At 44.1% G+C, this 142533-nt stretch overlaps 7 protein-coding genes and 3 long non-coding RNA genes across 14 annotated transcripts in view; 7 read left to right on the top strand and 3 right to left on the bottom strand.

The window, feature by feature from the left end:
- LOC112236406 (tetratricopeptide repeat protein 9A) overlaps positions 1 to 5819 on the bottom strand; it is a 6098-nt gene extending 279 nt beyond the window's left edge. Inside the window, exons 1-3 of the mRNA XM_024404990.2 lie at positions 4753 to 5819; positions 1092 to 1274; positions 1 to 238 (exon numbers count right to left, since the gene is read on the bottom strand). The exon at positions 1 to 238 is cut by the window's left edge and continues 279 nt beyond it. Of these exons, the coding sequence (XP_024260758.2) occupies positions 156 to 238; positions 1092 to 1274; positions 4753 to 5230 (744 nt within the window). The 5' untranslated portion in view covers positions 5231 to 5819 and the 3' untranslated portion in view covers positions 1 to 155. The remainder of the gene's footprint in view (positions 239 to 1091; positions 1275 to 4752) is intronic.
- A 17299-nt stretch (positions 5820 to 23118) lies between these two features.
- Positions 23119 to 37177, top strand: LOC112236405 (legumain). 2 transcript variants are annotated; one of them, XM_042325122.1, is made up of 14 exons: positions 23119 to 23215; positions 23559 to 23710; positions 25113 to 25210; positions 26774 to 26855; positions 27043 to 27125; positions 27410 to 27485; positions 28187 to 28249; positions 28423 to 28489; positions 30464 to 30582; positions 30787 to 30876; positions 31135 to 31338; positions 31606 to 31776; positions 32592 to 32659; positions 34764 to 37177. In XM_042325122.1, exons 2-14 carry the CDS (start codon positions 23570 to 23572, stop codon positions 34801 to 34803), a joined length of 1302 nt encoding a protein of 433 aa, XP_042181056.1. In that variant the 5' UTR covers positions 23119 to 23215; positions 23559 to 23569; the 3' UTR covers positions 34804 to 37177. The 2 variants fall into 2 exon arrangements, with proteins under 2 accessions (XP_042181056.1, XP_042181057.1); XM_042325123.1 differs by having other exon boundaries at positions 23120 to 23209.
- A 14233-nt stretch (positions 37178 to 51410) lies between these two features.
- On the top strand, positions 51411 to 62579 carry chp1 (calcineurin-like EF-hand protein 1). The gene is made up of 7 exons (XM_024404986.2): positions 51411 to 51693; positions 52410 to 52482; positions 53899 to 53979; positions 54974 to 55101; positions 55340 to 55401; positions 59784 to 59906; positions 61414 to 62579. The coding sequence occupies exons 1-7, from the start codon at positions 51627 to 51629 to the stop codon at positions 61465 to 61467; spliced, it is 588 nt and encodes a 195-aa protein (XP_024260754.2). The 5' UTR covers positions 51411 to 51626; the 3' UTR covers positions 61468 to 62579.
- LOC121846877 lies at positions 55412 to 57516 on the top strand. The gene is made up of 3 exons (XR_006083853.1): positions 55412 to 56392; positions 56638 to 57397; positions 57484 to 57516. It is a non-coding gene; the product is annotated as an uncharacterized LOC121846877 (long non-coding RNA).
- A 104-nt stretch (positions 62580 to 62683) lies between the features above and the next one.
- On the bottom strand, positions 62684 to 64312 carry LOC121846876. 2 transcript variants are annotated; one of them, XR_006083852.1, is made up of 4 exons: positions 63530 to 64312; positions 63157 to 63333; positions 62864 to 63097; positions 62684 to 62824 (listed from the first exon to the last, which is right to left on the bottom strand). It is a non-coding gene; the product is annotated as an uncharacterized LOC121846876 (long non-coding RNA). The 2 variants fall into 2 exon arrangements; XR_006083851.1 differs by lacking the exon at positions 62684 to 62824 and having other exon boundaries at positions 62937 to 63058.
- Positions 64313 to 66689: 2377 nt separating this feature from the next.
- Positions 66690 to 70628, top strand: LOC112236408. The gene is made up of 3 exons (XR_002951229.2): positions 66690 to 66846; positions 69476 to 69518; positions 70205 to 70628. It is a non-coding gene; the product is annotated as an uncharacterized LOC112236408 (long non-coding RNA).
- Positions 70629 to 74355: 3727 nt separating this feature from the next.
- oip5 (opa interacting protein 5) lies at positions 74356 to 79559 on the bottom strand. The gene is made up of 5 exons (XM_042325121.1): positions 79245 to 79559; positions 76163 to 76229; positions 75465 to 75587; positions 75265 to 75346; positions 74356 to 74994 (listed from the first exon to the last, which is right to left on the bottom strand). Exons 1-5 carry the CDS (start codon positions 79426 to 79428, stop codon positions 74896 to 74898), a joined length of 555 nt encoding a protein of 184 aa, XP_042181055.1. The 5' UTR covers positions 79429 to 79559; the 3' UTR covers positions 74356 to 74895.
- Positions 79560 to 79668: 109 nt separating this feature from the next.
- LOC112236402 (nucleolar and spindle-associated protein 1) lies at positions 79669 to 87743 on the top strand. 3 transcript variants are annotated; one of them, XM_024404984.2, is made up of 11 exons: positions 79669 to 79887; positions 80052 to 80120; positions 80332 to 80550; positions 80743 to 80857; positions 81045 to 81137; positions 81263 to 81375; positions 81716 to 81930; positions 82359 to 82522; positions 83286 to 83402; positions 83532 to 83628; positions 86860 to 87743. In XM_024404984.2, the coding sequence occupies exons 1-11, from the start codon at positions 79810 to 79812 to the stop codon at positions 86945 to 86947; spliced, it is 1368 nt and encodes a 455-aa protein (XP_024260752.1). In that variant the 5' UTR covers positions 79669 to 79809; the 3' UTR covers positions 86948 to 87743. The 3 variants fall into 3 exon arrangements, with proteins under 3 accessions (XP_024260752.1, XP_024260753.1, XP_024260751.1); XM_024404985.2 differs by having other exon boundaries at positions 80329 to 80550; positions 81263 to 81360; XM_024404983.2 differs by having other exon boundaries at positions 80329 to 80550.
- Positions 87744 to 90040: 2297 nt separating this feature from the next.
- On the top strand, positions 90041 to 112728 carry LOC112236401 (RNA polymerase-associated protein RTF1 homolog). The gene is made up of 17 exons (XM_042325119.1): positions 90041 to 90355; positions 91514 to 91645; positions 91917 to 92076; positions 93400 to 93598; positions 94096 to 94240; positions 94346 to 94457; positions 94709 to 94856; positions 95752 to 95929; positions 96200 to 96282; positions 96991 to 97078; positions 99333 to 99440; positions 103583 to 103660; positions 104985 to 105106; positions 108963 to 109020; positions 109263 to 109337; positions 111196 to 111418; positions 112182 to 112728. Exons 1-17 carry the CDS (start codon positions 90272 to 90274, stop codon positions 112286 to 112288), a joined length of 2100 nt encoding a protein of 699 aa, XP_042181053.1. The 5' UTR covers positions 90041 to 90271; the 3' UTR covers positions 112289 to 112728.
- A 1631-nt stretch (positions 112729 to 114359) lies between these two features.
- golga5 (golgin A5) lies at positions 114360 to 139911 on the top strand. Its single transcript, XM_042325118.1, has 13 exons — positions 114360 to 114890; positions 115267 to 115986; positions 116182 to 116418; positions 116664 to 116883; positions 117467 to 117590; positions 123200 to 123403; positions 123530 to 123700; positions 123978 to 124106; positions 128373 to 128471; positions 129620 to 129848; positions 135639 to 135738; positions 137188 to 137251; positions 138414 to 139911. The coding sequence occupies exons 2-13, from the start codon at positions 115275 to 115277 to the stop codon at positions 138498 to 138500; spliced, it is 2376 nt and encodes a 791-aa protein (XP_042181052.1). The 5' UTR covers positions 114360 to 114890; positions 115267 to 115274; the 3' UTR covers positions 138501 to 139911.
- The last annotated feature ends 2622 nt before the right edge of the window (positions 139912 to 142533 follow it).

The raw sequence follows: 142533 nt of genomic DNA, 5'->3' as shown, positions 1-142533 counted from the left end.
AAGTTAGGTGGGTGGCATCCCAAATGGCACCCTATTCCCTATGCAGTGCACTCCTTTTGACCAGGGCACATAGGGACCTAGTGCACTGCATAGGGAATAGGGTGCCATTTCGGGCAAAGCCTCAGTTATCAATTAAGACAGTGAGTGTTGGTTGTTTATGCGGTCTCTTTCTTCTCCTTCTGGGCAGAACGACGGATCTTCATCTCAGTCAGCTGGATGTAACGGAGAACGTTGGTGTCTGGAATACAAAAGACATAAAAAAAGGATGCTTTAGGAAAAATAAACATTACATCAACCGATTAATTAATGTTGATTAAAACCCCTGGGTTGTTAGGGTCAACTTTCGCCAGTTGAGTTATAGGTTTTTAAATCTATCAATCTGGTTGGGGGTTAGCCAAAATGGCTGACATCCAGTTGGACTTGAAGTCACTGCCATGCTCAATTCCATTTTAATTATTTTATTTATTTATTTTGAATTTTACCCCTTTTTTCTCCCCAATTTCGTGGTATCCAATTGTTGTAGTAGCTACTATCTTGTCTCATCGCTATAACTCCCGTACGGGCTCGGGAGAGACGAAGGTTGAAAGTCATGCGTCCTCCGATACACAACCCAACCAAGCCGTACTGCTTCTTAACACAGCGAGCATCCAACCCGGAAGCCAGCCGCACCAATGTGTCGGAGGGTACACCGTGCACCTGGCAACCTTGGTTAGTGCTCACTGCGCCCGGCCTGCCACAGGAGTCGCTGGTGCGCGATGAGAAAAGGGCATCCCTACCGACCAAGCCCTCCCTAACCCGGACGACGCTAGGCCAATTGTGCGTCGCCCCACGGACCTCCCGGTCGCGGCCGGTTACGACAGAGCCTGGGCGCGAACCCAGGGACTCTGATGGCACTTAACCACTGCGCCACCCGGGAGGCCCCCATTTTAATTACCTGTCTCGACTGTACCTCCTGGAAAATAAATACGCTTTTTTTTTTTCTCGATTCCAAAGAAACAAATCCATTTTTTTAGAAAATGGTGTATCAAATGGTGTATCAAATGGAATAATATGTGAAATGAGCATAGGGTTAGCAGACTAGCCAGCCTCACCTGCTGGCTGCTGTTTGTGGGACTCCTTGAGGTAGTGAAGGGCCTTGTGGAAGTCTCCTAGGTGATAGTAGGCCACTCCAGAGCGGTACAAAGCCTTGAAGTGGTCCCCTTCCTTACGCAGTACCTTCAGACAATACTCCTTCACACGCTCATAGTTGACCAGCTCCATCTGCAACAGGCACGCTGGGAGGAGAGAGAGGCACAATGGCGTGTAATTCATGGATGCCACAGGAAGCCAGGCCCCGCCCCCAAAAAGAAAATTGACCAATCATGTTTTTTCTGTAAACATACATAATTATGCATTTTATCTGTCTGTGTTTCATAAATGTCCATTAATTCGCAACAGGCTAAATGTATATCACTGGAGAAAGCATCTGGACAAAACTGGGTCCCTGCTTTATCAGTATGTGTAGTTCATCTATCTGATGCTGTCTGGTCAAAAAGAGTATGACACTGTTGTCGCCCATAGCATTGAATGCAAGGGAAGCCAGCGAGCATATGGCCTCTCTCGATAAAAAAATATTTAAAAAATAGCCAAACAGCGTTGAGCTAAACCGTGTGATCTCAGCTGTGAATGGTCCTGAAGCACAGGGATTTGGATTTGGACTTGTGGTTTTACTTAATTTTTTGTACTGGCCAATGATTATAACAGTGATTCTGATCCAACCATAAATGAATACGTGTTCCTGGCCTGAGAGGATGGAAGTTCAACATGCTAACTAGCTAGCCTGGTGCATTGTTTCCCATGAAAGGAAATTACTCACTGGTAACCCCCAAAGCCAATTCTTCCTTTGGCTGCCTCTCCTTCCAGTTCTCTGCTGCCAATGACTGGAACGAACTGCAAAAATCTCTGAAGCTGGAGACTCTTACCTCCCCCACTAGCTTCAGGCACCAGCTGTCAGAGCAGCTCACAGATCACTGCACCTGTACATAGCTCATCTGTATACAGCCCATCCAATCTTCCACATCCCCATACGATATTTATTTATTTATTTATCTTGCTCCTTTGCACCCCAGTATCTCAACTTGCACATTCATCTTCTGCACATCTACCATTCCAGTATTTAATTGCTATATTGTAATTACTTCACCACCATGGCCTATTTATTGCCTTACCTCCCTTATCCTACCTCATTTGCATATGCTGTATATAGATATTTCTACTGTATTATTGATTGTATGTTTGTTTACTCCATGTGTAACTCTGTTGTTGTTTGTGTCTAACTGCTTTGCTTTATCTTGGCCAGGTCGCAGTTGCAAATGAGAACTTGTTCTCAACTAGCCTACCTGGTTAAATAATGGTGAAATAAATAAATCATTAGGCTAGAGTGCAAGCAGGGTGTCACCAGGGTGTACTGGTGACAGAGTCATAGACCGTTTAGGAAACATTTAAGAGGAGGCTGGCATTGGTGTTTCTCTACGAGTAGGGTGAGTCAACATGTGTTTTCTACTTGCACCAACACACACACACATACACAGAAATGAGTAACATGGACAGCCACATCATATTTAGCTTTTGTTGATTGGACTAAATAGTTTTTTGGTATCTTTTAGTTGTCACTGTATTAGACGAAGCAGAGGTGATTTGATGATGTTGAAATGGTGCTGGAATAGTGGAGGCAGTTCCTGTTTTCTTTGTGACTTCCTGTAACTTTCCATGGTTCTAAATCAATAGTTGGTTTCGTGATTTCCGAAAGCATTAACTTCCTAGACAACGCTGTAGGTCACGCAAGATGTTTGGTGGGCTTCACCAGACAAATGTTGCTCTCCGGTTTTGTGATGAAATAAAAGTAGTTTAATTTATTCTGCTGTCTTCTTATTGTCTCGGACTTAGGCCTATACAGTGCCTTCGGGAAAGTACTCAGACCCCTTGACTTTTTCCACATTTTGTTATGTTATTCTAAAATGTATTAAATAAATAAAAATCCTCAGCAATCTAAACACAATACCACATAATGACAAAGTAAAAACAGGTTTTTAGAATTTTTTGCAAATATATATATATATATAAAGAAAAAACTGAAATACCTTATTTACATAACTATTCAGACCCTTTGCTATGAGACTAGAAATTGAGCTCAGGTCCATCCTGTTTCCATTGATCACCCTTGAGATGTTTCTACAACTTGATGGGAGTCCAGCTGTGGTAAATTCAATTGATTGGACATGATTTGGAGAGGCACACACATGTCTATATAAGGTCCCACAGTTGACAGTGCATGTCAGAGCAAAAACCAAGTCATGAGGTCGAAGGAATTGTCCATAGAGCTCCGAGACAGGATTGTGTTGAGGCACAGATCTGGGAAAGGGTACCAAAACATTTCTGCAGCATTGAAGGTCCCCAAGAATACAGTGGCCTCAATCATTCTTAAATGGAAGAAGTTTGGAACCACCAAGACTCTTACTAGAGCTGGCCACCCGTCCAAACTGAGCAATCGGGGGAGAAAGGCCTTGGTCAGGGAGGTGAAAAAGAATCCGATTGTCACTCTGACAGAGCTTTAGAGTTCCTCTGTGGAGATGAGAGAACCTTCCAGAAGGACAACCATCTCTGCAGCACTCCACCAATTAGGCCTTTATGGTAGAGTGGCCAAATGGAAACCACTTCTCAGTAAAAAGGTACATGACAGCCCGACTGGAGTTTTTCCAAAAGGCACCTGAAGACTCTCAGACCATGAGAAACAAGATTCTCTGGTCTGATGATACCAAGATTGAACTCTTTGGCCTGAATGCCAAGCGTCACGTCTGGAGGAAACCTGTCACCATGCCTACAGTGAAGCATGGTGGTGGCAGCATCATGCTGTGAGGATGTTTTTCAGCGGCAGGGACTGGGAGACTAGTCATGATCGAGGAAAATATTAACGGAGCAAAGTGCAGAGAGATCCTTGATGAAAACCTGCTCCAGAGTGCTCCGTTGAAATATTTTTTTTTTTTAAATAAATTAGCAAAAAAATCTAAAAACCTGTTTTCGCAATATCATTATGGGGTGTTTTGTGTGTAGATTGATGACGGGAAAAAAACAATGTAATCAATTTTAGAATAAGGCTGTAAAGGTAACAAAATGTGGAAGAAGTCAAAGGGTCTGAACACTTTGTTTATCACAGTGGCAAGGCATCAGAACTAACAGGTTATAGAGCAGACAACGCAATTATCCCAACACAGGTTGTAATATGGCATTTTTTCCCGGGCTTGACTTCCCCGGTGATTTTCACCTACCCACCACTACAGAATTATTAAAACAATTCATTTGAATTTGGCGAAACAGAAATTAGATGTGAACGGCTACAGACAGTATAAAAGTAAATGTCAATCTGTCAATCTTAATGCCTATATTGGACAGCAGGTTTAGTACAATTCTAAGCACAGGCATTTGGAAATGCTGGCAGGTGACTGGTGAATATCAGGTGCATATTCAGAGATTATTTTCTCAGCCACGTTTAAACGTTATAATAAGCCTACAATTAATCATGGCGGGATGGACAATGGACATAATGATGGTGGTTATCATGATGATGAAGATGGTGATGATGATGATGATGATGATGGTGATGATATAGGGCAATAATAAACCATTAGATCTGCAGTCTGTAATATGTGGGGCGATATCGAACCCCCATGTCCTTATATAATACAATAGAACAATTACGTAACGATGATCACATACCTGCCAGACTGTTGTAACACTCCAGCTCCGCGTTCTCCATGGCACCTTTCTGCTCGTCCGTCAGGCTGTCTGATTTGGTCATAGTAGGCAGCACAGAGGAAGGAGACTTAGAGCTGGCTTCAGGGTCTCCCAGCACCCGGCACAACCCCTTCATCTCTAATAAAGCACGGTGGTACTTGCCAATCGCCTCCCGGTACTTCTTATCCTTGTAACACTGTGTGCCTTGCGTCTTGAAGTCAATGGCGCGCTTCACAACGTCCGCGGGTTCGGACCGTTCAGAATTAGGCGGTTTGACAGCGGAGCTGGCGTGCTGGTGCTGCCGACCGCCGTGTTGCTGGTATCGGGCATCCCTGGGTCGGTTACCGGGAGGCTGAGCACACTGTTGCAGCTTCGGGGTACCACTGATGTTGAGGCCGCCCGTTACCGTGACACCATCCACTCTAGAGATGCCATCATACCCAGTCTGGTTTACACTCATCTTCTCGATAATAAATTAGACTACTTATTCGACGCGCTTTACACTCAAATGATAGCCAAGTCGACACAACGTCTGTCTGGTTATTCTAGGGGAAATATATAGATTCAGTCCTGCATCGTACCCGGTTGTCTTCACTGTTTTCGTGCATCCCCTGTTTTCTACTTGTGGCGCAAAGTGGTCTGGCGCTAGGCAACACTGGTGCCAGCCTGTGACACCTCACTCGCACGTTACAGCCTGTATCTTTTATTTTCCAGTCTTCTGGTGACGGTGGAATCGGCCGTGCGTGCTTCCGACTCTCCTTTTCCTTATATAATCATGATTCTAGAATCTCTGCCATGGATTTCTTTCGACAAAAGCCTGATGCGTGGCGCATCTCGCTTCTTCTGTAGCCTGTAGCCTACCTCAAAAAGAAGAACCGCAGCAACTAGATAATGAATGCCGATAACAAGCTATGCCTCGCGTTTGTGTGTTCAGCAACCTGTTCCCTATAAAAATAAATTTAAAAAAAGTCAGATATATTGCGCTCATATGTGCGCAGAGGCCGTGTAGATTTGTGGTGCGCGCTCCGTGGTCCCATGGGTACCATGATGTCATCCCGAACAGTCACTTAGGGCAGCCCCCCTACTATCATTGCAGGCTGATGGTCAATCTACTGCGATAGAGGCAGATATCTATCCAGGACATGGTCATACGGGTTTCTTTTGTATTATTATTTAGTCTAGGCTACTATTCAGATTCAGCACCACACCCATGTGGACATTGCAGTGCAAAAATAAATATCCCTACATAGACACTGACCACTTGAAGTGCAGCTGTTAGGGTGCGTCTAGAAGTTCTGCCACTTGGGCGGAATGAATCCCAGATGAGATGTAAATGTCAGTCAGTCACTGACCCCTTGAGGTCCGCATTCTGCCTTGTAATTAAAGGCTATAGGCCATGTGGTGTTCAGACACACCCTTTCATTCCAGGGCTTTTCAACAATATCCCATTAACTGCACGACTCAGATAAGCCTATAACAGTGACGGTCGGTGCCGTTTCAGATGAGGGAGGACGATACATATATATATATTTTTTATGAGCATGGCTTTATTTATATTACATTATATTGGATGACTGTCATTCATATTCCATTCACCCCCAGTTCAATGTAACATCGACAGGTTTAGGCTACTACATTATAGTCAAACTGTCTCTATACCTATCATGAGGTTGCTTCAACCTCGCCTATGAATGAAAGTTTACAACGTAGGTGCACACAGGTCGAGAATAATTTGAGTAATCAAGATGACAGACATTGACACACATTCAATACCTCCTTGCACAACCTTGCCTGCATCTAGCTGATCTAGGATGTAATCATTAGTCCCACAATTGCAAACGAGATTTTCTATTGGGCAAATTCAGGTATGTTTATCCTTATTTTGTTCTGTTTGCTTCCGTTTAAGAAACATTTTTCAACAGAATCGTCAGCATGAATACACCCCTGATCACGCGTTAACACAGTTCACTTTCATAGCAGCCACGTTGTATTCCTTCTGGCATCTATGCACTCTCCTCTTCTCACCTTTTCTCTTTGCTTGTGGACTTCTGTGCACAACACATCAGCTGCCTGAACTTTCCAAGCCAAACCTTCAGATCATAACATGTAACCACAAACTATATCGATGTCACCATATTAGCTAATGTCATAGTGAACATAGCTACTATGTGGCAATACATCTATAAAACCAAAAGCTTACCTTGATTTGGAAGAGTTCCCGTGTTTGATAGCCATATTCAGCTAGGTAACATAGCATCCATCTCTGTTTGAGCCAGGTGTTTGATTACAAATATAGCTCTCTCTCTCTCTCTCTCTCTCTCTCTCTCTCTCTCTCTCTCTCTCTCTCTCTCTCTCTCTCTCTCTCTCTCTCTCTCTCTCTCTCTCTCTCTCTCTCTCTCTCTCTCTTCTCCTTCTTCCTCTTCCCCTTAATTTTTGAAGAAATGTATTTGTTCAAAACTGTTCAACTATTCTCTTTCTCTCTCTTTGAGTCAACTTCTCACCACATTTTATGCACAGGAGTGCTAGCTAGCTGTATCTTAAGCTTTCAATACTAAATGAATTCTCTGATCCTTTGATACTATCACACTACTTTACGGTAAATAATGCAAGCACACTTCAATGACTAACTTCTCTGAACAAGGGAGAAAAACATCACCAGATTCACAGAGAATATCTTACATAGTATGAAGAAGCAATACTCCAAACCACATCTTTAAACTACAGAGAATACCTTTATTTATTTTATTTCACCTATTTAAACAGGGAATCACATTGAGATTAAACATCTCTTTTACAAGAGAGCCCTTTTTTTATGTTTATTTAACTAGGCAAGTCAATTAAGAACAAATTCTTATTTTCAATGACAGCCTAGGAACAGTGGGTTAACTGCCTGTTCAGGGGAAGAACGACAGATTTGTACCTCGTCAGCTCGGCGGTTTGAACTTGCAACCTTCCGGTTACTAGTTCAACTGCTCTAACCATGAGGCTACCCTGCCGCCCTGTACACATTACAATAAAAACAGGATATTAAAACATACACATGTGTATAAAACAATATAATTCCGCACAATAAACAAAAATAAACATTTAATAAAACCAATCACATTCAACTACATAGAGGTCCTCAACTACATAGAGTCAATAATGTAAACTGCCTGAGCGGCACCAGCACATCTAACTGCAGTGAACTCTGCATATTGTTAAACAAATTAGGGGCAAAAAAACTAAATGCTGATTTTCGCAAATCTGTGGAGACTGAAGGGAATGTTATCCATTCCTGTGAACAGATTTGGTAGCTTATGATTCTTATCATGATTCTTATTTGATTTGATTTGATTTGATTTTATCATTATTAATTATGTTATATATGAAGGGAGTTTCTGTCAGATTGCTTTGTAAATAAATCAAAGAGAATGCAGCTATCTTCTTACAGACAGAGAGGTCAATCCCACATTTTATACAGACTACAATGAGTCCTAAAATTGTCCCTTGTGATAAAACGTATTGCTGAATGGTAGACTGCAGCCAAGGGTTTTAAAACAGAGGTTGGCCGCGTGTATGGCAACAACATCACTGTAACGATCTGGGTGTCGTGGGTGTGAAGTCAGGCGCAGGAAACAGAGAGTTAAATATAGTGCTCTTTTAATGCACACACGGTGAACAACGGCCACCCCACTAAACACTGGGTGCTCAAAACAAATGCCCCAAGTGCGGGGACGAAAACAGTCCAGCAAAATCCACGAACAGAAACAAACACGTTCGTCTCCAACATACACAAATGTTACAATAATTAATCCCGCACAAAGAAACAGGCCTTAGTATTAAAGCCCAACTAATTACTAATGACTAATAAAGCCCAACTAATTACCACAAACTCATAACATGTGTAAACAATAAACACACAAGGAGGGGGAGGAAAGAATCAGTGGAAGCTAGTAGGCCGGCGACAACTACCGCCGAGCGCCACCCGAACGGGAAGGGGAGCCACCTTCGGTCGAAGTCGTGACAATCACCTAAATCCAATACAGGGTTGTTTGAACAATCATTCTCCCATTTTTAATACTAAGGCATGATTTATTTCGATATAAAAAAAAACTATCTTGGATCTTAGCTTCTTAGTCAGATTTTTTATATGCGTTACGAAGGACAACTTGTCATCAATCCAGACACCCAGGTACTTATGTGCTCAGTCCCTTCCTGTCCTCCCTGTTCACCCACGACTGCATGGCCAGGCACGACTCCAACACCATCCTTAAGTTTGCTGACGACACCACAGTGGTAGGCCTGATCACCGACAACGACGAGACAGCCTATAGGGAGGAGGTCAGAGACCTGGCCGGGTGGTGCCAGAATAACAACCTATCCCTCAACGTAACCAAGACTAAGGAGATGATTGTGGACTACAGGAAAAGGAGCACCGAGCACGTCCCCATTCTCATCGACGGGGCTGTAGTGGAGCAGGTTGAGAGCTTCAAATTCCTTGGTGTCCACATCAACAACAAACTAGATTGGTCCAAACACACCAAGACAGTCGTGAAGAGGGCACGACAAAACCTATTCCCCCTCAGGAAACTAAAAAGATTTGGCATGGGTCCTGAGATCCTCAAAAAGTTCTACAGCTGCACCATCGAGAAGATCCTGACCGGTTGCATCACTGCCTGGTACGGCAACTGCTCGGCCTCTGACCGCAAGGCACTTCAGAGGGTAGTGCGTACGGCCCAGTATATCACTCGGGCAAAGCTACCTGCCATGCAGGACCTCTACACCAGGCGGTGTCAGAGGAAGGCTCTACAAATTGTCAAAGACCCCAGCCACCCCAGTCATAGACTGTTCTCTCTACTACCGCATGCCAAGCGGTACCGGAGTGCCAAGTCTAGGACAAAAGGCTTCTCAACTGTTTTTACCCACAAACCCACAAGATGTCACGCCCTGACCTCAGAGAGCCTTTTTCTTTCTCTATTTGGTCAGGTCAGGGTGTGATGTGGGGTGGGCATTCTATGTTTGGTTTTCTATGTTTCTTTATTTCTATGTTTTGGCCGGGTATGGTTCTCAATCAGGGACAGCTGTCTATCGTTGTCTCTGATTGGGAATCATACTTAGGCAGCCCTTTTTCCCTCCTTTCAGTGTGGGTAGTTATCTTTGTTAGTGGCTCTAAAGCCCTGTAAGCGGCATGGTTGTTTTTAGTTTGGTTGGTGACATTGACTAAAATAAAAGGAAAATGTACGCTCAAAACGCTGCACCTTGGTCTCCTTCCGACAACAACCGTGACACCTGAACAGGTAACCAAATGGTTACCCGGACTATTTGCATTGTGTGCCCCCCCCCAACCCCTCTTTTACGCTGATGCTACTCTCTGTTTATCTAATATGCATAGTCACTTTGACTATACATTCATGTACATACTACCTAAATTGGCCCGACCAACCAGTGCTCCCACACATTGGCTAACCGGGCTATCTAGTCACTTTAACGATACCTACATGTACATACTACCTCAATAAGCCTGACTAACAGGTGTCTGTATATAGCCTTGCTACTCTTTTTTCAAATGTCTTTTTACTGTTTTATTTCTTTACTTACCTACAAACACGCATACTTTTTTTCTCCGCACTATTGGTTATAGCCTGTAAGTAAGCATTTCACTGTAAGGTCTACATCTGTTGTATTCAGCGCACGTGACAAATAAACTTTGATTTAATTTGATTATATTGAGTCACAAGTTCAATTTGGAATCCAGATCCTCAGGGTCAACATTTTGTGACCTAGAGAACAGCATGAGCTTGGTTTTACTTGTATTTAACACTAATGTAAGATCTGTAAGTGATTTCTGAATTTAATCAAAGTCATGCTGAAGTACACGAATGGCCTGCTGCACTGAGGTGGCACAGGAACACAACATGGTGTCATCTGCATAGAGATGAATGGCCTGCTGCACTGAGGTGGCACAGGAACACAACACTGTGTCATCTACATAGAGATGAATGTTACAAGTATGAACAGTGTTTCCTATGTCATTAATATACAAGGTGAAACAATAATGGACCTAAAGTAGAACCCTGAGGAACACCTTTTTGTATCTCAAGGTATTCAGATTTAACCCCATCTATTAAGATGGCCTGAGTTCTGTCGCTAAGATAATTCTGAAACCATAAACAGGCTGTATATATCTATATATACTGCTAGCAGTCATCAGCTAACCTTTAGCTCGGAAAACACTCACCAGTTTGCACAACGCGATTCTAACCAGAGCATACCGGACCTATTTTCTCTCCATATCCCTGGATTCCCACCGCAAGCTCTAAACCTTTTCACCTGGATCGTCGCAGCTAGCTAGCTGCAATCCGAGTGTCTACTCCTGGCTAACGTCTCTGTCCCGAAGCAAGCACCAACTAGCCTGGAGCTAGCCCATGCTAGGCCTCTCCCGGCTAGCTGAAGAGTTCCATCAGCCACTCCTGGGCTACAATACCTATTTTGCCAATTGGCCTGGACCCATTTTACTGCCGGTGCAGAGCCCCGACGGTCCTTCACAACTGGACTACCAACGTAATCTGCCCGAGGGTGTTATTCAACTGACCCCTCCGTCGCAACGTCCCCTGAATGCCCATCTGCTAGCCTGCTAGCCGTGGCCCGCTAGCTGTCTAGAGTATATTGGCTGTTAGCTGAATAGGTCCATCGGACAATTTCTTGGGGCACTATACCTATTTTTGCCAATTGGACTGGTCCCCTTTACCACACGGAACCCTACTAATCCATCATGACTGGTCTAGCGACGTAAATGCATGAGGCTATAAACAGACTTCCTCCATTGCGACGGAGGCCCTTCTGCTAGCTTGCTAGCCCCGGCCCGCTAGCGGTCTGAATCGCCGTGTCTTCAACTAGCCTCACTACTCACTGGACCCTTATGATCACTCGACTAATTATGCCTCTCCTTAATGTCAATATGCCTTGTCCATTGCTGTTCTAGTTAGTGATTATTGTCTTATTTCACTGTAGAGCCTCTAGCCCTGCTCAATATACCTTATCCAACCCTTTAGTTCCACCTCTCACACATGCGAAGACATCACCTGATTTAAATGATGTTTCTAGAGACAATATCTCTCTCATCATCACTCAATGCCTAGGTTTACCTCCACTGTATCCACATCCTACCATACCTTTGTCTGTACATTATGCTTTGAATCTATTCTATCGCACCCAGAAACCTGCTCCTTTTACTCTCTGTTCCGGACGTACTAGATGACCAGTTCTTACAGCCTTTAGCCGTACCCCTATACTAATCCTCCTCTGTTCCTCTGGTGATGTAGAGGTTAATCCAGGCCCTGCAGTGCCTAGCTCCACTCCTATTCCCCAGGTGCTCTCATTTGTTGACTTCACATTCATCTTCTGCACATCTACCATTCCAGTGTTTAATTGCTATATTGTAATTACTTCGCCACCATGGCCTATTTATTGCCTTACCTCCCTTATCTCACCTCATTGGCACACAATGTATATATACTTTTTTTCTACTGTATTATTGACTGTATGATTGTTTATTCCATGTGTAACTCTGTGTTGTATGTGTCGAACTGCTTTGCTTTATCCTGGCCAGGTCACAGTTGTAAATGAGAACTTGTTCTCAACCAACCTACATGGTTAAATAAATGTGAAATATATATATATATTTTTTTTATATCCCAGGACTACTCTTGATAATTTCTTCAGCAAAACAGAACGATCAACAGTGTCAAACGCCTTTGACAGGTCAATGAACAAGGCAGCACAGATCTCTTTAGCATCCAAGGCAATGACAAGATCATTAACAACTAGCGTGGTTGCTGTAGTAGTACTATGCCCAAGCCTAAACCCTGATTGGTTTATATTAAGAATAGAATTATCAGATAAAAAGGAACAAAGTTGTACATTAACCAAAGATTCTAAAATCTTAGCTAAACAAGAGAGTCTTTAAACGGGGGCGATAGTTGACAAGATCATTTGTATTCCCACCCTTGGGGAGTGGCAGCGCATATGGGCCACACTGGGGCGGCAGTGTAGCCTAGTGGTTAGAGCATTGGGCTAGTAACCAGAAGGTTGCAAGTTCAAATTCCTGAGCTGACAAGGTACAAATCTGTCATTCTGCCCCTGAACTCACTGTTCCTAGGCTGTCATTGAAAATAAGAATTTGTTCTTAACTGACTTGCCTGGTTAAATAAAGGTTAAAATATATATATAGGGATTTCCATGCTTTTGGAGTACTTTCTGATAACAATGTTAAATTAAGAATGTTGGCCACTTAGCCAGCAATACGGGGTGCTGCACGCTTAAGCAGACCAGGATCCAAACGATCAGCCCCTGTGGATTTATTGTTGTCTAATGTTAACAAAGCCTCCAGGACTTCTTTATCGGTGTATTTCGGAAAACTCCTGACCAGCATTTTCAGTATCATTCAATTTATTGGGGGAGAGAAGAGGAGCCACAACCCTTCAGTGATTTAACAGCTTTCCAGAATTTAGCTGGTTTCCCTGTACATTCAGATAGTGAATTAACATAATAATCTGATTTGGCTTTTTTTTTTAGCTAGTTTTACACACAGAATGCTCAATTGCCTAAAAGACTGCCAGTCTGGGCCCGAGTCTGTGAATCTAGCTTTGGCCCAGGCAGCATCATCTCTGTTGTGTATGATTTCAGATTGCTCTGGACTGAACCAACGGCAAGACCTATTTTTAGTTATCGTTTTTTTTTCTTCTTTTTAAAGGAGCATGTTTATCTACAAAACAATTGAAAACATTTGAGACGTGGTTCAGAGCCAACTCTGGGTCAGGTATAGATGCAATGCAATCAAAGTCACCAATATAAAGGTCACCAAAAAAAGGCCTGTTCAATGAAATGCTTACAATTACTCTTGTTGATAAAAGGAGGTTTGGATCTAAGCATCTGTATATCCCTGACACATACAATGGGACAGTGGTCACTAATATCTAAAGCAAATACCCCACCCCCAGAATATTTCTCTGGAGTATTTGTAAATATGAGGTCAATCAAAGTCGATTTCGTAGGGTCCTTTTTAAGTTTGGACGAGCGGGCTTTGTAATCAGCTGGGTCAAATTTAGATTAGTACAAAAATCATTTAAACAGTCAGCATCCTGCGTTCCCCATGCAAAATTAAAATCTCCAGCGATCAACACCTCTGGGGTAATAAAAATGGTAATTAAATCAATGAGTTCGTTCGGTATACAATTCTTGGCGGAGGGTGGACAATATATTTATATAACTGTTATTTTGGAGTTTGAACCCAAATGAAGACTTAAAGGCAACAATTCAAATAGTTTAAGACTGGAGGTGGCCTTTCACAGAGACACAGAAAGAAGATTCCTTGTGTAAATAGCAACACCACCACCTTTGCCTTTCCTACCAGCCCTAAAAACACATTGTAACCATCCATAGAAACACTACCACCGTTGCCTTTCCTACCAGCCCTAAACGCATTGTAACCATTCATAGAAACACCACCACCGTTACCTTTCCTACCAGCCCTAAACACATTGTAACCATCCATAGAAACACCACCACCGTTACCTTTCCTACCAGCCCTAAACACATTGTAACCATCCATAGAAACGTCAGAGTCCAGGGTTTTATCAGTTAACCATGTTTCAGATAAAATAAAAAATATCAGGGTCTACCTGAGAGAACCATATATTGACATTATTCATTTTAGGTAATAAACTACGAATGTTAAGATGTAATTTTTATTTATTTTTAAGTCTAACCTTTTCTGCATTTAAAATACTTTGAGATTTCAGAACAACAGGAGACTCAAAGATTAGATTATACCAATTAGGAAAAGTAAACAAAGTAGGAATATCAATGACATTTCTCCGGTTAGCACCATTTGGCATGTCACCACTTTCAGATACAACATGTGGAACTCTCATAGTGACCAAAGAGGACATGGTAAAAACAGACTTACATGTAATGCTAAATGCTAATATTATTCTCACATCAATTTAAGAAGAAGAAGCAAGAACCTTTCCAATGTTTGATGACGACAGCCGGGAGCCATTTTCACCCAGGTGAATTCCGTCTTCCACAAAGTGGCCAGGCCTATTCTAGAAGGAGTCAAATGATTCCAATTGTGATTTCCAATCCCCCCTCTCTCCTCCCCAGGTTTGGTGCGTTGATGATAACAGTGTCAGGTCTGAAGCTTCTTCGTTCCTCCTACAGTAAGCCCCACATACCAGTACATCACAGTACTCTCTTCACCGTCCTCTTCCTCACCTTCGACTACCGCAGCCTTTCGGAGACCATGCTGCTGGACCTCTTCCTCAAGTCCATCGTCTTCAGCGAGGTGACCAAGAATTTTACCCTGACATCTGAGACCTATTCATTAGGGCACACAGCACACAAAAAGTCCTCACAGGAATAGTAAGTCGTGTGTGTGTGTGTGTGTGTGTGTGTGTGTGTGTGTGTGTGTGTGTGTGTGTGTGTGCACCTGCAAAAATATAGCTCAGATGTGCACACGCCTTTTGAATTTTGTGTTTCCATCCCTTACAATCAAAGTATGCCTGTAACACAATGCACTGCTTTATAAATTGAAAAATATTTCTTTAGGGATCAAATTTGAGCATATTAAAAAATTGTGATTAATCACGATTAACTACAGAAAAGCATGCGATTAATGGTGATTAATTATGTTAATCTTTTGACAATCGTAGTAACAACGTGCGCAATGATGTGCATTTTTCTAGGGTGATTATAGGGTAGGCTATTAGAAAAGAAGGCCTCAATATTTGCAGCCGTAGGTGATATCTCTCTAGAAGTTGATCGTCTTCGGTTAAGGTAAGATTATAATGAAGGATCAGAGAAAGCTGAAGAGCGCTGCTTTTCTTTCGATCCTGTCAGTTACCTTTAGCGTCTATTGATGAAGGTATCATCTTCACGGGTGACTTTTGTTTACGAGCCCCAACGCTCGGTTGCGGTATGTTTTTTATAATGCTTGCGGCATGTCCTTTCATATCAGCGAGAAATTACTACACACCTTATTAGGGTTCGGGTTAGTGTTCCCTCATATATCTCCATGTTAAAGCGCGTGTATGGGAGATAGACGGAAGACCGAGGCTTCTACCTGTGCTAATTAGCTATCTAGCATGCTCCAAACACCTGTGCTAATTAGCTATCTAGCATACTCCGAACACCTGTGCTAATTAGCTATCTAGGATGCTCCGAACACCTGTGCTAATTAGCTATCTAGCATGCTCCGAACACCTGTGCTAATTAGCTATCTAGCATACTCCGAACACCTGTGCTAATTAGCTATCTAGGATGCTCCGAACACCTGTGCTAATTAGCTATCTAGCATGCTCCGAACACCTGTGCTAATTAGCTATCTAGCATGCTCCGAACACCTGTGTGTAGTAACTGAAGGCCGTCAGAAATGTGTTGTCACTTAAAAATACTGTCGGCTGCAACTGTGAAAGCTGGTTAAAACAATAAGTGTATATTTTGTATTTGTGAAAGGATTTTGATGTGATATGAAAGTAAAGAACTTTGTTTCTAGAACCATATCGCAATTGAGAATCGATTCACATTAAGATGGAGTATTTGGCTGCCAGAGCCAGTCCCCATGGCTGCCAGAGCCCGTCTCCATGGCTGCCAGAGCCAGTCTCCATGGCTGCCAGAGCCAGTCTCCATGGCTGCCAGAGCCAGTCTCCATGGCTGCCAGAGCCAGTCTCCATGGCTACCAGTCTCCCTCTGAAAATAACATAAAGTCCTTGGATTGGTGGGCTTGCCTACATTCCTTCTGAGTACATTATTGGGCTATATCTACACATGCCTCAACGACTCACTTGTAACATCTTCGGCCATTATAGGAACGATGAATTGTTAAAACAACAACAACTCCCAACTCCAAATCAAATCAAATCAAAAATCAAATCAAATTTATTTATATAGCCCTTCGTACATCAGCTGATATCTCAAAGTGCTGTACAGAAACCCAGCCTAAAACCCCAAACAGCAAGCAATGCAGGTGTAGAAGCACGGTGGCTAGGAAAAACTCCCTAGAAAGGCCAAAACCTAGGAAGAAACCTAGAGAGGAACCAGGCTATGTGGGGTGGCCAGTCCTCTTCTGGCTGTGCCGGGTGGAGATTATAACAGAACATGGCCAAGATGTTCAAATGTTCATAAATGACCAGCATGGTCGTATAATAATAAGGCAGAACAGTTGAAACTGGAGCAGCAGCACTGTCAGATGGACTGGGGACAGCAAGGAGTCATCATGACAGGTAGTCCTGGGGCATGGTCCTAGGGCTCAGGTCCTCGGAGAGAGAGAAAAAAAGAGAGAATTAGAGAGAGCATATGTGGGGTGGCCAGTCCTCTTCTGGCTGTGCCGGGTGGAGATTATAACAGAACATGGCCAAGATGTTCAAATGTTCATAAATGATCAGCATGTTCGAATAATAAGAAGGCAGAACAGTTGAAACTGGAGCAGCAGCATGGCCAGGTGGACTGGGGACAGCAAGGAGTCATCATGTCAGGTAATCCTGGGGCATGGTCCTAGGGCTCAGGTCCTCCTCCGAGAGAAGGAGAGAATTAGAGAACGCACACTTAGATTCACACAGGACACTGAATAGGACAGGAGAAGTACTCCAGATATAACAAACTGACCCTAGCCCCCGACACATAAACTACTGCAGCATAAATACTGGAGGCTGAGACAGGAGGGGTCAGGAGACACTGTGGACCCATCCGAGGACACCCCGGACAGGGCCAAACAGGAAGGATATAACCCCACCCACTTTGCCAAAGCACAGCCCCCACACCACTAGAGGGATATCTTCAACCACCAACTTACCATCCTGAGACAGGGCCGAGTATAGCCCACAAAGATCTCCGCCATGGCACAACCCAAGGGGGGCGCCAACCCAGACAGGATGACCACATCAGTGAATCAACCCACTCAGGTGACGCACCCCTTCCAGGGACGGCATGAGAGAGCCCCAGTAAGCCAGTGACTCAGCCCCTGTAATAGGGTTAGAGGCAGAGAATCCCAGTGGAAAGAGGGGAACCGGCCAGGCAGAGACAGCAAGGGCGGTTCGTTGCTCCAGAGCCTTTCCGTTCACCTTCCCACTCCTGGGCCAGACTACACTCAATCATATGACCCACTGAAGAGATGAGTCTTCAGTAAAGACTTAAAGGTTGAGACCGAGTTTGCGTCTCTGACATGGGTAGGCAGACCGTTCCATAAAAATGGAGCTCTATAGGAGAAAGCCCTGCCTCCAGCTGTTTGCTTAGAAATTCTAGGGACAATTAGGAGGCCTGTGTCTTGTGACCGTAGCGTACGTGTAGGTATGTACGGCAGGACCAAATCAGAGAGATAGGTAGGAGCAAGCCCATGTAATGCTTTGTAGGTTAGCAGTAAAACTCCAGTCCTCCAGTACCCCAACAGCCCAACTCCAGTTCTCCAGTACCTCCAAAAGCCCAACTCCAGTCCTCCAGTACCCCCAACAGCCCAACTCCAGTCCTCCAGTACCCCCAACAGCCCAACTCCAGTCCTCCTCATAACTAAACACAAAACATACATCACATCCCCACCCTCACCCCTGATTGGAGGACCTCTAACCTTTATACTGGGAATGTGTATAAGCCTTGTGTTTGGGGCAAATCCAACACACCACTGAGTACCACTTCATATTTTCAAGCATGGTGGTGGCTGCATCATGCTATGGGTATGCTTGTCGTCGACAAGGGAGTTGATTTTAGGATAAAAAGAAACGGACTAGAGCTAAGCACAGGCAAAATCCTAGAGGAAAACCTGGTTCAGTCTGCTTTCCAACAGACACTGGGAGACGAATGCATCTTTCAGCAAAGACAATAACCTAAAACACGATGTCAAATCTACACTGGAGTTAATGAATGAATGTTTTGAATGTTTTTGAGATGCCTAGTTACAGTTTTGACTTAAATCAGCCTGAAAATCTATGGCAAGTCTTGAAAATGGTTGTCTAGTAATGATCAACAACCAACTTGACAGAGCTTGAAGAATTTTCTAAATAATAATATGCAAATGTTGCACAATGCAGGTGTGGAAAGCTCTTAGAGACTAACCTAGAAAGACTCACAGCTGTAATCATTGCCAAAGGTGATTCTAACATGTATTGACAGGTATGAATTCTTTTGTAAATGAGATATTTATGTATTTTCATTTTCAATAAATTAGCACAACACAACCAACTGTGGAATAAGTCAAGGGGTCTGAATACTTTCTGAAGGTTCTGCACGTCTGCTAGACGAGGGCCGTTAGCCACACTAGAATAAGCCCACAAATACATTTCGGGAACATTTCACTTCCCGTCCCACAATGCAGTGCAGGTGCTAAACTGAGTGTTAGATGCTCAAATAAAACCAGGGCCCTTTGTAACACTTGATTTGAAAGTCTTCCATACTGAAAGCTTTGTATTGTCCTACAGCCCCAGTGTCCACTTCAGACTATCCTCTCTGACAGGTGTATGGCTACTAGAACACACTCTCTGACAGGTGTATGGCTACTAGAACACACTCTCTGACAGGTGTATGGCTACTAGAACATACTCTCTGACAGGTGTATGGCTACTAGAACACACTCTCTGACAGGTGTATGGCTACTAGAACACACTCTCTGACAGGTGTATGGCTACTAGAACATACTCTCTGACAGGTGTATGGCTACTAGAACACACTCTCTGACAGGTGTATGGCTACTAGAACACACTCTCTGACAGGTGTATGGCTACTAGAACACACTCTCTGACAGGTGTATGGCTACTAGAACATACCTCTGACAGGTGTATGGCTCCTAGAACATACTCTCTGACAGGTGTATGGCTACTAGAACACACTCTCTGACAGGTGTATGGCTACTAGAACATACTCTCTGACAGGTGTATGGCTACTAGAACACACTCTCTGACAGGTGTATGGCTACTAGAACACACTCTCTGACAGGTGTATGGCTACTAGAACACACTCTCTGACAGGTGTATGGCTACTAGAACATACTCTCTGACAGGTGTATGGCTCCTAGAACATACTCTCTGACAGGTGTATGGCTACTAGAACACACTCTCTGACAGGTGTATGGCTACTAGAACATACTCTCTGACAGGTGTATGGCTACTAGAACACACTCTCTGACAGGTGTATGGCTACTAGAACACACTCTCTGACAGGTGTATGGCTACTAGAACATACTCTCTGACAGGTGTATGGCTACTAGAACACACTCTCTGACAGGTGTATGGCTACTAGAACACACTCTCTGACAGGTGTATGGCTACTAGAACACACTCTCTGACAGGTGTATGGCTACTAGAACATACTCTCTGACAGGTGTATGGCTACTAGAACATACTCTCTGACAGGTGTATGGCTACTAGAACACACTCTCTGACAGGTGTATGGCTACTAGAACACACTCTCTGACAGGTGTATGGCTACTAGAACACACTCTCTGACAGGTGTATGGCTACTAGAACATACTCTCTGACAGGTGTATGGCTCCTAGAACATACTCTCTGACAGGTGTATGGCTACTAGAACACACTCTCTGACAGGTGTATGGCTACTAGAACACACTCTCTGACAGGTGTATGGCTACTAGAACATACTCTCTGACAGGTGTATGGCTACTAGAACACACTCTCTGACAGGTGTATGGCACCTAGAACATACTCTCTGACAGGTGTATGGCTACTAGAACACACTCTCTGACAGGTGTATGGCTACTAGAACACACTCTCTGACAGGTGTATGGCTACTAGACTACGGCTATTTGCAGTATTACGAGAGCAAACACAGGAACATTTCACCTCAGTAAAGGCAGGTTTATACTTCGTCTGTTGACACGTCTGAAGACCATTTAGAATGTGACAAGTGTCTAAAAACAGGAGGTAACTGTTAGGAATATTATGAATAAATGACTAAACAATATCCTCATTTTAAATAGAACTGTAACTAAGTAAACTTATACTCTGTTTTATTATATTTGATTAACAATATGAGTTCATAAGAAGGGATTATGTGGCATGAACAAGGAGTAATTAAATATAACGAACACCATTCCAAACTAGTCTGGAGAGGAATGGGTTGTGGGTTAAGTAAGCAGATAAGGTCGTTAACCTATGGTTGAAACGACGAAACTGAGCTCTGGGGTGTTTTAGATAAGGCAGTGAGTGCATTCCTAGGTTTTCTGTTAATTAGAACTGTCAGCTAAGTGGTGATCGATAATGGTGAGGGGTCAAGAGTTAATTCAGTTGTGTTGTGTGTCCTGTGTGTGTGTGTTAGTGAGTTGGAATGAACTTTTAAACTCACTTAATTCTAGGTCGGGAGGAGGGGATTCATTCTAGAAGCAATGAAATGACGTCATGTTTTGTATATAAACTGTTGCTCGTGGTTACGCGGCAGCGCGCTCCAAGAATAAATACTATTATCTATTATTGATAAGACTGGTCTCCGTCTATTTTATGCAAACAAGAATCTTACAAATTCTCATAAAATAGATTAAGTGAATTCAATTAATGAAAACATATTGGAATAATTAAATTACAGTAAGAGTAACTTGACCAACTGTAAACCAGCCTTAACAGGGCAGGTGCTAAGTGGGTTGACCACTCAAATAATCACACCCTGATCTGTTTCACCTGCTTCCTCGTTATTACCCCCCCCAGGTGTTGCCCCCCCCAGGTGTTGCTTGTTTTCCCCAGTGTATTTATCCCTGTGTTTCCTGTCTCTCTGTACCAGTGTATTTATCCCTGTGTTTCCTGTCTCTCTGTGCCAGTGTATTTATCCCTGTGTTTCCTGTCTCTCTGTGCCAGTGTATTTATCCCTGTGTTTCCTGTCTCTCTGTGCCAGTTTGTCTTGTATTTCCAAGCCTACCAGTGGTTTTCTGCTTTGCCTTTTTGCCTTTTTGTCTCCTTTTGCTAGTCCTCCCGGTTCTGACCCTTGCTTGTTTTCTGGACTCCTGCCTGACCATTCTGCCTGTCCTGACCTCGAGCCTGCCTGCCCTTCGGTATCTCCTGAATTCTGAACAAGTTTTGACCTTTTTCCTGTCCACGACCATTCTCTTGCCGACTCCCTTTTGGATTTACTAAACATTTAAGACTCCAACCATTTGACTCCTGTGTCTGCATCTGGGTCTCGCCTTGTGTCATGATACAAATAATACTTTAATTGTTATTTTATGTCACAAGATCTGTGGTTCATTATGTTTCGAACATGTCACAAGGAAAATCTGTGGTTTATGGTGTGCCTCACTGTACCATTTCTGCTGAACATTCAGAAATGGGTCACAAGACCGTGTCAATAAAGGAAGTTAATGAGAGACCGAGAGAATTACACCTGGAATCATATTTCTATATATTGTGCACTTCAGTGTTATTTGGGTGACTTATAAAACACTAGTGACTAAATGAAACTCCCTTTGCAGTTATCCAAACATGTAAGCAGTACTGTTTTTTTTTTAATGCATCCATATTGCACAATGCATAAGTCTTCCTCGTGATATGAATAGCAAGCTTTATCAAAATTGTTACTGTAGAATAAACTAATTCAGAAAATCTACATTTAACACAATAGATGAGTCACTATGTGTGGGGGAAAAAGACAGTGGTGGAAAGTATTTCAGTAGTACTTATTAGTAGTACGTATTTTTACTGAAGTTGTTTTTGGGGGAGTACCTGTACTTTACTATTTATATTTTTGACAACTTTTGCCTTTTATCTCACTACATTTCTAATGAAAATAATGTACTTTTTACTCCATACATTTTCGCTGACACCCAAAGTACTCATTACATTTTGAATTCTTAGCAGGACAGGAAAATGGCACAATTCACGCACTTATCAAGAGAACTTCCCTGGTCATCCTGATCTGGTTGACTCACTAAACAAATGCATCGTTTGTAAATGATGTCTGCCTGTTGGGAGTGTGCTCCTGGCTGTCTGTAAATAACAAAAACAAAACGTCTGGTTTGCTTAATATAAGCAATTTTTTATTATTTTTACTTTTACTTTTGATAATTAAGTACCAAATACGTTTTAGACTTTCTAAGTAGGATTTTACTGGGTGACTTCCTAGTCATTTCCTATTAAGAAATCTGTACTTTTAGTCAAGTATGACAATTGGGTACTTTTTCCACCACTGAAAAAAAGACCGTATCATCAAAAACAGGAATAAGTCATGTTTTTATCAGAGAATACCAGACAGCACATGACTTTGTATCACGTGTTTAAAACGTAGACTCATTTATCCAATCATGCCCCGCCTTCCCCGCTTTGGGGCCATCTGATTGGCTGTCCAGCAAATCCTGACTGTTTTTTTTTCTTCTTCCCAACACTGTGATTTGCATAAAAATCCTCTCCCTGATGCAACGGCAACAAACAGTACCGGAGTCTTCCTGACAACAACTAATAACTAACAGAAGAAGGTAAAGGTAATCAAACTATGTTTTACTTTTCGATGATACCTCAAATGTAGCTAACGTTGTTATTTTCAGTGTTGTAGTGGGTTACTGTAGATTTGCTTCAGTTAATTTCTTGTAAATGGATGGTGTAACAGCTTACCTAGCCAACGTTGGCAGCCATAGGATCGACAACGGCACGTTTGGTTTTGCTACTTGGCGCAACTGTAAACAGTCGTAGCTTTTGGACAAACAAATGTTTTAATGCAAAAGTGTTTTTAATATAATCTTTAACATTTTCAAGACCGTGTGGGCAGAAAAAACATCTAGCTAGTAATTTGCTATGCAGTGATGATGCCTTTTTTTCTTTTCCCAGGACAGAGGATCATGTTTACATCGACCCTAGCCCTTCTGGGCCTCAGTCTGGGACTTGTGGCTAATGCTTTCCCCACACAACAGTCTGAAAACGGGAAGAACTGGGTGGTGATTGTCGCTGGCTCCAATGGCTGGTACAACTACCGACACCAGGTAAGAGTGAAGTTAACCGGGTACATTTTGGAAATCTGTTAATGTACACTTGACTTTATCAGTTGAGTGAGTCATTTGCTGCAGTCTTTTACCATGATTACATCCCAAACGGCTCCCTATTCCCTGTATAGTGCACTACTTTTGACAAGGGCATATGTAATACACTATATGAAGGGGGAAAATGGGGCTATTTGGGACATAACAGTATTTTTACCAATTTAACTTGAACTGCCTAGACTTAAAGGTCACATTCCATTTTTATTGATAAGAGGGACTAGATGTGTATAGCTGTAATTGGCCACTCTATTACTAATGTAGCTAGTGCTTCTTAACATTTTATGAAGCAGTGATTCACTCCCACCTGCATTTACAAATTACCTCGTCTAACCTGTCCTCCCGCATTGACTCGTACCAGTACCCCCTGTATATGGCCTTGCTATTTTTTTTTTTTTAATACTTTTTTTTTTTTGGGTAAATATTCTTAATGAACTGTTTCTTGAGCTGCACTGTTGGTTAAGGGCTTGTATAAGCAAGCATGTCACAGTAAGGTCCCAAACTGTATTTGGGAGCATGTGATAAAGTTGAATAATAATCAGTAAACCTATTCATGTGCCTCTCAATCAATAACCCCCCCATTCTCAATCACATCCAGATCATCAAATGGATAGATGCTGTGATGGATTATTTGAGTTTTACCTGATTTGGTTGACTGACTGGCTGTGTTCCCAGCTACTGCTCTGTATTTAGCAGTTGACTGACTGTGTTCCCAGCTACTGCTCTGTATTTAGTAGTGGACTGACTGGCTGTGTTCCCAGCTACTGCTCTGTATTTATCAGTGGACTGACTGGCTGTGTTCCCAGCTACTGCTCTGTATTTGTCAGTGGACTGACTGGCTGTGTTCCCAGCTACTGCTCTGTATTTATCAGTGGACTGACTGGCTGTGTTCCCAGCTACTGCTCTGTATTTGTCAGTGGACTGACTGGCTGTGTTCCCAGCTACTGCTCTGTATTTGTCAGTGGACTGACTGGCTGTGTTCCCAGCTACTGCTCTGTATTTGTCAGTGGACTGACTGGCTGTGTTCCCAGCTACTGCTCTGTATTTGTCAGTGGACTGACTGGCTGTGTTCCCAGCTACTGCTGAATTTGTCTGGACTGACTTTGTCAGTGGACTGACTGGCTGTGTTCCCAGCTACTGCTCTGTATTTGTCAGTGGACTGACTGGCTGTGTTCCCAGCTACTGCTCTGTATTTGTCAGTGGACTGACTGGCTGTGTTCCCAGCTACTGCTCTGTATTTGTCAGTGGACTGACTCCTCCCCCTCAATTAATCTGACTGTGATTAGTGGGGGTGACTTGTTGCCTTACATTACACGATTAGTTTACTTCGTGCCCTCCCCCTCCCTAGGCCGACGCCTGCCATGCGTACCAGATCGTCCACAAGAATGGCATTCCTGACGAGCAAATTGTCGTGATGATGTATGATGACCTGGCGACCAATGAGCAGTGAGTATTCTATTTCTGTTGTCCACCTTGTCTGCTTAGGTCTTCACCTTTTTTTTTAACAAGGGTTGCTGTAATCCATTATATATTGTCATGACGGACTACACATGGTCTGTTCCAGGATTATAAATGACGACGACCCTATCTACTCTTCAGATTTAGCCAGCTTCAGTCTGTTTTTATTATGGGTTGGCTCTGCAATATTTGCATTCCTGAGATGAAAGCAGAGCATATGTTATCCTTGTGTTGGGTGTACGATGGGCCTAAAACATCTCCTCATAGTGCTGTGGCAAACAGGCGGCAGCCAGGCTCTGTGGTTCTATGCTCCACTCGGGCTCTCGCAGCGGGTCTAAGGCACTGCATCTCTGTGCAAGAAGTGTCGCTACAATCCCTGGTTCGAGTCCAGGCTGAATCACATCCGGCTGTGATTGGGAGTCCCGTAGGGTGGCGCACAATTGGTCCAGCGTCGTCCGGGGTAGACCATCATTCTAAATAAGAATTTATTTTCTTAACTGACTTTCCTAGTTAAATAAAGGTAAAATGTTATTTTTTATAAACAATTCTAAACTCACTTGCTGCCAGACACACCATCCAGTAAACTGTATTGAGTGTTTCTCAATAGGTACCCTATTCCCTATACAAGTGCACTAGTTTTAACCAGAGCCCTATGGACTCTGGTTAAAGGTTATACACAATAAAATGGAGTAGTGTAGCATTTGGAAGGTGGGCCGTTTTAGAGGCTCACTGAGACACCATTGACTCTCGGTCACAAGGATCTAATTTAGCTGGGAATTATGGTGCCCGGGATAGGCCATGAGGTTCAGGGTTTAAGATGGAAGTGACTGATGTCAATGACTGACACACATTTGAAATTGTGCTTGTCTTACTGTAATCACTAGATGGTCATATTGACCTACTTTGACACAGGCTGTGTCTTAATCTAGGTAAAAATCTAATGTTCTCATAGATATATATTTTGTTTTACTGTACAACAATGCCGTATTTGTTTCATTGGTCCTGTAATATTTTCCTGCATCGAGTTGCTCCTGGGATGTACTCTTCCAAGTTACACTTAAAGTCTGAATCGAAAAAACAAACAGAATCATGTGATACTTAGGTTTTTGTGTGAAACTGTTTTTTCAGTATCTGCATGTGGTTTGAATTTGACTACTGTAGGAATAGATGATGATGTGATTCCTGTCATTGGAGGCTAGAGGAAGTGATACTGGGGTTTTAATAAAGAACCCTTTTTGTCATTGCCTTGTGATAATTCTTAACTGTCACCCACTGAATGCCATTATATTCGTGCTAATGTGTATTGTGATAGAATGCATGTCTTGCCAAGACTGTAGACCGCAACATTTTGTATTTGTCGAACTGTTATATCAGAAATGTCTTCTGCTCAGTTCTCAAACGCACAGGGTAGGCACATTACTAGCTGTTGGGTGGTGTAAAATGCCTTGGGGGGGGGTCCCCTGTAGGTTTTTTTGGGGGGGTCATATAATAAATTGTATGGCCTGTTTCCTCCAGGCACGTATCTGATTATCTACCCTCTTTGTTTTTCAGAAACCCCACCCCAGGGGTGGTGATCAACCGACCCAATGGGACAGACGTCTACAAGGGAGTCCCCAAAGACTACACTGGAGACGTGAGTGGAAGGAAAATGGAACATTTCAAATGCTTTAAAAAAATATATAAACTTTTTAAAAATGTGTCAGTGCTAATATCATCACAACAATCAATGCTTTATACAGTACTGTAAAACTCAAGTTGTGAACATGGATCTCAAGTCAGGAAACTGTCCTCAGTGCCTGTTCTCTGACTGTACCATACAGGCTGTTACCGCTGACAACTTCCTGGCTGTGCTGAAGGGTGACTCAGCCAATACTAAGGGGGGTTCTGGGAAAGTGCTGAAGAGGCAAGTGATTGGGGGGGCAGGTTGTAATATATCATAGGATTACCACAGTAGGGTGAAAGTTATTCCAGAACTTTTAAGGTAGTCTTCTAAAATGAAATGAATCATTGTTACAACAACATATTGTTATAAAGTTTCTTGGCAGAATGTTCCATTGAGAACCTTCCCTGGAAAAACAGACTCACAGTTTGAAAATGGGGATTGTGTCATAATCTTTCAGTTCAAATGAAACACCTGGCTTATCAACTTAATCTAATTTTTTTTTTTTTTTTACTTCCTGTTGGCAGTGGTCCCAACGATCATGTGTTTGTGTACTTCACTGATCATGGAGCTCCTGGGCTGCTGGCCTTCCCCAATGACGACGTAAGCATTTTTACACTTCCTGCTCATCTACCAGGGGTTATTTATTTTCTTTCGGGAACACCTTGCTGTTTTCCCAGCTACTGCTCTGCTCGTTTTTTCTGAACACCTTGCTGTGTTCCCAGCTACTGCTCTGCTCGTTTTTTCTGAACACCTTGCTGTGTTCCCAGCTACTGCTCTGCTCGTTTTTTCTGAACACCTTGCTGTGTTCCCAGCTACTGCTCTGCTCGTTTTTTCTGAACACCTTGCTGTGTTCCCAGCTACTGCTCTGCTTGTTTTTTATGAACATCTTGCTTGTTCTGGCCAAAAGGATGTGATTTCAGATGGCGCCTTTTCTGTCCATGGATGGCTGGATGAATGACCTAGGTCTGCTCTCTGTGAAATAGAAAGCTGCCATGTGTTTCAACTAACATTCAGAACAGTTTATGAGTTAGTGTTATGATGATAAAAACAAATTATCATATTTTAAGCCTGGTTGAATAAACCTTATGTTCTGTCACTCAGCAGAAAAGTTGTGTTAGAGACTGAGTCACTGAACAAGACAAGGAGTACTCCTCCCACAATGCCTTGGGCAACCTAGGATCTTGTGACTGACTCTTGTGGCTCTACCTCATGGGGTCTAGTGCCTCTTGTTTTAAAGTTAATGTACTGAAGGAAAAACAGAAATGAAACATTTCATAAATATAGTTTTCTTTTTTCTACAGCTTCATGTTGCCGACCTCATGGGTGCCATCAACAACATGCATGAGAACAAGAAATATGGGAAGGTGTGGAAGTTAAACCTGTTATTGTTTGTGGATGTGGAGCGCCAATCACATGTTGATTTAATAATGTATAGTTTTTATTTTTTAAAGACAAGATATTTAGAGTTGATAGACCGGATGATAGTTTCCCCTGACTGGACTTGTTGTTTTTCATTGATTTTTCTCTGCTCTCGCAGTTAGTGTTCTATATCGAGGCCTGTGAGTCGGGATCAATGATGACCAAGCTGCCTGCTGACATCGATGGTGAGTTACGCTGTGCTTCAACCTCCCAGTGACTCGAATCACAGGGAACTATCCCGAAACGCTGATAGTAAAGAACGGGTTAATCATTCACGGTATCGGGGGGTTCAAGATACTCTTGACCGCTCTTTGATCAGCCAGGTCACCAGTGGTACAAGTCAATATTTGACGTCCATGTCGGGAGATGATGTGGAAACCGGCCACTAGGGGCAGCATTGAGCGCTCTTATCTTCAAGTAGATTTCAGTGTGCATGTTTCACTCCAATGATGGAAAGTTGTTTTAATTTTTTTTAACCATTTGAAAGTTAATGCCTAACCTTAAAACATTTGGAGTTAATGCCTAACCTTAAAACATTTGGAGTTAATGCCTAACCTTAAAACATTTGGAGTTAATACCTAACCTTAAAACATTTGGAGTTAATGCCTAAGCTCAATCTTAAACATTTTGACATTTGAGAAACATGGATAAATCTCTAATTCTAATGTGACACTGGAAATGATGCTGACAATTACATTGGCGCTTCCATCAATTAATCTTCAACATTTTTAAAGCTGATCCAGTAAGTCTGACAACTCCCATACAGGTTAATGTCTTCCTGAACAGGGCTGTTTTTGACTGCTCACTAAATCATGCTCTGAACTTTCCCCTAGGTACATATCTAGGATCAGCTCTCCCAATCTTAACTTTAACCATTAGTAGGGGAAATGCAAAACTGACCCAAGATCAGCGTCTAGGGGCAATTTCAACCTACTTCCCAAAATCAGCCCTTGGTAATGGTCTGTTCGGACGGCCAATTAATTAGAACCGGGTCACGTGTACATAAGTCTTCATACAAGCAGATGACAGCAACATTGTGTTGGAGTCGTTTATTGTCAGTGTGTGAAAAGACCTTAAGGAGAGATGGTCTGTGTCAGACCCTTGGTTATTGTCATGCTCTGTTCCACGAGCCATGTAGATCCTAGTCTCCCTAGTTTACTGTCTGGACTAGATCCTAGTTTACTGTCTGGACTAGATCCTAGTTTACTGTCTGGACTAGATCCTAGTTTACTGTCTGGACTAGATCCTAGTTTACTGTCTGGACTAGATCCTAGTTTACTGTCTGGACTAGATCCTAGTTTACTGTCTGGACTAGATCCTAGTTTACTGTCTGGACTAGATCCTAGTTTACTGTCTGGACTAGATCCTAGTTTACTGTCTGGACTAGATCCTAGTCTACTGTCTGGACTAGATCCTAGTCTCAAGCAGTGGTGGGAAAAGTACCCAAACTCATACTTAAGTAAAGGTAGCTATGACTCAAGTAAAAGTCACCCAGTAAAATCCTACTTAAGTACATTTAAAACCAAATACTTTTACTCAAGTATCAAATGTAAATGCTAAAATATATTTAATTATGTCAAATTCCTTTATATTAAGCAAACCTGACGGCACTGTTCTTTAAATTATTTATATATATATATATATATATATATATATATATTTTTACAGATAGCCAGGGGCATGCTGCAACCCTCAGACATCACTTACAAACGAAGCATGTGTTTAGTGATTCTGCCAGATCAGAGGCAGTATGACCAGCGGTGTTCTCTTGATGACTTGTTTCATACTAGACCATTTTCCTCTCCTGCTAAGCATTCAAACTGTAACAAGTACATGGTGTCAGGGGAAGGAAAAAATAAATAATTACCCCTCCCCCAATTTAAGTAGTAATTTGACTCTACGCCGTTAGCCTTGTGGACTTTACGCTGCTGGCCTTGAGTGACCGACATCCCATAATGTTGACTTGTTACCCACAGGCCGTCTTCATTGTCTACCGTACGACATTAAACCATGATGAGGGTGTTTCTTTATCATTTTTAAAACATGTATATTTTGTTGTGTATAATCAAGCTATAGATTTGCGATAGTGTATAAGCGGTGTCCTGGATCCATAGACCCTGTTTTAATGTTCTCACTGTCTAAATCTCTCTCTCCTTCAGTGTATGCCACCACAGCAGCCAACTCTCATGAGTCGTCCTATGCCTGTTACTATGACGATAAGCGGGAGACGTACCTGGGGGACTGGTACAGCGTCAACTGGCTGGAGGACTCTGATGTGGTGAGTCTGGTACAGAAACGATGTACTCGATTAACCACATCTTTACCGATTTTGTGTGTTTCTGTAAAGGACATGACTGCTGTTGAAATGTTGTGTATAGCCGTTACTCCAATGTTTTTGTCTCAAAATAAAAGGAGCAGAACATCCTTTAGCCACACACTCACTCTCTCTTTGTAAAATGTCTTTCCCCGACTGTTGTCCCAGGAGGACCTGAGCAAAGAGACTCTGATTAAACAGTTCAAGATCGTCAGGAGCCACACCAACACCAGCCACGTGATGCAGTTTGGGAACAAGGTGAGGGATTCAGAGGGACGACCGTTGCAACAGGAATTCGCTAGTTCAGTCGGAGTCGCGTGACGTTATCGTGAAATGGGTTTATCTGTTAAGATTTAGATGTAAAAGAGGATTAACAAACCTCTACTTCCTCACTTCTGTTCAGGTGGCTAATGTTTATGTTCCAATAGACGATTTTAATGAACGAGACGGTAACGTGTTCTCTAGACTCTGACCCGTATGACGGAGGTTAGCTAACTGTAGTTATCTGTTCTCTAGACTCTGGCCCATATGAAGGTGGTAGCCTTCCAAGGTAATGTCAATGCCAAGCCTGCCCCCCCCATGAACCTGCAGCCCGTAGAGGACCCAGACCTGACCCCTAGCCCTGATGTACCCCTGGCCATCCTTAAGAGGAAACTGATGAGGACCAATGACCTCTCTGCAACCAAGAAATACTTCAGCCAGATTACGTCAGACCTCAAGGTAACGGACAGGAAACGTGTATCTTTTTTTTTTCTTATAAAATATGCATTTTATTTTTGTTTTGAATGAACCTGGGATGTATTCAATTGGGAACACCGTAACAAACTGAAAACAAGTGTTCTTCAATGAAGTTCAGACTGTTTCGCTCTGGTCGTGTCTAATGAACATGACCCAGACTTTATCATCAGGTGCTTCTGTTAGTTCATAAGAACTTGGAGAACTGTGGTGATTTAAAAATATTTTTTTAAATGTATTTTTCCCCACTAGGTGCGTGAGCTGCTGGCAGAGACCATGCGCAGGGTGGTAGAGACGGTGACAGGAGAGGAGATCATGACCCAGAGGATCCTGAGTGCCAAGCTGGATCTGACTCAGCATCAATGCTACCAGGCTGCTGTTAACCACTACAAGATACGATGCTTCAACTGGCATATCACTGAGGTACAGTCCTGTCTGCCAAATGTATTTAAAAGACCAGTTTAATATATATATATATATTTTTTTTACATCAAGTGGTCACTTCACAGGAACTCAACCTAGAGCGGTCCATGGTACCATCTATGACACAGCCCCAGCACAGAACTCTCTTTAAAAAAAAAATTCAATCAATTATTTGTAAAGGGAGTTACAATGGCACTATTGACCCCATTTGCATACACAAGTCCGACACACCATTTAAGCCTTCATTTATTTCAGGGTTTGTCCCCCAGTTGGTTTGTGGTACTGTCGGTTCCTGTCTCTGCGTCATCTACTTCTCTTTCCCAGACTGCTACCATGTACTTCAGAGACTGAGTAACATAAATACGTCGCTGAGTAAGAAACTAACCGTCAAAAGCATATTTTTACAGACCGATTTTTTTTTTTTTTTAGACATGTTTACTGTTAAACTCAGACTGCCCCCCCTGTCCCCCTCACATGACCACAGGCTTTAAAAAAAAACATTTACAGACATAACAATGACTTCTGTACAGGATGTGTGGAGGAAGTAGAAACATTATGACTTGTATGTACTTTCCATTTTGAAACGGTGTACTGTAAGTCTTCCCCAGTTTTCAGAACGGTGTACTGTAAGTAGTCTTCCCCCAGTTTGGCTCAGAACGGTGTGTACTGTAAGTCGTTTCCCCCCCCAGTTTGGCTCAGAACGGTGTACTGTAAGTCTTCTTCAGAACGGTGTGTACTGTAAGTCGTTTCCCCCCAGTATGGCTCAGAACAGTGTGTGTATATAAAAGTTGTGGTGATTGTTTTTTGTGTTGCAGTATGAATATGCTCTGCGACACCTGTATGCCCTGGTCAACCTGTGTGAGGGAGGATACGCAACAGACAGGTACTGTACCAGTCTGAAATGTCTCCCTATACAGGGAAGGGGTTCTCAAACTGTTTTCTGTGGATCTGGGGAACTATTTTTCTGTGATTGCAAATTTATCAGGGACCCAATGATCAGAATATAAATGTGTTTTAAAAAAAAATCATTTTTATAAATGTGTATACAAGGAGTTCAAGGCAGTCTATGACTTTGGCTGTGTTTTGCCAGACGAACCAAGCCTCTGGCCCAGGGAAGGAACATTTATACAGGTCCATCTCTTAGCATCAGAGAAAATGCTGCAATTTATACACACTTTTCCATGAGGAAGAAGGAACACTGCAGTTTTAAAGCTGAAATTAGTGCATTTGTTTTAAAGGGAATATATATTTGTGGTATAGTTGGTGAAGTGTGGCTGAATGGTGAATAATGACTTCTATTTCTACACTATCAATGTCAAGACGAGTTGTTAAATAAATCCTAAAGGGGCACTAATGCACGGTTGGTAAACGCAGTAATATTTGGTATATTCCATTATCATACACTGTTCAAAAGAATAAAGGGAACACTAAAATAACACATCCTATATCTGAATGAAATATTCTTATTAAATTTTTCTTTACATAGTTGAATGTGCTGACAACAAAATCACACAAATGATCAATGGAAATCAAATTTATCAACCCATGGAGGTCTGGATTTGGAGTCACACTCAAAATTAAAGTGGAAAACCACACTACAGGCTGATCCAACTTTGATGTAATGTCCTTAAAACAAGTCAAAATGAGGCTCAGTAGTGTGAGTGGCCTCCACGTGCCTGTATGGCCTCCCTACAACGCCTGGGCATGCTCCTGATGAGATGGCGGATGGTCTCCCGAGGGATCTCCTCCCAGACCTGAACTAAAGCATCCGCCAACTCCTGGACAGTCTGGTGGCATTGGTGGATGGAGCGAGACATGATGTGCTCAATTGGATTCAGGTCTGGGGAACGGGCGGGCCAGTCCATAGCATCAATGCCTTCCTCTTGCAGGAACTGCTAACACACTCCAGCCACATGAGGTCTAGCATTGTCTTGCATTAGGAGGAACCCAGGGCCAACCGCACCAGCATATGGTCTCACAAGGGGTCTGAGGATCTCAACTCGGTACCTAATGGCAGTCGGGCTACTTCTGTCGGGGGGCCCCCAAAGAAATGCCACGCCACACCATGACTGACCCACCGCCAAACCGGTCATGTTGGAGGATGTTGCAGGCAGCAGAATGTTCTCCACGGCGTCTCCAGACTCTGTCACATGTGCTCCGTGTGAACCTGCTTTCATCTGTGAAGAGCACAGGGCGCCAGTGGCGAATTTGCCAAACATCCTGCACGGTGTTGGGCTGTAAGCACAACCCCCACCTGTGGACGTCAGGCCCTCATACCACCCTCATTGAGTCTGTTTCTGACTGTTTGAGCAGACACATGCACATTTGTGGCCTGCTGGAGGTCATTTTGCAGGGCTCTGGCAGTGCTCCTCCTGCTCCTCCTTGCACAAAGGCAGAGGTAGCGGTCCTGCTGCTGGGTTGTTGCCCTCCTACAGCCTCCTCCTCGCCTCCTGATGTACTGGCCTGTCTCCTGGTAGCGCCTCCATGCTCTGGACACTACGCTGACAGACCTGGCAAACCTTCTTGCCACAGCTCGCATTGATGTGCCATCCTGGATGAGCTGCACTACCTGAGCCACTTGTGTGGGTTGTAGACTCCGTCTCATGCTACCACTAGAGTGAAGGCACCGCCAGCATTCAAAAGTGACCAAAACATCAGCCAGGAAGCATAGGAACTGAGAAGTGGTCTGTGGTCACCACCTGCAGAACCACTCCTTTATTGGGGGTGTCTTGCTAATTTTCTACAATTTCCACCTGTTGTCTATTCCATTTGCACAACAGCATGTGAAATGTATTGTCAATCAGTGTTGCTTCCTAAGTGGACAGTTTGATTTCACAAGTGTGATTGACTTGGAGTTACATTGTGTTTAAGTGTTCCCTTTTTTTTTTGCGCTGTGTGTGTGTGTGTATATTTATTTATTTCGTTTTTAATTTCCAATGGAGCTACTTCCATAGACTAATCATGTCAATGTTTGTCACCCTGCTCAGTATCCTGATGGCAATGGAGAGCGTGTGTCACTTCAACTAGACGGCTCTTTCTGAATGAACACCCCTTTCGGATCAGGTTGCTGTGCCTCCACACAGGAGGGTCTGAGACGACGAGTCTTCTCTTTGCACTGACAAGGAATCAAGTTTGACAAAATATATATTTTCTTTCACACTGCTATACCACTTTTTCAAATGTTTGATTTTAAACTTTTATTCCCTGGATTTATTGAGACATTTTAAAAATGTGTTTTTTTTAATGCTGAATTGTACGATCACTGAGCGTTTTGTTTGTTTTTACTACTCTGATTTTTTTATGACGGTTTTGGATTCAGTTTTCTCCCTCTGGTAGAGTGGTATCTGAAATTTAGTGGGTATACTGTAATTTTGCAAAACTGCCCTCCTAGTGAAGGAAAAGCACCCTGTGAAATTCTGAGAAACGGTGACCTAAACTCTGAATGACCTAAAATGATGAAACCCATATTGGTCTTTCAGTCAGGCTAACCTAAGCTTTACTGTGGAAGTAAGCTAATAGTAGGCCCACTATTTCATATACCCCCTCCCTTCCTGCACCTTTTTTAATAGAACAATTTCTTTAGTTTTTCCAAGTCCATAACAATGCTTAAACACATCAAAGACTACTTTTGGGGTCTGGGGGGGGGAAGAAATGTAGATTTTGAGTGTAGCTAACCTCTTAATGAATGCTCAGGCACCTAGCACTGTTTGGTTAGTGATGTTTCTGTAGCCACTGGCTTGATCTCCTTCTGCCAGGGAGGCATAGCTAGCTTAATGTTTTTTTTAAATTGAGACGGTTGTTGTGAACCATGTCTTTCCATCTACCAGGAGACTGTTGGGGGCCTGTCATCAGCATCGATATACTTTTTCCCCCTCTTCATTAATTGTTTGCTACCTGGACATTTTACTTCATATTATGAGGCATGTCTTACTTTGACTCACACTAGCCACAATCCCATAGAAACATGGAGGAAATAATTGGATTTGCTTTGTTTGTCTAGCAGACAAGTTATATTAGCAACCCATGATATAGTTAAAAAATTGAACCGATATTTCTGTCCCTGAAAACGTGCATTTTTAGATTGGTTATTTCCTGCAAATTGTGCTTTTTAAACTTTTTTTTTTTATTTTATTTTTAAAAAAAACCTTCGCATGTAGGCAGTGTGCATGTTGACGCACCGACAATGTGACGAAATAATAAAATGAATCGCAACGTTCTATCAGCCTTATTAATTGTTACGGCGTATACCTCCACTACTTTGATAAGCATCGTGGCGATTTAAGAAGTGACTATAGGCAATGCCCATAAAAATGGGTTTACGGTTTGGACCTGTAACAGGGTTGGTGCTTGGAGGGTGAATCCTACAGCGTCATAATACTCACGTTAACCTCCATGCAGACTCCTGTAAAGGCTCAGGATACTGTGTTGTCACAGGGATGTTAAACTAAAACCTTGATGGTCAGAACAAACTGGAAAGGACTTGTGTTCACTAAAGCGAGCCACAAGGTGATGCTGAGGGGTGTAAGCCCACCACAGCCATGATTTAAAAAAAAAAATATGATAACGCATGGACTCTAGATTTATTGCTCTTATACAACTGGTTACCAGCCTTAAAGCAAGATTCTTTCCCAAACCATTTTAATTTAACAAACCGTGATGCTAGATTCACTAACACTCGTTGTCAAGTGCAATTTTAGGTGTTTGGTTGTTAGGTCTATTCTCAAAAAACCCAAAGAGCCCTCATTCTCATGACTGGAATTTTAAGCAACCTGCAAAGTTCTAGAACTATGGCAAACAATGGTTGCTATGGATGCTCAATCACTACAGGCTGAAAATACTTAACTAACTGCATGTGAATGTTGTCTATCATGGGCAGGCAAGACTCTCCACAATAGGGATTTCTGAACCAACTGTATAATAGGAATTACCATAGTGGCTCTTTCCATCTAGTCTACCCCCTCCTGTGTCATAACTTAAGATTTAATCAAGATATTGACCGACTCAAATAATGATTCCTCTTCTGTTGGGAGTAATTTGTCATATTAGGATTACATTATATATATTTTTTTTTAAAGTTAAATGGTGTACCTGGTTTTGCTGAGGAAAGGTAGAGGCCATAGACTGGATTCTATTTATGTTTTCTAGCCACTGTATATTATCAAAAGCAATAGTGATTTATCTTTTAATTTTTTGAAGTTGCTGAAGTTTCTGCATGACTGTCATAAGATGCCAAATGGGGCAGAACACAGTTTTTAGGAGTGTAGAAGGGTGAGCTGGTCATGCAGTGGAGGACTAAGGTTTTGAGGAGGGGACTGCAGGAGTAACATAGCAAACTAGAATGTATGTATGAATGAAATGTTCACTCTCTTTGGAATTTGAAAAATAAAACTGACCGTGTTCATGTCTTTGTCTGACTCTTTTAGATTGTCCTCAAATTACTGACTTTACAAACGTGTGTGTGTGTGTGTGTGTGTGTGTGTGACTGAAACATTAACACCTACTCTTTCCATGACCGACTGACCAGGTGAAAGCTCTGATCCCTTATTGATGCAGGGGAGGAGACCAGTTAAACAAGGATTTTAAAAATATAATTCTAAGCCTTCAGACATGGCTTGGATAAATGTGGCGTTCAGAGGGTGAATGGGCAAGATAACAGATTTAAGTGCCTTTTAACGGGGTGTGGAGGTAGTAGATGCCAGGAACCGGTTTGTGTCAAGAACTGCAATATAGCTTTTTTTTTTTTTTTTGACACATTTTCCTGTGTGTCTCCAAGAATGACCCACCACCCGAAGGACATCCAGCTAATTTGACACCACATTTTCCTGTGTGTCTCCAAGAATGACCCACCACCCGAAGGACATCCAGCTAATTTGACACCACATTTTCCTGTGTGTCTCCCAAGAATGACCCACCACCCGAAGGACATCCAGCTAATTTGACACAATTGTGGGAAGCATTGGAGTCAACATGGGCCAGCATCCCTGTGGAACGAGTCCATGCCCCGATGAATTGAGGGGCAGCTGAAATGTCTTGACTCAAGTATTCAACCCTATTGTTATGGGTAGCCTAGTGGTTAGAGTGTAGAGGCGGCAGGGTAGCCTAGTGGTTAGAGCGTTGGACTAGTAACGGGAAGGTTGCAAGTTCAAATCCCCGAGCTGACAAGGTACAAATCTGTCGTTCTGCCCCTGAACAGGCAGTTAACCCACTGTTCCCAGGCCGTCATTGAAAATAAGAATTTGTTCTTAACTGACTTGCCTGGTTAAATAAAGGTAAAATAAATTTTTAAAAATGGCAAAGAAATGTGCTTCACTCACAATCTGCATGGACTCACTGTGTGCAATAATAGTGTTTAACATGATTTTTGAATGACTACCTCAATCTGTAAGGTCCGTCAGTCAAGCAGTGAATTTCAACCACGAAGACCAGTGAGGTTTTCCAATGCCTCGCTGAGGGAGGGCACCTATTCGTAGATGGGTAAATATATATATTTTTTAAAGCAGACATTGAATGTTATTAATTCCACTTTGGATGGTGTATCAATACACCCAGTCACAACAAAGATACAGGCGTCCTTCCTAACTCAGTTACCGGAGAGGAAGGAAACCACTCATATCAAAATGTTCCAAAACATGCATCCTGTTTGCAATCGTAGAGGAAAACCTGGTTTAGTCTGCTTTCCAACAGACACAGGGAGATGAATTCACCTTTCAGCAAGACAATAACCTAAAACATCAAATCTACATTGGAGTTGCTCAGCAAGAAGACATGCAATGTTCATGAGTGGCAGAGTTAATATGTAGTAATGTTTTTATTTGATTTTTTACAAATCTGATCATGTTTCTTCCACTTTGACAGAGTATTTTGTGTAGATCGTTGACCAAAAAAAAAATACAATTAAATCCATACAATTAAGGCCCAGTATATATACACAGACCCAGATGTGTGTTCTGAAGGCCCAGTATATATACACAGACCCAGATGTGTGTTCTGAAGGCCCAGTATATATACACAGACCCAGATGTGTGTTCTGAAGGCCCAGTATATATACACAGACCCATATGTGTGTTCTGAAGGCCCAGTATATATACACAGACCAGGATGTGTGTTCTGAAGGCCCAGTATATATACACAGACCCAGATGTGTGTTCTGAAGGCCCAGTATATACACAGACCCAGATGTGTGTTCTGAAGGCCCAGTATATATACACAGACCCAGATGTGTGTTCTGAAGGCCCAGTATATATACACAGACCCATATGTGTGTTCTGAAGGCCCAGTATATATACACAGACCAGGATGTGTGTTCTGAAGGCCCAGTATTATACACAGACCCAGATGTGTGTTCTGAAGGCCCATACACAGACCCAGATGTGTGTTCTGAAGGCCCAGTATATACACAGACCCAGATGTGTGTTCTGAAGGCCCAGTTATATACACAGACCCAGATGTGTGTTCTGAAGGCCCAGTATACACACAGGCCCAGATGTGTGTTCTGAAGGCCCAGTATATATACACAGACCCAGATGTGTGTTCTGAAGGTCCAGTATATACACAGACCCAGATGTGTGTTCTGAAGGCCCAGTATATATACACAGACCCAGATGTGTGTTCTGAAGGCCCAGTATACACACAGGCCCAGATGTGTGTTCTGAAGGCCCAGTATATATACATAGACCCAGATGTGTGTTCTGAAGGCCCAGTATATATACACAGACCCAGATGTGTGTTCTGAAGGCTCTCTGTCTACACAGACCCAGATGTGTGTTCTGAAGGCCCAGTATATATACACAGACCCAGATGTGTGTTCTGAAGGCTCAGTATATATACACAGACCCAGATGTGTGTTCTGAAGGCTCAGTATATATACACAGACCCAGATGTGTGTTCTGAAGGTCCAGTATATACACAAACCCAGATGTGTGTTCTGAAGGCCCAGTATATATACAGAGACCCAGATGTGTGTTCTGAAGGCTCAGTATATATACACAGACCCAGATGTGTGTTCTGAAGGCCCAGTATATATACACAGACCCAGATGTGTGTTCTGAAGGCCCAGTATATATACACAGACCAGGATGTGTGTTCTGAAGGCCCAGTATATATAGAGACCCAGATGTGTGTTCTGAAGGCCCAGTATATACACAGACCCAGATGTGTGTTCTGAAGGCCCAGTATATATACACAGACCCAGATGTGTGTTCTGAAGGCCCAGTATATATACACAGACCCGGATGTGTGTTCTGAAGGCCCAGTATATATACACAGACCAGGATGTGTGTTCTGAAGGCCCAGTATATATACACAGACCAGGATGTGTGTTCTGAAGGCCCAGTATATATACACAGACCAGGATGTGTGTTCTGAAGGCCCAGTATATATACACAGACCAGGATGTGTGTTCTGAAGGCCCAGTATATATACACAGACCCAGATGTGTGTTCTGAAGGCCCAGTATATATACACAGACCAGGATGTGTGTTCTGAAGGCCCAGTATATACACAGACCAGGATGTGTGTTCTGAAGGCCCAGTATATATACACAGACCCAGATGTGTGTTCTGAAGGCCCAGTATACACACAGACCCAGATGTGTGTTCTGAAGGTCCAGTATATACACAGACCCAGATGTGTGTTCTGAAGGCCCAGTATATATACACAGACCCAGATGTGTGTTCTGAAGGCCCAGTATACACACAGGCCCAGATGTGTGTTCTGAAGGCCCAGTATATATACATAGACCCAGATGTGTGTTCTGAAGGCCCAGTATATACACAGACCCAGATGTGTGTTCTGAAGGCTCTCTGTCTACACAGACCCAGATGTGTGTTCTGAAGGCCCAGTATATATACACAGACCCAGATGTGTGTTCTGAAGGCCCAGTATATATACACAGACCCAGATGTGTGTTCTGAAGGCTCAGTATATATACACAGACCCAGATGTGTGTTCTGAAGGCCCAGTATATACACAAACCCAGATGTGTGTTCTGAAGGCCCAGTATATACAGAGACCCAGATGTGTGTTCTGAAGGCTCAGTATATATACACAGACCCAGATGTGTGTTCTGAAGGCCCAGTATATATACACAGACCCAGATGTGTGTTCTGAAGGCCCAGTATATATACACAGACCAGGATGTGTGTTCTGAAGGCCCAGTATATATACACAGACCCAGATGTGTGTTCTGAAGGCCCAGTATATATACACAGACCAGGATGTGTGTTCTGAAGGCCCAGTATATATACACAGACCAGGATGTGTGTTCTGAAGGCCCAGTATATATACACAGACCAGGATGTGTGTTCTGAAGGCCCAGTATATATACACAGACCAGGATGTGTGTTCTGAAGGCCCAGTATATATACACAGACCAGGATGTGTGTTCTGAAGGCCCAGTATATATACACAGACCCAGATGTGTGTTCTGAAGGCCCAGTATATATACACAGACCAGGATGTGTGTTCTGAAGGCCCAGTATATACACAGACCAGGATGTGTGTTCTGAAGGCCCAGTATATATACACAGACCCAGATGTGTGTTCTGAAGGCCCAGTATACACACAGACCCAGATGTGTGTTCTGAAGGCCCAGTATATACACAGACCCAGATGTGTGTTCTGAAGGCCCAGTATATATACACAGACCAGGATGTGTGTTCTGAAGGCTCTCCGTTTTCACAGACCAGATGTGTGTTATTGTTTTGTTACCCATCAACCACCTCTTAATAAAAAAATATTGTTCGTGTTTTGTTTGTATTGGGGCTCAGTTAAATAGTTTTCTGGAGTTTGTTACATTTTTACAAATAAATGTCATAATCTACAGTTTGTTGGTCATCAGGTAGATTCAAAGATCCAATAAAGAAATGGTATCGTGAATGGGAGACCATTCTGTTTCCCCTTTCCTCTCCTAATGAAAATGGTGTATGGCAGGAGTCGGCAACACACTGGCCCTCGAGTGATTTCCTATGGCCACTCAACGTTTTTAGTAAAAAAAAAAATGTTTTAATCAAATTCAGCTAAAAAATACATTTAATTCAGGAAATGTATTTTCAAGTATTCCCGCAAATAAAAAATGAAAAGCTACTGTATGTGATCGTGTTTCAATGTAATCAAGGTATGAAATTATTGTTATTTTCCAAATACAATGTAATTCTGGGGTCAATTTGCAGTGTACAAATGATTATAATTATGTTCCTGACCCCATGACCATCTGCTCATCCCACTGCTGAATATAAACAAAAAATATAAATGCAACCATTTCAAAGATTTTACTGAGTTCATATGAGGAAATCAGTCCAATTTAAATAAATAATTAGGCCCTAATCTATGGATTTCACATGACTGGGCAGTGGTGCAGCCATAGGTGGGCATAGGGCCCACCCAATTGGGAGCCAGGCCCAGTCAATCAGAATGAGTTTTTCCCCACAAAAGGGCTTTATTACAGACAGAAATACTCCTCAGTTTCATCAGCTGTCCGGGTGGCTGGTCTCAGACGATCCCGCAGGTGAAGAAGCCGGATGTGGAGGTCCTGGGCTGGTGTGGTTACACATGAGGTCGGTTGGACGGACGTACCGCTAAATTCTCTAAAACAACGTTGGAGGTGGCTTATGGTAGAGAAATTAATATTCAATTCTCTGGCAACAGCTCTGGTGTACATTCCTGTAGTCAGCAAGCCAATTGCACACTCCCTCAAAACTTGAGACATCTGTGGCATTGTGTTGTGTGATAAAACTGCACATTTTAGAGTGGCCTTTTATTGTCCTCAGCACAAGGTGCACCTGTGTAATGATTGTGCTGTTTAATCAGCTTCACCATCACCTGTCAGGTGGATGGATCATCTTGGCACAGGATAAATGCTCACTAACTGGGATGTAAACAAATGTGTGCTCAAACATTTGAGAGAAAAAAGCTTCTTGTGAGTGGGAATATTCTGGGATATTTTATTTTAGCTCATGAAACATGGGACCAACACTTTACATGTTGCGTTTATATTTTTGTTCAGTGTAATGCAATCTTCTTTTGTATGGTAACTATACTGCCATCGTGTGGCAATAAGCAGTGTTGCATTCTGCGTTTAGGCGTTTCCATTGCGTTATCTTGCTGGAAGAGAGAAACAACTCGGCGGAAAATCTCTCTCTCTCCAGCAGGTGGCGTTTTTCGTTGTTTCAACCATCAAGCAAGGAGTGTTTGTATGAAGGTCAATGAGTGTCGAATTTAATAAGCCAGAAAACATTATGGTTTATTTGCTACGTGAGGTTTATTTGAAGTTTTGTAATGCATAAATCGTTACGAGTGTACTGATATAAGTAGGACACGCGACACCCCGGCAACTTTGAGACGAAAAACACTTTATATTGGAGTTGTCTTGCTGAGAGCATAGCATCTCTCTCCATTGAATACAGTAGTTGGACTTTAAGAACCCAAAGATATAAAACGGGGGAGCTATCCCGCCGTGCCGCTTTGTGGACAACGGCTCCCATTGTCAGGGCGGAGAGACATGTAAATCTTGTCAGTGTATCTATAATATTTGCTGCCCCTCTGACAGCAGGAAGACAGAAATTCGGTCACAGGACTCTTCACGCCACGTCGCCCGGTGGGTGGTGCTGTACGTCACTATGAGCGTGGGTTTGTTTCAAAGTGCACGGAATAATCCGATGCGCGTCCACGTTCAACCGAGAACCCTCAACCTGGGACCTCATCCATTTTATTTTTATTTAACCTTTATTTAACTAGGCAAGTCAGTTAAGAACAATCAGTGAAGAACAAATTCATATTTACAATGACGGACTACCCCCGGCCAAATCCCTAATCAATGATATAAATACACACACGTCATTGTACCTCATTCATAGTTTCTTACCGATATCACTATGGGTTTATATTTTATAGTTTACAATTGCACTTTAATATCAATACATAATGTTGCTTTATTTGAACTAAAGACAGCTAGCTACCAAGTGGCTGGGCCAGTTTGAACCCAAAAGTGAACGATGTGTGAGGCGTCAAGTTTCGCTTCCTAACCAACCAACAACGTCAAAGCCAATCTACTAAATTAAGTCATTTTACCTGAAATATGAAATGGATCATGACTCGATTTAATCTACTTTCACTGCGATTGGTTAGTCAACATGCAACATGTCTTGTATACTGTCAATCACTTAGATAAATGATTTGTGTTTAGATGAACAAAATCAGATTAACTGAGCCTTGCCTGCACTTTCCCTCTCCATTTTCAGTGACTGTGATGTGAACTACAAAATAAATGCTAACCAATACTTCCGGGTCAGTATGATCATCATCAAATCAAATCAAATGTATTTATATAGCCCTTCGTACATCAGCTGATATCTCAAAGTGCTGTACAGAAACCCAGCCTAAAACCCCAAACAGCAAGCAATGCAGGTGTAGAAGCACGGTGGCTAGGAAAAACTCCCTAGAAAGGCCAAAACATAGGAAGAAACCTATGTGGGGTGGCCAGTCCTCTTCTGGCTGTGCCGGGTGGAGATTATTTTTATTTAATTTATTAATTTATTTTACCTTTATTTAACCAGGTAGGCAAGTTGAGAACAAGTTCTCATTTACAATTGCGACCTGGCCAAGATAAAGCAAAGCAGTTCGACAGATACAACGACACAGAGTTACACATGGAGTAAAACAAACATACAGTCAATAATACTGACTCTACTCCAGCCACTTTAATCATGGGAATCGATGGGAAATGATGTAAATATATCACTAGCCACTTTAAACAATGCAACCTTATATAATGTTACTTACCCTACATTATTCATCTCATATGCATACGTTGATACTGTACTCTATATCATCGACTGCATCCTTATGTAATACATGTATCACTAGCCACTTTAACTATGCCACTTGGTTTACATACTTATCTCATATGTATATACTGTACTCGATATCATCTACTGTATCTTGCCTATGCTGCTCTGTACCATCACTCATTCATATATCCTTATGTACATATTCTTTATCCCCTTACACTGTGTTCTAAGACAGTAGTTTTTTTGGAATTGTTAGTTAGATTACTTGTTCGTTATTACTGCATTGTCGGAACTAGAAGCACAAGCATTTCGCTACACTCGCATTAACATCTGCTAACCATGTGTATGTGACAAATAAAATTTGATTTGATTTGATTTAATACAGTATAAACAAGTCTATATACAATGTGAGCAAATGAGGTGAGAAGGGAGGTAAAGGCAAAAAAGGCCATGGTGGCAAAGTAAATACAATATAGCAAGTAAAACACTGGAATGGTAGTTTTGCAATGGAAGAATGTGCAAAGTAGAAATAAAAATAATGGGGTGCAAAGGAGCTAAATAAATAAATAAATAAAAATTAAATACAGTTGGGAAAGAGGTAGTTGTTTGGGCTAAATTATAGGTGGGCTATGTACAGGTGCAGTAATCTGTGAGCTGCTCTGACAGTTGGTGCTTAAAGCTAGTGAGGGAGATAAGTGTTTCCAGTTTCAGAGATTTTTGTAGTTCGTTCCAGTCATTGGCAGCAGAGAACATTATAACAGAACATGGCCAAGATGTTCAAATGTTCATAAATGACCAGCATGGTCGAATAATAATAAGGCAGAACAGTTGAAACTGGAGCAGCAGCACGGTCAGGTGGACTGGGGACAGCAAGGATTCATCATGTCAGGTAGTCCTGGGGCATGGTCCTAAGGGCTCAGGTCAGTTGAAACTGGAGCAGCAGCACGGCCAGGTGGACTGGGGACAGCAAGGAGTCATCATGTCAGGTAGTCCTGGGGCATGGTCCTAGGGCTCAGGTCCTCCGAGAGAGAGAAAGAAAGAGAGAAGGAGAGAATTAGAGAATGCACACTTAGATTCACACAGGACACCGAATAGGACAGGAGAAGTACTCCAGATATAACAAACTGACCCTAGCACCCCGACACATAAACTACTGCAGCATAAATACTGGAGGCTGAGACAGGAGGGGTCAGGAGACACTGTGGCCCCATCCGAGGACACCCCCGGACAGGGCCAAACAGGAAGGATATAACCCCACCCACTTTGACAAAGCACAGCTCCCACACCACTAGAGGGATATCTTCAACCACCAACTTACCATCCTGAGACAAGGCTGAGTATAGCCCACAAAGATCTCCGCCATGGCACAACCCAAGGGGGGGCGCCAACCCAGACAGGATGACCACATCAGTGAATCAACCCACTCAGGTGACGCACCCCTTCCAGGGACGGCATGAGAGAGCCCCAGTAAGCCAGTGACTCAGCCCCTGATCATCAATGATCGTGCCTAAATACTTTGATATGCATGCTATGTGTGAGAGTTGTACAGTAGTAGACCTCTGCAAGCTGTATGTGTGAGAGTTGTACAGTAGTAGACCTCTGCAAGCTGTACGTGTGAGAGTTGTACAGTAGTAGACCTCTGCAAGCTGTATGTGTGAGAGTTGTACAGTAGTAGACCTCTGCAAGCTGTACGAGTGTGAGCATTTCTGTCTCTCCCAATACTTCACAATATGTAGACTTCTTCAACTACCGCAAACATACCCATCTGAAGCCAATATGTGTATGATATGGTGTGAGTTTTACAGTATACCTTGCTACCATAAACTGTAAGTGTGTGATCCGCTCTCTCTCTCTCCCAATGTGATTCAAAAGAAAATCTTTTTTTTTAAATGACTTTGGTATCAGAGTTGCTGACTTCATTAAAAACTGTTGAGTTGATGGATTTTGGTTTGAATCAAATGAACGAAATGAGTCGGAAGATTCACTTTTTTGACTGAATGAGTCGACTGGCCGACTGAACGAGTCGACTGGCCGACTGAACGAGTCGAATGGCCGACTGAACGAGTCGACTGGCCGACTGAATGAGTCGACTGGACGAGCCGACTGGCCGACTGAACGAGTCGACTGGCCGACTGAATGAGTCGACTGGACGAGTCGACTGGCCGACTGAACGAGTCGACTGGACGACTGAACGAGCCGACTGGACGACTGAACGAGTCGACTGGAACGACTGAATGAGTCGACTGGACGACTGAATGAGTCGACTGGACGAGTCGACTGGCCGACTGAACGAGTCGACTGGACGACTAAACGAGTCGACTGGACGACTGAATGAGTCGACTGGACGACTGAACGAAGTCGACTGGCCGACTGAACGAGTTGACTGGCCGACTGAATGAGTCGACTGGACGAGTCGACTGGCCGACTGAACGAGCCGACTGGCCGACTGAACGAGCCGACTGGACGACTGAACGAGCCGACTGGACGACTGAACGAGCCGACTGGACGACTGAACGAGCCGACTGGACGACTGAACGAGTCGACTGGCCGACTGAACGAGTCGACTGGACGACTGAACGAGTCGACTGGACGACTGAACGAGTCGACTGGACGACTGAACGAGTCGACTGGACGACTGAACGAGTCGACTGGACGACTGAACGAGTCGACTGGACCACTGAACGAGCCGACTGGACAACTGGACGACTGAACGAGCCGACGACTGACGAGCGGTTCTGCTTCCGGCGCCGACAGAGATGGCCGCCTCGCTTCGCGTTCCTAGGAAACTATGCAGTTTTTTGTTTTTTTTACGTGTTATTTCTTACACTAGTACCCCAGGTCATCTTAGGTTTCTTTACATACAGCCGACAAGAACTACTGAATATAAGATCAGCGTCAACTCACCATCAGTACGACCAAGAATATGTTTTTCGCGACGCGGATCCTGTGTTCTGCCTTACAACCAGTGTAACCGAGTGGATCACATGCAGCGACCAAAAAAAAAAAAAAAAAAAAACGACTCAGAAAAAGAGGGAAACGAAGCGGTCTTCTGGTCAGACTCCGGAGACGGGCACATCGTGCACCACTCCCTAGCATTCTTCTTGCCAATGTCCAGTCTCTTGACAACAAGGTTGATGAAATCCGAGCAAGGGTAGCATTCCAGAGGGACATCAGAGACTGCAACGTTCTCTGCTTCACGGAAACATGGCTCACTGGAGAGACGCAATCCGAGCGGTGCAGCCAGCGGGTTTCTCCACGCATCGCGCCGACAGAAACAAACATCTTTCTGGTAAGAAGAGGGGCGGGGGCGTATGTCTTATGGCCAACGTGACATGGTGTGATGAAAGAAACATACAGGAACTCAAATCCTTCTGTTCACCTGATTTAGAATTCCTCACAATCAAATGTAGACCGCATTATCTACCAAGAGAATTCTCTTCGATTATAATCACAGCCGTATATATCCCCCCAAGCAGACACATCGATGGCTCTGAACGAACTTTATTTAACTCTCTGCAAACTGGAAACGATTTATCCGGAGGCTGCATTCATTGTAGCTGGGGATTTTAACAAGGCTAATCTGAAAACAAGACTCCCTAAATTTTATCAGCATATCGATTGCGCAACCAGGGGTGGAAAGACCCTGGATCATTGTTACTCTAACTTCCGCGACGCATATAAGGCCCTGCCCCGCCCCCCTTTCGGAAAAGCTGACCACGACTCCATTTTGTTGATCCCTGCCTACAGACAGAAACTAAAACAAGAAGCTCCCACGCTGAGGTCTGTCCAACGCTGGTCCAACCAAGCTGACTCCACACTCCAAGACTGCTTCCATCACGTGGACTGGGAGATGTTTCGTATTGCGTCAGACAACAACATTGACGAATACGCTGATACGGTGTGCGAGTTCATTAGAACGTGCGTTGAAGATGTCGTTCCCATAGCAACGATTAAAACATTCCCTAACCAGAAACCGTGGATTGATGGCAGCATTCGTGTGAAACTGAAGGCACGAACCACTGCTTTTAATCAGGGCAAGGTGTCTGGTAACATGGCTGAATACAAACAGTGCAGCTATTCCCTCCGCAAGGCTATCAAACAAGCTAAGCGCCAGTACAGAGACAAAGTAGAATCTCAATTCAACGGCTCAGACACAAGAGGTATGTGGCAGGGTCTACAGTCAATCACGGACTACAGGAAGAAACCCAGCCCAGTCACGGACCAGGATGTCTTGCTCCCAGGCAGACTAAATAACTTTTTGCCCGCTTTGAGGACAATACAGTGCCACTGACACGGCCTGCAACGGAAACATGCGGTCTCTCCTTCACTGCAGCCGAAGTGAGTAAGACATTTAAACGTGTTAACCCTCGCAAGGCTGCAGGCCCAGACGGCATCCCCAGCCGCGCCCTCAGAGCATGCGCAGACCAGCTGGCCGGTGTGTTTACGGACATATTCAATCAATCCCTATACCAGTCTGCTGTTCCCACATGCTTCAAGAGGGCCACCATTGTTCCTGTTCCCAAGAAAGCTAAGGTAACTGAGCTAAACGACTACCGCCCGTAGCACTCACATCCGTCATCATGAAGTGCTTTGAGAGACTAGTCAAGGACCATATCACCTCCACCCTACCTGACACCCTTGACCCACTCCAATTTGCTTACCGCCCAAATAGGTCCACAGACGATGCAATCTCAACCACACTGCACACTGCCTAACCCATCTGGACAAGAGGAATACCTATGTGAGAATGCTGTTCATCGACTACAGCTCGGCATTCAACACCATAGTACCCTCCAAGCTCGTCATCAAGCTCGAGACCCTGGGTCTCGACCCCGCCCTGTGCAACTGGGTACTGGACTTCCTGACGGGCCGCCCCCAGGTGGTGAGGGTAGGCAACAACATCTCCTCCCCGCTGATCCTCAACACTGGGGCCCCACAAGGGTGCGTTCTGAGCCCTCTCCTGTACTCCCTGTTCACCCACGACTGCGTGGCCATGCACGCCTCCAACTCAATCATCAAGTTTGCGGACGACACAACAGTGGTAGGCTTGATTACCAACAACGACGAGACGGCCTACAGGGAGGAGGTGAGGGCCCTCGGAGTGTGGTGTCAGGAAAATAACCTCACACTCAACGTCAACAAAACTAAGGAGATGATTGTGGACTTCAGGAAACAGCAGAGGGAACACCCCCATCCACATCGATGGAACAGTAGTGGAGAGGGTAGCAAGTTTTAAGTTCCTCGGCATACACATCACAGACAAACTGAATTGGTCCACTCACACAGACAGCATCGTGAGGAAGGCGCAGCAGCGCCTCTTCAACCTCAGGAGGCTGAAGAAATTCGGCTTGTCACCAAAAGCACTCACAAACTTCTACAGATGCACAATCGAGAGCATCCTGGCGGGCTGTATCACCGCCTGGTATGGCAACTGCACCGCCCTCAACCGTAAGGCTCTCCAGAGGGTAGTGAGGTCTGCACAACGCATCACCGGGGGCAAACTACCTGCCCTCCAGGACACCTACACCACCCGATGCTACAGGAAGGCCATAAAGATCATCAAGGACATCAACCACCCGAGCCACTGCCTGTTCACCCCGCTGCCATCCAGAAGGCGAGGTCAGTACAGGTGCATCAAAGCTGGGACCGAGAGACTGAAAAACAGCTTCTATCTCAAGGCCATCAGACTGTTAAACAGCCACCACTAACATTGAGTGGCTACTGCCAACACACTGTCAATGACACTGACTCTACTCCAGCCACTTTAATCATGGGAATCGATGGGAAATGATGTAAATATATCACTAGCCACTTTAAACAATGCTACCTTATATAATGTTACTTACCCTACATTGTTCATCTCATATGCATACGTTGATACTGTACTCTATATCATCGACTGCATCCTTATGTAATACATGTATCACTAGCCACTTTAACTATGCCACTTGGTTTACATACTTATCTCATATGTATATACTGTACTCGATATCATCTACTGTATCTTGCCTATGCTGCTCTGTACCATCACTCATTCATATATCCTTATGTACATATTCTTTATCCCCTTACACTGTGTATGACAGTAGTTTTTTTTGGAATTGTTAGTTAGATTACTTGCTCGTTATTACTGCATTGTCGGAACTAGAAGCACAAGCATTTCGCTACACTCGCATTAACATCTGCTAACCATGTGTATGTGACAAATAACGACTGAACGAGCCAAACTTCCCATCACTAGTACTCTGCTTGTTCTCGACTCAGTTTTTTAATATTTATTTATATAATATAAGAAAATATAAAAAACATGATATTTATTTAGAAAACAGTACAAGGAGGATGGTGTTCAAATATAGACCTGAACATATTTGGTTTATTCTGTATTCTATTGAAATGCAACAAGACACACAGGAGAACACTTAGAAGGTGGTTTGACATAAATTGTCATTGTTCTCAAGTTTGTCGTTTCACTGTGTGGGCCAACTTCACCTCTCTGCTGGGTGTCAGCTGAGATATACCCCCCACCGTGTCATGTACCACCGCTCACCGGTGAGCTGTACCGCCCCCCACCGTGTCATGTACCACCGCTCACCGGTGAGCTGTACCGCCCCCCACCGTGTCATGTACCACCGCCCACCGGTGAGCCCACCGGTGAGTACCACCGCCCACCACCCCCACCGGTGAGTACCACCGCCCATGTACCACCGCCCACCAGTGAGCTATACCACCGCCCACCAGTGAGCTATACCACCGCCCACCAGTGAGCTATACCACCGCCCACCAGTGAGCTATACCACCGCCCACCAGTGAGCTATACCACCGCCCACCGGGAGAAACGCTGTCTACAGAGTGTCCCGACTAGTGGTTTTCAGTGTTGAAAACACAACACCGAGTGGACATCTATCCGGTCAGCTGTTTTGAGAGTCAAACTCGGAATCATTTAAAAAAAAAAGATCACAAGGATTTCATCATCAACAACAGTAGGATTCAACGTAAACCATAGATAGACACGTTGCACAAATTGCTACCTTCTTGTACCCAGCACGAATCAGCAAGCTCATTACAATGGGATCCAGAGCGTCAACGTTACTGAGAGAGGAGGAGATTGAAGAAATTAAAAAAGAGACCGGCTGTAAGTTAAATGGTCCACTTTTACCAATGCTTGTTAACTAGCTGGTCAACGTAGTGCTAACTAACTTGCTAGATAGCATTATTGTCTCTACTGTAGTCTGTAGTCAACTAGCAGTTAGATGACAAACTCGCTCTCTAGAGTAACCTGGTTAACTATATCTTTTTTTTAGCTAGTTGGATTAGTGTTTGTACATTACACCAGTACTAGTTAGTGTGTTGTGGTGAGGTGTTATGTGTTTCTCTTGTCCCGTGAAATGAGCTGATCTGTGGACTGAACAGAGACATGTCATTATTGTAGTGTGACTTAACTATCTGTTCTCTATCTGGTTCCTGGGCTGTACTAAACCCCATACATATGCGTTATTCCAGGAGATCACAGCAAAGAAACAAACTAACGTTAGCTGCTTTAATTGTGAACACATTTTGTTGATTTTTAAAAAAAGAGACAAACTATACGTTTCCTTCTCAGTTAAATTATTGTTGTTGTACTTTAGCAGGCGCTTTTATCCAGTGTGACTTAGTTCGTGCATCAGTCTAGGTGAGACAACCACACGTAGTAAGGACGTTTTTTCCTCAAAAGTAGCGCTTAGTAAAGTCAGTGCCATAGTATGCTACATTATTGTACTCCTTTGTGTTTAAAAAGGTTGTAGTGTGTTGAGACGTGAGGCATTCAGAAACATAGTCCCAACAATCTTGTCACTTTGTGTTTCTTTGCAGTTTCCCACAGCCAGATCACCCGGCTCTACAGTCGCTTTACCAGCTTGGACAAAGGAGAGAACGGCACGCTCAGGTACAGTACCATCCAACAGCAGCACTGGCATATATACATACGTGTGTGTGTGAAACACTCAGTAACTACTGAAATAACCAGAAGGTGGATATGAGATGTCTGCAAGACATTGGTTCATGATTACCCTTCCTCCCAACATTTCCCTTCCCCTGCTTCCCCTGTAACATCATCAGAGCCAACTGGGTAATATACAGGGAAACTGTCTGCCAACCAGTGAATATCACTGAGAGGCAAGTGACCATTTCCCATACTTGAAAGTGGCAATGCAAGTATATTCTGAGCCCGTGTGGTTTTGAAAATTGCGTGCACATTTTGAAGTTTGTAGACTCCGTTCTGTGCGCACACAATTCCGTTGGACGAAAGGCTTTTTTCTTGGCTCATATCCTGACTACACCGCCCGTATCACGTGCGCGAGCGTTCCAAAATAAATTTATGCGCAGCTGGTTTGGGTTCCGTGTCGGGCATAACCTACAGTGGTGTATTTTACCACTGAGTAAGAAGTCTAGAACCATATTTTTGTTTGTTTTTGTCCTGGGTGTTGGTCTAGTCTGACAACACTGTTTGTAATATCAACAGCAGCAGTTGCTTGAGTCTGTGTGACTGGCCCTCACTACGTAGACATCTCCTCCGGTCAGATCTAGTGCACGCGTGACAGCAAACGTTAGACTAGATAGACCTTATTGACTGTTCTCAATGTTCCCTCCCTCTCCGACCTTCAGAGGAAAAATGGTCACCTTTTAATCACAGCACTTCTATCTCTCCCAGCCACACATTTTACTCCCATTTTCACCAGTGTCTTTGAAATGTTACTGACTATTAAGCTGGGATGTGGGTCAGTTTCAGGTCACTACATGACTGTAAACACTTGACTGTAGGCACACTACTGCCTGTTTACAAAGCCAGTTCTGTGTCCTCTCTCACCGAAGCATCCAGTCTGCATTATGGTATACAGTGGGCCTGGCTAAAGCCAGTGTGGTGAATCCAAGGTGACTTGGGTCCTAATCATTCATCAGTTGACACAACACTACAGCCACATCCGCTCCCCTGAGTTGAATATCTCACCCGCACACACCACCTTGGCCACGTCCGCTCCCCTGAGCTGAATACCTCACCCGCAGACACACACACACCACCTTGGCCATGTCCGCTCACCCAAGCAGACTCTCAATGTCGATTTGACTGTTCAAGACGCAGCGAGTCAACATTTGGAATCAAATCATACGGCCAAATGAACATTTGAATCATTGTTATATCATCACACTATTCCATGTCCTGTCAGTGATATCTGCCGATTTATCAGGTAGTGTGATGTGGGGACTAATTCTTCGCCTCCGAGACCTTTATAGATCAACATTCCCATTTGTTGTCACGGTGTTCATCTTAACTGTCCTCACACCGTCTGTCTGGTTTGTGTAGTCGGGAGGATTTCCAACGGATCCCAGAGTTGGCCATCAATCCTCTGGGAGACAGAATCATCAATGCCTTCTTTCCTGAGGGGTGAGTCGTCTCTGTGCCCTTCACTGTTTTCCTCAAGGTTGCACATAGTCACTCATTACAACAACAACAACCATTTTTAGTAATACATTAAACATATGTTAAACATTTATTTTGTTGGAACAGGGTTACAAATGAATAGTTTGTGTGTATTTGACAACTATTTAAAAGTTTAAGAGAAAACGGCACATTTTAAAGCTAGTTTCTGTGTTCACATGGTGGTTCTGGATCTCTGAAATGGACATGAAAGTTGCGTGTTTTATTGACAACATGACTTAGATCGGCTTCTATCATTACATTCCCAACACGACCGGTGTGTAGGCGACTTACATTTAACTGTGGTTTACAGTGGTTACTGATCCTCTGGAGTCTAGAGCTAGTCTGGTTCACAGCAGTCCCACTGCAGACTGTAGCATTATAGCCTGGTCCTAGATCTATTTTGTGCTGTCTTGACCACTTGTATGGTTATTTTCACCGTAGAATTTAGTAAGAAGGCACAAACGGATCTTGAACCAGGCTAGAGCATGACTGGAGAACAGCTGTTCAATCGGGACAGGGGTCGGTTGTCTGCAGTGTGGACGTGTACCATTACACTGTAATTGACTTAGCTGTCAGTGGCATCAAACCGACAAGATTTTGTGTGTTTGTTCAAGGCACTTCTCAACAAATGACCCACATCTGTCTGTCAGGTTAGACTGAGACATGCGTGCCAGAATGAACGGCCTGGTAGAAGAGGGTCACATTGGTCTGAGGTGTAGTGACCTCGAGTCTTAACTTAGTAAAGGACTGTTTTACTGTATGGCTAGGAAGTAAATTATACAGTTTAAGCTTTCACTACCGTACCCTAGAAATGATGCTCAGTCTTATATGTAGGCCTCGGTTATAGCCTACAGATTTGAGTGGTGGTTGACTGGAGTAATTGTTATGTGACTGTGATGCAGGATTATTTATTGATGGGCGTAAGTAATTGTTACTTTCACCCCACTTGGTCGGACAGGGAGGACCAGGTCAACTTCAGGGGCTTCATGAGGACACTTGCTCACTTCCGTCCCATAGAAGACAACGAGAAGAACAAGGACCCCATTGCCTCCGAGCCGCTCAACAGCAGGAGCAATAAACTGCTCTGTGAGTCAGAGGCTAGGCCCTAGCCTGGTCACAGGTGTGTTTGTACTGTCTTGTCAACAAGACGGCACAAACAGTCTGGGCACATCTAGCTTGGATCCCAGAACACTTGACTATTTCTCTATCACCTTCTTCCACTATTCTTTATTTAAAAAGAGCTTGACTTTATTTTGATGATGGATGTTAAAAATGCTTTTTGAAATGATGACTTCACATTTAAATTCTTCCATCTCTTCTCCAGTTGCTTTCAGGCTGTACGACCTGGACAGAGATGATAAGATCTCCCGTGACGAGCTGCTACAGGTCAGGATGGGGTCAGGGTTCAAATTACACACTCTTGGGGGCTGCCCAACATTTTTATTTCTATTTTTTTTAAAGTCTGATGTTTTTAGGCGGTAAGTCTCAAGACCTCGGCAGCGTATTGTCATCGGAGAATCGGGGCGTTTCTGTTGTGGAGTATGTATCAGGAGAATAAATACATAGATCTACACCAGAGCTGAAGAACAAGCTCCAAGGGAGAGAGACTCCCTTTTTCTGCCTTTGCTGAAAACAGAGAGACCTTTGTCTTAGATTTGTTACGCAAGTCATGTTGTAATCTGAGCCTACTGGAGTAAATATAGACACTGCCAAGGAAGAAAGGGCTCTTTTAGTGATCAGAATATTTTATTACTGAACTTCTAGAACATTTCACTTCAAAGGAAGGGGAGTTGCCATGTACTGAGACAGTTGTGTAACTTTCCAACCCCAACTAAATGTTTTGGGCTACTTTTTGTGCAACCCTCCTCTTCCGCAATCTCTCCTTGTATTGGCTGGGCAGTGGCCAATGATGTATGACCTGTGTGTCTAGGTAGGTAGTGCCCAATGATGTATGACCTGTGTGTCTAGGTAGGTAGTGCCCAATGATGTATGACCTGTGTGTCTAGGTAGGTAGTGCCCAATGATGTATGACCTGTGTGTCTAGGTAGGTAGTGCCCAATGATGTATGACCTGTGTGTCTAGGTAGGTAGTGCCCAATGATGTATGACCTGTGTGTCTAGGTAGGTAGTGCCCAATGATGTATGACCTGTGTGTCTAGGTGGGTAGTGCCCAATGATGTATGACCTGTGTGTCTAGGTAGGTAGTGCCCAATGATGTATGACCTGTGTGTCTAGGTGGGCCGTGGCCAATGATGTGTGTCTAGGTAGGTAGTGCCCAATGATGTATGACCTGTGTGTCTAGGTGGGTAGTGCCCAATGATGTATGACCTGTGTGTCTAGGTGGGCAGTGCCCAATGATGTATGACCTGTGTGTCTAGGTAGGTAGTGCCCAATGATGTATGACCTGTGTGAGGTAGGTAGTGCCCAATGATGTATGTCTAGGTGGGTAGTGCCCAATGATGTATGACCTGTGTGTCTAGGTAGGTAGTGCCCAATGATGTATGACCTGTGTGTCTAGGTGGGTAGTGGCCAATGATGTATGACCTGTGTGTCTAGGTAGGTAGTGCCCAATGATGTATGACCTGTGTGTCTAGGTAGGTAGTGCCCAATGATGTGTGTCTAGGTAGGTAGTGCCCAATGATGTATGACCTGTGTGTCTAGGTGGGCCGTGCCCAATGATGTATGACCTGTGTGTCTAGGTGGGTAGTGCCCAATGATGTATGACCTGTGTGTCTAGGTGGGCCGTGCCCAATGATGTATGACCTGTGTGTCTAGGTGGGCAGTGCCCAATGATGTATGACCTGTGTGTCTAGGTGGGTAGTGCCCGATGATGTATGACCTGTGTGTCTAGGTGGGTAGTGCCCGATGATGTATGACCTGTGTGTCTAGGTAGGTAGTGCCCAATGATGTATGACCTGTGTGTCTAGGTGGGTAGTGCCCAATGATGTATGACCTGTGTGTCTAGGTGGGTAGTGCCCAGTGATGTATGACCTGTGTGTCTAGGTGGGCAGTGCCCAATGATGTATGACCTGTGTGTCTAGGTGGGTAGTGCCCAGTGATGTATGACCTGTGTGTCTAGGTGGGCCGTGCCCAATGATGTATGACCTGTGTGTCTAGGTGGGCCGTGCCCAATGATGTATGACCTGTGTGTCTAGGTGGGTAGTGCCCAATGATGTATGACCTGTGTGTCTAGGTAGGTAGTGCCCAATGATGTATGACCTGTGTGTCTAGGTAGGTAGTGCCCAATGATGTATGACCTGTGTGTCTAGGTGGGCCGTGCCCAATGATGTATGACCTGTGTGTCTAGGTAGGCAGTGCCCAATGATGTATGACCTGTGTGTCTAGGTAGGTAGTGCCCAATGATGTATGACCTGTGTGTCTAGGTGGGTAGTGCCCATGATGATGTCTAGGTGACCTGTGTGTCTAGGTGGGTAGTGCCCAATGATGTATGACCTGTGTGTCTAGGTAGGCAGTGCCCAGTGATGTATGACCTGTGTGTCTAGGTAGGTAGTGCCCAGTGATGTATGACCTGTGTGTCTAGGTAGGTAGTGCCCAATGATGACCTGTGTGTCTAGGTAGGTAGTGCCCAGTGATGTATGACCTGTGTGTCTAGGTAGGTAGTGCCCAGTGATGTATGACCTGTGTGTCTAGGTGGGCAGTGCCCAGTGATGTATGACCTGTGTGTCTAGGTGGGCCGTGCCCAGTGATGATGTGTGTCTAGGTAGGTAGTGCCCAGTGATGTATGACCTGTGTGTCTAGGTGGGTAGTGCCCAATGATGTATGACCTGTGTGTCTAGGTGGGCCGTGCCCAGTGATGTATGACCTGTGTGTCTAGGTAGGTAGTGCCCAATGATGTATGACCTGTGTGTCTAGGTAGGTAGTGCCCAATGATGTATGACCTGTGTGTCTAGGTGGGCAGTGCCCAGTGATGTATGACCTGTGTGTCTAGGTGGGCAGTGCCCAGTGATGTATGACCTGTGTGTCTAGGTGGGTAGTGCCCAGTGATGTATGACCTGTGTGTCTAGGTGGGCTGTGCCCAATGATGTGTGTCTAGGTAGGTAGTGCCCAGTGATGTATGACCTGTGTGTCTAGGTGGGGGCCCAATGATGTGTGTCTAGGTAGGTAGTGCCCAGTGATGTATGACCTGTGTGTCTAGGTGGGCCGTGCCCAATGATGTATGACCTGTGTGTCTAGGTGGGCCGTGCCCAATGATGTGTGACCTGTGTGTCTAGGTGGGCCGTGCCCAATGATGTATGACCTGTGTGTCTAGGTGGGCTGTGCCCAATGATGTATGACCTGTGTGTCTAGGTGGGCTGTGCCCAATGATGTATGACCTGTGTGTCTAGGTGGGTAGTGGCCAATGATGTATGACCTGTGTGTCTAGGTAGGTAGTGCCCAATGATGTATGACCTGTGTGTCTAGGTGGGTAGTGCCCAATGATGTATGACCTGTGTGTCTAGGTAGGTAGTGCCCAATGATGTATGACCTGTGTGTCTAGGTAGGTAGTGCCCAATGATGTATGACCTGTGTGTCTAGGTAGGTAGTGCCCAATGATGTATGACCTGTGTGTCTAGGTAGGTAGTGCCCAATGATGTATGACCTGTGTGTCTAGGTAGGTAGTGCCCAATGATGTATGACCTGTGTGTCTAGGTAGGTAGTGCCCAATGATGTGTGACCTGTGTGTCTAGGTGGGCCGTGCCCAGTGATGTAGTGCCCAATGAAACCTGTTTGTCGGACTGGGACGTGCCCTACAATCACTGTAATCTCTGGGTTCAGTGACTCCGGAGAAGCTGATTTCTTGTTTTGAAAACAAAATGGCTGCCTTCTTTATATCATGCACCTGCCTTGAGTGCTTACACCCCCCCTCCCCACATGAACACTGGAATTTCAAGCCTGAATTATTTTGCACCCTTTGTTACCAGAAAATTAAGTGTTTTTTGTTTGTTTTGTTATTTATGTATACTACATTTAGGTCATCTTGTACTTAACATCTCTGGTGTTAAGACTTAGAGAACTGTACATTTTAGACCCTAAGGAACTTTGTCAACATATTTCAGGTTCTTAGAATGATGGTTGGTGTGAACATGTTTATTCCAGGTTCTTAGAATGATGGTTGCTGTGAACATGTTTATTTCAGGTTCTTAGAATGATGGTTGGTGTGAACATGTTTATTTCAGGTTCTTAGAATGATGGTTGCTGTGAACATGTTTATTCCAGGTTCTTAGAATGATGGTTGCTGTGAACATGATCATTCCAGGTTCTTAGAATGATGGTTGCTGTGAACATGTTTATTTCAGGTTCTTAGAATGATGGTTGCTGTGAACATGTTTATTTCAGGTTCTTAGAATGATGGTTGCTGTGAATGAACATGTTTATTTCAGGTTCTTAGAATGATGGTTGGTGTGAACATGTTTATTTCAGGTTCTTAGAATGATGGTTGCTGTGAACATGTTTATTTCAGGTTCTTAGAATGATGGTTGCTGTGAATGAACATGTTTATTTCAGGTTCTTAGAATGATGGTTGCTGTGAATGAACATGTTTATTTCAGGTTCTTAGAATGATGGTTGCTGTGAATGAACATGTTTATTTCAGGTTCTTAGAATGATGGTTGCTGTGAATGAACATGTTTATTTCAGGTTCTTAGAATGATGGTTGCTGTGAATGAACATGTTTATTTCAGGTTCTTAGAATGATGGTTGCTGTGAATGAACATGTTTATTCCAGGTTCTTAGAATGATGGTTGCTGTGAATGAACATGTTTATTTCAGGTTCTTAGAATGATGGTTGGTGTGAACATTTCTGACGAGCAGCTGGGCAGCATCGCTGATAGGACCATCCAGGAGGCCGACCAGAATGGAGACAACTCCATTTCCTTTAATGAGTTCATCAAGGTTGGAAACGTTTATATTTTGTATATTTGGAAACATGAACTATTACCTAACCTAGAATCAGTGTGAATTATACCGTGGCGTTCAGGGCCGTTATCAGCACAGGACCTCCTCCAAATAGTGAAGATGAAATTAGCAACAACAAAAAATAATATATATATAGATATAGATATAGATATAGATATATAGATAGATATATATAGATATAGATAGATATATATATATATATATATATATATATATAGATATAGATAGATATATAGATATAGATATAGATATATAGATAGATATATATAGATATAGATAGATAGATAGATATATAGATATATATATATATATATATCTATAGATATAGATAGATATATAGATATATATATATAGATATATATATATATATAGATAGATATATATATATATAGATATATATATAGATATATAGATATATATAGATTATTTTTTGTTTTTGTTAATTTCATCTTTTTTGTCAAACAAATCAAACTTTTTTTATTTTTTAAAGTAGGCTACCTGCACACGTTTGTCCACCTCCAAAATAATTCCAGCCACCGAACGAACACGTCACTTGATGAATGGAAAGGGACATCTGTTACAAAACAAGCGAGTGTAATGACATTCAGAGATTGCCATGGGGTCTTTACCTATACTCTTAGAATTACACTGAACAAAAGAATACACCGTGTTGGTGCCATGTTTCATGAGCTGGGGGGGGGTGGGGGACTGACTTTTTCCAGACGCACAAAAAAAGCTTATATCTCAAATGTTGTTCACCAGTGTGTTTACATCCCTGTTAGTGAGTATTTCTCCTTTGCCAAGAAAATCCATCCACCCTGACAGGTGTGGCATATCAAGAAGCTGATTAAACAGCATGATCATTACACAGGTGCACCTTGTGCTGGGGACAAAAGGCCCCTTTTGTGCAAATTTGTCACAACACAAATGCCACCAACATCTCACGTTTTGAGGGAGTGTGCAATTTGCATGCTGACTGCAGGAATGTTCACCAAGAGCTGTTGCCAGACAATGTAATGTTCATTGCTCTACCAAAAGCCACCAGGGAAACCTGAAAAGGGGCTTCGATATGAGACTCTCCAGGGATGACTAGTGTAGCCACACAGATTATTATTATTATTATTTATCCATGATTGAGGGCTGGGGATGTTTGTTTAATTAGGAATATGTTTTTATATTTAGCAGTACAAATTGCGTTTTAATCAAAGTTTGACATTGTTGCATTTAGTGGGACCCATGTCTCATTCAGGAGAGACCCCGGGCCCCCTCTAATTCACAGTCTGCCTGAAATGTACATTATGTTGTCAGTTCTACAGAACTGACTGTTGCGTTGAGTCCCCTGTTGGTATATAGAGAAGGTGTGTTTGTGAGTTAAACTGAGGTAATGTAGTATAATGTTAATCACTGCAGGTGTGGATGGTCTTGTTAAACCGAGGTAATGTCTCATGTTGTGCTTAATGGCCCGTGTTGTTGTCGTCCTCAGGTACTGGAGAAGGTGGACGTGGAACAGAAGATGAGCATCCGCTTCCTGCACTGAGACACTAATGGGCTTCCTGACAGGACTGTCTCTGATTGGACCCCATTCTGACAGGACTGTCTCTGATTGGCTGGACCCTCCACCTTCACAATGCCCGTTGGACCAAGACCCAAGCTGTGTCCCAAATGGCACCCTATTCCCTATGTAGTGCACTACTTTTGACCAGTGCCCCTAGGGCTCTGTTATGTAGTGCACTCATTTTGTTTAGGTCCCAAGTCAAAAGTAGTGCACTACATAGCAAATAGGATGCCGTTTTGGACGCAGCCTCACACCCATCTCAACACTATGCACTCGCTATCTCTGACCCCTCCTCCAGTACTATTCGCTATCTCTGACCCCTCCTCCAGTACTATTCTCTCTCTCTGACCCCTCCTCCAGTACTATTCTCTCTCTCTGACCCCTCCTCCAGTACTATGCTCTCTCTCTGACCCCTCCTCCTGTACTATGCTCTCTCTCTGACCCCTCCTCCTGTACTATGCTCTCTCTCTGACCCCTCCTCCTGTACTATGCTCTCTCTCTCTCTGACCCCTCCTCCAGTCCTATGCTCTCTCTCTGACCCCTCCTCCAGTACTATGCTCTTTCTCTGACCCCTCTTCCAGTACTATTATCTCTCTCTCTCTGACCCCTCCTCCAGTACTATTATCTCTCTCTCTGTCTCTGTGTGTGTGTCCCCCCTCCTCCAGTACTATTGTCTCGCTGACCAAGGATTTGGTAGAACAGATAACGTTGTAGTTTTTTATTATTTCTGCTCTGTAAACTAAAGGGAATACATGCGTGCCTTGGGATGTTTTATGTTGACTCTACCACGTCTCTGAGAGATGGAACCTTATTTATTGTTTAGACCGGTCAAGGTTGAACTAGATCTCAATGTTTATTACCAAGGCTCTCTGTGTTATAACACCTTCATGACATAAGACGTTTAAAACATGTCTAAAGACGTGTAAAAGACGTGTTTGGTGTCGTTCCATGTAAAGTATAGCTTTATTGTGATGTTAGCCAGGGCAGAAAAGTCCAAATCTATCCTCTTCATTTAAGATAACGTTTTATATATAAAAGTGTTTCTGCTTGCTTTGTTAGTATGAACATGCAGATGTAAAAGATATGTCCATTTCTCTCTAAGGTGCGATGTGTTATTGCTAACGAGGAATGATGTGCCTTCGTTTCTCCCTGAGCAACGACTTGTTTACCAAACTCAGTCCCCCTGACCCTTGGGTGCATGTTTTGGCTTTTTGCACCAGCTGCACTACACAGCTGATTTCAAATATCCAACTCTTTATCAGGCTTTGATTACCTGAATCAGTGGTGTAGTGCAGCTAGGATGACAAACAAAATGTGCAAAGTCTCAGGGTCTCAGGACCTGCCTCAGACAGTCCTGACCCTAGCTGGGTCTCATGACCTGCCTCAGACAGTCCTGACCCTAGCTGGGTCTCATGACCTGCCTCAGACAGTCCTGACCCTAGCTGGGTCTCATGACCTGCCTCAGACAGTCCTGACCCTAGCTGGGTCTCATGACCTGTCTCAGACAGTCCTGACCCTAGCTGGGTCTCATGACCTGCCTCAGACAGTCCTGACCCTAGCTGGGTCTCATGACCTGTCTCAGACAGTCCTGACCCTAGCTGGGTCTCATGACCTGTCTCAGACAGTCCTGACCCTAGCTGGGTCTAGCTGGGTCTAGCTGGGTCTCATGACCTGCCTCAGACAGTCCTGACCCTAGCTGGGTCTCATGACCTGCCTCAGACAGTCCTGACCCTAGCTGGGTCTCATGACCTGCCTCAGACAGTCCTGACCCTAGCTGGGTCTCATGACCTGTCTCAGACAGTCCTGACCCTAGCTGGGTCTCAGGACCTGTCTCAGACAGTCCTGACCCTAGCTGGGTCCAGTCCTGACCCCTCAGACAGTCCTGACCCTAGCTGGGTCTCATGACCTGCCTCAGACAGTCCTGACCCTAGCTGGGTCTCATGACCTGCCTCAGACAGTCCTGACCCTAGCTGGGTCTCATGACCTGCCTCAGACAGTCCTGACCCTAGCTGGGTCTCATGACCTGCCTCAGACAGTCCTGAACCTAGCTGGGTCTCATGACCTGCCTCAGACAGTCCTGATCCTAGCCGGTCTAATGACTCTAGTCTAGTGTAACACAAACCTCCATGATCAAAAGAAGATTTCAGTCATTGGGAATCAACCAAGAGAGACATTGTAACCTAATATATTTAAGATCCATACCACTGGTCCATGTTTTTATTGTTGATTTATCATCAGGTTAGACAGGTACTTTTTGATGGAGAAGTGAAAAAGCATTCTAATTTATGTATTTGAACCAGAAATGCCAAATGTGTCATACAGGATGTTTGGTCAAATTTGAGCATGTTTATAATATACCTGGCGTAATAGTGGAATGACCGTGTTGAGCCTTTAAAAAAAAAAAAAGTTTTGGTACACCAGCTTCAAACAGCAACGAGGAAAATAGCAAATAGCAACGAGGAAAAGAGAAGGATTTCTATTAGATGACAGCCGGAGTCTGAACAGAATAACGGATGGAGCTCCGGAGGGAGAAATCAATAGGCCAATATCCACCATTGTTGTGATTGGCTGTGATAAGTAACACTGGTGAAACGCTCCTATTAGCGCCAGCTATATTATGGACATTTTCTGAAAATACTACATTCCTGTGTAGCACTTTTTAGGTTCACCAGATCCTTGATGCTGGACGTAGAGATTATTTATCATCAATTAGTTATATTAATCAATGTGACCAATCGAGCATAACTCAAATGTACGATATATTTATAAAATAATTTATCCTGTGAAATGTTAGAATTGTAAAACATTATTTGATTGAAATAAAACAGGTGCCATGCTTGCTCAAAGTTACCTTTTTTTGTCTTGTTACAAATCCAATTGTATTTTAATGGTCACATACACTTAGACGGCCTAATAATATTTATCCGTGTACGCTGTTTGTCTTTTTAGTTTTCGTTGCTCCGAGCAAAGTCTGGGATGTCCAAGACTGGCTATATAGATTGCCAGCTTGTAGTCCTAAAACCCAGAATTAAGTTACCTCAGGTTTGTTCAGCCATCCCTATAGGTAAAATTATGGTGGAAAAGAATAGGTTTTTGGAATTAATGCCCGGAAATAAGGTCAGAGGTTAACACGGGTTTAGGCGATCTTGTACGTTTTGTTCTGAGATGGCAGCAGTCAGTTAACGTGACATTTATGAATTATGAAGCCTTTATGTGCTTTGTTTTATTACGTTCTTCAAAATTCACAAAGTGACGTTAGCTGACAAAGATTCTCATAGGCTTAAGACATCTGATGCGTTCCGATCTGTGTTTACCACACATATTATTGTCGGTGTTTATACAAAAAAAACGCCATTCATTTTCCTCATGGGCTTTGTCCAGCAAACCATGGCGGAGTTATGGTGTTTCATGAACTAAAAAAAATAAAAGATCCCAGAAATGTTCGTTACGCAAAAAAATAAGCTTTTTTCTCTCATTCTGTGTACGAATCTGTTGACATCCCTGTTAGTATTTCTCCTTTACCAAGATAATCCATCCACCTGACAGGTGTTGCATAGCAAAAAGCTGATTCAATAGCATGATCAGTACACAGGTGCATGCAATTAGCTTGCTGACTGCAGGAATGTCCACCAGATAATTGAATGTTTATTTCTCTACCATTTTAGAGAATTTGGCCTCACAACCGCAGACCACGTGTAACCACGCCAGCCCAGGACCTCCACATCCGGGCTTCTTCACTTGCGGGCTCGTCTGAGACCAGCCAACCAGACAGGTGGTGGAACTGTGGGTCTGCATAAACTCAAAGAAGCTCACCAGTGTGCTCTTCGTCCTCACCGCAGTTCAGTGTCGTAACTGACGACAGTGGGCAAATGCTCACCTTCAATGGCCACTGGCATGCTGAAGAAGTGTGTTCTTCACGGATGAATCCCGGTTTCAACTGTACCGGGCAGATGGCTGACAGCTTGTGTGGGCCAGAGGTTTGCTGATGATGTTGTGAACAGAGTGCCCCATGGTGGTGGTGGGGTTATGGTATGGGCAGGAATAAGTCACGGACAACGAACACAATTGCATTTTATCGATGGCAATTTGAATGCACAGAGATACCATGACGAGATCCTGAGGCCCATTGTCGTGCCATTCATCCACCACCATTCACCTCATGTTTCAGCATGATAATGCAAGGCCCCATGTCACAAGGATCTGTACACAATTCCTGGAAGCTGAAAATGTCCCAGTTCTTCCCTGGCCTGCATACTCACCAGACATGTCATCCACTGAGCATGTTTGGGATGCTCTGGATTGACGTATGACTGAGTGTTCCAGTTCCTGCCAATATCCAGCAACTTCACACAGCCATTGAAGAGGAGTGGGACAACATTCCACATGCCACAATCAACAGCCTGATCAACTCTATGAGATGTCGCGCTGTATGAGGAAAATGGTGGTCACTTCTGATCCACGCCCCTACCTTTTTGTTTTAAGGTATCTGTGACCAATAGATGCATATCTAATGCAAATCCACAGATTTGGGCCTAATTAATAAATTTCAAATGGACTAATTTCCTTATATGAACTGTAACTTAGTAACATCTTAAATTGTTGCATTTAGATTTTTATTCAGTGTATTTCTCCTTTTTACAGTATTTGTAATGGGAGGAAAACTGAGGGGCAGGGTTTAGGATTTGAGTGTCAGTTTTTTCCGGCATCTTCGTAGAAAGCTATGCCAGAGATATTAGAGCAAGGATGAGATTGTTAACGATCTATTTCTCTTGCGTTGTGCAATGTAGACATGTTTTCCACGCCAATAAAAGCCTTTGAATTGAATTTATAGGAAGTCCATTGGGCAATGAATGATTGAAATATAACGGGCAGACTGTCGACCAATCGCGTTCGTTATCCCGCTGCCCCGCGGTTGTTAAACTACTCTTCACGCAAATCCCTTCTCAAAGTCAAGGTATTAGTCGAAAAACGTGCCTATTTTCCTCGAAAGTACGTAATGTCACCATTCCAGAGCTATACAATATTACAAACAGCAAAACTAATTATCTCACATCTTGGAAAACATTTTGTAATGTTGTACTTCTTGTTGACGAAATTTCTGTTAATGTTATGTTTTTGAGCTTTGAAGAAGAGTCCTTGAAGGAGCCAGCTCCTCTGTCCCAGAATGCACCGCGCAGCTCAGTGGCGTTTCCCATCTCCTCAAAATTATCTCTGGCGATGGGAGAGTTTTTTAAAAATGGCGTCGGACGGTGGAGACCGTGGTGCTTGCAAAAAAATCCACGGGACTCTTACAACAACCGACGGACAACACCCGGGACATTAGCGTTTACTGATGATTTGTGGCGTCTTGGATGTCTTTCAGTGAGTACTTTTAATGAGTAATGTAGTATTTTAAACGTAGCTATAGGTGGTTAGATGATCGGTGTTTGCGAGATGGGCACTCAGCCCTTTGTTTAACTATGAACTGTATAGACGCGGCATATCTAGCAGCGAACTAAACTCTATTCAATTGAAATGAAGGAAGTTTCTGATTAACTTCACCAGACGGCTTTGTGCAATTCAGCTCCGACAACATCGATTCGTCCAAGGTCAATACTTTATTTATTTATTTTTTAAATGTAAATTACCGTATGAACTTGTACCTGTTTGTCCTCTGTAGTTGCGTGCCTTACTTTGTTGGCTGAAATCCACCCCCCCAATAAACGGTAATGAAATACCATATCGCGACCACCGACTGACCTACGTGCATAAAGATGGCACAATTCATATGACGTCATTGTTTTAGGGCTCTCCACGGACTCTAAACTATGGTACGTTACATTTTTCGAAGTGCAAATAAATCAGCACAATTTACACTTACCAAACAATCCAAACACAACAATTTAAAATATTTTTTACTAAGTTTCAGTTCATATATTTGGAAATCAGTCAATTGAAATGGATTAATTCAGTCAATTGAAATGGATTAATTCGGCCCTAATCTATGGATTTCATATGACTGGGAATACAGATATGCATCTTGTTGGTCACAGATACCTTAAAAAAAGGTAGGGGCGTGGATCAGAAAACCAGTCAGTATCTGGTGTTACCACCATTTGCCTCATGCAGCGTGACACATCTCCTTCGCATAGAATTGATCAGGCTGTTGATTGTGGCCTGTGGAATGTTGTCCCACTCCTCTTCAATGGCTGTGTGAAGTTACTGGATATTGGCAGGAACTGGAACACACTGTTATACACATCAATCCAGAGCATCCCAAACATGCTCAATATGTGACATGTCTGAGTATACAGGCCATGGAAGAACTGGGACATTTTCAGCTTCCAGGGATTGTGTACAGATCCTTGTGACATGGGGCCATGCATTATCATGCTGAAACATGAGGTGATGGTGGAGGATGAATGGCACGACAATGGCCCTCAGGATCCCGTCACGGTATCTCTATGCATTCAAATTGACATTGATAAAATGGAATTTTGTTCGTTGTCCGTGACTTAGGCCTGCCCATACCATAACCCCACCACCACCATGGGGCACTCTGTTCACAACATTGACATCCGCAAACTGCTGGCCCACATGACTCCATACACGCTGTCTGCCATCTGTCCGGTACAGCTGAAACCGGGATTCATCTGTGAAGAGCACACTTCTCCAGCGTGCCAGTGGCCATCGAAGGTGAAGATTTGCCCACTGAAGTCGGTTACGACGCCGAACTGCAGTCAGGTCAAGACCCTGGTGAGGACGACGAACACGCAGACTGTTTCTGTAGACATTCTTCGGTTGTGCAAACCCACAGTTTCATCAGCTGTCTGGGTGGCTGGTCTCAGACGATCCCGCAGGTGAAGAAGCCGGATGTTGAGGTCCTGGGCTGGCGTGGTTACACGTGGTCTGCGGTTGTAAGGCCGGTTGGACGTACTGCCAAATTGTCTAAAACAACGTTTGTTGAGCGGCTTATGGTCGAGAAATGAACATTAAATTCTCTGGCAACAGCTCTGGTGGACATTCCTGTATTCAGCATGATAATTGCACGCCATCTCAAAATGATCATGTCTCAAGTTTAAACAGGTGCACCTTATGCTGAGGACAATAAAAGGCAACTCTAAAGTTTTGTCACAAAACTGCACATTTTAGTGGCCTTTTGTCCCCCAGCACAAGGTGCACCTGTGTAATTGATCTTGCTTTTTCATCAGCTTCTTGATATGCCACACCTGTCAAGTGGATGGATTATCTTGGCGAAGGAGAAATGCTCACTAACAGGGATGTAAAACAAATTCCTAACCCTATGTACAATTTCTGTGATCTGTTATTTCAGTTCATGAAACACTTTACATGTTGCGTTTTTATATTTTTGTTCAGTATACTTTTTGTTTTTCGAATTGCCAGCGTCCTTGAAGCTAGAATTGGGATCACGTATGCTCTGCTAATGACCGTACAAAAAAAAAACCAGTAAAGGAGAGTCATGTACAGAATGAGGAATTTGTGGTAAGTGCCTGACGGCCGCCATCTTTGACCTCTCACATTTTAGAGCAACTGCATTGAGCAAACAGTCAGTGGTTGTATTTGATTAACATGTATTGAAAATGTATGGATATCTGCAAACAAAGGCATGCAACTACAGAGGACAAACCAAGGTACACGGTGGGTGTGTTTCATAATTATTGACCTTGGGCGAAACGATTTAGTCAGAGCTAAATTCCTCACAAGACTCGTCTCGGTGCCACTCCGTTGGTGAAGTCCATCAAACTACCTTCACTGTGTTGTTTAGTTTGCTACTAGCTAGCAACTCAACATCTGTAGCAATAATTATTGGTTTCTGTTGTATCCCTGCTTTACTATGGGCATGTCACGGGTTTCTATATTTGTTTTTCATAATAGATCATTTGGATGACATTTGTGAAAGGTTGTTTATGCAATTTATATAGCTAGCTAATTTTCTAGCTATATATATTTTTTTAAATTGGGTATTTGTTCATCCAGTCTTTCTCTCCAGCTTCTAGACAAGATCTTCTGAACGTGTACATCGTTTGACAAAGGTCAGTCCTTTTAAGCCATCATAATGATATGTAGCTAGTATTCATAATGATATGTAGCTAGTATTCATAATGATATGTAGCTAGTAATCATAATGATATGTAGCTAGTAATCATAATGATATGTAGCTAGTAATCATAATGATATGTAGCTAGTATTCATAATGATATGTAGCTAGTATTCATAAGCCTTCATAATGATATGTAGCTAGTAATCATAATGATATGTAGCTAGTAATCATAATGATATGTAGCTAGTATTCATAAGCCTTCATAATGATATGTAGCTAGTATTCATAAGCCTTCATAATGATATGTAGCTAGTAATCATAATGATATGTAGCTAGTATTCATAAGCCTTCATAATGATATGTAGCTAGTAATCATAATGATATGTAGCTAGTATTCATAATGATATGTAGCTAGTATTCATAATGATATGTAGTTAGCCATCGTGATGATATGTAGCTAGTATTCATAAGCCTTCATAATGATATGTAGTTAGCCATCGTGATGATATGTAGCTAGTATTCATAAGCCTTCATAATGATATGTAGTTAGCCATCGTGATGATATGTAGCTAGTATTCATAAGCCTTCATAATGATATGTAGTTAGCCATCGTGATGGTGTAGCTAGCTTTGTGCTTTTTCATTGCACTATTCTCACATTTCTCAAATCCCAAAACAGATGCAAACTAAATGAGTGCCAGACTGCCAGGTGTGGGGGAACTGTCCTGCGGACAACAGGTCTCCCATGCCAGACTGCCAGGTGTGGGGGAACTGTCCGTGTGAGACAAGTCTGGATTTAGGACACCATCACCCAACTGTCAAGCTCCACAGCTGTTGAAACCAGAGATGGATCAAAGTCTGTGTCATCATCAATGGATCAAGATATCAACCTCTGCCACTCTTCACTAAAGAGAGGACCGCTCTGGTGATGTGTGGGTTACAGGAGAGACTGGCTACCACAGATACAGCCCCAGGCCGGGTCTGTCTCTCTCCTCACCTAGCTGTCCGTCCGTCTCTCTCCTCACCTAGCTGTCCGTCCGTCTCTCTCCTCACCTAGCTGTTCGTCCGTCTCTCTCCTCACCTAGCTGTCCGTCCGTCTCTCTCCTCACCTAGCTGTCCGTCCGTCTCTCTCCTCACCTAGCTGTCCGTCCGTCTCTCTCCTCACCTAGCTGTCCGTCCGTCTCTCTCCTCACCTAGCTGTCCGTCCGTCTCTCTCCTCACCTAGCTGTCCGTCTGTCTCTCTCCTCTCCTTATAGCCAATAATGATAACTGTAGATCAGGGCCTGTATCTACAAAGCGTCTCAAAGTAGGAGGGCTGATCTAGCATCAGTTTGACTTTTCAGTTTGATCATAATGAATCATAATGTATAGACAGATCCTAGATCAGATTGAATCAGATTGTATAGACAGATCCTAGATCAGATTGAATAGACAGATCCTAGATCAGAATGAATCAGATTGTATAGACAGGTCCTAGATCAGCATTCTTACTCTCCACCACTCCTTGTAGTTTGAGCCTATTTATTTCATAACTAGGGGTCAAACAGGAATTGTGTAGTCTTTACTGCCCAATTTGACCTCTACTCTTCAGTTGTCTGAACCAAGGCAATTCACCATTTTTATAATCAATTTATCTAGGTATAGATGTACTGGGATCAGTGGTTTGTTGTTTTTCCTGAATGCCCTTATCCCCAACCTTTTACAAATGTAGTTAAACTTTCAGTAGACATTGTAGCAAGGATCTGGCGTAGATGTAACGGATGGGTAACGATATTTCGTGGGTGTCAGTCGTTGATGTGTGCAGAGGGTCCCTGGTTCACGCCCGGGTATGGGCGAGGGGACGGTCTAAAGTTATACTGTTACATAGACCCCTGTAATCTCGCATGCCAGATATTACAGCCACACCGTAAAATTTTGTCTTTGAAGTATTATGCAATATTCTGAGACACTCATCTGGCTCTGTGAGATTAGATTAGCAGCCATGTGATTGGTTGAAAGCTGGAAATATCTCTCTACCTCATTGACATGTTTAGCACCATGACAGTTGGTGCTTTTCTACAAGATGAAAACGCCGTAGAGGCCAACAGCACACTAGTCCCGGTCCTACAGAGGGAGATGAATTACATGCCTGCCTTTAGACTACATGGGGCGGCAGGGTAGCCTAGTGGTTAGAGCGTTGGACTAGTAACCGAAAGGTTGCAAGTTCGAATCCCCGAGCTGACAAGGTACAAATCTGTCGTTCTGCCCCTGAACAGGCAGTTAACCCACTGTTCCTAGGCCGTCATTGAAAATAAGAATTTGTTCTTAACTGACTTGCCTAGTAAAATACATTTTAAAAAACACGTCATATAAAGTACGTACCATTAAAACCTACTGTACCAAAATTCACAGGACACTATTTATACTTCGCCCTGCTCCTCCCCTTTTTCCCAGAATGATTTTGATAACCTTGTCAACAGGGTGTATGAATGGTACGAACCAAATCAGGGTAGATGTAGTTAGTTAGGGCCAGTCACTGTGTGCTGTGCCCCAGATATCCTTTTATTATTTGATTTCTGACCTGTTTTGGTTGTAACATTTGTGATCCACCTTCCTTCCGGGATCTGTGCAATATGCTATCTCATAACCTGTCTTATCTAATATGTAATATTGTATGAACAAGTGACAAGTTGTTTTGAAAACAACAAAATCACCAACGTCTTCCATTTTTAAGAAATATTGTACTCTTCATATGCATTAGCTTTATATAGAGGGATTGTGGTGCCCAATATTATAACGAGCCACGCATGAAAAGTAGCTAGTGATGCTTGCTTACTAATAGAGAAATTGTAGAGAAATCGATTTCTAAAAACAGACCGAACAAGTTCGGCTACTAGGTGGGAGATTTGAATTGAAAATATCTATTCAGATTGAGAAAATGTATAACATCTATTCTAAACTGTTTTCCGTAGGATGATACCTCCGTCTGGAAAGCAAACAATTTTTGTTCAGAATATATTTAGTAAAAAAAAAAATTAAAAAAAGAAGCAAGCCATAAAATGTATTTGATTAGACATTTTTTAGAAGCAATACCAATTATGCATGATGTGTATTTTTATCTATTATAATCTGTTTTTTAAAGGAATTTTTAGGATATTATTAGCTATAATCAACCTTTTTGTTTAGAGGGAAGAGTATTGAATATACTCCTGCTTTAGAATCTAGTATGTTCTAAGGAAGAACCACTCAGCTGGACATAAAATACCACAAAGGGCAGCAGGGTAGCCTAGTGGTTAGACTGTAGAGGCGGCAGGGTAGCCTAGTGGTTAGACTGTAGAGGCGGCAGGGTAGCCTAGTGGTTAGAGTGTAGAGGTGGCAGGTAGCCTAGTGGATAGAACATTGGACTAGTAACCGAAAGGTTGCAAGATCAATTCCCTGAGCTGACAAGGTACAAATCTGTCGTTCTGCCCCTGAACAAGGCAGTTAACACACTGTTCCCCAGTAGGCCGTCATTGAAAATAATCTTAACTGATTTGCCTAGTTAAATTTAAAAAAACTGAAAGGCTGCATTTTGGATTGGCAAAAAAAAAAAGTGTATTCTTGGGGAAACTATTTAGGCTTGTGTCCTAAAAACTACATTTTGGGGGGGGTTCTGGTCAAAAGTAGTGCACTTTTATACAGAATAGGGTCCCATTTGGGACAGCATCAGATTCATGCGTTCTGTAAGAACCATTGATTTTAGGTTGCCTATTTTAATACCTTTCGTTTTCTCCCCTTGTTACTTTGTTCCACCATTGTTGTCCAGATCAAACTATCATGTGTACATGTCTATTATGCATCTTTCCTAATAACTGAAAGCAATAGATGCCTCAAGGAGAACACTGTAAAGCATTTATTGCTACCATCCTCCTGTCTTGAATACTGTGTTTCAAAACAATTTGCATTGTGGCAAATGGTCCGGATCAGCACAGAAAGATTATGCATGATTTAAGTCAAAGTAATTAATCTTGTATTGCATGCAATAATAAACTTTTAATTTGTGTTGCTCAATAGAGCCATGATACTGATAAACTAATGTTTGCGATTAGTACATTGACGTATCTTGCATAACAGGGACCGTTGTTGACATTTACAGGGAACACATTGTAACCACTTCTGATCAAAATGACTTGAGATGTACAATGTTGACCATAGTACAACCTGACTGGGTTTTCAGGCTATCATTTCACACCGTGGAGTGGAATGATGGCACAAAGACTATTGATCTACTCGTAACCAACAGAATGAGTGTACTGTGGTTTAACTATGCAGTCCAGAGGCCCTGGACATGCTGAAACCAGTCTCTGTCTTGTATCAACTGAATAATCTACAATAAATAGCAACATGGTGCCAATAAACTTAGTTGCTGCCTCTTCAGATCTTTTAATAGACTCATCATTCCGGAGTCCAATCCTCTACCAATGTCTTAACTCTTCTATGGACAGATTAAAAGGTCAGAAATCTAGTTCCCCAATGAAAACTCATTGAATAGACAGTGACCTCAAAAATAATTTCTGAACGGTTAGTCCTCAGGGTTTTGCCTGCTACATAAGTTCTGTTATACTCACAGACATGAGTATAAGTTTTAGAAACTTCAGAGTGTTTTCTATCCAAATCTACTAATAATATGCATATCTTATATTCTTGGCATGAGTAGCAGGAAGTTGAGATTGGGCATGCTAGTTATCCCAAAGAGGTTAAGGTAAAAAAAAAAAGAGAATGATATACCCATCAATCCCTGGGCAAGAGACGTGTACAGACACTGAGCAAACTAATTACAGTGCAAGGTTTTACAAAGATGCAACATGGTCATAGAAGTAAACAAATTTAGATGTTTTATTAGTTTACAGATGTTTTAATACCTGAACACACAGTGCCATGTCTCATCTATGTGGAGCTTCACATTATCAATGTTAACTAAAGTATTTCCATTTAGCATAAACTATGAGGCAAACACATTGAACAGTAGAATACAAGGTAGCTACTTTTCAACATCTCAAGGAGGGAACTCCCATTTTCACTCTACATGTTCAATTTTTGGTGGAACACCACACAGGAATGTCCTCTATTTAGTCCAAATTATTCTGAACTGTTTTTTTTTTTAGGAACACCTTCCTAATATTGAGGCATGATGGCACAAACAGACTGGTACCCAGGCTACAAAAAGGCTCTTTTAAAAACATGGAACTAGAGAATAAAGTGCAGTTGATGGAGGATTGTCAAACAGAACAGGCTCTTTCGTGTTCATTAGGCACAGAAATGGAAGAAAATGGAAAATGTGAATTTTCTTGTTTTTAAAACGTTTTGCTATAACGTGCCCTTATGAACACGACCCAGGTAGGATCAGCTTGACTACTGGACAGAGGAGGTCCCTTCATTCGTGCGGGTGTCATCCATCACTGCTGACACATTGCTAAGGTGACTTTCCATTTCCTGGATCAGTTGTCTCAGCTGGCAGGAAGAACAGACGGGCCAGGGTCGGTGGGTCAATTTAAATTGCAGGCAGTCAATTCAGGAAGTGATTTGAATTTTCAGTTTATTTCCTGAAATTGACTTGTCTTCAATTCAAATTAACCCTCCAACCTTGAACACCATTTACTGGAACAGTATCAGTTCAATGTAACATTCATGGCTAGAGACTAAACATGTTTTGACTTCTATGGTGGAAATAGATGACGGGTGTCAACATGCAGGGTAAAAAAACCAAAAAACAAATCTTACCTCACTTAAACGTTCTCCTAATGGTGCTACACTAAAGTCGAGTGTCGAGGCTTTCACCATTTGGCCAGTGCTGAAAATATAACTAGGGGGAAGGAAGAAATAATCGTGTCCATTCATGAGATAAATCTATGTACGGAAGGTAAAAACAACAACAACGACGAAAAAAAGAAAAAAGGTAGCGGTTTACGTTTACTACTTACCAATACATCTGGTCTTTCTTGAGGAGAAAGAGGTTGCGCAGAGCAGACAGGTGCTCTGGTGTTGAGTAGAGAATTACACCCACGGGGCAGAGACAGCCGACGCATTGGAGAGTGTTGTACACACTATACATGGGGGGGAAAGGACTGACACACTGAGTACACAAAACATTAAGAACACTACTCTTTCCATTACATAAGACTGACCAGGTGAATCCAGGTGAAAGCTATGATTCCTTACTGATGTCACCTGTTAAATCCACTTCAGTGTAGATAAATGGGAGGAGACGGGTGGTTATAGAATGATTTTTAAGCCTTGAGAGAATTGAGACGTGTGTCTGTGTGCCATTCAGAAAGTCAACGGGATATATAGTAGGTGCCAGGGCGCACCGGTTTGTGTCAAGAACTGCAACGCTGCTGTGTTTTTTTTCCACGCTCAACCGTTTCCTGTGTGTATCAAGAATGGTCCACCACACAAAGGACATCCAGCCAACTTGACAACTGTGGGAAGCATTGGAGTCAACATGGACCAGCGTCCCTGTGGAACGCTTTCGACACCTTGAAGAGTCCATCCCCTGACGAACTGAGGCTGTTCTGAGGGGGCGCAAGTCAATATTAGGAAGGTGTTCCTAATGTTTGGTATTCTCAGTGTATAACTGTAGTAAAAATACATTTAAAAAAAAAAGGCACATTGATCATACCATGCACTGAACAGACCATCCAGGCTCCACTCACGTTCACTATTGATGATCACATCTTGGGTGACCTCTGAAAAGAGATGAGATCATTACAAAGCTTCATTCCATGTGCATCCCATCCCTTACTGCCTCTGCCAAGAGGTCGGGTCCTTAATGGTGTAACAGTATTCCTTCTGTCCCTCTCCTTGCCCCTACCTGGGCTCGAACCAGGGACCCTCTGCACACATCAACAACTGACCCCACTACGAAGCATCCATTACCTATCGCTCCACAAAAACACGGTCCTTTTCAGAGCAAGGGAAACAACTACTTCAAGGTCTCAGAGCAAGTGACATCACCGATTGAATTGGCCATTGAGAGGCTTTGAAGCCACCGGTTGGACATATTGGCTCTGCCCAGTAGGAGCAATCCTCCATAGAAATGAATGGAATTCTACAGTATTTCAATTAAGTCTTTGAAGGACAAAATGACATGTATTTAAGTATTTTTCTAGAGATTTTTTTTGTCCCTGTTAATACAGGACTAGCAAAGGACTATTAAATTACTTTAATAAAAATAAATCACTAATCAGATTTTTCTGGGGGTGCTGCAGTACTACCCTCATCACCCCAACTTCCTGCAGCTATGTTTCTGTCCACCGCATGTTCTAACGTTGCTATGGGCACAGCCAAACAATGGAAGTGATGATTCCAATTCCTCTTTATTTCCTATGGAAAACTTGCCACAGTACATTATTTAACAGGAGTCCATTTCTAAGTAAACCAGTATAATATAATAATATCATTGAAGTTAGCTAACGTTACCATCCCAAAGGTGTTTGATGGGGTTGAGGTCGGGCCTCTGTGCAGGCCTGTCGAGTTCTTCCACACCGATCTCAACAAACCATTTCTGTATGGACATTGCTTTGTACACGGGGGCATTGTCATGCTGAAACAGGAAAAGGCCTTCCCCTGTTGTCACAAATGTGGAAGCACAGAATCGTCTAGAATGTCATTATATGCTGTAACATTGATTTCCCTTCACTGGAACTAAGGGGCCTGAACCATGAAAAACATCCTAAGACCATTATTACATTAGGACAGGTAGCGTTCTCCTGGCATCCGCCAAACCCAGATTCGTCCGTCAGACTGCCAGATGGTGAAGCGTGATTCATCACTCCAGAGAACGCGTTTCCACTGCTCCAGAGTCCAATGGTGGTGAGCTTTATACCAGTCCAGCCGATGCTTGGCACCAGACCATGAGAAACAAGATTCTCTGGTCTGATGAAACCAAGATTGAACTCTCTGGCCTAAAAGCCAAGCATCACATCTGGAGGAAACCTGGCACCATCCCTACGGTGAAGCATGGTGGTGGCAGCATCATGCTGTGGAGATGTTTTTCAGGGACTGGGAGACTAGTCAGGATCGAGGAAAAGATGAAGGGAACAAAGTAGAGAGATCCTTGATAAAAACCTGCTCCACAGCGCTCAGGACCTAAGACTTAAGGTCCACCTTACAACAGGACAATGACCCTAAGCACACAGCCAAGACAACACAGGAGTGGCTTCAGGCTTCAAGTTTCTGAATGTCCTTGAGTGGCCCAGCCAGAGCCCTGACTTGAACATGATCAAACATCTCTGGAGAGACCTGAAAATAGCTGTGCAGCGGCACTCCCCATCCAACCTGACAGAGCTTGAGAAGATCTGCAGAGAAGAATGGGAGAAACTCCCCAAATACAGGTGTGCCAAGCTTGTAGCATCATACCCAAGAAGACTCAAGGCTGTAATCACTGCTAAAGGTGGTTCAACAAAGTACTGAGTAAAGGCTCTGAATAGTTATGCAAATGTTATATTCGTTTTGTCATTATCTTTATCTTGGCCAGGTCACAATTGTAAATGAGAACTTGTTCTCAACTTGCCCATCTGGTTAAATAAAGGTGAAATAAATCAAATAAATTATGGCGTATTGTGATGTCATTATGGGATAATTGTGACGTCATTATGGGATAATTGTGATGTCATTATGGGATATTGGGTGTAGATTGATCAGGGAAAAATGTAACTTCACAAAAATGTGGAAAAAGTGAAAAGGGTCTTGAATAGTTTCCAAATGCATTGTATTCTCGACAGTTTAGAAGGTCCAGAAAGGTACATTAGCAGGCCACTCATGATTTATTTAGTCAGGGTGTAGCCCAGTGTTATGATAGGCCTTATTGGAAAATATGGGCTTCTCCTTTCGAACTCTCCCGCCTGAAGAAAGTGTCCAACAAGCTTTTGTAGTCTTGCTTTTCCTGGGCCTCTACATTTAACATTTAAAAGGTATAATCGTTGCAGCGTGTAGGTTCAGGTGCGTAATTTCACAACAGATCAAAAGACCGACAGGCTGGAGATGCTGCCTGTAGCCTATGTGAGAAGCGTATGCATTATAGTCCATAATTCACAGTCCCTGGGTAGCAGCTCGGAAATATACCCTAGTTTCAGTTTTTTTTTTTTTAGGGACAACAAATGTATCCTACCCTAGGCTACAACACAATGTAATGATGAATGTGCTTGTTGTCAAGTGAGTATAAAACGCTTGTCTAGGCTGTAATTCGCAGTGAATAGCCTAAGTGATTTGAATAATCTCTCAACAGCATGGCGTTTTTGAATGCATATTAATTTCGAAATAAAGACATATGTAGCCCGCCTTATTGAGCAACCATTTGGATCAGTTTTATGGGCCTTTCCACTGCAGTTTAGCCTACAGGGTTCTGGCACATTAGCAGGCCAGTAATCATGGTGTGTTTTTTTCAGGATGTATCCGTTAACAGACATGTTAATGTAGGGTTTTCTAGTGGCTCCATATTAATTATGATCCATAGTTTCCGCGTTTGGCTTCCGTGTTTTAAAAGCCTTCGAGAAAGAAAAATATATATTTATATATATATATATATTATATAAATATATATTTTCCACCGGTGAAGAAGTGCAAAGATGGAGGAAGTGGCTTCAACACAGCGCCCTCTATTAGTCATCTAGTGTATATATAAATTTATTGGTCACGATTTCTTGTTAGAAAAAAAATATTGAACACCTAATTAGCTAGTTTGATCCAATGAAGTAACTTACCAAGACAAATTAGAGAGTTGACCGATGTTGCTTCTCCACAGATCCCTCGGGAATCAGCCCACACGGTGTTGCATCGTCCACAATGAAAAGTCACTGGATTCTCGACGATGGCTTGGTTCACTGACTCATTCTCCAGTTTTTGGTCGTCTGTGTCGCAGGACTGAAATGACTCAAAATCATACATTTTTACAAATATTATATTCTTTCAAAATGCCACGTTGTTCAACTTCAGTGATAACCTCTTGTGTTACTTTCAAGTGTCTTTCTGTGATAGTTTCCCCCCACGTGGTTTTATCGCCATCTAGCGGAGAACCATGGCGCCAAATAGTAATAATTTTTAATTGGTCGAAAGGTACTTCCGTATACATCTGCCAGCCAATCAAATGGCCTATACTCCAGTTTTTTGAAACTTGCATATGTTGACCATAAGGCGCGACAAAATACATAGTTGATTGTGTTTGTGTGTAACGTTACTCGTTCAATTTAACGGGAGCTGATTCATTGAACGTGTTTCAGTGACACTGGCAAGCACATTGTTTTGTTTTTCGCTAAAACGAGAATAAAAATGGACTTGGATTCCATGAAGTATGCCGAATTGCGCAGTCTTGCAAAGGAGGTTGGTCTCAAATCCTCCAAACTGAAGGTAAATCGCAAACATTTATAGTGTTATTTCATTGGGTTGTTTGTTTGTGTTGTGAGTGGTTAGTTAGTTACAATAGCTAGTTAACGTTAACCAACTAGCTATTATCCATCTCGTTTGTTATGCAGTGTACCTTGCTAACTGTTCAATCTGTGTCTACTGCACAGGCTGATAAGCTCCTGAAGGCGCTCAGGGAATATTTCCAACAACAAGCGCAGGAAGATGTTGCAGTGGACGTAAGTTCTGGCTTTTAATTTCCCTCCCACTTCTGCTCAAATGATAACGCTTCCCAGATACTACAGTGATCTTCTATGTATATTTGGATGTGTGTATATATATATATATTTTAAACTCTCTTTGTTTCTTTAATGTCTGCAGATCTGTTTTGCATTGTACATCTAATTATAGCTTGTAATAACAGACTTCTGATGGTCGTGTTTTTAGCAGGGAGGTGAGACTGGTGTTGATGCACAGGATAACACGGTTAACAGCAACTCAACTCAGGATGAAAACAATTCAGCACTGGTTGATGAGCTGTCACCAAAACCTCCAGCTCAGGAGTTTGTGACCAAACGTCGTGGTAGAGGGCAACCGAAAATGAGGAAGGAGCCTGAAGATGAGGAGGCAGAATGTGAACCTGCCAAAGCGCCACTCACCCCGGCTGAGGTATGGGACCACTATGTAAAAATGTATCCCTCTTGTAAGTCGCTTTGGATGAGCACTTTGGTTAAATGACTAAAGTGTGAGAAGTGTTTCTTGCACTGAAATAATGCTGTGCATGTATCTCTGACAACCCAAAAATAGATTTTTGCTTTATATTTTTATTGAGGAATAGCAAGCTAAATGTTTTCAATATAGGTGACTGAATCCATCACCGGCAAAGGGAGTTCCAAGAGAAGGAGAGTGTCTGCTGCTAAGGATTCTGGGGTGGCTGTGCCTGAACCTGAACACAAAGTCGCAGCAGTGATGTTCGGTTAGTCTGGAGGACTCTAAAGGCCATGATGATTTGTGTAGACACATTTGCTTTGTTGTTGTTGCCAGAAGTCTAATGTAGGGTGTGTCGCTGGCCTTTTGTTCATGAAATAGGTGACTACGACGTGAGCATCACCTCTGGTTATACTATTCTATGATTGGTCATGTTCTCATATTGCTTTACACAGGAGTGGGACAGAAGGTGGAGCCAGTAGGAAAGATCCCTCGCCACGAGGGGCTCCTGAAGAGGACTAAGTCTATGTTGAAGCCTACTACACCAAGTTAGTGTCGTCCCAATCATATTTGCTGTAGCTACACGATCTTAATAACATGCTCAAACTCTCTGTTCTGTTATGGAGAGAGAAGAAGAAGAAAATTATATACTGATAACCACTTTCTATTGTAGACTTCAGAAAGCTCCACGAGGCCCATTTCAAAAAGATGGAGTCAATTGATTCGTACGTGGACAGGAAGACCAAGAAAATGGATTCGTTCAGGAATTCAGTGAGTGAATTGAAGGTAATGCATTGTATATAATGTTATAATGGAGATCATTGAGATCTGGCCACTGTGTGGTTTTCCTTAAATAATAAGCCCAGGCAACATTGTTTTATTGTAGTCATCAATTTATACATTTTTGCAAGTAGTTAACTATATACACATTTTATTCTTCAGGTTCTTTAAGACTCTTTTGACACCAACTGAAGGAAAAACTCAAACAGAAAGTAGACTTTTTGGTTTCCATAGTTGTTTAAAAGTGAAATTACTACCACCAATTAAACATGTTTCCAAATGTAAAACCAGATGGCTATTTTGAGCGGGATGATTCCCAAATCCAATGTGTTGTTGTTTTTTGCAGAGCTCAACCTCGAGCCGCGTCTCCCTGTTCAGCCCTGTCTCCCTGTTCAGCCCTGCATCCCAGAAACCAGTTCCCGACAGATGTAGACTTACCCAGGTTTCAGCCAGCAAACCAGCTACTGACAAACGTAGAATCTCGGCCAGAAAACCCCCCCAGAAGGACACTGTTGTCCCATTCAGACCCACAGTCTTGTCCACACGCCGGATCAACGTTCGGTGAGACACTCAAACATTATTTTGTCCTAAACTGAAGCTTCTAGGTGTCTGTTGATTTACCACTTCTGATATAACATTCACATTAAACAAGATGTGCTGCCATGAGTTGCTAACTGGCTTTGTTCAGGTGACCACTACGTATTGGCATTTCTTGGGATGGATTTAGTTACTGCTGAATACTATAGCCAGTTTGTGGAATGAAACTTGTAAAGGGGTGGCAGGTCGCCTAGTGGTTAGAACATTGGGCCAGTAACCAAAAGGTTACTAGATCGAATCCCTGAGCTGACAAGGTAAAAATCTGTCTTTCTGCCCCTGAACAAGGCAGTTAACCCACTGTTCCGAGGCCATCATTGTAAATAAGATTTATTTTTCTTAACTGACTTGCCTGGTTAAATAAATAGTCAGTCCAATGGTTGATTTGTGTACAGGTTCTCTCAAGCTACTCAGGATAATGAGCACAAGAAGACTATGGTGAAGACGCCAGCACGCATGGCACCCCGCGTGGACCTCCTCACTCCTGGGAAAGAGACTACGTTTAGAGGGAAATCTGAAGTCAACAAGACCTTTGTTCTCTCCAGCGCTAAGACGCCAGGTAACCTATACTGAACAAAAATATAAACACAACATGGAAAGTGTTGGTCCTGTGTTTCAAAAGCTCATCTCTCTCACTTTTGTTCACATCCCTGTTAATGAGCATTTCTCCTTTGCCAAGAGGATCCATCCACCCTGACAGGTGTGGCATATCAAGAAGCTGATTAAACAGCATGACAATTACACTGGTGCACCTTGTGCTGGCGGACATTTAAAGGCCATTCTAAAATTAGCAGTTTTGTCACACAACACAATGCCACAGATGTCTCAAGTTGAGGGAGCGTGCAATTGGCTTGCTGTCTGCAGGAATGTCCACCAGAGCTGTTGCCAGAGAATTGAATGTTCATTTCTCTACCATAAACAACAATAATGGTTGTTTTAGAGAATTTGGCAGTATGTATAAAACTTTTTTTTTTTTTAACGCAGACCATGTGTAACCATGCTAACCTATGACCTTCACATCCAGCTTCTTCACCTGCGGCATCGTCCATCCTTTAGTGGGGGAAAAACTCATTCTCATTGGCTGGGCCCCATGGCTGTGCTTCTGCCAAGTCATGTTAAATCTATAGATTGGTGCCTTATTTATTTAAATTGACTGATTTCCTTATAGGAACTGTAACTCAGTAAAATCTTGAAATTGTTGTATGTTGCATTTTATAGTTTTGTTCAATATACATCCTGCTAAATCTAATTGAAGTAGTCTTGTTATTTTCTGTGCATGAATGGATCCCTCACTGGCTTCTGTTTTGGTTTATTTTATTCAGCGTTTGTGTTTAATGAGAACACCAGTGTTCTTTCTAACGGTCCCGAAACCAACAAGAAGGCCAACTTTGATCTGAAGGCCAGTCTCTCTAAGACTCTCACCTATAAGCCTCATAAGGGTAAGAGATATATGTCAGCATTCAGATTCTGACTGTATACCAGTGCATTTCAGCACGAACCTGGTTGTCTGTAGGCTAACAAAAAACGTTTATTTTACTGGTCATCGTTTCTGGTCTGCCTGTATATAGGAAAGCTGAAGCCATTCATGGTGGCCCAAGAGAACACGGTGGACCAGACCGTTCCCTTCCACCAGAAGAACTACAAACAGCATCCGGTTCAGACAAGGTCAGTATCCGGAAACAACTGGTTAAAAGTAGAGGGGGAATTGTATTGAATTCCTGGCTCTTTCTCAATTCACCTTTCCTTGATTCCTCTAAACATATTGGAGAGGAATGTCAGAGACGGGACTTTTTCCATCCACAAGATGGTGCTGACAAACAGAGGCTCTGCTGCTAGCTCCTAAGTAACTTTACAGTATTTTTATTTTTTTTCTATGTTATTTCTTACATTAGAACCTTTTTATTATTGCATACAACCGGAAATAACTTTTGGATATCAGAGCGGCAGTAACTCACCAATATTATGACCAGAAATACGACTTTCACAAATTGGATCCTTTGTCCGTACCCCCCTTGGCGATTTAACTTATCTCAGAGGCTGCTCCATGACACCTTTGACGGAGAAGTGGTATTCGCAGTGGACTTCTAGTCCGACTCAGGAGGCGTGCACATCATCTACCACTTCCGAGTATATTACTCACTGATGTTCAGTCCCTGTTCAATAAAGTAGACAAGCTCAGGGCGAGGATCTCCTTCCAGAGAGACATCAGGGACTGTAACATACTCTGTTTCATGGAATTATGGCTCTCCGGATATACTGTCCCCGGTCCATACAGCCAGCTGGGTTCTCAGTACATCGGGCAGACAGGAATAAAGAACTCTCCGGGAAGACGGGCGGGGGTTTCATGATTAACTGCTCATGGTGTGATTGTGATAACGCACAGAAACTCAAGTCCTTTTGTTCACCCAACCTAGAATACCTCACAATCAAATGTTTACCGTATTACCTCCCAGGAAAATTCCCTTCGGTTATAGTCACAGCCGTGTATATTCCCCCTCAAGCCGAATACCACGACGGCCCTCAAGGAACTAAACTGGATTATGTGTGCAAACTGGACACCACACATCCTGAGGCCACATTTATTGTATCTGAGGATTTTAACAAGGCAAATCTGAGGAAAATGCTACCCGAAGTTATATCAACACATTGCCTGTAGTACTCGCGCTTCAAAAAAAAAAGAAGTGCTTTGAGAGACAAGGATCATATCACCTCCACCTTACCGGCCACCCTAGACCCACTTCAGTTTGCATACCGCCCCAAGAGATCCACAGACGATGCAATTGCCATCGCACTGCACATTGCCCTATCCCATCTGGACAAGAGGAATACCTCTGCTGTTCATTGACTATAACTCAACCTACAACACCATACTATCCTCCTAGCTCATCATTAAGCTTGGGGCCCTGGGTCTGAACCCTGCCCTGTGCAACTGGGTCCTGTACTTCCTGGCGGGCCGCTCCCCAGGTAGGAAACACCACCTCCACTAAGTTGATCCTCAACACAGGGGCCCCAAAAGGATGTGTGCTCAGCCCCCTCCTGTGCTCCTTGTTCACCCATGACTGCGTGGCCATACACGCCTCCAACTCAACAATCAAGTTTTCAGACGACACTACAGTGGTAGGCCTGATTTACCAAAAATGATGAGACAGCAGACTTGAGGTGGTGAGGGCCCTGGCAGAGTGGTGCTTGGAAAAGAACTTGTCCCTCAACATCAACAAAATTAAGGAGCTGATCGTGGCCTTCAGGAAAGGGCAGAGGGCGCACACCCCCCATCCACATCGATGGGACCGCAGTGGAGAAGGTGAAAAGCTTCAAGTTCCTCGGAGTACACATGACTAACAATCTGAATGGTTCCCCCACACAGACAGCGGTGAAAAAGAGGCAACAGTGCCTTTTCAACCTTGGGAGGCTTAAGAAATTTGGCCTGGCACCTAAAACCCTCGCAAACTTTTTTAGATGCACAATTGAACGTGTCCTGTCGGCCTGTATCACCACCTGGTACGGCAACTGCACCGCCGGCAACAGCAAGGGCTCTCCAGCAGGTGGTGCGGTCTGCACAATGCATCACCGGGGGGAAAACTACCTGCCCTCCAGGACACCTACAGCACCCGATGTCACAGGAAGGCCAAAAAGATCATCAGGGACAACAGCCAGTGCCTGTTCACCCTGCTACCATCCAGAAGGTGAGGTCGGTACAGGTGCATCAAAGCTGGGACCAAGAGACTGAAACATCTATCTCAAGGCCATCCGACTGTTAAATAGCCATCACTAATAATGTTTTCATACTGCTTTACTAATTTCATATGTGTGTGTATACTGTATTTATGTAGTCAATGCCACTCCGACATTGCTCATCGTAATATTTATATATTTATTCCCTTTTACTTTTAGGTGTGTGTGTGTGTATTGTTGTGAATTTTTAGATACTACTGCACTGTTGGAGCTAGGAACACAAGCATTTCGCTACATCACAATAACATCTGCGGGGGTGGAAATTACACCATTAAAAAAAATTAAATGTAACCTTTATTTAACTAGGCAAGTCAGTTAACATCTACAGGATTGGTGGGCGCCCCTTGCGACGGTTGAGCTAAAAGTAGGCTAATGCGATTAGCATGAGGTCGTAAGTAACAACAACAGAATCCCTGGACATAGGTCTATCTGATATTGGCAGAAAGCTTAAATTCTTGCTATTAATTCTTATATTCTTGCTATTGTTTGAGGAGATTGCACAGTTGTGAACTTGAAGTTATTAATAAACCAATTAGGCAGCCTTGGCACACAATTTTGAACAGAAATACAATGGTTCATTTGATCAGTCTAAAACATTGCACATATACTGCTGCCATCTAGTGGCCAAAATCTAAATTGCGCCTGGGCTGGAATAATACGTGATGGCCTTTGTCTTGCATTTAAAAAGACGATGGTACAAAGAAACACATTTTTTTTGTTGTATTGTCTTTTACCATATCTAATGTGTTATATTCTCCTACATTAATTTCACATTTCCACAAACTTCAAAGTGTTTCCTTTCAAATGGTATCAATGCATATGAACATGCATATCCTTGCTTCAGGTCCTGAGCTCCAGGCAGTTAGATTTGGGGGTTGTCATTTTAGGAGAAATTTTAAAAAATTAATCCTTAAATTATTGTACAGAACAAAACGTTGTTCATAACAAAATCTTATTTACATTGACTGCCTAGGAACAGTGGGTTAACTGCCTATCCGTCATTGTTAATAAGTGTATGTGACCAATAAAATTTGATTTGAAATGGAGATGAGAAATCAAGGGAAAAACTAATTGAGAGAGCCTCCTGTTTTTGAAACTTGTTTTCTCTCAGAACGATTGCCTGTATAACCTGTTATGTTGATTTCCATGTTGCTTTTATTCTAGGGAGGAAAGGAGGACAAAACAGACTGAAGACAGGAAGCAGAAGAAAGAGAAGGTGCTTGGAGCCAGACGAGGCCTCGTCTTGACCTGATTATTCTACACTTTTACTTTTTACTCTTGTGAAGTTTAAACTCTTCGTCATTTCAGACCTGCTGATTGATTCCTATTTCACTTGACCCTTTTCCTCTACTTTGACTTTCAGTTCCAACCGGTTTTTGATTGTTCGATTTTTCGATTAATTTATAACAACGTTTAATAAATGTTTTTATTAACTTTAGTATGGTGTACAAATAATGTTTCATATTTTGTAAACCTGTGTCGTTTTGTAGACATTTACATTACATGTTGAGTCATTCACGCTTCGAACACGCCGACAGTGGCCTTGGTTACTAGCCCCCTTGCGCAAAATGGTACGCAGCAGCATCTGATTATGTATGCAACAAAAGGTCAACATTCTCCTTCTGCTACCATTTCTGTCGAGCCGTCTACAGCATACAGTTTGACAAATCCAACGTACGCACCACACCCAACGCAATGCTGCAAGACAAACTCAGCCTTTTCAATGGAAATCAATGTAATTCTGGTGTACCAAAATGCAATTCCGCTGTTGGTGTGATCGAAGCGTATGCAGATGGTCTTATCCGGAGCAACTTATTCCCCTCTTCTCTGTGCCGGCTCCTCCCCCTATGGGAATCAAACCCACAACCCTGATGTTGTAAGCGCCATGCTATACAACTGAGCTACACGGGACCTTAGTCCTAAATATTTTGTACAGTTTGGTCATATTTGTTATTCATGTGAATTGTATTTTTTTTTATACCATTTTGAACTAAGCTGATGTAAAGGCAATGTAAAATACCAGTAGTAAAAAAATGTTTTTTCCCAAAGTAACATTTCTTGTTTTTATTGAGGACTTGGATGGATGATGCTTGTATACCTCATATGCAGACTCCTGTGTGTGAACTGTCGTTAGATGGCTGTGAAATCAATCCCCAGTTGAAAGGGACCCATCGGCCGTTATCACTCAGCGTGATTCCAATGGTGTTGACTTAAGAATAAGAAAATAAGGCATTAGAATCGAGTTAGCATTAGAATCGTTTGGTCTGTTTACTTGCTTGTATGCTTATCAATAAGCATATTTGAAACAGAGTTTTAGTTAGCATGACATGTCGTGATACAATGTAGTATAGTAAGAAAATCCATCGATACCTTGTTGAACCAGAGGGGATTTGGATCATCTTGTATCCTACCGTGACTAGAGGAAGCATTTTTTTTTGAGAATGTAATTTGTAAAAGACTAATCAGATGTTCGTCTTGGACCCAAACAGTTCTGGAGCATATTAGCTTTCACAAGATCACACAGTGATGTTGGAAATGAGTCAAGCAAGTAGTTTGCGTTGTCCCAGATCTGTTATGTGCTGTAGTGGAAACCTATTTGGCGTTGGCATGACGGCACAAACAGACTGGTAGCCAGGTTAATATGTACTTTGTGCTGTTGTGGAAACCTATTTGGCGTTGGCAGACTGGTATTGTTTATCTAATAAGGTGAAAGAACTATCATACAAACTCATTCATAGAATCTACCCTGTAAACACCTTTTATTATAAACAGATTCTAAATAAATAAATACAAATGTGCATTTTGTGGTTGTGACCCAGAGACTCTTGACCATTTATTTTGGGACTTTTCTTATGTCATAAAATATTGGAGTTAGAATATTTTATTTTAAAATAAACTACTATTAATGTTTGATATGTTTAATTTAGATCATTAATTAATTTAATTTAAATGATATATATATACCCTGATTTAACTTGAATTTTTAATCTGTTTTATTTTTCATGGATTATTTATCCATAACATAAGTGGGCGGAGAACAAGCCCCACTTCATATTGTTTAAGAGAATTTAAATATTATTTTGAAATTATCAATAAATGTAAAAACAAAAAAGCAATACCATAAAACTGTTTGACAAATTGAAAATCTCAATATTTGTTAGGTTTATGTACTATTGTTTGTATATTTCTGCTTTTGCATTTGTTTTAAAGTTCATAATAATAATAAACAATATACTAGATGGATTTATGTTTCTAGAACCATACCGCAATTAAGAATCGATTCACGTTTAGATGGAGTATTTGCCCGTTTTTGGCTTCCAGAGCCAATTCACCTTTAAACAGAACATGTAAGGTCCTTGGACTATAAAGAGTAACGTTAGGCTCCTTTTAGTCCATTATTGGGCTAAGCCAATAATAATAATAATAGCAGGGCATTCTGATTCATAGCCACAACGACAAGCTATTTGATGAAGCGAATCACAGAATGTACACTATCAATAAATAAACTAGTTTCGACACTGACAGTACATAGCAGGAAATCTCAATGTAGTTACTTAACGTTACTCAATGACCAACGTTACACGGTGAATGATGACTTTAGCTAAACCAGCTAAAAAAAAAATCTATTTGGATCTGTCTCTTGAATTGATTTAAAACTGGCCTTTGGTAGATAGCATTGTGTTCATCACTCACGGAGTAGAATACATATGATAACATTTATATATATATATTTTTTTTTCACCTTCATTTAACTAGGTTGGCTAGTTGAGAACAAGTTCTCATTTGCAACTGTGACCTGGCCAAGATAAAGCAAAGCAATTCGACACATACAACAACACAGAGTTACACATGGAATAAACAAAACACACAATCAATAATACAGTACAACAAAAGAAAACAAAAGGTCTATGTACAGTGAGTGCAAATGAGGTAAGATAAGGGAGTTAAGGCAATAAATAGGCCATGGTGGCGAAGTAATTACAATATAGCAATTAAACACTGGAATGGTAGATGTGCAGAAGATGAATGTGCAAGTTGAGATACTGGGGTGCAAAGGAGCAAAATAAATAAATAAATAAATACAGTATGGGGATGAGGGAGTTGGATGGACTATTTACAGATGAGCTAAGCACAGGTGCAGTGATCAGTGAGCTCTAACAGACTTATACATTTTATTTATTTATTTATTTTACCTTTATTTAACCAGGTAGGCAAGTTGAGAACAAGTTCTCATTTACAATTGCGACCTACATGTATACATTCATAAAATAAATAACATCTAGTTCCCATATCCAAGGTTTTGTGGTCCGTGTAGATTTTAACGTCGTCCCTGAAAACACACCGCTGCTTATTTTCAGTTCCACTTGGTTTTTGTTTGTTTGTTTGTTTGTTTGTTTGTTTGTTGTTGCGCATGCTCAGTGATACTATAGCGCCTTTGTGTGTGTATGTGTGTGTATGTGTGTGTGTCTCAGGACCAGTTCAGGGTCTGTCGGTGCTAAAACTACTTTAGCTACCCGCCGTTTCTCTCGTCTTCAACAACACACAGAGGTAGCCGAGCTCCTCCACTGGCTAAATCATGGTGAATGTAAAGAAACGGAAAGGTCGAGTCGTTATCGACTCTGACTCTGAAGACAGCGCCAGTGATGATAATTTAGATCAGGTGAGTTTTTGCACCTTGTCTGCATTGTTCATTTTGTTTTCCTGCTACTTTAGTAGGCAGTGGCGTGTTTTGACAACTGGATAAGAACAGTGTGAGGGGGTTAGCATGTTAGCATGTTAGCATGCTGTGTCTTGAGTTTGGAGGAAAACACCGCGCCGTAAAGGCCTGAAGTTTTTACAGGCGTTATTTCAATCCCAGTATAATATCACGTGGAAACATTCATCTAAACGCATTTTTAATCATTTAGTCATGAAATAAATACACTGACCTGCGGATTTATAACATTTCTATATCATGCAAGACGTAATGGACGCTGCTAAAGTTCTATATTTTGGTGTTGATCAAAACAGTTAGCTAGTTAGCTTAACCATAAGCTAAAGTTAGCTTCGGGAGGAATGTGTTCAGAGATAACATGTTACTTAATTTACACACCATGTTGTGCTATTAAAAACATGCCAGTCGTAGATTTAACATCACGTAACTTGCCGCAGTGAAGTTGCTAACTAGCTAGTTATCTTTGCTAGCTTGGTGTTAAGTCGCAATACTAGTTAGTTAGCAGCTAATTAATATCATAATGCTGCTGTTGGTAGTTAACATTTCGGGCCTGTTGGTTAACATCAACAAACATAGCTACTATTAAACAAAATTGTACACGCATTGCAACAGAGATGTATTAATTAGTCAGTGATGTCTCATTTAGTTATTTACACAGCACCATATCGAAATAGAATAAGTTAAGTTGCACAACTATAAAATGAAAGACGACAACATCAGAGTTAATTGACAAACTATGAATCACTGACTACTACAGTACCTTAATGTTTTCTAACATGCTTAAACCACTGTAAATATGCTGTAAAGGTGATTGTCAGTCAACTGAAATGTTACTTTTACACATCCGCTGTCCCCAGAGCAAACCGTGCAGCATTCATCCTGTAAAAATCTATTCATATTAACTATTGATCTATGTTGTTACAAGATGTCAGTTCCTCCACCATTGTGCCTTTTTTTTTTGTATTCAGAATATCGAATAATATCTGTATCGTAACATGATATGTGCTCCTCAACTTTGGCCTCTGTTTCCCCATCACTGTAAGTTCACTCACGCGTGCTTTAAACTCACCTTTGTTTTTGTCTCTCTCACTCTGTGGCCCCCAGGAGCTCCTGTCTCTGGCCACCAAGAGGAAGAGGGTGGACTCCGATGACCAGCAGGACGACCAGCAGGATGACCAGCCAGTCAGCAAGCCTGCAGCCTCATCAGACTCAGAGACATCAGACAGTGATGATGAAGTATGTCACAGTAACGTCCTCACTCCGTATTGTTTGATCTTCTTAGGGCTGTTTTCCCGGACTAAGAAGCATGCCCAATGTAGGGTCACCTTTGAAATAACTTCTTAATCCCAGACTAGGCTTAATCTGTGTACAGGAAATCAGCCCTTACGGTAGTGGCATGAAAGAGACACTGTATTTGTTAACATACTTTCATTACCGTCCTTTTGATGCTTCACATAACAATGTTCTCTTTTCTGTTTGTTTTTGTGTGTGTGTTGTTTTCACGTAGTGGACCGCCGGTGGTCCTAAAGTCAAGAAGAAGGTCAAGCCAGGGAAACCGACGGCAACCGAGAAGAAGAAAGAGGCAGCGAAGAAGAAGGCACATAAAGCTGCGTCGTCCGGGAGTTCTGGGGGAGACAGTTCAGCTGACAGCTCCGCCCCCGAGGAGGGTACGTTTACATGTTCTTTTTTTTGCAGCCCGATTCTACACCCTTTCTTACGACGTGTGAACTTGCATACGCCCTCTTGTGGATTTAATAGTGGAAACTCCCTCCAGCAGGGCGGCAGGGTAGCCTAGTGGTTAGAGCGTTGGGCCAAAAGGTTGCTAGTTCGAATCCCCGAGCTGACGACAAGGTAAAAATCTGTCGTTTTGCCCCTGAACAAGGCACTTAACCCACTGTTCCTAGGCCGTCATTGTAAATAAGAATTTGTTCGTAACGGACTTGCCTGGTTAAATAAATGTTCATAAATAAATAAATAAACATGCTTACAACAATCACATTTGTTTTGCGTCCATGGTGTGGAGTGTGCAAGTCCACACTTCAGGAAGTAACCCAAGAGAGTGGCAGCTGTCAGTGGTTCCACTAACAACAGTAAGTTCTCTGAAGGTCCTGGCTCATTCTGGAATCCTCTGTCCTTGGCTCCTTCTCAAAACATATTGGAGAGGATGATCCGAGGGGAGAGATCTTCCATCTTCTCCTACAATATGGTTGAGAAGAACGTGAGGCGATAGGTTGCAAGGAATCATATAAAGACGAATTGAGACAGACCCCACGAGAGTGGTTAATTGCTGCTTTTGTTTAATGTGACCAACAATTGTTTTGACTCTTGTATCGAAAGGTGCCTTAACACAGACAAAATATGTTGCTATAGAGACGGCCCAGTATCGCCGTGGCCGTAGAGACGGCACTGTATCTTCGTGGCCATAGAGACACCATGTTGTGCTATTAAAAACATGCCAGTCGTAGATTTAACATCACCCAACTTGCCGCAGTGAAGTTGCTAACTAGCTAGTTATCTTTGCTAGCTTGGTGTTAAGTCGTAATACTAGTTAGTTAGCAGCTAATTAATATCATAATGCTGCTGTTGGTAGTTAACATTTCGGGCCTGTTGGTTAACATCAACAAACATAGCTACTATTAAACAAAATTGACACGCACTGCAACAGAGATGTATTAGTCAGTGATGCCACTGTATCGTCGCGGCCGCGGAGACGGCCCTGTATCGTCGCGGCCGCGGAGACGGCCCTGTATCGTCGCGGCCGCGGAGACGGCCCTGTATCGCCGCGGAGACGGCCCTGTATCGTCGCGGCCGCGGAGACGGCCCTGTATCGTCGCGGCCGCGGAGACGGCCCTGTATCGTCGCGGAGACGGCCCTGTATCGTCGCGGAGACGGCCCTGTATCTTCATATAGATGCAGTCTAAAAGACGATCTCCTTTATGCCGTCTCTCTCCACAACAATGCTAACGCCATATAATGTTCTCCTCCACCAGGGGAGGTGTCTGACTCCGAGAGCAACAGCTCTGCCTCCAGCTCAGACTCCTCGTCGGAGGACGATGTCTTCAGGGACGGCTACGGAGAGGACCTGATGGGAGACGAGGAGGACAGGGCTCGGCTGGAGCAGATGACCGAGAAGGAGAGGGAGCAGGAGCTCTTCAACAGGATAGAGAAGAGAGAGGTGCTCAAGAGGAGGTAAGAATAGGATCACCAGGAGAGTTGTTACTGTCTGGAGCCATCAGAGTACAGAGCTAGGGGTGTGTTCACCAGGAGAGTTGTTACTGTCTGGAGCCATCAGAGTACAGAGCTAGGGGTGTGTTCACCAGGAGAGTTGTTACTGTCTGGAGCCATCAGAGTACAGAGCTAGGGGTGTGTTCACCAGGAGAGTTGTTACTGTCTGGAGCCATCAGAGTACAGAGCTAGGGGTGTGTTCACCAGGAGAGTTGTTACTGTCTGTCTGGAGCCATCAGAGTACAGAAGCTTGTTGGCTTGTGAACATTATTCTAGTTATTTTGTTCATATAAAGAATCTCCAAGAAAAGTTAATGAATAGCACACCCAAGATATAGAGTTTTACATCCCTGTGGCTGTTATACTTGATCAGTAGACCAGTTGATTTTGTTCAACTGTTTTAGGTGATTGAAATGAATACCAGAACACCGTTCGGCTGACCCTGTCAATCTTTCTGTACAGATTTGAAATTAAAAAGAAGCTGAAAACAGCGAAGAAGAAGGAGAAAGAGGAGAAGAAAAAGAACCACGAGGAAGAACAGAAGAAGAAGAGGGAGAGATCGTCCAGCGGTCATCATGAAGACAGAACTCATCAGGACCAGCAAGTGGTGAGTTCATCCTCTAATCCCAAACCTCGTCTTAGAAACAACAACAACGCACCACATTGTGTTCCATAGTCCTTACAGGTACGTTGTGCCTGCGTTCTCCTGTAGGTTATGTCCCACAACAAGGAGAGGAGAACTAAACGGGATGAGAAGCTGGATAAAAAGTCTCAGGCCATGGAGGAACTGAAAGCGGAGAGAGAGAAAAAGAAAACGAGGACAGGTCTGTTGGCTGTGTAGTGTTTGTCCTCGCATTTCCATTGTCGTCAAGCGATACGTGTCGTCAATAGTTTGCATTTATGCACTGGGTCAACGGGAGGAAGTGAAACAGGGAGGTGTTATCTATATTTCTCCAATAAGAAATGTTGCAGACCTTTGATCTCTGTTGGGAGAACAGAATGTGTTTGTGAAATGTACTTTAAATACAGTTTGATTTGTCTGCTAAATGACAAAAAAAACAATGGATTTGGACAGCGGAGCTCCTGGCGAAACGGCAGCCCCTGAAAACCAGCGAGGTTTACTCGGACGATGAGGAGGAGGAGGAAGAGGAGGAGGACGACGACAAATCATCCGTAAAGAGCGATCGCAGTTCACACTCTTCATCTTATTCCGAAGACGAAGAGTGAGTATCTTTCTATCTATCCTCTGCAGATAATGATAGACATAATGGTTTAATTGATAGTACTACTGTGTGTGTCAGCTGTAGACAGACAGATAATGGTTGAATTGATAGTACTACTGTCTCAGCTGTAGACAGACAGATAATTGTTTAATTGATAGTACTACTGTGTCTCAGCTGTAGATAGACAGATAATGGTTTAATTGATAGACAGATAATGGTTTAATTGATAGTACTACCGTGTCTCAGCTGTAGATAGACAGATAATTGTTTAATTGATAGTACTACTGTGTCTCAGCTGTAGATAGACAGATAATGGTTTAATTGATAGGTAGGTAATGGTTTAATTGATAGACAGATAATGGTTTAATTGATAGGTAGGTAATGGTTTAATTGATAGACAGATAATGGTTTAATTGATAGGTAGGTAATGGTTTAATTGATAGACAGATAATGGTTTAATTGATAGGTAGGTAATGGTTTAATTGATAGACAGATAATGGTTTAATTGATAGATAATGGTTTAATTGATAGACAGATAATGGTTTAATTGATAGGTAGGTAATGGTTTAATTGATAGACAGATAATGGTTTAATTGATAGGTAGGTAATGGTTTAATTGATAGACAGATAATGGTTTAATTGATAGACCGATAATGGTTTAATTGATAGGTAGGTAATGGTTTAATTGATAGTACTACTGTGTCTCAGCTGTAGATAGTAGTTCAGTGTCAGGTAACGTTTTGATCATAGCTCTATATGACAGTTGGTTCCATTCGGTCTTGTAAGTTGTTTTTCTTGAGTTAAGAAAACACTTTATTTTTTTTATTTTTTTACCAACAATTGAACACCTCTCTGCATGACCAACGTTTCCGTTTCCTGTCTTGTGGCGTTCCAGGAAAGAGGAGACGCCACCAAAGTCTCAACCCGTGTCACTACCAGACGAGCTGAACCGTGTGCGTCTGTCCCGACACAAACTGGAGCGCTGGTGTCACATGCCGTTCTTCCAGAAGACCGTCAGCGGCTGCTTCGTACGGATCGGCATCGGGAACAGTAGTAGCAAACCAGTTTACAGGGTAACCAGATGCATTTATTGGGGCAGTTTCCTGGACCCAGATTAAGATGATTATTTTTTTATTTAAAAAATAAATAATCAAAGTTCAATGGTGAATCCCCATTGAAAGTGACTAGGGTTTACTCTGTGTCTGAGGGAAACCAGCCTGAGTCCGTATTCCTATTTAACTTTGGAGATTGTTCCTTGGCAAAACCTTTTTCTATATGTTTCATTTGGATTTTCAGTTAGCTATGTTCAATTATGAGTATTTCTTGTAATTCCCTGTGATAAGGTGGCTGAAATAGTTGACGTGGTAGAGACGGCTAAAGTGTACCAGTTGGGAACGACCCGGACGAACAAAGGACTACAGTTACGGTAAAACTACTCAGCTCTTACCTGCTACTACCCTTGGCTTCTCCTCTCTCTGTTTCTCTCCTCCTCTGCCTGTTTCTCTCCTCCTCTGCCTGTTTCTCTCCTCCTCTGCCTCTCCCTCCTCTGCCCGTTTCCCTCTTCCCGTTTCTCGCCTCCTCTTTCCTCTGCCCGCTTCTCTCTGCCCGCCTCCTCTCTCTGCCCGTTTCTCGCCTCCTCTTCCCTCTGCCCGTTTCTCGCCTCCTCCTCCCTCTGCCCGTTTCTCGCCTCCCTCCTCCCTCTGCCCGTTTCTCTCCCTCCCTCCTCCCTCTGCCCGTTTCTCTCCTCCCTCCTCTCTCTGCCCGTTTCTCGCCTCCTCTTCCCTCTGCCCGTTTCTCGCCTCCTCCTCCCTCTGCCCGCTTCTCTCCCCCCTCTCCCTCCTGCTTCTCTCCTCCTGCTTCTCTCCTCCTGTTTCTCTCCTCCTGCTTCTCTCCTCCTGCTTCTCTCCTCCTGCTTCTCTCCTCCTCTGTTTCTCTCCTCCTGTTTTCTCCTCCTCCTGTTTCTCTCCTCCTGTTTCTCTCTCCTCCTGTTTCTCTCCTCCTCCTGTTTCTCTCCTCCTCCTGTTTCTCTCCTCCTCCTGTTTCTCTCCTCCTCTGTCTGTTTCTCTCCTCCTCTGCCTGTTTCTCTGTGCCGACTAAATGTTTCTCTGTGCTCTGTCCCATATTTCTCCTCTAGGCATGGTGGTGACACCCGAGTCTTCAGACTGGAGTTTGTGTCCAATCAGGAGTTCACAGAAAACGAGTTCATGAAGTGGAAAGAGGCGGTGAGTTGACTGGAGGAGCATGCTGATTGGATGGTTGACTTGAAGTGGCAGGAGGAGAATGCTCATTGGATGGTTGACTTGAGGAAGTGCCAGTGGGAGCGTGCTGATTGGATGGTTGACTTGAGGAAGTGCCAGTGGGAGCGTGCTGATTGGATGGTTGACTTGAGGAATTGCTGGTTGGATGGTTGACTTGAGGAAGTGCCAGTGGGAGCGTGCTGATTGGATGGTTGACTTGAGGAAGTGCCAGTGGGAGCGTGCTGATTGGATGGTTGACTTGAGGAAGTGCTGGTTGGATGGTTGACTTGAGGAAGTGCCAGTGGGGAGCGTGCTGGTTGGATGAGGCAAAGACTTCAAACAACAGACCAGTTGAATAACGAGAGTGAATGTGGATCTAAGGTGGATAGTTAGATGTCTGGTTAGATGTCTGGTTAGATGTCTGGTTGGTTAGATGTCTGGTTGGTTAGATGTCTGGTTGGTTAGATGTCTGGTTGGTTAGATGTCTGGTTGGTTAGATGTCTGGTTGGTTAGATGTCTGGTTGGTTAGGTGTCTGGTTGGTTAGGTGTCTGGTTGGTTAGGTGTCTGGTTGGTTAGGTGTCTGGTTGGTTAGGTGTCTGGTTGGTTAGGTGTCTGGTTGGTTAGGTGTCTGGTTGGTTAGGTGTCTGGTTGGTTAGGTTAGGTGGCTGGTGGCTGGGTTAGGTGGCTGGGTGTCTGGTGGCTGGTTAGATGGTGTCTAGGTGGCTGGTTAGATGGTGATGCTGGTTAGATGGTTAGGTGGCTGGTGTCTGGTTGGCTAATTAGATGGTGTCTGGTTAGATGGTTAGATGGTTAGGTGGCTGGTTAGATGGCTAGTTAGGTTGCTGGTTAGTTAGGTGGCTGGTTAGTTAGGTTGCTGGTTAGGTGGCTGGCTGGTTAGGTGGCTGGCTGGTTGTTAGGTGGCTGGTGGCTGGATGGCTAGCTGGATGGCTAGTTAGTTTGGTGGTGGCGGTGGCTGGCTGGTTAGGTGGCTGGCTGGATGGCTAGTTAGGTGGTTGGATGGTGGCTAGTTGGTTGGCTGGCTAGTTGGTTGGCTGGCTAGTTGGTTGGATGGCTAGTTAGATGGCTGGTTAGATGGCTGGTTAGTTAGGTGGCTGGTTAGTTAGGTGGCTGGTTAGATGGCTAATTAGATGCTGGTTAGATGGTTAATTAGGTGGCTGGTTAATTAGTTGGCTGGTAAGTTAGATGGCTAATTAGATGCTAGTTAGGTGGCTGGTTAGATGGCTAATTAGATGCTAGTTAGGTGGCTGGTTAGATGGCTAGTTAGGTTGCTGGTTAGTTAGGTGGCTGGTTAGTTAGGTTGCTGGTTAGGTGGCTGGCTGGTTAGGTGGCTGGCTGGTTGTATGGCTAGTTAGGTGGCTGGTTGGCTGGATGGCTAGCTGGATGGCTAGTTATATGACTAGTTTGGTGGCTGGTTCGGTGGCTGGCTGGTTAGGTGGCTGGCTGGATGGCTAGTTAGGTGGTTGGATGGCTGGCTAGTTGGTTGGCTGGCTAGTTGGTTGGCTGGCTAGTTGGTTGGCTGGCTAGTTGGTTGGATGGCTAGTTAGATGGCTGGTTAGTTAGGTGGCTGGTTAGTTAGGTGGCTGGTTAGATGGCTAATTAGATGCTAGTTAGGTGGCTGGTTAGATGGCTAATTAGATGCTAGTTAGGTGGCTGGTTAGTTAGGTGGCTGGTTAGTTAGATGGCTAATTAGATGCTAGTTAGATGGCTGGTTAGATGTCTAATTAGATGCTAGTTAGGTGGCTGGTTAGATGGTTAGTTAGGTGGCTGGTTAGTTAGGTTGCTGGTTAGGTGGCTGGCTGGTTAGGTGGCTGGCTGGTTGGATGGCTAGTTAGGTGGATGGCTGGTTGGCTGGATGGCTAGTTATATGACTAGTTAGGTGGCTGGTTGGTTGGCTAGTTAGGTGGCTAGCTGGATGGCTAGTTATATGACTAGTTCGGTGGCTGGTTCGGTGGCTGGCTGGATGGCTAGTTAGGTGGTTGGATGGCTGGTTGGATGGCTGGCTAGTTGGTTGGATGGCTAGTTAGGTGGTTGGATGGCTAGTTGGTTGGATGGCTGGCTGGTTGGTTGGTTGGGTGGCTGGTTGGTTGGATGGCTAGTTAGATGGCTAGTTAGCCTCAATGGGTTATGCCATGTTATGTCAGGATTACGTCAGCCTGTCGTAGAGCAGTGTCTAGTGGAGTATTGAAGGTGTTTGATATGTCTCCTCTCTGTCTACAGATGATCATAGCCAGTATGCAGGTTCCCACTCTAGATGAGATCAATAAGAAGGAACAGGCCATCAAAGAGGCTTGTAACTACAAATTCAACGACAAAGACATCGAGGACGTAAGTACACTACATGACCAAAAGTATGTGGACACCTGCTCGTCCAACATCTCATTCCAAAAATCATGGGCATTAATATGGAGTTGGTCTCCCCCCTTTACTGCTATAACAGCCTCCATTCTTCTGGGAAGGCTTTCCACTAGATGGGAGGGGACTTGCCTCCATTCAGCCACAGGCATTAGTGAGATCGGGCACTGATGTTGGGGCGATTAGGCAAATTCATCCCAAAGGTGTTCGATAGGGTTGAGGTCAGGGCTCTGTGCAGGCCAGTCAAGTTCTTCCACACCGATGTCGACAAACCATTTCTGTGTGGACCTCGCTTTGAAAACGGGGGCATTGTCATGTTGAAACAGGAAAGGGCCTTCCCCAAACTGTTGCCACAAAGTTGGAAGCACAGAATCGTCTAGAATGTCATTATATGCTGTAGCGTTAAGATTTCCCTTCACTGGAACTAAGGGGCCTGAACCATGAAAAACAGCCCCAGACCATTATTCCTCCTCCACCAAACTTTACAGTTGGCACTGTGCATTGGGGCAGATAGCGTTCTCCTGGCCAAACCCAGATTTGTCCGTCAGACTGCCAGAATTTGAAGTGTGGTTCATCACTCCAGAGAACGAGTTTCCACTGCTCCAGAGTCCAATGGCGGCGAGCTATACACCCCTCCAGCCGACGCTTGGCATTGCGCATGATGATCTTAGGCTTGTGTTCTCGGCTGCTTGAACATGGAAACCCATTTCATGAAGCTCCCTACGAAACAGTTCTTGTGCTGACGTTGCTTCCAGAGGCAGTTTGGAACTCTGTAGCGAGTGTTGCAACCGAGGACAGACACACTTTGATGTACTTCAGCACTCTGCTTGTGTTCCTAGCTCCAACAGTGCAGTAGTGTCTAGAAATTCACAACAATACACACACATCTTAAGTAAAAGAATGGAATGAAGAAATATATGAATATTAGATCGAGCAATGTCAGAGTGGCATTGGCTAAAATACAGTAGAATAGAATACAGTATATACACATGAGATGAGTAAAGCATATATATGTAAACATTAAAGGGACCAGTGTTCCATTTATCAAAGGGACCAGTGTTCCATTTATCAAAGGGACCAGTGTTCCATTTATCAAAGGGACCAGTGTTCCATTTATCAAAGGGACCAGTGTTCCATTTATCAAAGGGACCAGTGTTCCATTTATCAAAGGGACCAGTGTTCCATTTATCAAAGGGACCAGTGTTCCATTTATCAAAGGGACCAGTGTTCCATTTATCAAAGGGACCAGTGTTCCATTTATCAAAGGGACCAGTGTTCCATTTATCAAAGGGACCAGTGTTCCATTTATCAAAGGGACCAGTGTTCCATTTATCAAAGGGACCAGTGTTCCATTTATCAAAGGGACCAGTGTTCCATTTATCAAAGGGACCAGTGTTCCATTTATCAAAGGGACCAGTGTTCCATTTATCAAAGGGACCAGTGTTCCATTTATCAAAGGGACCAGTGTTCCATTTATCAAAGGGACCAGTGTTCCATTTATCAAAGGGACCAGTGTTCAGGGCTCCAGCTATGATCAAACTCGTTGGTTACAGCAGAGACGTTCTGTTTACTCCCGAGATCCATTAAATTCAAATCAAATCAAATTTATTTATATAGCCCTTCGACATCAGCTGATATCCAAAGTGCTTACAGAAACCCAGCCCAAAACCCCAAACAGCAAGCAATGCAGGTTCGGTGGCTAGGAAAAACTCCCTAGAAAGGCCAAAACCTAGGAAGAAACCAAGAGGAACCAGGCTATGTGGGGTGGCCAGTCTGGCCGGGTGGAGATTATAACAGAACATGGCCAAGATGTTCAAATGTTCATAAATGACCAGCATTTAATCAAAGGCAGAACAGTTGAAACTGGAGCAGCAGCACAGTCAGGTGGAAGTTGAAACTGGAGCAGCAGCATGGCCAGGTGGACTGGGGACAGCAAGGAGTCATCATGTCAGGTAGTCCTGGGGCATGGTCCAGGGCTCAGGTTGAAACTGGAACAGCAGCATGGCCAGGTGGACTGGGGACAGCAAGTGAGTCATCATTCAGGTAGTCCAGCTCAGGTCCAGGGTTCCATTCCTCAAGAGAAAGAAAGACCAGTGAATTCCATTAGATTCACACAGGACACCAATAGGACAGGAGAAGTTCCAGATATAACAAACTGACCCCAGCCCCCAACACATAAACTAGTGCATCCATGGAGGCTGAGACAGGAGGGGTCAGGAGACACTGTGGCCCCATCCGAGGTCACCCCGGACAGGGCCAAACAGGAAGGATATAACCCCACCCACTTTGCCAAAGCACAGCCCCCACACCACTAGAGGGATATCTTCAACCACCAACTTACCATCCTGAGACAAGGCTGTTAGCCCACAAAGATTTAGGGGGGCGCCAACCCAGACAGGATGACCACAACAGTGAATCAACCCACTCAGGTGACGCACCCCTCCAGGGACGGCATGAGAGAGCCCCAGTAAGCCAGTGACCCAGCCCCTGTAATAGGGTTAGAGGCAGAGAATCCCAGTGGAAAGAGGGGAGCCGGCCAGGCAGAGACAGCAAGGGCGGTGTTGCTCCAGAGCCTTTTTCACCTTCCCACTCCTGGGCCAGACTACACTCAATCATATGACCCACTGAAGAGATGAGTCTTCAGTAAAGACTTGAAGGTTGAGACCATTTATCTGACATGGGTAGGCAGTGTTCCATAAAAATGGAGCTCTAAGGAGAAAGCCCTGCCTCCAGCTGTTTGCTTAGAAATTTAGGGACAATTAGGACCAGTCTTGTTAGCCGTTAGGTATGTACGGCAGGACCAAATCAGAGAGATAGGTAGGAGCAAGCCCATGTAATGCTTTGTAGGTTAGCAGTAAAACCTTGAAATCAGCCCTTGCTTTGACAGGAAGCCAGTGTAGAGAGGCTAGCACTGGAGTAATATGATCAAATTTTTGGTTCTAGTCAGATTCTAGTTCCATTTAGCACTAACTGAAGTTTATTTAGTGCTTTATCCGGGTAGCCGGAAAATAGAGCATTGCAGTAGTCTAACCTAGAAGTGACAAAAGCATGGATTAATTTTTCTGCATCATTTTTGGACAGAAAGTTTCTGATTTTTGCAATGTTACGTAGATGGAAAAAGATGTCCTTGAAATGGTCTTGATATGTTCTTCAAAAGAGAGATCAGGGTCCAGAGTAACGCCGAGGTCCTTCACAGTTTTATTTGAGACGACTGTACAACCATTAAGATTAATTGTCAGATTCAACAGAATATCTCTTTGTTTCTTGGGACCTAGAACAAGCATCTCTGTTTTGTCTGAGTTTAATAGTAGAAAATTTGCAGCCATCCACTTTTATGTCTGAAACACATGCTTTAGCGAGGGCAATTTTGGGGCTTCACCATGTTTCATTGAAATGTACAGCTGTGTGTCATCCGCATAGCAGTGAAAGTTTACATTATGTTTTGAATAACATCCCCAAGAGGTAAAAATATAGTGAGAACAATAGTGGAAAACGGAACCTTGAGGAACACCGAAATTTACAGTTGATTTGTCAGAGGACAAACCATTCACAGAGACAAACTGATATCTTTCCGACAGATAAGATTAAACCAGGCCAGTGTGTTAGACCAATTTGGGTTTCCAATCTCTCCAAAAGAATGTGGTGATCGATGGTATCAAAAGCGGCACTAAGGTCTAGGAGCACGAGGACAGATGCAGAGCCTCGGTCCGATGCCATTAAAATGTCATTTACCACCTTCACAAGTGCCGTCTCAGTGCTATGATGGGGTCTAAAACCAGACTGAAGCATTTCGTATACATTGTTTGTCTTCAGGAAGGCAGTGAGTTGCTGAGCAACAGCCTTCTCTAAAATTTTTGAGAGGAATGGAAGATTCGATATAGGCCGATAGTTTTTTATATTTTCCAGGTCAAATTGTTTTGTGGGTAAAAAAATATATAATAATTTTATTTACAAATGTTATTTTTTTGGGGGGTTAGGATGCACTTCCGGTAATACCATATGCCCCGGGATGGTACAGAAACTACATGATGGAATAACGATCCTTCCCAACCCTTAGTGTATAATGTTGAATTTCAACCCAGATGTGATTTAGTTGTTGATTTGTTTATTCGCAGATTGTAAAAGAGAAAGACAGGTTCCGAAAGGCCCCGTCCAACTACGCCATGAAGAAAACATCACTACTCAAAGATAAGGTAGATTAACACACGTTTCTTAACCCAGGAAGTTTGTTTTTCATTAGCTGTGTATGACTGTGTACTTGTTTATAGTTGTGTATGCTACTGTGTGTACTGTTGTGTGTACTACTTGTTGGGGATGAATCAGAATAGTTGGGTAACATAGATAAGATGTTTTATTTTCATTATATGCTTGTGAGTTACTTCTCATTTAGAATGTATCTCGTTGTACTATAGTGGTGGCCATTTGCAGTTATCCTTTATCTGTCCTGGGGTCAGTTACTTCTCATTTAGAATGTATCTCGTTGTACTATAGTGGTGGCCATTTGCAGTTATCCTTTCTCTGTCCTGGGGTCAGTTACTTCTCATTTAGAATGTATCTTGTTGTACTATAGTGGTGGCCATTTGTAGTTATCCTTTATCTGTCCTGGGGTCAGTTACTTGGGCCGCAGAGAGGGGAGAGGTCAAGCTTGTCTTCATATGTAAACACATCTTTTAAACCATGTTAAAGGATGATTGAGGGGGAACCAATTATCTCTTGGCTCCACAATGTCTGTGTGCCAGTCTCTGTGATCTTGTCCAGGAGGGGTGTATTTGATTTATGCCTGTTGATGAGGTTTTGTTTTTGGTCCTGAGTGGTACTAAGAGCGAGATAAGAACATAGTTTCGGAGACAAAGCTGAACGATAAATTATGGCCAATGCTGTCTGGCTATGTGTCTTTGCTATAAAGGATCTCAGTTGCAATGTGTAAGCACTCTCAGAGAATTCATTTATAGACACTGAACTGATCTGAGAGTCACAGGGTTGTGATGGAGCTCATATAATTAAAGATGGACTTTATGATAACTCTGACTTGTGTGTGGTTTGCTCTCATGATTTGGTTAATACAGGACATTTCCACTACATACTGCTGTGTACTACTGTGTGTACTGCTACGTGCTGTGTGTACTACTTTGTGTGTACTTGTTTATACTTGTGTATGCTACTGTGTGTACTGCTGTGTACTACTGCGTGTACTGGTGTGTACTAATGTGTACTTGTTTATACTTGTGTACTGCTGTGTGTACTACTGTGTGTACTGCTGTGTACTACTGCGTGTACTGGTGTGTACTAATGTGTACTTGTTTATACTTATGTGTACTGCTATGTACTGCTGTGTATTGCTGTGTGTACTGCTGTGTGTACGACTGTGTACTGCTGTCAGTACTGCTGTGTGTACTGCTGTGTATACGGCTGTGTGTACTGCTGTGTGTATTACTATTTACTGTGTGGTCCTCCCCTTCCTCCTCTGAGGAGCCCCCGCTGGTATATACACGTTATAATGTGTGTTCTCACCTCCAGGCCATGGCAGAGGAGAGTGGAGAAGGAGACCGAGCCAAAGAGATCCAGGACCAGCTGAATGAGTTGGAGGAGAGGGCCGAGCATCTCGACAGACAGAGGACCAAAAACATCTCTGCCATCAGGTGAGACCATCGCCTGTCTTCCCCCTTCGCCTGTCTTCCCCCTTCGCCTGTCTTCCCCCGCCTGTCTTCCCCCTTCGCCTGTCTTCCCCCTTCGCCTGTCTTCCCCCCTTCGTCTGCTGTCATTCCCCCCTTCGTCTGCTGTCATTCCCCCCTTCGTCTGCTGTCATTCCCCCTTCGTCTGCTGTCATTCCCCCTTCGCCTGCTGTCATTCCCCCCTTCGCCTGCTGTCATTCCCCCTTCGCCTGCTGTCATTCCCCCCTTCGCCTGCTGTCATTCCCCCCTTCGCCTGCTGTCATTCCCCCTTCGCCTGCTGTCATTCCCCCCTTCGCCTGCTGTCATTCCCCCCTTCGCCTGCTGTCATTCCCCCCTTCGCCTGCTGTCATTCCCCCCTTCGCCTGCTGTCATTCCCCCCTTCGCCTGCTGTCATTCCCCCCATCGCCTGCTGTCATTCCCCCCTTCGCCTGCTGTCATTCCCCCCTTCGCCTGCTGTCATTCCCCCCTTCGCCTGCTGTCATCCCCCCTCCGCCTGCTGTCATTCCCCCCTTCGCCTGCTGTCATTCCCCCTTCGCCTGCTGTCATTCCCCCCTTCTTCGCCTGCTGTCATTCCCCCCTTCGCCTGCTGTCATTCCCCCTTCGCCTGCTGTCATTCCCCCCTTCGCCTGCTGTCATTCCCCCCTTTGCCTGCTGTCATTCCTTCGCCTGCTGTCATTCCTTCGCCTGCTGTCATTCCCCCCTTCGCCTGCTGTCATTCCCCCTTCGCCTGCTGTCATTCCCCCTTCGCCTGCTGTCATTCCCCCCCTTCGCCTGCTGTCATTCCCCCTTCGCCTGCTGTCATTCCCCCCTTCGCCTGCTGTCATTCCCCCCTTCGCCTGCTGTCATTCCCCCCTTCGCCTGCTGTCATTCCCCCCTTCGCCTGCTGTCATTTCCCCCCTTCGCCTGCTGTCATTCCCCCCTTCGCCTGCTGTCATTCCCCCCTTCGCCTGCTGTCATTCCCCCCTTCGCCTGCTGTCATTCCCCCCTTCGCCTGCTGTCATTCCCCCCTTCGCCTGCTGTCATTCCCCCCTTCGCCTGCTGTCATTCCCCCCTTCGCCTGCTGTCATTCCCCCCTTCGCCTGCTGTCATTCCCCCCTTCGCCTGCTGTCATTCCCCCCCCTTCGCCTGCTGTCATCCCCCCTTCGCCTGCTGTCATCCCCCCTTCGCCTGCTGTCATCCCCCCTTCGCCTGCTGTCATTCCCCCTTCGCCTGCTGTCATTCCTTCGCCTGCTGTCATTCCTTCGCCTGCTGTCCTTCGCCCCCTTCGCCTGCTGTCATTCCTTCCTGTCATTCCTTCGCCTGCTGTCATTCCTTCGCCTGCTGTCATTCCTTCGCCTGCTGTCATTCCTTCGCCCTGTCATTCCTTCGCCTGCTGTCATTCCCCCCCCCTTCGCCTGCTGTCTTTTCCCCACCCCCTTCGCCTGCTGTCATTCCCCCCACCCCCTTCGCCTGCTGTCATTCCCCCCTTCGCCTGCTGTCATTCCTTCGCCTGCTGTCATTCCTTCGCCTGCTGTCATTCCTTCGCCTGCTGTCATTCCTTCGCCTGCTGTCATTCCTTCGCCTGCTGTCATTCCTTCGCCTGCTGTCTTTCCCCCAGTTGGTGGTGTTATAACGTTGTTCTTTACCTGATTCATAGTTTGCTGTTTTACTGTTTTTCTACCTTTTTTACATTTGAGTCATTTAGCAGACTCTCTTATCCAGAGAGACTTACAGTAGTGAGTCATTTAGCAGACTCTCTTATCCAGAGAGACTGGCAGTAGTGAGTCATTTAGCAGACTCTCTTATCCAGAGAGACTTACAGTAGTGAGTCATTTAGCAGACGCTCTTATCCAGAGAGACTGACAGTAGTGAGTCATTTAGCAGACTCTCTTATCCAGAGAGACTGACAGTAGGGAGTCATTTAGCAGACTCTCTTATCCAGAGAGACTGACAGTAGGGAGTCATTTAGCAGACGCTCTTATCCAGAGAGACTGACAGTAGTGAGTCATTTAGCAGACTCTCTTATCCAGAGAGACTTACAGTAGTGAGTCATTTAGCAGACGCTCTTATCCAGAGAGACTGACAGTAGTGAGTCATTTAGCAGACGCTCTTATCCAGAGCGACTGGCAGCGGTGAGTCATTTAGCAGACTCTCTTATCCAGAGCGACTGACTGAGTCATTTAGCAGACTCTCTGATCCAGAGAGACTGCAGTAGTGAGTCATTTAGCAGACTCTCTTATCCAGAGAGACTGGCAGTAGTGAGTCATTTAGCAGACTCTCTTATCCAGAGCGACTGGCAGTAGTGAGTCATTTAGCAGACTCTCTGATCCAGAGAGACTGGCAGTAGTGAGTCATTTAGCAGACTCTCTTATCCAGAGAGACTGGCAGTAGTGAGTCATTTAGCAGACTCTCTTATCCAGAGAGACTGGCAGTAGTGAGTCATTTAGCAGACTCTCTTATCCAGAGAGACTGGCAGTAGTGAGTCATTTAGCAGACTCTCTTATCCAGAGAGACTGGCAGTAGTGAGTCATTTAGCAGACTCTCTTATCCAGAGAGACTTGCAGTAGTGAGTCATTTAGCAGACTCTCTTATCCAGAGAGACTTACAGTAGTGAGTCATTTAGCAGACTCTCTTATCCAGAGAGACTTACAGTAGTGAGTCATTTAGCAGACTCTCTGATCCAGAGAGACTTACAGTAGAGAGTCATTTAACAGACTCTCTGATCCAGAGAGACTTACAGTAGTGAGTCATTTAGCAGACTCTCTTATCCAGAGACTTACAGTAGTGAGTACATACATTTGTGTACCTTTTCCCCGAATAGGTGCACCGTGGGAAACAAACCCACAACCCTGGCGTCCTTAGAATCAATTTCAAAAGACAAAAAAAAAATAAAATACAGATTTAGTTTTTTTGGGGGGTGGGGTGTCAGTAACTGTTGCCAGTCACTGACAGGCACTCAAGTAGCCCGTGTCAGCAAACATTTTTTTACATAGTCGAGCGGGCCAGCTATCTAAACTTAGATATATTGTCAAATGACCGACCGTGGGCCCCCATTAATTTTGTTAGTCGCACTCACTCAGATAACAAATGAAAAACATTTCTCTCCATCCCATGACAAAATGTGTATGATCCCGAACCTCTGGCCCCCAAAGTTCAGGGAAGCTACCAATGCTGTTTCAGGATATATAGACCAAATCTGCAAATTAATTATCAAAGTTGCCCATATCTGCGCTAACAACTGTTGCTGTTTCAGGATATATAGACCAGCGAACCTCTGCAGCCCCCCACCCCATTGATGAGTTCAGATCAAAGTTGCCCATATCTGCGCTACCAACTGTTGCTGTTTCAGGATATATAGACCAGCGAACCTCTGCAGCCCCCCCCCATTGATGAGTTCAGATCAAAGTTGCCCATATCTGCGCTACCAACTGTTGCTGTTTCAGGATATATAGACCAGCGAACCTCTGCAGCCCCCATTGATGAGTTCAGATCAAAGTTGCCCATATCTGCTGTGCAGCCCCCATTGATGAGTACAGATCAAAGTTGCTCATATCTTTCCAACTGCTGCTGTTTCAGGATATATAGACCAGTCTGCAGCCCCCTTTGATGAGTTCTCAAAGTTTATCTGCTAACAATGCTGTTTCAGGATATATAGACCAGCGAACCTCTGCAGCCCCCCCATTGATGAGTTCAGATCAAAGTTGCCCATATCTGCGCTACCAACTGTTGCTGTGTCTCTCTCTCCCCCTCTTTCTTGCTCTCACAGTCTCTATCTCTTTATGCATCTCTCGGTCTATCTCTCTGTCCATATAAACCTCTCTGCCTGTCCATCTATCTCCTCCAGCTACATCAACCAGAGGAATCGTAGCTGGAACATCGTGGAGTCTGAGAAAGCCCTAGTGGTAAGTATCCATACCACAGCTGTAGTAATAATAATAATAATAATAATAATAATAATAATAATAATATCTTAATTTGATCACTGTTACGCAGCAGGAAATTCAAATGAGCCTTGTGATTCACTGAACTTGCAGTTTTCTTTCTTGTCATTAGATCTGAACTACTGTAGCCTATCAAAACTAATTTCTTGTTAAAAAAAAAAGTGATTTATTTTATATATATAATTTTATACTATTTCTGTCAGGCTGAGGGACAGAATGCCAAGATGCAGATGGACCCGTTTACTAGACGGCAGTGCAAACCAACCATGGTGTCTAACGTAAGTCTCAGATCCTCTCTCTTTCTCTCTCCACCATGGTGTCTAACGTAAGTCTCAGATCCTCTCTCTTTCTCTCTCCACCATGGTGTCTAACGTAAGTCTCAGATCCTCTCTCTTTCTCTCTCCACCATGGTGTCTAACGTAAGTCTCAGATCCTCTCTCTTTCTCTCTCCACCATGGTGTCTAACGTAAGTCTCAGATCCTCTCTCTTTCTCTCTCCACCATGGTGTCTAACGTAAGTCTCAGATCCTCTCTCTTTCTCTCTCCACCATGGTGTCTAACGTAAGTCTCAGATCCTCTCTCTTTCTCTCTCCACCATGGTGTCTAACGTAAGTCTCAGTCACCAGATAACGTAAGTCTCAGATCCTCTCTCTTTCTCTCTCCACCATGGTGTCTAACGTAGTCTCAGTCTCAGATCCTCTCAGATCTCTTCTCTCTCCACCATGGTGTCTAACGTAAGTCTCAGATCCTCTCTCTTTCTCTCTCCACCATGGTGTCTAACGTAAGTCTCAGATCCTCTCTCTTTCTCTCTCCACCATGGTGTCTAACATAAGTCTCAGATCCTCTCTCTTTCTCTCTCCACCATGGTGTCTAACGTAAGTCTCAGATCCTCTCTCTTTCTCTCTCCACCATGGTGTCTAACGTAAGTCTCAGATCCTCTCTCTCAATTCAACTCAAAGGGCTTTATTGGCTTGGGAAACATGTTTACATTGCCAAAGCAAGTGAAATAGATAATAAACAAAAGTGAAATAGATAATAAACAAAAGTGAAATGAAAAGTAAACATTACACTCACAAAAGTTACAAAAGAATAGAGACATTTTCAAATGTTATATAATTGTCTCTGTACCGTTTTGTAACGATGTGCAAATAGTTAAAGTACAAAAGGGAAAATAAATAAACATAAATATGGGTTGTATTTACAATGGTGTTTGTTCTTCACTGGTTGCCCTTTTCTTGTGGCAACAGGTCACACATTGCTGCTGTGATGGCACACTGGTATTTCACCCAGTAGATATGGGCGTTCATCAAAATTGTTTTCTAATTCTTTGTGGATCTGTGTAATCTGAGGGAAACATGTCTCTAATATGGTCATACATTGGGCAGGAGGTTAGGAAGTGCAGCTCAGTTTCCACCTCATTTTGTGGGCAGTGAGCACATAGCCTGTCTTCTCTTGAGAGCCATGTCTGCCTACGGCGGCCTTTCTCAATAGCAAGGTTATGCTCACTGAGTCGGTACATAGTCAAAGCTTTCCTTAAGTTTGGGTCAGTCACAGTGGTCAGGTATTCAGGTATTCTGCCACTATGTAAAACATTGCAACTTGCAGGAAGAAAATATCCTGATTTTAATTTTATTTTTTAAATCCTATAAATCACATCGGCCTATTAACTTGTGTCCCGCCCAAAGCTTTTAAAATTATTTTTATTTAATGATTTATTTAATTAGGGAAGTCTGTTAAGAACAAATTCTTACTTACATTGACGGCCAAACCCAGACGACTCTGGGCCAATTGTGTGTAGCCCTATGGGCCGGTTGTGATACAGCCTGGAATCGAACCAGGGCCTGTAGTGACACCTCTAGCACTGAGATGCAGTGCCTTAGACCGCTGCGCCACTCGTGAGCTTAAAGCATCAGCCAAGCTCCATTTATATAGTTATACATTTAAAAGGGGATTGGGGGGGGGGGGTAGCCAACCTCAGTAGTAAGGGCTACAAAGTCAGTCCCAGAGCCAGGGTGAGGGTTCGAGTGCTGAGATGATAACGTATCCACAAGCAACTTTAAGCGTTTTCTACACGTATTAAAATTCGGAATAACTTGCCTGTCTGCAGTATTGACGTTTTGTGTTTGTGTTCTCACAGGCCAGAGACCCTTCAGTCCATGCAGCTATCCTCCAACACCTCAATGAGAAGTACGGAGAAGGGTCAGGCAAAGAGATGGACTTGGAGTTTGAGATGGGCAGGGGAGCAGGACAGGCTGCTCTGAAAGTCATCGACCCTACTAAGAACACCAGCGACCTATCAGAGGACCTCTTTAAAGTCCACGACTTTGACGTCAAGATTGACCTACAGGTTCCCAACGCAGGTGAGACGGACAGTTTCAAATGTCTACGTAACATGCACAAAGTGGTGAGTTCGATCCCTGCCCCCAGGAGGGTAGTTCAATGTGCACTAACAATACCGTTAGACATGGCTCATGTATGTTCCCCCCTGGGTACAGATCAGGGGTTCCCCCCTAGGTACAGATCGGGGTTTTTCTTCCCCCTAGGCGCAGATCGGGGTTTTTCTTCCCCCTAGGCGCAGATCGGGGTTTTCCTCCCCCTAGGCGCAGATCGGGGTTTCTGTTAGACTTCTGTCTCCCAGAAGTCTCTGTCCTCATCCACAACCCGTGTCTCCTCCCGCTGATTACCCAGACTGCCTGTAGCAGCAGCTCTCACACTGTCTCCTAGAAGCCTCTGTATCCGTATCCTGTGCGCATGTAATAAATAAAATGCTTAACGCATATACACGTTAGTTCCAATAGATTCTGCTAAATAAACATATAGACCGATAAGCATGACTGGTGAAATGGATTTACATCAATTCATAGGCTATAAAGACTTTCGCAATGTTTTTCTTTCTCCTCCCAGACGATTGGCTGGCGGCATTTTTTAAAATCTGCTTTCTTTTTTTATTGGCCAAAAGCCGGCTATGACCAGCTAATGGATCAGCTTCCCCTCACCAAGTCCTGACCTTAACCACTTGTGAGGGAAATGCTAAACTCACTCGAGGTCAGCGTCTCGGGGCACCTACACCTGTAACAACAGATGTGTCAGACTAATGTTGTTCCTCTGGTGTGTTTCTGACAGAAGCCAAGTCTCTGTCAGTGAGCGCCAACACACTGGCAGTGAAGGACGGTGCTCCACGTAGGTCTCTCAACCTGGAGGACTACAAGAAGAGGAGGGGCTTGATCTAAAGAACTACAGGAAGTAGATGAGGGGCTTCAACGACTGATCAAATGGCCTAAAACCTCAATCAGTCAGTCAACCACCTGCATGTTGGTTGGCCATTTGCCCCAGGGCACCAGTGTGTGTTTGAGGGAAGAGAGTGTGTGTGTGTGTGTGTGTGTGTGTGTGTGTGAGAGAGAGAGAGCGAGAGAGAGATGTGTGACCGTATGCTTGAGTGTGTGTGTGAGAGAGGCTGTCCATCTTAAAACGATAGGAAATAATAATTAAGAGAAGACAACTTTTTTTGTTTTTTTTTCCCCTCGAAAGTTTTCTCTTAGAAGACAGTTGTCCACCTTTACTTTTTTTTTTCTCTCTTTATTATGTGGTAAAAATTGTACTTGGAATTGTGTTATTTTTCTTTTGTAATTTCTAAGTTTTTATAAATAAATCTAACGTTGGTTCTCCCTCATACGGATCTGAAGTTCACTCTTTTGGTGTCCAGTTCTTTTGCAAGGGCATAGGGGTTGTGGATTCTTACTGTGGCCAACTCTGTCTTGTAAGACTTAGATTGACATGATTTGAGGTTATTGGGACTGTCAACATTTATTGGGGAGAATCTTGATTTCCCCCCTGTTTCAGACACGGACTGTATTTTCTTCGTACATGATTTAGGTTTTCCCCTGACCTAAGAGGTTGAGGGCAGTACCACGTTCTCCAGCTGACCCGTTCTCTTTCTCAGACAGCAGGGCCGGCTCGTTATCTGCCTGGCTACTGGACAGCACTTTGTAAAGTCTACAAAAAAAAACACAACAACAAAAAAATGATTTAAAAATGAATTTACATGGATCACAGAGAGAATTGTTTATTTTTCTTGTTGGTACCCTTAACTCTCTCTTTTCCCGGAGCAGATTCTAAGTGTTATCGATCCTTAAACAGTTCCTGTATTGATGCGGCATGCCATGTAAATAACTCCCATTTGCAGTGTGGCAGAATAAAGAGAGACACTGTTTCGTAACATCTGTGTTCTCTTTGTGTTTTGTCTTTCTCTCCCCATTACCAGTGGTTGAGATACCTTTGGGTGTTGGCACTATCCCCATGAGTGATTTATTTATTTATTTATTTATATATATATTTTTTACAGATAACTATCCTATTATTCACAAAAGGTTCTGTCAAGTTTATTTTGTGCATATTGTAGGGTCTCTCAAATTACTGCAGTCAAGCCAGCCACTCTTCAGACCCGTCCTGAATTTGGGCGCACGAATACACACCTGACAATAACACGTTTTCTGGAAAATAAAACAGGTACTCATGTAATAGATAGGGACATCACTAGTTACCACAGTCACAAAGTCATAAACCCTGCCTAAGTTATAACAATCTTAAATTAAGAACAAAAAAGCTCATTTTTATTTTCCTACATTTTTACGATATAGCCATTTTGACTTTGCCTGTGCTATCTAATGGAAACCCACAGATGGAGAAGATGACTTACAAATCATTTCAAGAAAACAGTTTGAAGCGCACAGTCTTTCGCAATGTAACAGTGCACACTGAGGAAGAATTTTTTTTTCATTTTCGCACCTTATCAAACATTTCTCAAATCACAGGTAGAGTGAGGCGGCAGTAGCTTACCAGGGGTGCTGCTTTAATTTTTATTGTATTTAACTAGGCAAGTCAGAACAAATTCTTATTTACAATGACGGCCTACCCCGGCAAAACCTGGACAACGCTGGGCCAATTGTGCAATGTCCTATGGGACTCCCAACCACGGCCGGATGTGATACAGCCTGGTTTTGAACCAGGGACTGTAGTGATGCCGCTTGCACTGAGGAGCAGTGCCTTAGACGGCTGTGCCACTCGGGAGCCCTAATATCACAGTGGTCAACAATTTCTCTCCAGAAATATGTTCAAAACCAATTACTTGTTATAACTAAGCCAAGATAGACCATGGCCTGTCGTTACCAATGTGAGCAAATGAATCATAGTGGGCAGACCCAAGTACGAGTTATCGAGATCCTATTGGTGGGTTCTATCATGTATTTGCATATTTCAGTAAGGGAACGCCCACACTGAAGTGCTCGTGTGCAATAACTCAATTCGCCCTTGTACTCCATCTAAACAACAAACACATTTTAAACTTTGGAAAGTGGTCAAGTCTTCCAACTTAGCCCTCTCTATTCGTAACATATTTTAGTTTTGGGAACACAAAACGGTATTGAGATCAAATGTTTCATGATGAGAAAATTTGCTGAATATCGGCCAAATTCCATCTCCCCTACTTGGATTCCTCTCATCACCTTGGTGTTGAGTGGAAATGTCCAACCGGATACTTCAGATTTATACATTCGGTGAAACGTCTGGTTTTACTGTTCTATCTGTGTCAAAATCCTGACAGCTGGCTTGTATTTTAATCAGGCATCGAGATAGGCGTTCTGTTTTTGGGGGTCCTTGCGTTAGTTCCTGGTCCACGTATGAGACAGATCCAAACGCTAATATTTACCTAACAAAGATTTACCAGATAATGTGTAAATGTGACACTATAGTCGATCTGTTGATTATTCATCCCGGTCTATAAATTGTCTGGGATATTTATTTATTTTTAGTTTTGGACGTCGCTGTTGTTATACGGTAAGTCGACTAGCTAGTTAGCGATAATGGATGCTAATATGTTAAGATAGTTTGGTTGTCGGACCTGTGTAATCCACCCCTGATTTATGCCGAAAGCTGATATCTCAGTATGTTGTTAAACCTACCCACACAGACCATTTTATACTATTTTGAGGGTTAACTTAGTGATCACCCGGATTTCTAGCTAGCCTTCAAAGATGTTAGCCATAACATCAACAATCTTGCTATCTGTTGGACGGTAGAAGCAATGTCATCATAACATTTAGTATTATCTTTTGGTTTTAGGGGAATGTCTTTTGACATACACATGAGATTTTGTCACAAAAGCTATTGTTTAATTTCTGAATCTGACAAACTGATTAATTTGTGTTTCTAGGATGCAGAATGTCTTGGTTGGCTGACCTGGCAGGGAAAGCTGAAGACTTCCTGAATAAAGTGGATGCAGGAGCTGCCAGCCTGACCAAACCCCAAGGCCGCACCTCCTCCTTCTCCTCAGCCTACGATGCTCCTGACTCCACTGAAACCTCTCAGTACAGTAGCACCGGCTACAGCAACAACACATCAGAGACACAGCAACACCCCTATGGGAACTCCACCTCCCACAACGCATCAGGATCTGGTTTCATTACTGCAGCTGCTGGCAACATAAAAAAATCCAAAGGTTCCCTGTTGACTAGCTCAGCCACAGTCTCCACTACCAGCACCCTTCCCCTGGGGTCTTCCAGCACTGCCTCCTCCTCCAGCTCCATCAAACCCTCCTCCAGCTTTGTGAGGCCCAGTAAGAAGAGTCAGAGTGAGCAAGATGTAGATGATGACCTGTTGTTTGACTTCCTTAACAGCTCAGACCCTCCGGCGGCCAACGAGAGGCGGGAGGTCAGACCAAGAGATCCTCTCAGAGTATCTCCTGAAGGATCAGGCTCCCCACAGCCAGCACCTCCTGTCTCGGCTGCTGCCCCCATCATGGTCCCCTCAGCCCCCTCCACGCCCCCCTCCCTACGGGGCATGTCGCGAACCTCCAGCTACAGCTCTCTGTCCACCAGTACTCACAGTGCCAAAACAGGGGGTTCGGAGGATGGCTCTGCCAAAGAAAGTCAAGGTACTGACACTTAAACTGGTAATGTTAATGTCAAGGCACTTACGCGTATTTCTTTTTGTTATTTTATCTCAATGTTTGGTCGATCATATAAATTCATGAAATAATCAACACAGTGTTCTAGTTACAATTGCTAATTTAAATCATCAGCTCAACGTGCCCTCCTTTATATGTATTCTCTCTTTCTCTTTTTTCCAGACACACCTGATGGTTCTGACTCTGGGTTGGCTGTTCCCCAGTCTATCACCTACCTATCAGAGTCTCCGGCCACATACGAGGCCCCTCCCCCAGCCCTGGCCCCGCCCCCTATAGAGGAGCAGCAGAGTCAGATGATGTCCAGTCTGCGTTTGGAGAACCAGCTACTGAGGTCAGAGGTCACCTCCCTCAACCAGGAACTGGCATCCATCATCCAGAGAGCCAAAGACACTCAGGAGGGTGAGAGAGCTGAGAGAGAGAAGACTGAGGAAGAAGACTCATGTCCGGTCCCAAATCTGTTTATGCTGTCTTGCCAACTCCTATGGTCGTTGTCATGCCGATGGATGTTGTCTTGCCAACACAGCACTGACAGATCTGGGACCAGGTTTTGCTCATGTATGTGTATGTGTAGCAGACACCTAAATAATGTGGTTTGGTTTATGTCTGTCGTGGGCGTAACTATGGTCATAATCTCTTTCCTACAGAATTGAACCAGGCACGGTTACGCACAGAGAAGTGGAATTCAGACCAGTCTCGCACAGACCGCACAGTCAGGGAGCTGCGGTCGCAGGTTGATGACCTCACAGAGGCCCTCGGTGCTAAGGACGGGCAGTTGGCCGTGCTAAAAGTCAGGCTGGATGAGGCAGATCAGTTACTGAAGTCACGGAGCTCTGCTCTGGAGGAGGCACAGACTGAGAGGTCCCGGTATGTTTACAATCTTTGTAGATGGATAGGCTTGGAAGAACTAAATCTGTTTGCTTCATTCATTATTAGTAAAAGACAACTACATTTGTCAGAAGTCCAGGTACATTTAATTAACCAAATCTTTGTGAATGAATAGATCCAGTCAATGAGGCTATCCTACTGCTTCAACATTTACATATTAGTAAAAAATATATATAAAAATAAAAAAAGTCTGAGAATGATCCATATCTAACAGTGCTCACATGGATAAACATGGTGTTGCTCCGGACGCTCTGTGTGAGGTGCTCTCTGAATAGCTAGTCTATGTGTAACGGAGGTAAGAACGTGCTGTAAGCTCCACTCCACAGCTAGCTTGAAATGTCACCAATGAAGTTATTGAATCAGATCCTTTTCTGTAGGACAACTGGTTGGTACGTTGTCAAGGAGGTCCGGTCACGTGTCTTTATGGAGGACCGCTGGTCCGAGCCCAGTAACCAAGGGAACCGGGACAGTGGAGAAAACGAAGCCGTTAGCATCACACTGAAGTTGGTTTTGTATAGTACTAGGGAGATGACGATTAACTTTGTACCCCCATCATGTCCAGGATCCTCCAGGACCACACAGAAGGAAGCAGTATGCAGTCCCAGGCCATGACGACCATGCAGGAGAGACTGAGGGAGGCAGACATGGCTCTACGCAGGGAACAGGATGGCTATAGACAGATGCAGGTAGAAAAATATATATACACACACACACACACACACACGGTCCCAACTCTCAAGTATATATATATATATATATATATATATATATATTTATGTATTTATTTATTTATTTATTTCAATGAATCTTTAATCTGTCAAAGCAAAATGAAAAATGGTATAACTAGTGGAAACAGGGCGTTCTTCATGTGCATTCAGTTCTATACGGTGCATTCAGAAAGTATTCAGACCCCTTGACTTGTTCAACATTTTGTTACGTTACAGCCTTATTCCTAATCAATCTACACACAATACCCCATAATATCACATTTACATCAGTATTCAGACCCTTTTACTCTGTACTTTGAAGAAGCACCTTTGGCAGAGATTATAGCCTCAAGTCTTCTTGGGTATGACGCTACGTACCCGTGGCGGCAGGTAGCCTAGTGGTTAGAGCCAGTAACCGAAAGGTGGCTAGATTGGATCCCTGAACTGACCAGATAAAAACCTGTCGTTCTGCCCCTGAACAAGGCAGTTTAACCCACTGTTCCCCATAAAGCCGTCATTGTAAATAAGAATTTGTTCTTAACTGACTTGTCTAGTTAAGTAATTTTATTTCACCTTTATTTAACCAGGTAGGCTAGTTGAGAACAAGTTCTCATTTACAACTGCGACCTGGCCAAGATAAAGCATAGCAGTGTGAACAGACAACAGAGTTACACATGGAGTAAACAATTAACAAGTCAATAATACAGTAGAAAAAAGGAGAGTCTATATACATTGTGTGTAAAAGGCATGAGGAGGTAGGCGAATAATTACAATTTTGCAGATTAACACTGGAGTGATAAATGATCAGATGGTCATGTACAGGTAGAGATATTGGTGTGCAAAAGAGCAGAAAATAAAATAATTAAAAACAGTATGGGGTTGAGGTAGGTAAAAATGGGTGGGCTATTAACCGATAGACTATGTACAGCGGCAGCGATCGGTTAGCTGCTCAGATAGCAGATGTTTGAAGTTGGTGAGGGAGATAAAAGTCTCCAACTTCAGCGATTTTTGCAATTCGTTCCAGTCACAGGCAGCAGAGGACTGGAACGAAAGGGGGCCAAATGAGGTGTTGGCTTTAGGGATGATCAGTGAGATACACCTGCTGGAGCGCGTGTTACGGGTGGGTGTTGCCATCGTGACCAGTGAACTGAGATAAGGCGGAGCTTTACCTAGCATGGACTTGTAGATGACCTGGAGCCAGTGGGTCTGGCGACGAATATGTAGCGAGGGCCAGCCGACTAGAGCATACAGGTCGCAGTGGTGGGTGGTATAAGGTGCTTTAGTGACAAAACGGATGGCACTGTGTTTGCTGTGTAGAGTGTTGGAAGCAATTTTGTAGATAGATTTTGTAGATAGATGTCCACATATTCTAGGTCGGAACCATCCAGGGTGGTGATGCTAGTCAGGCGTGCGGGTGCAGGCAGCGAACGGTTGAAAAGCATGCATTTGGTTTTACTAGCGTTTAAGAGCAGTTGGAGGCCACGGAAGGAGTGTTGTATGGCATTGAAGCTCGTTTGGAGTTTAGACAGCACAGTGTCCAAGGACGGGCCGGAAGTATATAGAATGGTGTCGTCTGCGTAGAGGTGGATCAGGGAATCGCCTGCAGCAAGAGCAACATCATTGACATATACAGAGAAAAGAGTCGGCCCAAGAATTGAACCCTGTGGCACCCCCATAGAGACTGCCAGAGGACCGGACAGCATGCCCTCCGATTTGACACACTGAACTCTGTCTGTAAAGTAGTTGGTGAACCAGGCAAGGCAGTCATCAGAAAAACCGAGGCTACTGAGTCTGCCGATAAGAATATGGTGATTGACAAAGTCGAAAGCCTTGGCAAGGTCGATGAAGACTGCTGCACAGTACTGTCTTTTATCGATGGCGGTTATGATATCGTTTAGTACCTTGAGCGTGGCTGAGGTGCACACGTGACCGGCTCGGAAACCAGATTGCACAGCGGAGAAGGTACGGTGGGATTCGAGATGGTCAGTGACCTGTTTGTTGACTTGGCTTTCGAAGACCTTAGATAGGCAGGGCAGGATGGATATAGGTCTGTAACAGTTTGGGTCCAGGGTGTCTCCCCCTTTGAAGAGGGGGATGACTGCGGCAGCTTTCCAATCCTTGGGGATCTCAGACGATATGAAAGAGAGGTTGAACAGGCTGGTAATAGGGGTTGCGACAATGGCGGTGGATAGTTTCAGAAATAGAGGGTCCAGATTGTCAAGCCCAGGTGATTTGTACGGGTCCAGGTTTTGCAGCTCTTTCAGAACATCTGCTATCTGGATTTGGGTAAAGGAGAACCTGGAGAGGCTTGGGCGAGTAGCTGCGGGGGGGGAGCTGTTGGCCGAGGTTGGAGTAGCCAGGCGGAAGGCATGGCCAGCCGTTGAGAAATGCTTGTTGAAGTTTTCGATAATCATGGATTTATCGGTGGTGACCGTGTTACCTAGCCTCAGTGCAGTGGGCAGCTGGGAGGAGGTGCTCTTGTTCTCCATGGATTTCACATTGTCCCAGAACGTTTTGGAGTTGGAGCTACAAGATGCAAATTTCTGCCTGAAGAAGCTGGCCTTAGCTTTCCTGACTGACTGCGTGTATTGGTTCCTGACTTCCCTGAACAGTTGCATATCGCGGGGACTATTCGATGCTATTGCAGTCCGCCACAGGATGTTTTTGTGCTGGTAGAGGGCAGTCAGGTCTGGAGTGAACCAAGGGCTATATCTGTTCTTAGTTCTGCATTTTTTTGAACGGAGCATGCTTATCTAAAATGGTGAGGAAGTTACTTTTAAAGAATGACCAGGCATCCTCAACTGACGGGATGAGGTCAATGTCCTTCCAGGATACCCGGGCCAGGTCGATTAGAAAGGCCTGCTCACAGAAGTGTTTTAGGGAGCGTTTGACAGTGATGAGGGGTGGTCGTTTGACTGCGGCTCCGTAGCGGATACAGGCAATGAGGCAGTGATAGCTGAGATCCTGGTTGAAGACAGCGGAGGTGTATTTGGAGGGCCAGTTGGTCAGGATGACATCTATGAGGGTGCCCTTGTTTACAGATTTAGGGTTGTACCTGGTGGGTTCCTTGATGATTTGTGTGAGATTGAGGGCATCTAGCTTAGATTGTAGGACTGCCGGGGTGTTAAGCATATCCCAGTTTAGGTCACCTAACAGAACAAACTCTGAAGCTAGATGGGGGGGCGATCAATTCACAAATGGTGTCCAGGGCACAGCTGGGAGCTGAGGGGGGTCGGTAGCAGGCGGCAACAGTGAGAGACTTATTTCTGGAGAGAGTAATTTTCAAAGTTAGTAGTTCGAACTGTTTGGGTATGGACCTGGAAAGTATGACATTACTTTGCAGGCTATCTCTGCAGTAGACTGCAACTCCTCCCCCTTTGGCGGTTCTATCTTGACGGAAAGTGTTATAGTTGGGTATGGAAATCTCAGAATTTTTGGTGGCCTTCCTGAGCCAGGATTCAGACACGGCAAGGACATCAGGGTTAGCAGAGTGTGCTAAAGCAGTGAGTAAAACAAACTTAGGGAGGAGGCTTCTGATGTTGACATGCATGAAACCAAGGCTTTTTCGATCACAGAAGTCAACAAATGAGGGTGCCTGGGGACATGCAGGGCCTGGGTTTACCTCCACATCACCCGCGGAACAGAGGAGGAGTAGTATGAGGGTGCGGCTAAAGGCTATCAAAACTGGTCGCCTAGAGCGTTGGGGACAGAGAGTAAAGAAATACAGGTTTGGTACACCTGTATTTGGGGAGTTTCTCCCATTCTTCTCTGCAGATTCTCTCAAGCTCTGTCAGGTTGGATGGGGAGTGTCGCTGCACAGCTATTTTCAGGACTCTCCAGAGATGTTCAATCGGGTTCAGGTCCAGTCTCTGGCTGGGCGACTCTAGGACATTCGGAGACTTGTCCCGAAGTGTTGTCTGTGTGCTTAGGGTCGTTGCCCTGTTGGAAGGTGAACCTTCGCCCCAGTCTGAGGTCCTGAGCGCTCTGGAGCAGGTTTTCATCAACAATCTCTCTATACTTTGCTCCATTCATCTTTCCCTCAATCCTGACTAGTCTCCCAGTCCCTGCCTCTGAAAAACATCCCCGCAGCATGATGATCCCACCACTATGCTTCACCGTAGGGATGCTGGGTTGTTTCTTCCATACGTGACACTTGATATTCAGGCCAAATAGTTAAATCTTGGTTTCATCCAAGCGGGCTGTCATGTGCCTTTTACTGAGGAGTGGCTACCGTCTGGCCACTCTACCATAAAGGCCTGATTAGTGGAGTGCTGCAGAGATGGTTGTCCTTCTGGAAGGTTCTCCCATCTCCAAAGAGGAACTCTGGAGCTCTGTCAGAGTGACCATCGGGTTCTTGGTCACATCCCTGACTAAGTCCCTTCGTCCCCGATTACTCAGTTTGTCCGGGCGGCCAGCTCTAGGAAGAATCACGGTGGTTCCAAACTTCTTCCATTTAAGAATGATGGAGGCCACTGTGTTCTTGGACCTTCAATGCTTCAGAAATGTTTTGGTACCCTTCCCGAGATCTGTGCCTCGACACAATCCTTAATTTAAAAAATATATATTTACATTTATTTGGACTTTTTACCCATTTTTTTCATCCCCAGTTTCGCGGTATCTAATTGGTAGTTAGTCTTGTCTCATCGCTAAAACTCCCGTGTGGACTCGGGAGAGGCGAAGGTCGAGAGCCGTACGTTCTCCGAAACACGACCCAACCAAGCCGCACTGCTTCATGACCCAACGCCTGCTTAACCCGGAAGCCAGCCGCACCAACGTGTCGGAGGAAACATCGTTACACCTGGCGACCGTGTCAGCGTACATGCGCCCGGCCCTCCACAGGAGTCGCTAGAGTGCGATGGGACAGGGACATCCATGCCGGCCAAACCCTCCCCTAAGCAGGACGACGCTGGGCCAATTGTGCGCCGCCCCATAGGTCTCCCGGCTGCGACAGAGCCTAGACTCTAACCAAGATCTCTAATGGAACAGCTAGCAACTGCGATGCAGTGCTTTAGTCCACTGCACCACTCGGGAGGCCCTGCCTCGACACAATCCTGTCTCGGAGCTCTATAGACAATTTCTTCCACCTCATGGCTTGGTTTTGGCTCTGAAATGCACTGTCAACAGTGGGACCATTTATATAGACAGGTGTGTGCCTTTCCAAATCATGTCCAATCAAGTTGTAGAAACATCTTAGAGATGGTCAATGGAAACAGGATGCACCCGAGCGCAATTTCGAGTCTCATAACAAAGTGTCTGAATACTTATGTAAATAATGTATTTCAGTTTTTTTTTTTTTTTGAATAAATATGCAAAAAAACAAACATGTTTTGCTTTGTCATTATGGGGTATTGTGATGTCATTATGGGGTATTGTGATGTCATTATGGGGTATTGTGATGTCACTATGGGGTATTGTGATGTCATTATTAGGGTATTGTGTGTTTGATTTGATTTAGTTGTATTTAATATATTTTAGAATAAGGCTGTAACGAAATGTGTAACAAGTCAAGGGGGTCTGAATACTTTCCCGAAATGCACTGTAAAGTCAATCATAGACTACATAACGTGTCGTCTCCTCGGTTCCCACAGAGTGAGTTTGCGGTGCGGCTATCCAAGGTGGAGGCTGAGAGGCAGACGCTAGCGGAGGCAGTGACGGGCGCAGAGAGACGGGCTTCGGATGACAAGCACCGGGTCGAGGACCTCCAACAGCAGATGAGGAGTGCCCGGAACGCAGCCGAGACTGCCAAGCAGGAGTTACAGGACTATAAAAGCAAAGCCTCCCGCATACTACAGGTAAGAGAGAGAGATCTTTAAAAACATAATAATAATAATAATAATCTGTCACATATGGGGAGATTGAGGACACGACTCACTATTTCCTTTCTAATGCTTTTGTTTGTGTGTGTGTGTCCTCTCCAGTCCAAAGAGAAGCTGATCAGCAGCCTGAAGGAGGGGTCAGGCTTGGATGGTCTGGAAGGAGGAGGAGCCGGAGTTTTGGAGCTGGAGGAGCTTAGACATGAGAAGGAGCTGCAGAGAGACGAGATCCAGAAACTACAGGGACAGATGCAGACGCTCCGAGCTGAGATACAAGTGAGAAGGGACTGGAGATTGTTTCAATGATATATGTCCCTCTCTCGGGCCGACACCCCCTTAGCACACATACAAAGCAACTTACAGTACAATGTGAGTGCATACAATTCTTTAGTATGTTGATGTGATTCCTGCAGTATCCCTGCGGGACTTGAACTCCTCACCTTGCCGTTGCTAGCACTAACTGAGCCACACAGGACATGCTTACTTCAAGACAACCTTGGTAGCTGGATGACCTGGCTGTAAGAGTGAGATGTTGTGACCTTTCTTCTCCCAGGACTTGGAGGTAGCGGCCCTGACTGAGGCAGAGACGTGGCGAGAGCAGCAGCTGGAGAACCAGGAGCAACAGGCCCGACAGACCAGAGCCAAGCAGGAAGTGGAGGCCGAGGTGGAGCGCTACAAACAGGTAGCAGAGTATATCTTGTTATACCACGGGCGTTGTTGAATACTCCTTTCTGATTGGCTTGGAGGGCATTCTAGGGCATGCGTTATTTCTCTGTAATGTACACTATAATTCAATGGCTCTGAAGGTCATTGTTGTGTGTTTTATGTTTGAGCTGCTTTTGAAAGCAAAAGTCAGTTTTTTTTTTTCAAAACATTATTGGCGTTGTTGAAAAATAGAATTTCATAATAGTAAGCTAGCACTGACGCTTTTCGTACGGGAGTTGCCGCGATGAGACAAGATTGTAACTACCAATTAGATACCGTGAAACTGGGGTAAAAGTTTTTGTTTTTTTATTCAAAGAATGCTGTTCATTGACTACAGTTCAGCATTCAACACTATTGTTCCATCCAAGCTCAACACTGAGCCCAGGGTCTGGACACCACCCACTGCAAATGGATTCTGGTCTCACTGACGGGCAGACCACAAGCTTTGAGGTTTGTCAACAACACCACCTCCACACTGACTCTTAACACAGGGGTCCCCCAGGGGTGTGTCCTCAGTCCTCTGCTGTACTCCCTGTTCACCCACAACTGTGTGACTTTGCATGACACCAACTCCATCATCAAGTCTGCTGACGACACCACGGTTGTAGTCCTGATAACCAACAACAATGAGACAGCCTTTAAGGAAGAGGTCAGTGAACTGGCATTGTGGTGTCATGACAACAACCTCTCCATCAGTGTCAGCAAAACAAAGGAGTTGATTGTTGACTTCAGCAAGCAGAGGAAACATGCCCCGATTCACATCAATGGGATCACGAGTTTTAAGTTCCTCTGTGTCCACATCACCAAGGACTTGACATCGACCAACAACTCCACCACTCTTGTCAAGAGGGCGCAACAGCATCTCTACTTCCTAAGGCGGCTGAATAAATTTGGCATGCCACCCCAGATCCTCACCAAATACTACCGCTGCACCATCGAGTGCGTCCTGACCAGTTGCATCACAGCCTGGTAAGGGAATTACTCCATACACGACCGCAAGGCCCTCCAGCGGGTGGTGAAGACGGCTCAGTACATCACTGGGACCGTGGTCCTCCAGCGGGTGGTGAAGACGGCTCAGTACATCACTGGGACCGTGGTCCTCCAGCGGGTGGTGAAGACGGCTCAGTACATCACTGGGACCGTGGTCCTCCAGCGGGTGGTGAAGACGGCTCAGTACATCACTGGGACCGTGGTCCTCCAGCGGGTGGTGAAGACTGCTCAGTACATCACTGGGACCGTGGTCCTCCAGCGGGTGGCGAAGACGGCTCAGTACATCACTGGGACCGTGGTCCTCCAGCGGGTGGTGAAGAAGGCTCAGTACATCACTGGGACCGTGGTCCTCCAGCGGGTGGTGAAGACTGCTCAGTACATCACTGGGACCGTGGTCCTCCAGCGGGTGGTGAAGACGGCTCAGTACATCACTGGGACCGTGGTCCTCCAGCGGGTGGTGAAGAAGGCTCAGTACATCACTGGGACCGTGGTCCTCCAGCGGGTGGCGAAGACGGCTCAGTACATCACTGGGACCGTGGTCCTCCAGCGGGTGGCGAAGACGGCTCAGTACATCACTGGGACCGTGGTCCTCCAGCGGGTGGCGAAGACGGCTCAGTACATCACTGGGACCGTGGTCCTCCAGCGGGTGGCGAAGACGGCTCAGTACATCACTGGGACCGTGGTCCTCCAGCGGGTGGTGAAGACGGCTCAGTACATCACTGGGACCGTGGTCCTCCAGCGGGTGGTGAAGACGGCTCAGTACATCACTGGGACCGTGGTCCTCCAGCGGGTGGTGAAGACGGCTCAGTACATCACTGGGACCGTGGTCCCACCCATCCAGGACTTCAACTCAAGATGGTGTCTGATCATCATGCATCATCAAGGACCCCACACACCGCAGCTACGATCTGTTCTCTCCCTTAGCGTTGGGAAGACTGTATCAGAGCATGAGGTCTGATACCAACAGGCTCAGAGACAGTTTCTATTTACAAGCCATCAGACTGCTGAACACTTGAACTGGACTGACCACCTGCTCTGATTCTCCGCACACATGCACTCACTCACATATACACAGACATACACACAGTATGTGGACACACACCCTTTTTTAGCCACACCCCCGTTGCTGACAGGTGTATAAAATTGAGCCCAGCAATCTCATTGGCAGTGGTGTAAAGCGCTATTGGACTCCAGAGCAGTGGAAACACATTTTCTGGAGTGATGAATCACTCTTCACCAACTGGCAGTTTGACTGACGAATCTGGGTTTGGCGGATGCCAGGAGAACGCTACCTGCCCGAAATAGATAGTGCAAACTGTAAAGTTTGGTGGAGGAGGAATAAAGGTCTGGGGCTGTTTTTCATGGTTCGGGCCCCTTAGTTCCACTGAAGGGCAACCTTAATGCTACAGCGTACATTGACATTCTAGACAATTCTATACTTCCAGCTTTGTGGGCAACAGTTTGGGGAAGGCCCTTGCTGTTTCAGCATGACAATGCACCAAGCAAGGTCCTATTCAAAATGGTTTGTCGAGATCTGTGTGGAAGAACTTGACTGGCCTGCACAGAGCCCTGACCTCGACTCCATCGAACACCTTTGGGATGAATTGGAACGCCGACTGCGAACCAGCCCTAATTGTCCAAGATCAGTACCCGACCTCACTAATGCTCTTGTGGCTGAATGGAAGCAATTCCCCGCAGCAATGTTCCAACATCTAGTGGAAAGCCTTCCCAGAAGAGTGGAGGTTGTTATAGCAGCAATGTTCCATCATCTAGTGGAAAGCCTTCCCAGAAGAGTGGAGGTTGTTATAGCAGCAATGTTCCAACATCTAGTGGAAAGCCTTCCCAGAAGAGTGGAGGCTGTTATAGCAGCAATGTTCCAACATCTAGTGGAAAGCCTTCCCAGAAGAGTGGAGGCTGTTATAGCAGCAATGTTCCAACATAGTGGAAAGCCTTCCCAGAAGAGTGGAGGCTGTTATAGCAGCAATGTTCCAACATTAGTGGAAAGCCTTCCCAGAAGAGTGGAGGCTGTTATAGCAGCAATGTTCCAACATCTAGTGGAAAGCCTTCCCAGAAGAGTGGAGGCTGTTATAGCAGCAATGTTCCAACATCTAGTGGAAAGCCTTCCCAGAAGAGTGGAGGCTGTTATAGCAGCAATGTTCCAACATCCAGTGGAAAGCCTTCCCAGAAGAGTGGAGGCTGTTATAGCAGCAACGTTCCAACATCTAGTGGAAAGCCTTCCCAGAAGAGTGGAGGCTGTTATAGCAGCAATGTTCCAACATCTAGTGGAAAGCCTTCCCAGAAGAGTGGAGGCTGTTATAGCAGCAATGTTCCAACATCTAGTGGAAAGCCTTCCCAGAAGAGTGGAGGTTGTTATAGCAGCAATGTTCCAACATCTAGTGGAAAGCCTTCCCAGAAGAGTGGAGGCTGTTATAGCAGCAATGTTCCAACATCTAGTGGAAAGCCTTCCCAGAAGAGTGGAGGCTGTTATAGCAGCAATGTTCCAACATCTAGTGGAAAGCCTTCCCAGAAGAGTGGAGGCTGTTATAGCAGCAATGTTCCAACATCTAGTGGAAAGCCTTCCCAGAAGAGTGGAGGCTGTTATAGCAGCAATGTTCCAACATCTAGTGGAAAGCCTTCCCAGAAGAGTGGAGGCTGTTATAGGCAGCAATGTTCCAACATCTAGTGGAAAGCCTTCCCAGAAGAGTGGAGGCTGTTATATCAGCCAAAGGGGGGGACCGACTCCATATTAATGCCGACGATTTTGGCATGAGATGTTCGACGAGCAGGTGTCCACATACTTTTGGTCATGTAGTGTATGTTCATGCTACACACATCAGAACTGTTGCTACCAGACTCTTATTATACTGCTCAGTTTATACACTGCCCCCCTTCCCCAATACACCTGTAAATATTATACATTGTGCCTTCCTGTGTTATACTGATGCTAAAATGTGTATTCTATTTTTTTTTTCTATTCTTATTTTTTCGTATTGTTGCATAGTCGAAGGAACCTGCAAGTAAGCATTTCATTGGACGATGTCTACCCAAACATATCCAAAGCAATCCTACTGATAAAACTTGGACCTTGGGTCCTATTCATTTAAGGTGTGCAACGGAAAAAAACCCCATTATGAAACGTTTTGCGATGTAAAACATGTGTTTCTTATTCGACCACATGTCCAGGTAGTCCCTGCCTGTTTCTTTCTCTATATCTGGGCTAAGGGGAACTTTTTTTTGTGTGTGTGTGATGTAGGAGCTACAGTATGTAGAGGAGGAAAACCACCGTGCCAAGACAACACTGCAGAGTCGCATCAAGGATCGGGAAGATGAGATCCAGAAACTCAGAAACCAGGTATATAGACAGTTGAAGTTGGAAGTTTACGTACACTTAGGTCGGAGTCGTTAACATGCATTTTTCAACCGCTCCACAAATTTCTTGTTAACAAACTGTTGTTTTGGCAAGTCTGTTAGGACATCTACTTTGTGCATGACACAAGTCATTTTTCCAACAATTGTTTACAAGTCCTCAACTGGCAGCTTCATTGAATTGTACCTGCAAAGCACCAGTCTCAACGTCAACAGTGAAGAGGTGACTCCGGGATGCTGGCCTTCTAGGCAGAGTTCCTCTGTCCAGTCTCAACGTCAACAGTGAAGAGGCGACTCCGGGATGCTGGCCTTCTAGGCAGAGTTCCTCTGTCCAGTCTCAACATCAACAGTGAAGAGGTGACTCCGGGATGCTGGCCTTCTAGGCAAAGAAAAGACATATCTCACTGGCCAATAAAAAGAAAAGATTAAGATGGGTAAAAGAACACAGACACTGGACAGAGGAACTCTGCCTAGAAGGCCAGCATCCCGGAGTCGTCTCTTCACTGTTGATGTTGAGACTGGACAGAGGACTCTGTAGAAGGCCAGCATGAGTCTCTTCTTCACTGTTGATGTTTGGTGCGGGTACTATTTAATGAAGCTGCCAGTTGAGGACTTGTGAGGCGTCTGTTTCTCAAACTAGACACTCTAATGTACTTGTCCTCTTGCTCAGTTGTGCACCGGGGTCTCCCACTCTTTTTGTATTCTGGTTTAAAAAATCTATCTGTTTCCAGCTACAATAGTCATGTACAACATTAACAATGTCTACACAGTATTTCTGACCAATTTGATGTTATTTTAATGGACAAAAAAAAGTGCTTTTCTTTATAAAAACAAGGACGTTTCTAAATGATCCCAAACTTTTGAACGGTAGTGTATGTCAAAGTTCACATAATAAAATATATATATATATATTTATACATCTTGTGCAGTGAAATGCTTATAGTCCTAGCTCCTAACAATGCAGTAGAATATAAAAAAAGGGCACATTTTTTTAGGAGAATAATTTTAGGACTGTAAACATTTCACTGCACGACATATAACATCTGCTTAGCTGTAAGTGACCAGTACTCTTATTTGATTTTTAGAAGTAGCACAAGTAATGTAACATTTCCCTGTCCCCGCCCCCCTCCCTAGCTGACCAATAAGGCTCTGAGCAGCAGTAGCCAGGTGGAGCTAGAGAGCAGGTTACACCAGCTGACGGAGACTCTGATCCAGAAACAGACCATGTTGGAGTCCCTGGGAACAGAGAAGAGCTCACTGGTCTTTCAGCTAGAGAGGCTGGAGACCCAGCTGAAGAGCGTCCAGGGAGGAGGAGGGCAGACCGGGGGGCCGGCCATTAACATGAGCAGCATGGAGAGCCCAGGTGAGGCTGGGGCTGTTTGTTTTTTTAAATGGCACCCTATATACATTTAGTACACTATTTTTGACCAGCTCAGGTGAGACTGATGTCATGTGGACAGATATGATTAGGTAGCCTGGTTGTCATGTGGACGGACATGATTTAGGTAGCCTGGTTGTCATGTGGACGGACATGATTAGGTAGCCTGGTTGTCATGTGGACGGACATGATTAGGTAGCCTGGTTGTCATGTGGACAGATATGATTAGGTAGCCTGGTTGTCATGTGGACAGATATGATTAGGTAGCCTGGTTGTCATGTGGACGGATATGATTAGGTAGCCTGGTTGTCATGTGGACGGATATGATTAGGTAGCCTGGTTGTCATGTGGACAGATATGATTAGGTAGCCTGGTTGTCATGTGGACAGATATGATTAGGTAGCCTGGTTGTGTCATAGTGGACAGATATGATTAGGTAGCCTGGTTGTGTCATGATTGGAGCCTGGTTGTCATATGATTTAGCCTGGTTGTCACGTGGCCATGATTAGGTAGCCTGGTTGTCATGTGGACGGATATGATTAGGTAGCCTGGTTGTCATGTGGACGGATATGATTTAGGTAGCCTGGTTGTCATGTGGACGGATATGATTTAGGTAGCCTGTTGTCATGATTGGTAGCCTGGTTGTCAGATATGATTAGGTAGCCTGGTTGTCATGTGGACAGATATGATTAGGTAGCCTGGTTGTCATGTGGACAGATATGATTAGGTATTATGTGGACAGATATGATTAGGTAGCCTGGTTGTCATGTGGACAGATATGATTAGGTAGCCTGGTTGTCATGTGGACAGATATGATTAGGTAGCCTGGTTGTCATGTGGACAGATATGATTAGGTAGCCTGGTTGTCATGTGGACAGATATGATTAGGTAGCCTGGTTGTCATGTGGACAGATATGATTAGGTAGCCTGGTTGTCATGTGGACAGATATGATTAGGTAGCCTGGTTGTCATGTGGACAGATATGATTAGGTAGCCTGGTTGTCATGTGGACAGATTGATTAGGTAGCCTGGTTGTCATGTGGACGGATATGATTTAGGTAGCCTGGTTGTCATTGGACGGTTATGATTTAGGTAGCCTGGTTGTCATGTGGACGGATATGATTTAGGTAGCCTGGTTGTCCCAGATATGTTAATAATAATAATAATAATAATGTGTTTACCCATCTCCTTTAGGTATTGGTCTGGGTCCAGGCTAAGGGCTGGTTCAGGGTGGGGAATTATTATTTTGGGGGGAAAAACAAACTCCAGGCTCCTCTTGATTGTCTAAAACTAGATAAAGTATGTCGAAATTATAATGGACTTTTTTAATATAATTTTAATATATTTTTAAAATAACTGCCCTTTTGCTGGCCTGCAAACTGTTTTTGACGAACAAATCGGTCTGAAAATGAATCTGTGCTGCCCTCTGCTGAGTTTTGAAAGCCGGGTGTTGCCCTCGAGCCCAGATGTGTTCCAACCCCTGGACCAGTTGGTTAAAGTGGTACTTTCCTTGACGCTCAGCTAACTTTATTTGATAGATCGTCGTTGCAAGTAAATAAATACATTGATTTGGGAAACATTTTTTTTTTTGTATTTGATGAAGAAGCACTGAGCCCAAGCTCTTTACTTGATTTTTTAATTTTTAGACAAAAAAAAAAAATGTCTTCAGATGACCACTACATTTTTTGGGGTGTATTGTAAAGCATTTCCCACACTGAGAGCAGAGGTAGGGTCTCTCCTGTGGGAACTCTCTTGCGCTTACTGAGCGTGATGGAATTACGGAAGCTCTTTCCACACTCTGTAGAAGAGAAGGCTATTTCTTCTGTGTGGATCACCTGGTGGCTTGTAAGATCACTGGTGTTCGGCAAATGTCTTCCCACATTCAATGCCGAGTGATAAGGACGTTCTCATGTGTGCCCTGCCTGGTGAAAACTCTTCCCACACTCATCACCGGTGTACGGTCTTTAACCCAGTGTGGATCATCATGTGTTTATTATCAAGCTCATCTTTTCGACGAAAGATGTACCACATTGTTGGCAACAGTGGGGGTTTTCCTCCTGTGCGGATTAACTTGTGCCTACTGAGAGAGATTGTGTGTGTGTGTGTGTGTACGACAAACTTTCCTTTTTTTTTTTTTACACACGCTGTACAAGGGGAAGGATCTTTCTCCTGTGTGGATCCACGCTGGTGCTTTATAAGATCTGCAGAGTGTGAAAACATACTCCCACATTCAGTGCAGTGGTAGTGCTTTTCTCTTGCTTTCCATCTCCTTTGGATTTTCTAACCTTGTGTGGGTTAGGAACCTGATTTGTTCACATCATTTCCATGTGTTTTGGTGGGTTAGGAACCTGATTTGTTCATCATTTCCATGTGTTTTGGTGGGAACCTGATTTGTTCAGATCTGTGCCTTTTTAGGATGTCCTTTTATCTGACATCGTGGTGCATTTGTACTTTAGAGACAAAATCGGATCCTTCTCCCTTCCTCAAACTCACTTAACAACAAGACATCAGCCTGTTTCATTTCGATGTTCAGATTCCTGTATAATCCCTCAGTCTATTTCAAAATTCCTCAACGCTTTCAGCCGGGTGACTTTTCAAACCCACTTCTGTTGCTTCAGTTTTGATGTGAAAATTTGTCTAAGGCCCGGGAGTAATACTTATGTGTTGACAACATGTGACCATGCTTCTTCACAACCCTGTCTGGAAAAAGCCTGTTGGTCAGCAGCTGGTCCAAAATCAGGCTCACTTTTCACAAAAACAGGAAGCGGGGAGGAAAGGCTGGTTCTGGTGAAAAAAATCACAGCTCACCCTCACAGCTAGATCCTAGATGAAAGCACATAACAAAAGTGTTATTCCTTGTGGAATTGACTAAACATGGCAATGACATTAATACTTAATTTGACAACCGACAACATCATCTAGTTCTTTTCTGCAGAAGCTTTTGAGACATCTGCATAAAATCATAACTGAGAAATATTTCATCAAAGAAATCTGTAGATTTAAAAAAAAAATTTTTAAATTGCTTTGTTTGTTTGTTTGTTTGCTCAAAATACCAACTTCAATATCAATTTGAGTCTTCACAGCGTTTTTTCAGAGATTGAACAAACAAGATTACATTAAACATGACAACCAGCTGAACTAAAACAAAACCAATTCACTTTCAGTTCTCTACTCTCTTACAATGTTTAATTACCCCTAAAGTAGTTTTTGTCTTTACGTTAACTGTAGCATAGTGTATCAGAGGCCTTACAGCTACACACCAAGAGAGATGCAGCTATACAACAAGGGGAAAATACAACCGTACAACAAGAAAGCAGAATCAAAATGACCAGAATCCAGTTGTACATCGGAAGGACGAATAGATTTACCACATAGTTTTTTTATATTGACACTTCTCGGGGGACAGCAAGATTAGGGGGGGACAGCAAGATTAGGAGGAACAGATCTCCCTTGTTCCTAAATAGAGAAGTCTTCTCCCTTGTTTCTAAATAGACGTCTTCTCCCTTGTTTCTAAATAGACGTCTTCTCCCTTGTTTCTAAATAGACGTCTTCTCCCTTGTTTCTAAATAGACGTCTTCTCCCTCGTTTCTAGATAGAGACGTCTTCTCCCTCGTTTCTAGATAGAGACGTCTTCTCCCTCGTTTCTAGATAGAGACGTCTTCTCCCTCGTTCCTAGATAGAGACGTCTTCTCCCTCGTCTTCTCCTAGATAGAGACGTCTTCTCCCTCGTTCCTAGATAGAGACGTCTTCTCCCCTCGTCTTCTCCTCGTTCCTAGATAGAGACGTCTTCTCCCTCGTCTTTCCCCTAGATAGAGACGTCTTCTTCTCCTCGTCTTCTCCCTCTAGATAGAGACGTCTTCTCCCTAGAGACGTCTTTCCCTCGTTTCCTAGATAGAGACGTCTTCTCCCTCGTTTCTAGATAGAGACGTCTTCTCCCTCGTCTTTTCTAGATAGAGACGTCTTCTCCCTCGTTTCTAGATAGAGACGTCTTCTCCCCTAGAGACGTCTTTCTAGATAGAGACGTCTTCTCCCTCGTTTTCTAGATAGAGACGTCTTCTCCCTCGTTTTCTAGATAGAGACGTCTTCTCCCTCGTTTCTAGATAGAGACGTCTTCTCCCTCGTTTCTTAGATAGAGACGTCTTCTCCCTCGTTTCTTAGATAGAGACGTCTTCTCCCTCGTTTCTTAGATAGAGACGTCTTCTCCCTCGTTTCTTAGATAGAGACGTCTTCTCCCTCGTCTTTTCCTAGATAGAGACGTCTTCTCCCCCTCGTCTTCTTCCTAGATAGAGACGTCTTCTCCCTCGTTTCTTAGATCGTCTTCTTCTCCCTCTTAGATAGAGACGTCTTTCGTTTCTTAGATAGAGACGTCTTCTCCCTCGTTTCTTAGATAGAGACGTCTTCTCCCTCGTTTCTTAGATAGAGACGTCTTCTCCCTCGTTTCTCGTTTCTAGATAGAGACGTCTTCTCCCTCGTTTCTTAGATAGAGACGATAGAGACGTCTTCTCCCTCTTAGATAGAGACGTCTTTCCCTCGTTTTAGATAGAGACGTCTTCTCCCTCGTTTCCTAGATAGAGACGTCTTCTCCCTCTTAGATAGAGACGTTTCCTAGATAGAGACGTCTTCTCCCTCGTTTCCTAGATAGAGACGTCTTCTCCCTCGTTTCCTAGATAGAGTCTTTCCCGTTTCTTCTTCCCTCGTTTCTTAGATAGAGACGTCTTCTCCCTCGTTTCTTAGATAGAGACGTCTTCTCCCTCGTTTCTTAGATAGAGACGTCTTCTCCCTCGTTTCTTAGATAGAGACGTCTTCTCCCTCGTTTCTTAGATAGAGACGTCTTCTCCCTCGTCTTTCCCTAGATAGAGACGTCTTCTCCCTCTTAGATAGAGACGTCTTTTCCTAGATAGAGACGTCTTCTCCCTCGTTTCTTAGATAGAGACGTCTTCTCCCTCGTTTCTAGATAGAGACGTCTTCTCCCTCGTTTCCTAGATAGAGACGTCTTCTCCCTCGTTTCTAGTCTTCTCCCTCGTTTCCTAGATAGAGACGTCTTCTCCCTCGTTTCCTAGATAGAGACGTCTTCTCCCTCGTTTCTTAGATAGAGACGTCTTCTCCCTCGTTTCCTAGATAGAGACGTCTTTCCCTCGTTTCCTCGTCTTCTCCCTAGATAGAGACGTCTTCTCCCTCGTTTCCTAGATAGAGACGTCTTCTCCCTCGTCTTTCCCTCTAGATAGAGACGTCGTTTTCGTTTCTTAGATAGAGACCTCTCCCGTTTCCTAGATAGAGACGTCTTCTCCCTCGTCTTCTTTTTCTTAGATAGAGACGTCTTCTCCCTCGTTTCCTAGATAGAGACGTCTTCTCCCTCGTTTCCTAGATAGAGACGTCTTCTCCCTCGTTTCCTAGATAGAGACGTCTTCTCCCTCGTTTCCTAGATAGAGACGTCTTCTCCCTCGTTTCCTAGATAGAGACGTCTTCTCCCTCGTTTCCTAGATAGAGACGTCTTCTCCCTCGTTTCCTAGATAGAGCACTAATTTGCTCCAGTGGTAGTAGGACTTTTTAATCTCACAATTCCACTGATTTTATTGTTCGTGGCTGGTCTTTTTTATCCAGTTCTAGAGAATGTATTTGCAGGGCACAGAGTAATTGAATTTTTTTTTAAGGAGATTTGAGCATATTTTGGGGAAGCTGAGATGTTACTAGTAAAAGATGTGAGATTTGTTTGTTTTCACCATAACCTCTTGAATGGCAGGACTAAAAAGGCCTTTTTATGTTAACTTCACACAGGAACACGACAGAGGAATGCACCAATCCTGTTCAACGACCACGACAGTCCAGGAGTGTATGGCCAGGTACGCAAGGCAGCCAGCACCATCGACCGGTTCAGGTGAGCTATTATACCAGAGGGTTGGCCTTATCGTAACATACTTTTTTTTTTTTTTTTTTTTTTTAAAGGAGTGTGATTTAAAAAATTTAAATAAGGGTTTATTCAGACAGCACAGAAATGGGTAGACGGGGCCAGACAGGACTGGAACAGGGGTGGGCGGGGACAGGACGGGGCGGGCGGGGAGACAGGACGCGGGCGGGGCCAGACAGGATGGGGAAGGGGGCGGGCGGGCCAGACAGGACGGGGACGGTGGCGGGGCGGGGGACAGGCGGGGGGAGGACGGGGCCAGACAGGACGGGGGGAGGACGGGGCCAGACAGGACGGGGCCAGACAGGACGGGGGGCGGGCGGGCCAGACAGGAACGGGGCGGGCGGACGGGCGGGCGGGCCAGACAGGACGGGGGGGGGACGGTGGCGGACAGGACGGGGCGGACGGGGCGGGCAGACAGGACGGGGGGACAGGACGGGGCGGGCCGGGGGACAGGACGGGGCGGGCGGACGGGCCGGACAGGACGGGGCGGACAGGACGGGGCGGGCGGACGGGGGGGCCGGACAACGGGGCGGGCGGACGGGGCGGGCGGGCCGGACAGGACGGGGCGGGCGGACGGGGCCGGACAGGAAAGGACGGGGCGGGCGGAAAGGACGGGGCGGGCGGACGGGGGAACGGGGCGGGCGGACGGGGGGCCGGGCCGGAGGACGGGGCGGGCGGACGGGGCCGACAGGACGGGGCGGGCGGACGGGCCGGACAGGACGGGGCGGGCGGACGGGGCGGGCGGACGGGCCGGACAGGACGGGCCGGACAGGACTGGGGCGGACGGGAATGGGGGCGGGCGGGCGGGCCGGACAGGACGGGGCGGGCGGGCGGCTGGACAGGACGGGGCGGGCGGACGGGGCGGACGGGCCGGGCGGGCCGGGCGGACGGGCCGGGCGGGCCGGGGCGGACGGGGCCAGAAAGGACGGGCCGGACGGGACGGGGCCGGGACGGACGGGGACGGGACGGGGAACGGGCCGGGATGGGACGGGGCGGCGGGCCAGACGGGACGGGGCCAGACGGGACGGGGCGGACGGGGCCAGACGGGACGGGCCAGACGGGACGGGGCGGCGGGCCAGACAGGACGGGAAACGGGTTGGGCGGGCCAGACGGGACGGGGAACGGGGGTGGGCGGGCCAGACGGGACTGGGAACGGGGGTGGGCGGGCCAATCAACCACACGGCTATTATTTTAGTTTCAGGAATGTTACCATACAACTATACCTGCAAGTTAAGATTGAGGAATGGTTTGTTATTGTTCAAAAACATGAGCTGTTTTTGTTTTGGAACTGCATTCTCGTTCTGTACGTTGTGATGCTTAATTCAGATTTTATAGACACGAATGTTTACCATTCAACCACACGATTGTCACACATTTATATCTCACCTCGACAATAATCCGAGAATCTTGTCCTTCCAGCATCCGGTTAGGAATCTTCCTGAGACGCTACCCCATGGCTCGGGTTTTTGTAATACTGTATATGGTGAGGGTCTTTTGCTCTAATGCTATTTGTGTATTTTTTTTGTATCGCAAACTTTTTTTAAAAATTGCAACTACTATAATTACTATACATGTAACGCTAACCAAAATACACTGCTCAAAAAAATAAAGGGATCACTAAAATAACACATCCTAGATCTGAATGAATGAAATATTCTTATTAAATACTTTTTTCTTTACATAGTTGAATGTGCTGACAACAAAATCACACAAAAATGATCAATGGAAATCAAATTTATCAACCCATGGAGGTCTGGATTTGGAGTCACACTCATAATTAAAGTGGAAAACCACACTACAGGCTGATCCAACTTTGATGTAATGTCTTTAAAACAAGTCAAAATGAGTCTCAGTAGTGTGTGTGGCCTCCACGTGCCTGTATGGCCTCCCTACAACGCCTGGGCATGCTCCTGATGAGGTGGTCTCCTGAGGGATCTCCTCCCAGACCTGGACTAAAGCACCCGCCAACTCCTGAACAGTCTGTGGTGCAAGGTAGCGTTGGTGGATGGAGCGAGACATCATGTCCCAGATGTGCTCAATTGGATTCAGGTCTGGGGAACGGGCGGGCCAGTCCATAGCATCAATGCCTTCCTCTTGCAGGAACTGCTGACACACTCCAGCCACATGAGGTCTAGCATTGTCTTGCATTAGGAGGAACCCAGGGCCAACCGCACCAGCATATGGTCTCACAAGGGGTCTGAGAATCTCATCTCGGTACCTAACGGCAGTCAGGCTACCTCTGGCGAGCACATGGAGGGCTGTGCGGCCCCCCAAAGAAATGCCACCCCACACCATGACTGACCCACCGCCAAACCGGTCATGCTGGAGGATGTTGCGGGCAGCAACATGTTTTCTATTCCATTTGCACAACAGCATGTGAAATGTATTGTCAATCAGCGTTGCTTCCTAAGTGGACAGTTTGATTTCACAGAAGTGTGATTGACTTGGAGTTACATTGTGTTGTTTTAAGTGTTCCCTTTATTTTTTTTGAGCCGTGTTATAAGTTAAAATTCTCTCTTCCTTTTTTTCACTCATTAAAACCAATGAAACCAGTACAAACCTCTTGCTGTTTCAAAATAAATGTGTCACAATGATCTTTTAAAGCCCAGTTTTTGTTTTTTTTTGTGTGTGTTTTTTTTTTTCAGGCACTACTGCACCTATGGGTCATGATTGTTCTGTTGACCTATTCTCCAGAGATGCATGAGATCCACGACCATCCTGCAGGGACATAGAACTCAAGGCCTGAACGATGTCATGATAGAGATTTTTATATATATATATATATATGTATATGTGTGTGTGTATGTTGTTTTGATCTGGGGTAAGGTGAAGATGTTTTCTCTTTGTCATCAAAGACTAGCCTGGTGCCAGATCTGTTTGTGCTGTTCAGACCTGCCTACCATGCACACAACTTTAGGTCAAAAGTATGCTGGTGTGGAGGGGGACCTTTAAAATAACACACATAGGCTTTTTAAATCGGCGAATTGTGGCTTTTGACTCAACCGTCAGAAGTTGGAGCTGAGCTAATCAGAGGAGGAAAATCTATCTCTCAGCTACAGCCGGTAACCCTAAAGTCACAGTACTCTCTCTCAGCTACAGCCGGTAACCCTAAAGTCACAGAACTCTCTCAGCTACAGCCGGTAACCCTAAAGTCACAGTACTCTCTCAGCTACAGCCGGTAACCCTAAAGTCACAGTACTCTCTCTCAGCTACAGCCGGTAACCCTAAAGTCACAGTACTATCGCTCAGCTAACTATCGCTCAGCTACAGCCGGTAACCCTAAAGTCACAGTACTCTCTCAGCTACAGCCAGTAACCCTAAAGTCACAGTACTATCGCTCAGCTAACTATCGCTCAGCTACAGCCGGTAACCCTAAAGTCACAGTACTCTCTCAGCTACAGCCGGTAACCCTAAAGTCACAGTACTCTCTCAGCTACAGCCGGTAACCCTAAAGTCACAGTACTCTCTCAGCTACAGCCGGTAACCCTAAAGTCACAGTACTCTCTCAGCTACAGCCGGTAACCCTAAAGTCACAGTACTCTCTCAGCTACAGCCGGTAACCCTAAAGTCACAGAACCATTTCTCAGGCTGGATGGGAGGTCTCCGCCACGCCCGTTGATACCACTGATGTGTGAGGGGGGAAAAAAGGAGAACGAATTGTTTTGCTTAATTAATACATTTTCCAAAATTGTGTGTTTAGTCAAGCACATAACCACTATTATTTTGTAGTTAGCGCCTTGGTTAAGGCGTCATTACGACGAACGTAAGTTAGCTACAGCATGTATTAAACGAACCGAGAACATTTTCTTGACTGCACACGTTTTTGTTCTCCGTAACACGAGAGCGTTGACGAGCGACGGGGGGGGGATGTGCGCATCGTTGCGCGGATAGGAAACGGTCATGGCAGAGAGAGCTCCTCCACCCGGTACCGTCCTTCACAGAAAGTTATGTTAAGACGTTTTAACGATTACTAGGCGAATGTTAATGGATCCGTTTTTTTGATCTGTCCTCTTGATTATAGCTAGATGTCAACAGAAGGCTGCTAATGCTGTAGTAAATCAGTTCACCAATGACAACGAGGCATGTTGAATGAATGGTAGTCTAGTAGTCAGACCTGATGGATGAGATCAGGGATCGAGATCTGGAATCCAGTTGAGGTGGCTCTAATCCAGTTGAGGTGGCTCTAATCCAGTTGAGGTGACTCTAATCCAGTTGAGGTGGCTCTAATCCAGTTGAGGTGGCTCTAATCCAGTTGAGGTGGCTCTAATCCAGTTGAGGTGGCTCTAATCCAGTTGAGGTGGCTCTAATCCAGTTGAGGTGGCTCTAATCCAGTTGAGGTGGCTCTAATCCAGTTGAGGTGGCTCTAATCCAGTTGAGGTGGCTCTAATCCAGTGGCTCTAATCCAGTTGAGGTGGCTCTAATCCAGTTGAATCCTGGCTCTAATCCAGTTGAGGTGGCTCTAATCCAGTTGAGGTGGCTCTAATCCAGTTGAGGTGGCTCTAATCCAGTTGAGGTGGCTCTAATCCAGTTGAGGTGGCTCTAATCCAGTTGAGGTGACTCTAATCCAGTTGAGGTGGCTCTAATCCAGTTGAGGTGGCTCTAATCCAGTTGAGGTGGCTCTAATCCAGTTGAGGTGGCTCTAATTCAGTTGTTTTATGTTCCATATAGCCGACAGTAAACTAGACCTAATACATTGCATCCAGTAATTGAATTATTCAGAAATCTCCCCATAACAAAATGAAAACGCCAGTTTACACTTTCACTAGACTCTATCCACATCGATTAATTAGAATTTCCCCTAAATTGAACCTAGAAAAAAATGTGAATGTGTCATTGTGACCACCTCAATTTGATTTAGGATCAAACACAAGACTACATTTTTATATAATATAAGACTAGGTTTCAAGAAAAGGCAGTTTTAAAGCTTTTTAAAAAAAAAAAGTTAATATATCGTTAATGGGGTCTGTGGTGAAGTGATACTTCAAGGTTGGCAGGTCTGTGTTTTGCCAGTGCCGTTCTCCGTTGGCATGACAATGACCATAGGACTTGGCTAGAAAGCACACCTAGATCTGAGACCAAAGGCTAGTTGGGAGTAGGGATGGAGCAAGCTACTGATTTAATGACTCGATAGGCACAGAACTGACATGTTAGCTACTCTATGGGACACGGACTGACTTAGGATCACTTTTCCCTGTTATCCACCTCCTAAGGGTTGCACAATTCTTGTAACTTTACCCAAAATTTCAAGGTTTTCCAGACATTCTCTCTGGCGGTTTCCTGCAATCAGGAGAATAACCAAGGAGGGAATCAGGGGAGGGGGGGATCCACTAACTGGAATCGTCCAACTTGGATTTCTGGGAATTTTGGAGAAAGTTACTAGTATTGTGCAACTCACCCCTGTCTCCCCCTCCCCCGGTCCCCTGTCTCCTCCCGGTCCCCTGTCTCCCCCCGTCCCCTGTCTCCCCCTGTCCCCTGTCTCTCCCCTGTCCCCCCGTCCCCTGTCTCCCTACAGATCCACAGGTCAGTCACAGTAGAACAGTGTTTTTTAGGTGTTATTATGCAGTCAGATGCTGGTGGTTGGTGCAGTGATGATGGCATATTCATTACAGTTCTATTAATTTCTCCTGATCCCCTTCTCCTGTATGATGTAACCCTCCCCGTCTTAAATCTGTTCCTTTCTATGGGGGAAATAAATCCATCCACAGTCTTCATGTGAGTAAAATCATACCTAGAAAAATATTATATAAAAAAAGATTATATATATATATATATATATATATATATATATATATATATATAATATATATATATATATTCTGGTATGGAAACCGGAACATTTCGGTACAGTAGTATAAATGCCGACAGATAATTAACATGGTGGATTCTTTTTTTGTGTCGGTAAAAGGTATTAAGCGAGTAATGGAGGTGGAAACGATGTGTGTGTGTGTGGTCCTTCCACGACAACTTGGAAAACCATGCAGTTTTATTAGGCTACAGATGAAATAGGTTATGATGAACTTCACAGGGTGGTGAAGAAGTGTATGGTGATCTTGTTGCTCCTTTCCAATAAATATCGAGGGTCTTATTCTGGTGACATGATGATCGATGCTTGGCTGCCGTTTTGACAAATAAACATTTGCATATTTTCTTTTTATGCGGATTCTAGAATATTCACATGAAAATCTGTCTCTCCAATTGGATGGAAAACTTAGCTACTGAGGATTATTTAAATGTGAAAAGGATTATTTTAATAAACATCAAACCTGAAGATAAAAAATAAAAAAACTTTTTGTTTCATCTGTCTGTAGATGCATAAATGATTTGCTTCAGTCCATTACTTGCCTGACAGGAAATTGACATGCTATAAATTAATTATAGCAGATTCCTCCTTGGAAACTATCGTAGGCCAACACCCTGAACAACCAAAGGTTTGGCCCGGCCAAAACTCATCTACCTGACCCTACATGCACTACATGACCAAAAGTATGTGGACACCTGCTAGTCGAACATCTCATTCCAGAATCATGGGCATCAATATGGAGTTGGTCCCCCCTTTTGCTGCTATAACAGCCTCCACTCTTCTGGGAAGGCTTTCCACTAGATGTTGGAACATTGCTGCTATAACAGCCTCCACTCTTCTGGGAAGGCTTTCCACTAGATGTTGGAACATTGCTGCTATAACAGCCTCCACTCTTCTGGGAAGGCTTTCCACTAGATGTTGGAACATTGCTGCTATAACAGCCTCCACTCTTCTGGGAAGGCTTT

This window comes from Oncorhynchus tshawytscha, linkage group LG08 (genome assembly GCF_018296145.1).
Source record: "Oncorhynchus tshawytscha isolate Ot180627B linkage group LG08, Otsh_v2.0, whole genome shotgun sequence".
Lineage (NCBI taxonomy): Eukaryota > Metazoa > Chordata > Actinopteri > Salmoniformes > Salmonidae > Oncorhynchus > Oncorhynchus tshawytscha.
This window is presented reverse-complemented; position numbering and strand designations above follow the sequence as displayed.

Excerpts from the sequence above, each read along its gene's own strand:
- LOC112236405 (XM_042325122.1), top strand. The coding sequence starts at position 23,570 with ATGTTTACATCGACCCTAGCCCTTCTGGGCCTCAGTCTGGGACTTGTG. Across the intron at positions 26,856-27,042 it reads CCAAAGACTACACTGGAGAC|GCTGTTACCGCTGACAACTT; the intron begins GTGAGTGGAAGG and ends TGTACCATACAG. Across the intron at positions 28,490-30,463 it reads GCTGCCTGCTGACATCGATG|TGTATGCCACCACAGCAGCC; the intron begins GTGAGTTACGCT and ends TCTCTCCTTCAG.
- chp1 (XM_024404986.2), top strand. The coding sequence starts at position 51,627 with ATGGGATCCAGAGCGTCAACGTTACTGAGAGAGGAGGAGATTGAAGAA. Across the intron at positions 55,402-59,783 it reads CCCGTGACGAGCTGCTACAG|GTTCTTAGAATGATGGTTGG; the intron begins GTCAGGATGGGG and ends TGTTTATTTCAG. Across the intron at positions 59,907-61,413 it reads CCTTTAATGAGTTCATCAAG|GTACTGGAGAAGGTGGACGT; the intron begins GTTGGAAACGTT and ends TGTCGTCCTCAG.
- oip5 (XM_042325121.1), bottom strand. The coding sequence starts at position 79,428 with ATGTATGATTTTGAGTCATTTCAGTCCTGCGACACAGACGACCAAAAA. Across the intron at positions 76,230-79,244 it reads CAACTCTCTAATTTGTCTTG|AGGTCACCCAAGATGTGATC; the intron begins GTAAGTTACTTC and ends ATCTCTTTTCAG. Across the intron at positions 74,995-75,264 it reads TAGGAGAACGTTTAAGTGAG|CTGAGACAACTGATCCAGGA; the intron begins GTAAGATTTGTT and ends TCTTCCTGCCAG.
- LOC112236402 (XM_024404983.2), top strand. The coding sequence starts at position 79,810 with ATGGACTTGGATTCCATGAAGTATGCCGAATTGCGCAGTCTTGCAAAG. Across the intron at positions 80,858-81,044 it reads AGTCGCAGCAGTGATGTTCG|GAGTGGGACAGAAGGTGGAG; the intron begins GTTAGTCTGGAG and ends TGCTTTACACAG. Across the intron at positions 81,138-81,262 it reads GTTGAAGCCTACTACACCAA|ACTTCAGAAAGCTCCACGAG; the intron begins GTTAGTGTCGTC and ends TTTCTATTGTAG.
- LOC112236401 (XM_042325119.1), top strand. The coding sequence starts at position 90,272 with ATGGTGAATGTAAAGAAACGGAAAGGTCGAGTCGTTATCGACTCTGAC. Across the intron at positions 95,930-96,199 it reads GTAGCAAACCAGTTTACAGG|GTGGCTGAAATAGTTGACGT; the intron begins GTAACCAGATGC and ends CCCTGTGATAAG. Across the intron at positions 105,107-108,962 it reads AAAAACATCTCTGCCATCAG|CTACATCAACCAGAGGAATC; the intron begins GTGAGACCATCG and ends TATCTCCTCCAG.
- golga5 (XM_042325118.1), top strand. The coding sequence starts at position 115,275 with ATGTCTTGGTTGGCTGACCTGGCAGGGAAAGCTGAAGACTTCCTGAAT. Across the intron at positions 117,591-123,199 it reads ATGGCTATAGACAGATGCAG|AGTGAGTTTGCGGTGCGGCT; the intron begins GTAGAAAAATAT and ends CGGTTCCCACAG. Across the intron at positions 123,404-123,529 it reads AAGCCTCCCGCATACTACAG|TCCAAAGAGAAGCTGATCAG; the intron begins GTAAGAGAGAGA and ends TGTCCTCTCCAG.